The sequence below is a fragment of the Manis javanica genome, chromosome 5 (genome assembly GCF_040802235.1).
Source record: "Manis javanica isolate MJ-LG chromosome 5, MJ_LKY, whole genome shotgun sequence".
NCBI classification, from domain to species: Eukaryota; Metazoa; Chordata; class Mammalia; order Pholidota; family Manidae; genus Manis; species Manis javanica.
Genome location: NC_133160.1, coordinates 27,995,088 through 28,116,983, shown reverse-complemented (window position 1 = coordinate 28,116,983; position 121,896 = coordinate 27,995,088). Strand labels below are relative to the sequence as shown.

Sequence of the window (121,896 nt, the reverse complement as noted above, 5' to 3'; positions counted from 1 at the left end):
AAGACAAAGATGTATTTGTTTTCTAATTCTGCACAGTAACTTACCACAAACAGCTTAAAACAACATCCATTTTGTCGGCTCCTCAGAAAGTTAAACATAAAATGACTGTATGACCCTGCAATCTACTCCTAGGTATATACAGGCTCCTTGTTTTATTGTGCTTCACTTTACTGAGCTTGCATGAAGGCAAATTCTGGCGCACTAAGACCCCCATCCCTTAAGATCCAATCACCAATGCAGAACACACCCTACCCCTACCCCTTAGAAACGCGCTTCCTCACCCCCGAGCTGCTGCTCCCTCTCTCTGGGGGCAGCCATTTTCTCTTTCAGATAATAAAATCTCTTGCTTGGGCCTGTGTATCCTGAGTCATTCTGGAGTAAGGAGGGTCGTGGCAAGATACCCTTTCATTGCAGATATTGCATTTTTTACAAATTGAAGGTCTGTGGCAGCCCTGCATCAAGCAAGTCTATTGGCACCATTTCTCCAACAGCATTTGCTCACTTCATGTCTCTGTATACCATTTTGTTTCAAACTTTTTCACCATTATTATATTTGTTATGGTGATCTGTGATCAGTGATTACAACTCACTGAAAGATAGATCATGGTTAGCAATTATTAGCAATAAAATATTTTTAAGTTAAATACCTTATTTCTTTAGGTATAATGCTATGGCATATTTACTTGACTACAGTATAGTGTAAACATAACTTTGATATGCACTGGGAAACCAAACCATTCATTTGACTTGCTTTATGACAATATTTGCTTTATTGCAGTAGTCTGGAACCAAACTCGAAAGTGCTCTATTTGTATTTCTCACTTTCCTAAGATTGAAAAGAAGTCCTCAAAAATGTACATGGACACCATGTTCATGGCAGCATGATTCACGATGGCTGAAAGGGGGAAACAACCCAAATGTGCATTAATGTATGAATGAATAAACCGGTCATGGGATATGCATACTGTAAGATAAATTCTAGCCAAAATAAGCAGGCAACGATAGGCAACAAAGGGCCAGGAAGTTTATTTGGGTGCAATTCCCGGGTGATGTTCCTGTTGTGCCCCGTTTCCTCGAGTCCCCTGTGTGGAGCCGCAGTCACCAGCCTCAGTCGCGAGATGTAAGAGCAAAATAGGTCTTTATTGTTAGTTCGAACTAGGGTCCCACTGGCCCATCAAAACACAGGACTCAGTCTGAGACCCTGAACAAAGTTCCCTTTTTGCTTTTATACTGTAGCAAAAAACAGGTAGGGGCTTTCCAAGGGGGGTGGTTTATTGTGACCTTAGCTGATTGGCTGAGGAGGGTTGCTGGGCAAGGTTTCTGTGGGAATGGGCATGGCTTAAGCGGGAAACTCAAAATGGGGGCACAAAACAAAATGGAGGGACATAGTTATTCAAAATGGAAGACACAAAATGGAGGCAGGGATCATGTAGGGGATACAGCTATTCAAGATGGCGGACACAAAATGGAGGCAGGGTCCCACATTCTCAGGTCTGGCTATCACAGGCCAGGGAAGTCACACCCGGTCAGGGAGGTGGGGGCCTTATAGGGGGATAGGAGGGGGAGGAGTGGGTGAGCTATCCTAGGGGGCATGGAGAGGTATGATTGGCTAAAGGTGACATAATAGACAACTAGAAACTTTTTTCCTTCCAAGAGGGCGGAGGCTGACATCTGGGTCTTAGTTGGCACATCAGAAGGATGGAATTCAGTAAGAGCTGTCCCCTTTCCATATAAGCACGGACCTTGGGATCTGGTCTGTTCTCCTTCTATGGTATCTCTCTGTTCTGTTTGCATGTCCTTGTTTTTCCTTCCTCCAGCCTAACACATACAATGGGATATTATTCAACCACAAAAAGGAATCCAGTAGTGATACATGCCACAACATGGATGGACAGAACATGGATAAGTTTTGCTAAGTGAGAAAAGCCAGACACAAAAGGCCACATACAGTATGGTTCCTTTTAGATGAAATATCCAGAATAGGTAAAACCAGAGAGACAGAAAAGCTGGTTGAGAGTTGCCACAGCTGAGGGGAGATGGAATGGAGAATGGGTGCATAGTGGGTATGGCGTTTTCATTTGGGGGATGAAAACATTTTAGAACTATATAGAGGTGGTCATGGCACAGCATTGTGAATACGCTACATGCCACTGAGTTGCTCATTTTAAAGTGTTCAGATAACAATTTTATGTTATGTGAATTTCATGTCAATTAAAAAAAGCTACATAACCTTATTGTGCGGTATCATTCTGGGTCAGTGAGTGCAGTGGCCCACTAACCTGATGAGGAGACCCTACAGTAAGGCGAAGTTACAGCCTTATTTTCTTGCTCTTCCTTTTTTTATTTTTTGACTGTTTCATTCTGTTTTTCTATTTAATTCCACTCCAAGAAGTGGAGTAGTACAGTTCTCTTTAAAGAATGGAGGAAGGGGTGTGTTTATTAGCATCTTTTGAAAATGTTCTGGGCCCTTTACCTTGAGTAGTAACTAAATATAACAAGTCTAAAGTTTGGCATGGTTATAAAAGAACAATCCTTTTATATTAGGATCTTTACAGTGAAGGAACTGTTCTGTATCCTGTCTGGGGTGGTGGATACCCAAACTTATGTGATAAAAATTTGCATAAAACTAAATATACACATACATCTATATGAATAAAATGGGAAATCTGAATAAATAAAGTCTATGGAATATACCAATGTCAGTATCTTGACTGTGATATTGCACTATAGTTTTCTAAGGTGTTACCTTTGGGAGAAACTGGGTAAAGAGTATCTGGAATCTCTCTGTGTTATGTCTAATAACTGCATGTGATTTTTCAAATCTCTCAAAATTTAAAGTTTGATAAAAAAGACATCTCTTCCAGTGCCATCTGTGCCCATCTGTCAATGGCCAGCCTGGTTCTAGATTCTCAGATCTAGGGAATATAGCAGTGTCCAGTACACCAACAAGAAGACTAGCCTGGGGAAGAGACCTGCTCAGGACTGAGATGCAGGCTTGGAGCTATTTGACCAAGGGATTCAGTGGTCCGAGAACATGGTCGGAATTAGAGGTGGGGTCACAGGCTCCATGTGGTCATGGTCTCTTGGCTCCAGGAAACCTATATGGGGAAGGGCATAGTATATGGCCCAGGTCTAAGGATAAATCAGATATCTCAACAAGGTTTGCATAAAAAATACCAGTCACCCACTCCCTTTTCTCCATTTGCTCCCTCTCCAAAGGTAACTTTTTTCCCTTCTTGTGGTAGGCAGAATTCTAAGATGACCATTGTGATAATTCTTTTTTTTTCTTTTTATTGAAATGTAATTGACAGATATTAGTTTCAGGTATACAACATGTGAGCATTGATAAAGGGAAGCCTTTCTGACATGGAGTTGGAAGGTCTGCAGAGGAAGCTCCCATGTCCTACCACTCCTGGTCAATTGCAGCCCCCACTGGAAGGAAGAAGAGACAGACATCCTACAACCCATACTATTTGGCTACTTTACCCCGCAGCAGAAAGGAAGAACTTCTGATTCCTCCAGGAATAGCCAGGCAACAGCCCAGCCAATGAGAGGCTGTGAGAACTCAGCCAATGAGCAGCCACAACAAATGAGACTCCAAGTTTCCTCCAATGGCTTTTTCGCTTAGAACAGTCCCCCAGCCTTGCCTCTTTCTTCTTAAAAAAGCCTACCCTTCTTTGTTCTCCAGAGATGCTTGTGGTTTTGCGGTAGCTTGCTTGTCCAGAACTGCAGTTCTCTGCTCTTCCTGAATAAACCCAGTTTGCTGGTAAAATAACTGACAGCTTTATTTTTAAGGTTAGTAAATGATAACAATTCAATATTTGTATATATTATGAAATGACCACAATAAGTCTAGCTAACATCTGTCACCGTACGTAGTTACAGAACTTTTTTCTTGAGATAAGAACTTTTAAAATTTACTCTATTAGCAACGTTCAAACATGCAATACAGTATTACTAACTTTAGCCACGGTGTTGAACATTACATCCCCACGACTTCTTTTATAACTGGAAGTTTGTACCTGTTGACCATCTTCATGCATTTCACCCACCCCACTCCCAGCCTCCACCTCTGGCAACCACAAATCTGTTCTCTGTATCTATGAGCTTGGTTGATTTTGCGTGTGGGTTTACTTCATGCGTCAACGCAACCAGGCCACACAGTGCCCAGATATTTGGACAAATGTTATTCTGAGTGTTTCTATGAGAGTTTCTGGTTGAGGTGAACATTCAAAGCAGTAGCCTGAGCAAAGCAGATTGTCTTCCCAATGTGGGGGGCCTCATCCAGTCAGTTGAAGGGCTGACCCTCCTGTGAGTAAGAGGGAACACCTCCTGCCTGACTGCCTTGGAGCTGGGTTGTTTTTATTCTGCCTTTGGACCCAGACTGAAACATCAGCTCTTCCAGGGTCTCAGGCCTGTTGGCTTTCGGACTGGAACCACACCGCTGGCACTCCTGAGTCTGCAGCTTGCCAACTCACTCTGCCAGTCTTGGATTTGTCAGCCTCCATAATCATATGAGCCACTCCTTATAATAAATATATTTTTATATTTTTTATTGGTTCCATTTCTCTGAGGAACCATGACTAATACAACCACAATAACCCCTGTCCTTAGAAGTCCCCTCTCCTTTGAGTGTGGATAGAAACTGTGAGTGTGGTATCACTCCATGATTGTGTTACAGTGTATGGCAAAAGGGACGTTATTCTGGGTGGGCCTGGCATCATCAGGTGATCCCTCTGAAAGCAGACTTTTCTCTGCCTGATTGCAGAAGAGGAAATCGGAAGGACCTGCTCTAGCCGGCCTGGAAGAAAGCAAACATCCGTGTGCAACTGCCTGTGGGGGCCATTTGGCAAGTTACTGCTGGTGGCATCTAGTAGCTGAGAGCAGTCTCCATTGGACAGCTAGCAAGAAAACGAGGTCCACAGTTGAACAATGGCTAAGAACCTGAGTGAGTATGGAAGAGAACCCCAAGCCTCCAACAAGAGCAGCCCTGGCTGACATCTTGATTTCAGACACGTGAAGCCTGCAGCAGAGAATCCAGTTAAACTAAGACTAGACCTGCATGGTTTGTGGGTTTGGTTCAGTTTGGTTTTTTCAGAAACAGAGTTTGATTCCACATATACAGCATCATAATTTCTGGAGATTCCTCCCCATGCCAACCTCTCTCCCCCCACCCCCCTCCACAGCTCTAACTACTGACAACCACTAATCTATTCTCTGTTTCTATAATTTTGTCATTTTAAGAGTGTTATATAAATAGGATCATGCAAAATGTAATCTCTTGGGACTGGCTTTTACTTTTCTATATGGCATAGAAGTTCTGTGAAGTTCATCCAAGTTGTATGTATTAATCGTTCATTCCACTTACTGGGGAAGATGTGGAGAAACCGAATCAATCATACAATTCTGGTGGGAATGTAAAATGGTACAGCCAATCTGGAAACAGTTTGGCAATTTCTTATAAAACAAAACATATAATTTCCTTATGACCCAGCAAATTCACTCTTTGGCAATCATCCCAGAGAAATGAAAACTTATGTTGACACAAAAACTGTTCATCAACGTCTATAGTAGTTTCATTTGTAATATCCCAAAGCTGAAAACAACCAGTTCTTCAGTGGGTAAATTGTTTAGCAAACTGGGGTACATCCACATCATAGAATTCTACTCAGCAATAAAGGGGAATGAAGCTTGGAGGTCAATATTGCAACCTGGCACCAAAACCAGGTAAGGGTAGGACATGAAAAAAATTGAGAAGTGCTCCTTTTTTTCTGTTTTCTGCAAAAATTGCACAAAATTCATGTTAATTCTTTTATTTTGGTAGAAGTCTCCAGTGAAGCCATCTGGGCTTGGAGATTTCTTGGTGTTCATTATGGCATGATCCTCTTTGCCACTGCCACTCAGCACCTGGCATCTCTTCCCACCTGGTGGGAAGGGAAGCCCAGGCTGCCTGTGTTCAGCAGGGCTCTGGATTGGCCCCCCTTGCCATGGCGGGGTCTGCCTTGTGGTGTTAGAATGACTACTTATTCGTTCCAGCGAGGAATGAGCCTACATGGACCCCCTTCAGTTGTTATGTTGGGATGGCTGGGTTGCCTTCATCTGTTGGATGGGGGTGTGAGAAGCCAGCCTCGTGCTGATCCTTTTGTCCTGGGTCTGTAGCTGGTTCATCTCATCTTACCATCTTTCTTCTGGAAGGTTCTCCTTTGGTTGCTTCTTGTGTTGTTTCGAGGGTTGTAGTGGGGACAAGCAAGGAGATCAAGTCTGTCATCTTGTTTGGAACTGAGGTGTCCTTTTGCACTCTGAAGAGTGGCACAGAGCCACCCATGGGTGTGGAGGAAAATGGAACTGACCTAGGGCCAGAGGCTGAGGCTTGGTTTTTCTACACCATCATTTGTGGCATACAATTGGAGGAGGAGTTGAAAATTCATGTCAGGTTTTCTAGGTAGTTGTTTATTTCTTTTTTATTATGATAAAATATTGTTGGCTCACAACCTCAGGAGTTCCCTGGGTGAAATCTGAAACTAGGCCCTGTACACAGAGGGCAGGGAGTGACTGCAGAAAGAGGGGGCCACTCCAGACCTGTAGGTGGCAGGTTAAAAAGCAGAGAACCTACATATGAGGTGTAAATGGGTGGCTGCAAGATGAATAGATCTCTACACTGCCGCCAAAATCCTCAAAGTTTATAAAGGATCTTTAACTGGCTTCAGTCATGAATTTAGTCCAGATGGTTTCAGTGACACCTTACAAGGTATGTCCTTGAGACAGCTCCTAGTATAGGAACAGAGGGCAGAGCATGCATCCCAAGGATAGGGTAAGGCGTGAGGCGTCTCTGATTGTGCAGGTTCAGCCCAAGGGACAACTGGTGGTCACATCCTCTCAAAGACTTCTTCCAACAAATATGCATAACATAAAATTTACCAATCTCAACCGTTTTTAGTGTACTGCTCAGTGGTATTAAATATATTCATAATGCTGTGCAACTATTACCACCAACCATCTCCATAACTTTTTACTGTGAAAAACAAGCTCTGTACCCATTAAATCATAACTCCCCAATTTCTCACCCCAGCCCCTGGTAACCACCATTCCACTTTCTGTCTCTATGAATCTGACTGCTCTAGGTACCTCATATAAATGGAATGGTACTGAATCTGTCTTTTTGTGACCGACTTATTTCATTTAGCATAATACCCTCAAGGTTTATCCATGTTGTAGCATGAATCAGAATTCCTTCCTTTTTAAGCTGAATGATATTTCTAGGTCATTTTGAAGATATATTTGTTAAGGCTGGAGGAGAGAATGCATATTTTAAGGAGCTCATTCACTTGATTTGTGGCTTTTAAATATTTACAACCATAGTTCACGGGCTTCCATTTCTATTTTTGCCCCAGCTGGGTATGTAAAATAAATCATTAAAAATGAAAATAAAATAAAAATACTTTCTTTAAAAGAAAGAAAAACATCTTTCTTGTCTCTCTATTCAGTGAGTAGATTAGGAAAAGCAGACTTTTATTTTATTTTATTTCTTCTTTGCATGTTTTACGGTAGGTCTGAGGAAGAAGACAGGGTGTTCACTGGGGAATGAGGTCTGGTGTCAGTCCAGGGCTGGTCCAGCTTCCTCTGCAGCAAGGTCTTCCCACCAAGCTCTTAACTTATGTAGGATGATACTAAAAAGGGCATAGCTGGTTTAAAGAAAAATATGAAGTAAATGGCAGAAACAGTACTTCTCAGGAAAAGATGAAAATTGCAAAGATGGTTTACATTTGACTGAAGTTTGGATTCATGGATAGGTGCCCTTCAGGGTCATCCTCTCTAAGGAGGAATCCTTGTGCTTGGAAGCAGACCATTCCTGGTGACAACAGTGGTAATAGCAATTTCGTGGCAGTGCATTGGGCATTAACAATTTACAAAAAATTTCAAATATATTGTGTGATTTTGCTCAAAGAAGCTGAAAAAAAGTATGTGTAATTATTTCCGTTTTATATATTAGAAAACGGGGGCTCAGAGAGGGGATATTTGGACCAGGGTTGACTGTGGCAGGATTGGGGGCTGCGTCTCCCTCATTCCCACTTTGACCCTAATCTCCTCCTTCTCTGTGTTCTGCCTTGGCTCCCCAGAAGCACCATGGGTGGGGTCTCCCTTTGGTAACTTTGGGAGTTTCTGGTAGATGGAGCCTTTGGGGAAGTTGGCATCTCAGCCGGAGTTTTCTAAGTGTCACTCTTCATCAGGAGAGCAGGCTGATCCCTATTTTGGGGAACTGCCCTCTGAAACAGCCCTCTGAACTGACTTGGCAACTGTCAAGTGATGACTCTATAGAACAAATAAACCCATTTTGCCTCTCTTGAGCAAACCTCACTGGCATGCAATGTCTGGGGTGCTGGGCAGGCCTCAACTAGTTAACATCCAGAAGATGGAGCAAACCTGCCCACTGAGCTGGGAGGATGCCAGCAGGAGCATCCGGCAGGTACAATAGGAGGTCTCCATAGCCCTGTCTTTGGTTCCCTTCTCTCACTCTCAACTACTGCAGATGAATATGTGTAAAACAACAAATCAAAAGTGAATTAAAAAAAAGTCAAACTCATAGAAACAGAAAAGTGCTTTTTGGCAAGGGGCTGGGGGTGAGGGCAGTAGGGAGAGATTGGTAAAAGGGTACAGGCTTTCAGCTAGAAGATGAAAAAAGTCTGAGGATCTAATGTAAAACGTGGTGACAACAGTTGGCAACACTGTACTGTATAATTGAAATTTGCTCAGTAGAACTTAAATGTTCTCTCTCACACACAAAGATAAATATATGAGGTGATGGATGTGTTAACCAGTTGGGGGGAATTCTTTCACAATGTGTATGTATATCAACTTGTCATGATGTGCATTCTAAATATCTTACAATTTTATTTGTCAGCAATACTTCACTAAAATTGTCTAAAGTTAAAATAGAAGTTCCTTCAGTACCTGGCTGTTAGTGTGTGCTCAATAAATATTTATGGCATGGCTGGGTGATTAAATGAACCACTATGCAAAAAAAAAAAAAAAGGAAGTTCCTTCATTCTACTACCACTAAAACCCCACCCTGCAGAAACCCCCATGCTAAGTCTTAAAATAGATTTTTAAGCTTCTCTTATGCTCTGAGCATTCACTTTGAGTGATCTCACCCACATCATGCCTTTGAATATCACATATAGCCTGATGTCTTCCTGAATTCCAAATGCTGATAACCAGTGTCTACTAGAAACTCCACCAGGGTGTCCCTTAGGCACTAAAAACACATATTCAAAACCAGTGCTTTTATCTCCCTCCAATTTGCTCTGAAGCCTTCATTTCCCACCTTCTAACCTCACCTCTTCCCCCAAGGAAGCCGGGAGCTCCCTCTCCTCTGCTCCTTTTGGCCCTCAGCTCCTGCTTCCAGGTGCCAAGGCCTGTTTATTGTGTTCTTATTTTACATAAGGAATTCTAAATGTTGTATGAAGTCAAGTGCACTGATCTTTTCCTTTTGGCTACATTTTCTTGAGTCTAGATGTTTCTTGGAGGTGAAGGAGGCAAGGCAGTCTAGAAGCTTGGGTGCTAGAGATACTTAGGGTGGCGGTGGTCACCCACATGGAGGAGCCTGGGCAAGTGTCTCGGGAGACACGTTGGAGGCAGTGATGAGGGAACCTTAGATTGGCTTTCCCTGAAAGCAGAACTTAAGACAAGGTGTTGGGTGCATGTAGTGGATGTAGGAAGTGATCCAAGGAGGCAGAAATGCGGGGGAACTAAGAGGGACACAGAATGTCAATAAAGTATGTGTTAATGTTAGTAAGTGTCCCACCCAAAATTCATGTTGAATTGCTAACCTCTGATATGATTGTATTAGGAGTAGGGACCTCAGGGAGGTGTTTAGGTTTTGAGGAAGGAGCCCTCATGAGTGGGATTAGTGTTCTGAGAAAAGTGACCCAAGAGAGCTCCCTTGTCCTTGCATCATGTGAGGATGCAGCAAGAAGTCAATAGTTTGCAACCCAGAAGAGGGTCCTTACCAGAAACTGAACATACTGGTCCTCTGATCTCAGACTTCCAGGCTTCAGGAATGTTTATAAGTTATCCAGAATATGGTACTTTGTCATAGCAGCCTGAGCAGACTAAGCAATTCCTATGGGCAACTGACATTTAATCTTGCTGGGTACTCTCTGAAGAACTGTATGGAATATTCCTTAGAATTGCCTTAGAACTGCCTCTGCAAAGATGGTAGGGCTCACTCCAGTCTCTACTGGTAGTGGGTCACCTCCAGAGGTGTAAACTTCCTCACCTTTCTGGAATGTGCCTGCACATGGCTGAGCAGCCTCCTGAAGCTTATCTGAAAGCAAAATAGAGACATTCCATGGTTATACACTTGCTATGGGACCCTGGCAATAATGCATGGGGTGCTCTACCCCACTGTGATGAGAGGAAGGCACAATCCAGGAGTGTCTACCTTAAGAATTGGTGTGAAACCAGCTCCTGGTCTCAATCCCACCAAATCATGGAATTTCCCCAATTACTTCATATGTATTAAAATCCCATTAATTGATTTGAAGAAAGGATTTTGCAGATAAAATCATTTCAAAGACATTTCTTTTTATAGTTTGACTTCAATTTTAGCATCAGTAGTAAGATTGACTGTGTGATCCTCCTCCCCAATATTTGAATGGATGTATAGCACAATTCCCTGGCAGGTGCCTGAAATTGCAGTAGTAGACTCTCGATCATTCATGTGACTCACACTGAATCTGTTAAGACACAAGTGCCCCTGAGAGTACCTCCCTGAGCTGCTGTCAGCCATACAACTTTTCATCTTACTATGATTGTTGGGGTCTCCTAAAATGTTTCTGAAATGGAGAAAGTACCTGTAGACCCCAGTGTCTTGCCTGAGGGTTTCACCCACAGGCAAGTTCACTATGGATTCAGTGAGACTAAGAAATGATAATGGAACATTCTTGGGGTAAAAGGGTTTATACTCAGCTTTATTCTCCCAGTGATAGGTCGAGCACAAGAATCATGTCTGCATCCAGCAGTCTGCAGGTCTGTAATCCACCTCCATCTCTGCCTCCACTCAGAGCACTGGGCAGAGCTTTTTCACAGCTGTCTCTGGCCTTCTGTCCTTGGTGCTGCCACCACTCCAGCCTCTGTTCTGCTCTCCTGTAGCCTTGCAGCCCTGCCACTGTGGCATGCCCAGAGCACTGGGCAGAGCTCTTTATATAGAGTCAACAGCCTATGTATTGCCCACAGGTGTGCAGTGAACTAGTCAACCACAGCCAGGTGAGAATCCTGGCCGCAGGAACTCTCATTTTATCCACAGATGGTTACCTGGGAGAGAGTTGCTGGTCAGTCACAGAGTACTGGCCCAAGGGAGGGGTGGAGAGGAAACAACCATGCTCTCCTTTCCCTGTGTTCCTGGTACATAATTGGTCAGGGGTCCGCCAGTCACCAGAGACCCACCCACAGAGTTCTTTCTAGTGCCAGGGGCAGGGAAGTAGGGCTCACAGCTGGAAAGAGCAGGGAGCAAGGAGAGACTGAGATCTACTTCTGTGAGAATGAACCCCCTTTTAAACCCCCAACTTCTTGTCCTTGCCTTAATTCAGTCTCAGCGAATTCATAAGGAACTTGACCCAGGGAGGGAATCTTCTCCTCCTAGAGCAACACTATATAAAGAGCTCTTCCCAGTGCAGAGATGGAGGTAGATTATGGACCTGCAGACTGCAGAATGCTGATCTGATTCTAGTTCTCAATCTACTGCTGGGAGAATAAAGCCAGGTATAAATCCTTTTACCCCAAGAGTTTGTCTTTTCTAGGTCTCACTGAATCCATAGTGAACTTGCCTGCAGATGAAATCTTCAGACAAGACACAAGTCTCCTGATTTTTAAATGTTAGCAATGTATTCAAACACTTTTAAAACAAAATATAGGCTAAGTTAAGTCCTCCATGGGCCTACTATATTCACCAAAGATTATTAAACATTAGTGTTCAGGAGAAGCTTCTGAACTAAAGATAAATATATGTATTTCTGGACTTTGTCTGCAGAGACCCTGCACCAGGAACTTGCTTTATTTTGTCTCTTATAGGAATTTTTGTCTTAAAGTCTATTTTGTTGAATATTAGTATAGTCACTCCAGCTCTCTTTTAGAATTGTTTGCATGGTATGTATTTTTCCTTCCTTTTACTTTCAATGTATTTCTGTCTTTAAAACTAAAGTGTGTCTTTTGTAGATATCATACAGTTTGGTCATGTTCTTTTTGTGCATTTTTTTTTAATCCAGTCTACCAACATCTGCCTTTCAATTGGAAAGCTTAACCCATTTACATTTAATGTAGCTACCATTAAGACAGTATTTATGTCTGCCATTTTGCTATTTGTTTTCTGTCTTATGTCTTTGTCCCTCTTTTGTGTTACATAGGTATTTTCTATTGTACCATTTTAATTCCCTTATTGTTTCTTTCACTATAATTTTTAAGTTATTTTCTTTGTTATTTGATTGCCCTGGGGTTGCAATTAGCAACTTAAAACAATTTAGTTTGGATTAATACTAGCTTAATGTGAATTGCATATAGAAGCTCTACTCCAGTAAGACTCCATTTCCTCCCAATCCTTTGTTTAATTATTGTCATACAAATGATATCTTACACATTATAAAAACATCAACATAGTTTTATAATTATTGTTGTCTTATGCTGCTGTTTTTTCAAAAATTATTTGTTTTTAAAAATTATGGTAAAATATACATAATATAAAACTTACCATTTTGGACACTAACAAATGGAAATTCATCCCATGCTCTTGGGTAGGAAGAATTAATATTGTCAAAATGGCCATCCTGCCTAAAGCAATCTACAGATTCAATGCAATCTCTATCAAAATACCAACAGCATTCTTTCATGAACTGGAACAAATAGTTCTAAAATTCATATGGAACCACAAAAGACCCCAAATAGCCAAAGCAATCCTGAGAAGGAAGAATAAAGCAGGGGGATCTCGCTTCCCAACTTCAAGCTCTACTACAAAGACACAGTAGCCAAGACAATTTGGTACTGGCACAAGAACAGACACATAGACCAGTGGAACAGAATAGAGAGTCCAGATATTAACCCAACATATACGGTCAATTAATATATGATAAAGGAGCCATGGATATGCAATGGAGAAATGACAGTCTCTCCAATAGCTGGTGTTGGCAAAACTGGACAGCTACATGTAAGAGAATGAAACTGGATCATTGTCTAACCCCATACACAAAAGCAAATTCAAAATGGATCAAAAACCTGAATGTAAGTCATGAAACCATAAAACTCTTAGAAAAAAACATAGGCAAAAGTCTCTTGGACATAAACATGAGCAACTTCTTCATGCACATATCCTCCCAGGCAAGGGAAACAAAAGCAAAGATGAATAAGTGGGACTATATCAAGCTGAAAAGCTTCTGTACAGCAAAGGACATCATCAATAGAACAAAAAGACATCCTATAGTATGGGAGAATATATTATAAATGGCATATCTGATAAAGGATTGACACCCAAAATATATAAAGAGCTCAAGCACCTCAACAAACAAAAAGCAAATAATCCAATTAAAAAATGGTCAGAGGAGCTGAACAGACAGTTCTCCAAAGAAGAAATTCAGATGGCCAACAGATACATGAAAAGATGCTCCACATCACTAATCATCAGAGAAATGCAAAGTAAAACCACAATGAGATATCACCTCACACCAGTAAGGATGGCCACCATCCAAAAGACAAACAACAACAAATGTTGGCAAGGATGTGGAGAAAGGGGAACCCTCCTGCACTGCTGGTGGAAATGTAAATTAGTTTAACCATTGTGGAAAGCAGTATGGAGGTTCCTCAAAATGCTCAAAATAGACTTACCAGTTGACCCAGGAATTCCACTCCTAGGAATTTACCCTAAGAATGCAGCACTCCAGTTTGAAAGACATATGCACCCTTATGTTTATTGCAGCACTATTTACAATAGCCAAGAAATGGAAGCAACCTAAGTGTCCATCAGTAGATGAATGGATAAAGAAGATGTGGTACATAACACAATGGAATATTATTCAGCCATAAGAAGAAAACAAATCCTACCATTTGCAACAACATGGATGGAGCTAGAGGGTATTATGCTCAGTGAAATAAGCCAGGCAGAGAAAAACAAGTATCAAATGATTTCACTCATCTGTGAAGTATAAGAACAAAGAAAAAAACTGAAGGAGCAAAACAGCAACAGAATCACGGAACCCAAGAATGGACTAACAGTTACCAAAGGGAAAGGGGCTGCGGAGGATGGGTGGGAAGGGAGGGACAAAGGGGGGCAAAGAGGCATTACGATTAGCATTCATAATGTAGGGGGTGGGAGCACGGGGAGGGCTGTACAACACAGAGAAGACACGTAGTGATCAATAGCATCTTACTACGCTGATGGACAGTGACTGTAATGGGGTATGTCGAGGGGAACTTCATGATGGGGGGAGTCTAGTAACCATAGTGTTGCTCCTGTAATTGTAGATTAATGATACAATAATAAAAACTTACCACTTTAACTATTTTTAAGTGTACAGATCAGTGGATGGCAAGCTGGGTCCTTAACATCAGAAGGAAAGTCATGGGCAGGGGATGAGTATCTAAAGTTCAGGTACAAGGGAAAGTACTGTCAGATACCAGACTGGGACATGTGACAGGTAAGACCAAGAGAACTTTGGTGTCTGATGCACATCTATGTTCCACCCCACTCCCTGTTCCCCTCCCATGCTGGATGAATACAAGCAGGTGTAACAAGCTTCCCAGGTGATTTTAATAAATCCTTTGGGGTGCTGGTTCTGTCTTGACTGCACATTGAAATCACTGGTTTCCTAAGTCTGGGGTTTGCTAGTTGCTAAATTCTGGAGGCTGGTTCTGGTCTAGGTCTCCCAACTTTGGTTATCATTAAGATTGCAGCAGGCTGTCCCCAGCCCTCAGCAGCCTTGGGTCCTTCCTTAATATCCAGGCCAGAGCTCTCTATCCTTGTGATTTCTGCAGAGAAGGGGGCCTCTGTTCTACTACAGGAAAACTGTTAGACCTCTGAACTAAGCCTCAGCATAGGTCTTTCCTAGTCTGGTGCTGAGGACTCAGCCCTGATTAGACCACGCCTGACCGAAGGAGAAATCACATCTTTCTTTAAGGATTCTTCCCAACTATCTCCAGGCAGAATGACTGTGTCCTTCCTAGTATCCTCAAACCCTGGTGCTGTGGGGTAGGGGATGGGAGGACCTCCTTGACTAAGATAATGCTTGGACCAGTGCTTGACCCTGGCAATAATAATTAAAGTTGACCTATGCTGAATACTTAATCTCTACCAGGCACTTTTCTAAGAACGCAACATGATTAAGTCTCTGATCATTACAACTCCATGTAGTGGGCACCATTATTATCTGTATTCGACACATGAAGAAACCAAGGCACAGAGTTTAAGTAATTTGCCCAAAGTCATACAGTCATCTGAGAGTCAGAGCCAGGATCCCCAGGCAGTATGGTAAAATAAGTAATATGATCTATATTTCTGTGTCCAGGTACTGTTAGCTACTTGACATTCATTTTCACACTTTGCTTTGCAGATGAGAAGTTGAGACTCAAAGAGAAGAAAATGGAGCTGAACCGGATTTGCTTGTCCTGATGCCCCTCTAAACGGGGGCTCCTGTGTTGGCGGGATTCAAGTATCTTCAGGGGACTGCCTCTATCAGATGCATCTGGATGCCATAAAAATGCATATGCCTTGCGATTCTGAGCCAGCAAGGTTGGCAGTGGGTTGTGAGAATCTGCGTTTTACCAAGTATTCCTAGCTGATCCTCATTTACACACAAGGGAGCCCATTAGAGCACACCCTACCAGTCATCTTAGATAAAAATCACTTGAGCATGTGTTTCTTTTCCTCTTTAACAGTTAAAAATGCTTTTGCTGCAAGTAATAGTAAATTCTATTACTATACTAATTCAACAGTAAATTCTAAGAAAATTTATTGTTTACTTAATAAAATGCCCAGAATTAGACAGTCTCCAGAGGGGTGTAGCAGTTCAGCAGTCCCATCAAGCACCTAGTTCTTTTAAACTTTCTCTTACACTATCCTTGCCTGTTGGCTTTCCTTCCTCATGCTTGTTGCTTCGTAGTTGCAAGATGGCTGCCTCAGATCCAGACATCTTGCTCAAAGTCCCCAGACTGTGTTGGAGCAAGAGGATAGTCTCATGGCTCAGGTCCAGTCAGGCACATGTTCTCACCTGGAATTTTTAATCGGGAGCTGATGGCAAGAAGAAGTGGGGACAATGAGGGCTTCATTCTGGGGGACAATGGGCTTTGGGCCGGCACACCTACAGCAGGCCTCTCCGTGTGGCCTGGGCTTCCTCACAACATAGAGGCCTGATCCCAAGGGTAAGCGTCCTGAGAGAGAGCCAGGCAGAAGCCATGGTCTCTTTCATGATTTATCAGAAGTCACTTGTCATTACTTCCACTGTATTCTGTTCATCAAGGCAGTCTCAAAGGACATTCCTCTAAGGAGGGAGGAATTGGACTTGGCCTTTTGACTGAATCTGGAAGAGCATATCGAAATGCAACTAGTATTGTGGCCATTTTTGAAAATATGCTCTGCCACAGCCTCCCCCACCCTTACCCACCCCCTCCCACTGCACCACCAAATTCAAATCAACACTGGTCAGCCAGGGTCAGGCTTTCCAGTCTTTATCACCTGTCTTATCACATTCCTCTTTGACAACACATCTTCCTTCTCATGCCTCCCTCTGCCAGGGTCCAACCGCCCTGTCCACCACTGGATGGTGAGTAAGTCCTAATGAGACAGGGACCATGGGTATAGTCAGAGTAGGGTGAGGGCCTCTGGAAAAAGCAAGGCAGGGTATTTACAGTCAGAGCAGTGTAACTACACGCAAGAAAGCCCCCCTACCAAAACTCTGTGTTAAACATTAAGCTCTAGGGTCATTCTTCAGTGAGATCGGTTAATATTCCCCAGATAAAGAAGAGTAGCGCATGTTTTTATGATGCTAATCATTTGTAATCATGTGTAAGATTCACTTTAGCATGCTAAAAGGCCCAGGCCTATGTGCTGTCTTTCCTCCTTCAGATCTGATGAGGTGATTTTGCAAACTGGTCAACTAATTGGCCATGCAGACCCAGCTGTAAACAACATAATAAAAAGCAGGAAGGATTCCACCTTAAAGATAAGATTGCATTTTAATAGCCAGGAAGTTTAAGAAGTAAGATTCTTAACTTACTCTTTATCAAACAGACAATACCTCAGTCCACCTTGGGGGCTGGGCAGGTGGACTTTTGATATGCTTCTAGACCAAGATGCCAGTATCCCAGGAGAAATCAGAGCAGTAAATTTCTTGTGTTAAGTTCATTTTTAATATTCAGGGACTACTTAACAAGTCCACACCCCTAAGCCTTTTATCCAGTTACCAAAAATCCTCAACTGCCTATAAAACCCCTAGACAACGCACCACTACGGGCTCTCTTGTCTCCTCCTGGCGTGAGCAAGGAGCTCTGTCCTCTCACTGTATCTCTAAATAAAAGCCTCTCCCTGGCTCTCCTACCTTGACCGTTTGCTAACTTCATTCTTCGACTCCACAGACAAGAACCCCGGCATCACTAGCAGCATTCATCTGAGAAGTCCTCCCTGACTGCCCCAGTCTTCCAGCCGAATCTCAAGTCTTGTTTTCCCTCTGGAATCTGCCTCTCCTTTCAGGACTGGTGTGGGGCTCTAAGCACCTGGGAGCTCCACTGAAGAAGACGCTTCCTGGGCCTAGGCCAGGGTCCCAGCACAGTGGTTAGGGGGTTAGACACGGAGAGGTGGCTGATTGGGTGAGGGCAGATTGAGCCTGGAGGGGGAGCTAAAGAGCTTCCTGCTTCACAGCCCCCAGGGGTCAGCTAGTGGAGGGAGAGGGAATCCCCGAATTGCTCGAGCTAATAGATGGTGGTGCCCACTGCATGCCTCCTTTCTTCACACCCCACCTTCAGTCCCTTGGGATGTCTGGTGGGCTCTGCCTTCTCCAACACTTCTCACCCCATCCTTGCTACCACCTTGGCCTGTCATCTCTTACCTGGATGGTTTTAATAACCTCTTCACTGGACTCCCTGCAACAGCAGAGGGTTTCTTTTAAAACACAGGTCAGATCCTGTCTCTTCTCTGCTCAAAATCCTCTTGGGCTCCCCATCTCATTCAGAATAGAAGAAAAAGTCCTTACAGTGGTCTACAAGGCCCTGTGGGATCTTTGCCCCCTCCAGCCTCCTCTCTGCCTTCACTGGGGTTCCTCTGGCCCTCATAGCCCCACGGGGAGCACTGCTTCCTGTATGCTCTGCGTACATACCAGGGATACTCCCACTAAAGGGCTTTGCCCCACTGTTCCTGGAACTCACTCCTTTAGGTCTTCACATGACTCTTCCTTATAGTTCATGTTGGGTTTCTACCCAAGTATCACCTATCAGAGGGCCAGCCCAATCCAGTCACTCCCTAACACCCTCCCCCCATCAGTGTATTAATCATTACTTGAATTTACACTTTATATTTGTAAGATAAATTTTAGCCGAAATAAGTAGGTGAAGAGAGGCAACAAAGGGCCTGGTAGTTTATTTGAGTGCAACTCCCGGGTGATGTTCCATGGTCTGGGTATTACAGGCCAGGGAAGTCACACCCGGTCATGGAGGTGGGGCTTATAAGGGATTAGGAGGGGGAGGAGTGGGCGAGCTATCTTAGGGGCGTGGAGAGGTATGATTGGCTAAAGGTGACATAATAGACAACTAGAAACTTTTTTACCTTCCAAGAGGGAGGAGGCTGACATTCGGGTCTTAGTTGGCCCATCAGAAGGATGAAATTCAGGGAGAGCTGTCCCCTTTCCATATAAGGCATGGACCTTGGGGTCTGGTCTGTTCTGCCCCTAAGGCATCTATCTGTTCTGTTTGCATGTCCTTGTTTTTTCTTCCTCCAGCCTAACAATATTTATTTGATTACTCATTTTATTATCAATGTTCTCACATCCTCTCCCATACCTCTGCCTCCCTGTGTTAACAAACTTCTTGAAAGCATGTGTCATTTGTGCTGAATCCCTGGAACCGTTTATAGTAGGGGCTCATTAATCATCTTTGATTCATTGAAATTTTGGCTCTGGAATTTAATGGCTTGGTGATCCTGGGAGGTCACATTTTCCAGGAGCAGGTAAGTTAAGTTGCTAATGTCATACACAAAAATACCAAAATATTTCTGTGGAGTTATGCCCCCATTCCTCACAGACATTTCAAGTTTAAACAGAAGGCTGGCCTTCAGTCTGAAGCACTGATTTTACAAAAGCCTGTAATTCCCAGAGTGGAACACTAGGAGGCACCCCACTTTCAACCCCCAAGGGCTTAGAAATACTGAGAAGGAAAGAACTCCAAACTTATAACTTACATGTCCTTTGGGGGAAAGGAGTGCAAGAGAGTAGGGAAAGGGAAGAGTTTATTTTCTCACTCTCTTATATGCTTATATATTGAAGGAATTTTTATACTGTAAATATATTTGTCTAAAAATATTTTAATAAATGTGTCTATGTATATTAAAATAATTTTATTTCACAAGAGAGAGCAAGTTACTTTATTACAGAGTGGCCATAAAGTCAGAATACATCTTCTGAGGCATGCTAAAGATGCAGGCTTATTAGTGATAGTAAGTCATAGATCACTGAAGGCAACATGCAGGATTAATGGAATTGCTGTGTTAATAGGCCAACTTCATTGCACAACAAATTATGTTGCCAATAATTCAAACTCATTGAACTCACCATGTAATGTCAATGAGCATATCATATATTATAATGCAATATCAATATATCATTTTTATTCATGTTTGCCCATGTTTCCATCCTGTAAGATTGGCATCCATCGACAGATAACCAAATGATTGCAGTGAAGTATTGTAGGTGATCATAAAGGTGTGTGAAGATTAGAATAAGAGCAAAGAATGGAGAAAACTGGCTCTAAGCCTCCATTTTCCCATTGGTATAAAATGGAGGATAAATAATGCCCAGCTTTAAAGTCTGCTGGGAGGAGAAATGACATAATGGCACAAAGCGTCCCAACTACTGGGTAGGCTCTGGAAGATGCTGGTTGAATCCAGCTGCTTGAGGCTGGCTTTTGAGGCAGGTGTGATCAAGGCTGGGAGGCGGTGTAGCCCAGAGCTAGACACAGGGCAGGTTGAAGAGGCTGCTTCTGGGAAGAGGGACTCTCAGGTCCCCTGCTGATGGCACTTCATCATTATAGGAAAAGAGAGCCAGTAACTAAGTCATTGTAAGGAAGTAGGCTGGAGGAGGCATCCTCCTTGAATGTCTCTCCAGGGCCGGGTGCCATGGCAGAGACATACTTCCTTGGGTTTCTGCATCTACTTCCCTGTCTCCTTGCAAATCTGTGATGGCGTTTGTCACTGGATACCTTTTAGGAATCTCTGCAGGTCATATTGCTTAGCACAGAGGTTAGGCGCTAGAGCCAGTCTACTTAGGTACTAGCACTGCCATTTACTAACTGCCCTGGGACCTGATTGACTCTAAATCTCAGTTCCCTCATCTACAGAATGAAGATGTTATTAGTCCTTTCCTCAAAAGCTTGTTGGAAGGATTAAATGAATAAATAACTATAAAATGCTTATAACAGACTTCCAGCTTCCAGCCTGGCATGCAAGAATCTTGGAAGTTGCCACTTCATCTTAACAAGTAAAAAGCTGAATACACTGAAAAAACCAACAACTCTTAGATGTGTAAGAGAAGGGACTCCACAGGGCACACGGCTGTCCCGGAATTAGAGAGCCTGCCAGGTGCTGCAGAGAATCACAATTTAGGGAGCAGAAACCCATAAGCAGCAGCCTCTGCAGGAACCAGTGAGGTCCGACTGGCGCTTTGCTGGAGGCTCAATGTGGGCCAGTATGAGAGTTAAAAACTCCAGGTAGAAGCCCGTCAAAGACAGGCCCCAACTCTTTTTTTGTGAGTTTTACCTCCAGGAGCTCTACCAGGTTTTCATGATGAAGATGGGAGAATTTTGCAACATGCCAGAGCATTCTGTTCTTCTTAACCAGATCCGCCCTCAGGAACATCTATTCAACCAGAGCCTGACCTCCTAGCAAGGAAGGAGAAACGACCGTAGGTCACCAACAGTGTTGGGCACATTAGCATAGTGAATTTAGCTCTGAAGATAGACAGAAGGGTCTGAACTCCAATTTCTCCACTTCGTGGCTCTGGGGTCTTGTGCAAATGACTCAACGTCTGTGAGCCTTACTCCCTCAACGGTAACATGGGAGATACTAGTATTTATACCGGTAAGTTCGTTGGGAGGATTAAATCAGATACTGCATCTAAAGCTCTTGGTTCACAGCCTGTCACATAATGAGCGTTGTCAAGAGGTGGTGATTAATTGTATGTTGAATTGTATTATCTCTTCAAATGTGTAAGGGTGGGACTCAAAAGACGGACAATTAAAACAAGTAATGGAAAGGGTTCCCAGGGATCACACTTCGGTCTCCTGCTATGGCAGCTGAACATATACCCTAACCGAAGCCATCTGATTGTGGGGTTCAACTAGCAGACCCACTTGCATTTTGCACTATGCTACATCCCCCAACTTCAGTTCTACCAGAAATAAATGTAGCATTGTGGCCTCTGTCTGCTCTTTCTTTGTTTTATTGCTAAAATTCTTTGGAACCCAGGTAGGGTGGAGGGCTGTTAGATACAGCTTTCACAAGACACATGGCCTGGGCCTTGGAAACTCCACATGGATTTTTAATGTCATGCCTTAGGAGGGATCATGCTGTTGGTGGTTTTTAATCTCTCTGGACCCTGTGCTCAGCACAGAGCCTAGCACAAAGTGGTGCTCAGGAAGTGCTTGCTGATGGGGCTCATGCTGGAGGGAAGTGAGGTTTGGGGCAGGTCTCACATGGATGGGAGGAAACAGAAAACTCTGGATTTCTTCAGAAAACAGAGCAGAAGTCTGTCAGTTTCTCAGAAGTCCTCACTGGGGACCGAGGCAGGGTTTCTGAGGAGGAATCTCTGGGTTGAGGCAAGGGGCAAGGCCCCAAGAATACTTGGAGAGAGTGGTGAAGCCTGCAAGAGGGGAGACAAGCTTCTTGCTCTGCAGGAGAGGCTGGCTGCCTTCAGGCACCAGAGCTGCACCTGGTGAGGGTGCCTTGTCAGTGGGAGCAAAGGGGGGACCCAGGTGGTGGTGCTGGCTGCCCCCAGGGGAATTGTGGAGGTGGGACGCTGAGGCTGGGGCAGCTTGAGATGCAGGAGGAGGAGGAGGGGGCACCGGACTGCCTGCTTGCCCCGTTTGGTGGGATTAGGAGGTATGAGATTCCCACAGGCCAGTGGACCCCCTGAAAGGGAAGCGGGCTAAGCCATCATGCAAGCCAACTACCTGCAGCGCAGTAACGTCCCCCTAGCTTGCACTTCTGGAGGCTGAACCAGACGGCATATTGCCCACAGCGAGGAACACAGGGAGCAGGAAACCCGCCTTTCCATGCCGGCCTTGCAGAGGGCATCAGCGGCCATTGCTGTATCAGCACCAGAGAAACAGACCTTTGTCATTTTCCTCTGAACTCCCTGTCTCCCTGCTCCAGCCCTGATGGACCAAGCAACGGGAGGGGATGGGGAAGGAAGACAAAGAATGTTTCAGGCCTGAGCTGAGCACAGGGCAGAAGCCTAGAGCTGGATGTGAGTCCAAAGCTTCTGCTGAGGCTGGGCTGGTCCCTTCAATTAGAAAGTGAGGTATGGTTGCCAAAATGAGTTCGTCAGCACAAGTGACAGAGAACTGTGGGATCTGTCTGGGGTCATCCCAAGGGGCAAAGACTGAGAAACCGTCAGAGTGTGTGTGAAGGCAGGGAAGGCTGCAGCTGAGTTAGCTGTGCTGTGTTGCTGGGAGCAGCCCATTCTCTCCTGGCTGCAGGAAGAGGATGGTGCAAGCTGGGAGGAGCCCAGGGTGAGCAGGGTCTGGGCACCCCTGGTGTCTGCTTTGCAAAAGGGTTCCAGGGCAGACTTTGTGAAGTGCCTTTTCTGACGCCTGTAAAGGGTCCTAAAAGAGTTTGCCTGGCCACCCAAAGAGTGCTAGAAGCCTGCCTGTGACAAGGAGCTCCCTCCTAAGTCAGTCTAATCTATTTTTGGATATCATATTAGAAAGTTCTCCTAAATTGACTTGAAATATCTCCCTAGTTTTGCGCCTAGAGCTACACAGGACAAGGGAGCCCACTCCCTTTGGATATTGAAATGCAGAGAACAAGGCCTCCCCAAGGTCATTCCTTCTCCAGAAGGACATGGCCCCAGCCCCTGTCTCTCCTTCTCCACTACCTTAGGCAAAGCAGCAGTCTTGTAGAGTTGGTGCTGGGCCATCGCACTCTTTTAAAACATTTATTTGGAATGTAAGGAATGTGAGTGCCATTGCAGATGGCTAACCATGTCCTCTCCTTCCCAGTGGCCTGAGGAAGGTGCAGGAATGTTCCAACTACAAACTGGGGATCAGCAAAAAGTCCAGACTGTCTTCTCCCCCGTATCCATTCAGAGAGTGGCTGGGTCAGGTGCCACTCGGTCCTGCAGCACTGGTGGGCATGAGGGCTGAGAGGGCCATGGGGCTCCATGGGAATGTGCAGAAGTGGTCAAGTCACGGGCCAGGGTGGAGCCAGTCCAGCCTGGGAGTGTGTAGGGGATGTGTGCCGGAGGCTGGAGGCTGTGTCCAGCCCTCCTTGGGGGACAGAGTGGGTTTCCCAGGCTGGACAGCAAGGGCAGGGGGCTCACTCCACAGGAGAGCCTGCCTGCTCAGTGGTACCCAAGTTTGTATGGGGCCACCGAGGCCCTTCACTCATCCACGTCGATGGACAGCATGGCCTTGATTGCAGGGAACTTGTTGCAGGAGAAATCGGCGAGCAGCTGCTTGGTGCCACTCCGGGTAGGCAGGACCTCAAAACGCACGCGGGACCGCTCCTTGGGGCTCAGATTTGGCACGCTGTTGGGAAGGGCACAGGTCAGTGCTGACGGTGAGAGTCATGGACCTCAGGCTAGGTAGGCCTTCTGCAGCCTCGGCCCTGCCTCTCCAGCTTCCTCTAGCACCTTGTTGGGTCACGGGGCCCCTTCAACCCTGGAGTCCCTCAGCAGGAAAAGTGGGGGTCCTGTGGTCTCCCAAATATGCTGAGCCCCGAGGACCAGCTCCAAGCTCTGGTGACCTGGACTTCCAGGAGTTCAAGTTTGGGGAACCTCGAAACCAAACGCAAATGTGTATTCCTGCGTGCAGACTCCAGAGTTCCTAAGCCTGAGGAGCTCTGTCTGCTCTGCCCGGAGCTCTGGGAAGGCCCTCTCCACCCCCTCCCCCATCCCACGCTGTCCCCTCAGGCTGGGGACTCACTCGATCTTGAGGCTGCCCAGCAGCAGGCCGCTCCCCTCCACCATCAGCACGCAGTCTTTGACTGGCTCATCCAGTGGGTTGGAGAAGAGCATCTGCACGTTCAGGGGCTTCTGCACCTGGGCCTGGTCCAGCATCTGTGGGGAGAGGGGCTGATGGAGTCTCATCTGCCACTTGGTGGGAGCTGGTGGGGCTGAGCTGGTGACTTGGTGATGCAGAAGATGTCACTGAGGACAGAGTGAGGGAGGACTGTTTGCAGGGGCCTCCTAAGTGCCAGGGACACCCGTGCAGGGCGTTCCTAGGGAATTGTTTTCATCCGCGTGCTGCAAACAGGACACTCTCTCACAGGGAGAGGCAGCACGTCGTGGTGGCTGGGAGCACTTGAGCCTCCCTGCCGGGTTCACCGGCCCCTTTCCATACTCATCCGGGCGAGGGCAGCCTGGACTATTTGCTCCCAGAGATGAAAGCCTGTGCTTTCTCCAAGGAGCAGCCATGATTCGGCAGACACATCATCTCTTCAGACATCAAATCCCTCCTGTGATGAAGAGGACTAATCATCTCTCTCTGCCTTCCCCTCGGGCTAGAAGGAACCAAATGAGATCATGCGAATAGACACTGCCACTGTATGACTGATGGCTTTCTTTTCCTCTTCTGTGGAGCATCACTAGAGGTGAGGGCTTTTTGTTCGTTTGGGTTTTCTTTTTCTTGCTCACCAATCCTCACTGCACACATTTTGTAGTATTAGAGCAGCTCTTCAGACTGATAACACAGCCAAGGTCTCTCTGGTCGCAGAGTGCTTGCTCTTCTCACTGGGCCCTGTAATGTCTACCAATAATTTGTGCAAATTGAGATATTTTTAGAGACTGTGACTGATACTGTGATTTCTCCCACGTAACTCATTTAAGTATATGGCATAATTTGAAGTGTGAAGCATAATTTTATGCCATTGAGATACAACAAGGCCACATAAAGGGTGCCATCTTTTTGCATTGATATGCAACTTGAGATTTTCATGTATTTGCTTTTCTTTTTTTATTTACTACCCTGTTCTATTGACCCAAATCTGCACATGCACCCCAAGGAGAGGGTGAACCACCAGAAATGTATGTATGATTGTCAGTGGTTCATGGGCCAACACTAAGGATGTTATTCTGTGGAACAAAGTTCAGATTTTATGGGCTGATTCTGCAGTCTAAAAGTCCTCATTGTCTATTGCTAACCAGTACTAGATGAGATAAAGGGATTTTACCCAAATTATTATCTTTTCATACATATCACCCCCATGAGTTTAAAAACACGCCTTGCTCTGAGTTAGCTAGGCATTGATTTATTCCATCAAGACAAGAATGTATTGATTCTTTGAAGGCTGACGTAAAGGAGAGATTGTGTTAGAAGGAAATTACACAAAGATGCCCAAAAGAAGAAAGACCAGATGCTTTTTAAAATGGTTAAATAAGAAAGTTCTTGATAGCATATTTCCAGCCTGTGTGAATTCTGATTTCTTTTCTAAAGATGTTATAGTCTTCTTAAAGACCAGGCTGACTTGATATGAAAATCCAAAAGATGTAGAGCAAAATCACTGAATAAAAGAGAAAGTTCTAAAAAAGTTTGGGGGTATTGGATAGGGAGCATAAAAGGGAAGAAAATTACCTTCACTTAAATGTGAATCATTTGAACGTAGAATGTTTTCACAACTGATCTGGCTACTACTCAGCAGCATTTCCCAGCCTCAGGAGTGGGAATCAGTGCACAGCTGTCTATTGTATCTCTAGGGATGGAGTACATTTCTTGGAAATGCCTTGGGAACCAGGAGAGGCTTTAACAAGTGGGAGGACAAGCATGGACTGATAATCAAAATGCTTGTAGGTGGGGAAGAATGCAAGCCTGGGGTCAAGTAGCTGGTTTCCAATTCTGTTTCTGTTTTACAAATACAGATTAGCTTCCAAGGTATTATACCAGGGGAGATGGTGATGGGCCTGGAACAGGGGTATCACTTCCCTTGTGGAATTTATGGTCAGCTAGGAGACTACCACCAAGTAATTGCACCAATAATTAAGTGTAACTTCAACTAGAACAAAAGCCATGGTGTAAGCGGACAGAAGGCTCTGAGGTTGTATAACTGGGCACCAAGCCTAACTGGGGACTGGAGCAGGGTCCTTCAGGGAAGGCTTCCCTGAGGAAATGATACCCTGCAAAGGAAGTACGTTATCCCCGACAGCACTGGAGCAACTGGGGCACAGAGATGGAGCGACTGGGTGCCGACTGCTGAAAGTGTCACTGCCCCTCTGCTTTGCCCCATGTGATGGCCAGTCACTGGCTCCCTAGACCCTAAGGTGGGAGACCACCCAACTCCAAAGAACAGTCCAGACTCACCAGGACAGTGATAGGGCTCAGACTCAGGCTGGTTGCCCAAGAGCGGGCAGCACCCTTGGTGCCCCTGCGCTCTGTCTGAGGTCAGGAATCCCTGCAGCTAAGGCACAGCTTAAGGAGCAGTGGGAATGAGGGCAGCCACAATTACCAGGCTCCTTTAAAAGTCTGGGGCTTGGGAGGCACTGTCTATGCACAGAAAGTCACCCCTTGTGCATCTGTGACTCCTGAGCCTGGCACAGCCCAGAACACAGCAGAAAAGGCAATCATTGTCTGGACAGTTGGGGCCGATGGTAGACATAGTAGGTGCAGGAGGAGCCTGACCATGAGGCTTTCTGTGGGACCCCCATGGGAAGACTCCACCTCCTCTGCCCAGCCAATTGCCTGTTCCTGCCTGCCAGCCTGTTCCCCCTCTGATCTGTGCCATCGGCTCTGGCACTCTCCACCTGAGCTGGGAGGGTGGCAGTTAGAGAGGGAGGCTCAGGCAGGGAGTCCCCACATGTACTCCTGCCTAGAGCAGAGGAAGTGACAGGGAAGCCCCAGTCTCCTGCAGACCTCAAGCCTCACTCCTGGGCTCCTGGGAGGGAGCCTGGGAGCTGAGCTGATAACAGAAGCAAACCCTAAGAGCGGAGACACAGTCATCCTCAGCCTCTGTGATGGTGACATGCCCAGATGCCCTGGGAAGGGCCCTGGGCTGGGAGGCTGGCCCTGGCTCTGGCAGTGACTGACTTTCCTTTCCCTACCCAGGCCTCAGTTTGCCACGTGTGAAATGGCAGGTAGGGGAGACAGACTAGGCTCCTAAGGGTTCGCGATTCTGTAGCTCAGGGGTCTCGAGAGTGCAGGTGCATGTGAGTTGTGCCCATTTCTGATCTGTTCCCCAAATAAGTTGGGTGGGGGCCGGGCTGCGGGCTCCCTGAGGGCGGGAGCCACCCCTCGTGCCTCTGGGACTCCTGAGCCTCACACAGCCCAGAGCACAGCAGAGGCTCAGAACTGAGTGCCTGGGCGAGGGCGTGGAAGAGCCCCCCAGCTAACAGCCCTGGTGGGTCAAGAGCTGGAACCAAAGAAGTGGGCAAATGTGCCTGTTTGTTTTGTCAGATGGGGAGTGAGGACACTGGAAAGCCTGATGGGCCCAGCTGCCTGCCCCGCTCAGTGGGGAAGATCTTCCTGTGGCCTGGGGGCTGGCAGTGCACCCAGGGGCTGAGCTGGCTGGAAGGTGCCCCTTCGCCAGCCCTTTACCTCCAGGGTCAGGGTGGGGTTATCCAGGATGATGTCCCTCTCCACCACCACCTCAGACTCGTCAGGGGCCTGGCATACGGATGTGACCCGGATCATGTTATCCGACTTCAGGTACTTCTCATACTGGGCGTACGAGATCTTCACGGGATACTGCGTTTCTGGAAGGAGAAGCCAGGAAGCAGAGTGAGAGGGAGTGGATTCACTTCTGAAACCTCCATAGCCTGCCTCCAATGTGGAGGTGACAGGCCCTTATACCTGCTGGTGAACAATGAGGCTCAGAGAGGGAGGAGGACTTACAGGGCCACCCAGAAAGTAGGTGACAGCATCAGGCTTCTAGGACTACTTTACCTGCCTCCTCCCCACTCCCCACTTTACTTTGCTGCCTCCTGCAGAAGTATGGTTTTTTAAAACCATTTCCCTCACATGAATTATTTTTGGCCTATAAAAATAGCTCTTCCCTTGAGCTTTGAAGGTGAATAACAGCCAGGCAATTGCTTCTGGTATGGGGAAGAGTTCTGCTAAGATCCTGCCAGAAGACAGGTTACTAGGGATGTTGCCTTCTGGCAGATGTAACACACCTCAGTTTCTTTGCAGACAGAATTCTTTTAAGATGTGCTGCATAATTAATCAGTTTTTATTGGTTCCTTATATGAAGCAAATAGCCACCCCACCTTTGTTAATCTGCTTTGTGAATCCAGATTTTTCATAACAGCTTGAAGGATTTTGCCAGTGTGGGCACACCTGCATTCTAATCCTTCCAGAGCACCAGCCTGTTTCTGCTCCACCTTATCACCTTCCATCTGTGCTACCCAGGAGCAAGGAGTCCCTGTTTCTCCTGATTCTCAGACCTCCAAGAAAACACATCAGTGTTGACAAAAATCAGGAACCTTCACCCCACTCTGCTGGTGGATGTGGAGGAACACCGGACAAGGGGCCAAGACCCCAGGGTATATTACTACCCTACGAGTGTCAAATCTGAAAAGCGATTCACTGTGGGATGGGGGGTGACAAATGCGAGAGATGTTAACAGTACAACCCAAAAAATGGGGTGTGGCACTGCATTTAGCATCAGGAAACCTAAGACCAAGATCCTGGCATTGTCACTTACTAGTTATGACATTTAATCTCTGGAACAAGCCTCAGTTCCTGCCTATGTAAAAAGGGATGAGGAAACCTGCCCTTTTAAGAAGGTCAAATGAGGCAGAATATAAGGAAGCATGCTGCACAAGGGGAAAAGTGGCGTATGCCTATATGGGATATTGCAGTATGCCTGTTAACTGCCAAAGCCTCCCTCCTTCCTCCCCCAGGGTGCAAAAGGATTTGGTTGGCACCACTCCGACTTGTACTATTCATCACACGACAACTTCTAAAACTTCAGAACCCACAGATTAACTACAGAAGCCGTGTGCACCTCCTCCCTAGCCAGCTGAGTCAGTTCCAACAGGAACTGTCCCCCTGCAGCAGAATATTAGCTACCTTGGATGCACGGCACCCCGGCAAACCACAGGGTGCATTACCTTCACTGGGATCCAGGGAGATTGTGACAGAGTCCTTCCACACCTCGTGAACTAGCGTGCCGTTGTAGACGATGGTCCAGGCTGTCATGTTCACGGTCACTGTCTTCATATCACTTGTCAAGTTTTTGAGTATCAAGCCCAGGTTGACTTCTTTGCCCACTGCCAGTATGCCAGTGACCTTGAACTTCCCAGAGATGCTAGGGTCCCGCTCCTCAACTTCCAAGCCTCTTGCGGATGTTGGGCCAAGAGATGCACTGGGTTTAAGTTTCCCCAGAGCCTTTTCAAACACTTGTCTTTCTTGCCTGGAACCTGGGAAAAGAGAGAAGCATGGCAGGGATGCAGTGGCAACTTGGACAAAAGACAGTGTGCTGCCTGGAGAGGCAGCCTAGTACTTCCACTGGTTCTGCTGCTGCACAAGGATTTGGATCCAAGCAAGTGTCCGACTTCTCCAGGTCTCCATTTGATCCCCCTTAATGTGAGGCTCACAGAACAGCTGGTCTGTGGCACTTTTCCAATTAGCTCTACATTTCCAAGGAGCTGTAGGGAGAGCTTTATCAGCAGAAAATTACTATATGGCTTGAATATTTTGCTTAGGTGAATTAGGTTAGATTTCATTCTTTCCTCTTTTTTGGATACAAGGTCCCTTGTAAGACTTAAAAAACAAACAGATCCTTTTTTAATATATAACAAAAACTGATCTGGAAAGGGTAGAATGAGTTTATAAGCAAAAAAAGGAAAAAATTATGATTGAGAACTGATATCATTAGAACTTTTTTCAAATCACTTTACTCTTTTCCACCTTGTTTCTAAGGTACTTTGAGGGTTAAAGAGTGACACCTTTGTGTCAGTTGACAAGAACTTCCCATGGTTGGTATGGTTCTGAGTTACTAGTTAAAATTGTCAACAGAGTTCAGTTTTCAAAAATACAAAGGACAGGTATTCTGATTATGACTCCAACCATGGGTGTTGCTGACTGTGATGGCATAAATAGCCCCGAGGATGGCCAAAAGGTACCCTAAAGATCATGGCTCTGGGGCACTAAGGGCTAAGTAACCAGCTCCAAGCCTGTGAGTCAGCGTTGACCACACAGTTCACACTAGACTCCCCACCTTGACCTGAAGATAGATCTGCCATCAAGGAGAAGGGGTTGACCTTCCAGGAACATAACAGAGGTACACGAAGAGAAGAATTGTCATTTATATGTGCAGACCATGCTTATGGCCCCCACTTTCCCCAACCAACCTGTGAAATTTTTAAGACACCAGGCGACTCATTATAAGCCCTTTAAAATTTAGCAAAATCTTTCCCATAAGTTACATGTGACAATGCGCTGAGACACCAGGGGGCAACTCAACCAAGCCCATCATGTTAGAATGAAAGTTCTAAGAAGAGAAACAACTGGTTCAAGTGACTGGTCAAACGTGGAAGAATGGGCTAGTTCCCAGGTATCTAGACCCACAGTCCAAAGGTCTTTCCAGACACCCTACTGAAAAGGAGGCAGGCAGATTACCCAAGCTGACAGCTCCTGGTGGGCTGAGCTCCTTTTGGTGACTTTCCATTCTCTAGCTGAGTTGCAAGGTCACACCCAGGGCTGATATCTGTGCAAGGAGCTGAGCCTTCTGTGCTCAGGATCTCGAAGCAGGCATGTTTTGCATAATGAGGTTTGGAGCCCAGATGCCTCTATAGGTCACCTGCTGAGCTTATGCAAGACTAAGCTTCCTGCTACTATTTTCTCCCTTGGTGTGGTTGTTGCACAAATGCTTAGCAATGCACTTTATGAGCTTTTCCTCCCTGGTGTTCTCAGGGGCAAGGTGACGTCATTAGGTAAGGATGGGCAACGGCAAGCAGGGGCTGCAGCATGGCTAGGAGTCCTGCAGGGATACCCATAACTTGGCATGGCCCCTCTCTGTTGCCTAGAGGGTTTGGTTGGGACAGCCAGAGCTCCCAAGAAGCAGAATCAAGGTGAGACAGGTAAGCAACCCCCCAGGATCTTATATCCATGTGAGCAGTGCACTTCTAAAGCCACCTCAGGAGGTTGCTATTCCAATGGGGCTGCAGATGTTGAAGCTGATAACAATCCCTACTGTGTATTAGGCTTCACTAAGTGCCAGGCACTGCACATGGCATTTTATGTATACTAGCTCATTCAGACCCTGCTGAGGACATGCACTGCTATTTGCCTTTGCAGGGAGGAACCCAGGAATCAGAGATCCTAAGAATCCTGCTTGAGGTCACACAGTTATAAATGGTCAGACTGGAGTTCACTTCCTGCCCTGGGTTATTTACTCCCTGGCTCCTACACTCGTTTCTATATCATTGCAAATATTTGTCCTACATCTGCCACCCCTGGCCTGCAAGCTTGGTGAGGGCAGGGGCCCCATCTGCTATGTTCTTTGCTGCCTCCCCGAAGTTGAGCATGGAGTAGGTGCTGGGGTAGGTCTCAGCACATGCTTATTGACAGAGAGAAGGGCTATCGGACCTTAGTCGTGGGAATGGCCTGCAGGGGCAGTTTGGGGCCAAACTGAGGCCACTAATCTCATTACCCTGGAGTTGTGCCTCCAAATGTCCACGAATATCACCACCCAGAGGGGTCACCGTGTGGACTTGGCGTCAGACCCCATCTCCTGTGCTCAGTTTTCCTCTTTAGTGAACCACAGCCAGCACCCCCAGCCAGCTCCCTCCTCTAGTGCTACGCAGGGCTTTACCAGAGCACTTCATTGATCCCCTGGAGTCAACTGTCAGGATCAAGGGAAGCAACTATTTGGAAGCATTTTAGAAGACTGGCCCTATTAAGGAGTGTGGCCTGCTAGAGCAAGAGGCTACTTCTGCACTGTCACTGCATGTGTGCCATTGACAAAGGGACGCAGCTAGAGATGAGCTAGACTGACAGCTGTCTGCACTCTGTGACAAACTTCTGCAGGCACTGCATCCACTGTCTCCAAGGGAAACCAACTGGGTTGTTGGGTGTTAGGCGCCAGGGAGCAGTGCCATCATTCAGGCAGAACTGGCTGGGATCCCAGGAAGAACAGGAGGTATTTTCCTTTCTTCACCCTCCATGCTGTCTTCCCACCATCAAGCCCGGGATGGCACAGCCCCGGCGGTGACCTCCTTACCTTCAGGGTACTTGTACTTGTCTGTGATGTCCACGCGAGAGTCGCTGCCCACTGCCTTGGTGCTGATGTATTTGCCAATAATGCCTGGGTCCAAGGAGTTCTGCCTCTGGGTACCGCTGGAGGCATCATAGATCCAGGTGACACGGTCAGCATTTACCTCCGCAAACACGAAGGGCATGTCAAAGTCCCGGTCCACATCACCCTCTCGGACAGCAAACACTGAAGCAGGGCCACACTGGAACACCCCTGGGGGCCAGGGTGCAGAGATGGGTGCATGCTAAAGCCAGGCCCCTCTGCAACAGCCCCACCTCCCAGGGCCTGTTCCTCTGGGGGGCCCTCTACAGCCCCCAGCTCCCCTGTCCCTGCACCCCCACTCTTCAGCCCCGACTTTGTGCCCCACTCATTTGGCACTCAGCACAGCCCCTCCCCGGCCACTCTTATTTTCTGCACCACACCCTTGTCAGACTCCACCTCCAAAAGGCTGGCCCAACGCTGTGCTCTGTGGACACACGGTTCATGTTGACCCACCGCCCCCGGTTTGTTTCCTAGAGAGGAAATTCATGCTGTCTTGTGTTCAGGGCCTAAATCATTCTTTAACCTGTAAATCTACCTCTGTAAATCATTCTTCCCAAATCATCACCCCCATTCCTGGAAGACTTCCTAAACACCCAGCCCACAGGGTCTCTTGTTCTTCTGGGCACCCAAGCCCTGGCCATCCACTCCCTCCTCTGGTGCTCAGCATGCGTAGGTGGGTGGATAGACGGAGAGACGGAGAGATACAGATGTAGACATAGATTTGAATATATAGATATAGTTCCATTCATAAAGTGCTCAGCTGAGAAAAAGCAAGGTGAGTGGAATAAAAAGAAGAGCATTATTCTAATTGTGTTTTTAACAAACAAACAAAATACATGTATACACACACACACACACACACACACACACACACACACACACACACACACTTTTTTATGCCTGGAACAGTGACTTTCAATTTTTTTTTACCATGACCTCTAGAAAGAAATAGATTTTACATTGTGGCACATTTGTGATCCTGAAACAGGACAGTAGTTGTTTTCACTATGTCCAAAGCACCCTGATATTTTCTTTTCTTTTCCTCCCCACCTCTTCCATGACAATCTATTTCATTTCTTCAAATGATGGTCACAACCTTCTAACTTGATTGCATAGCCACTAATGGGTTGCAGTGAGATGAGAAGTTTGAAAAACAGTGGCCTGGAAAGTGTCTGGAAGTATTAACGCTACCTTCAAATTCCCCCAAATCTAGTAACACTCGTTGCTTCTGGAAGAGAGGCTGGGTTGGGGGAGGCAGTAAGACTTAATTTTCACTGTGAGTATTTTTAGAATGTTTTGAAGTTTTTTTTTTAAACTATGTGTGCTTATTAATTTTATAATTATTGTTATTTTTCTAAGTCAGAAAAAACTCAAAATGAAAGTTACAGATGAGACATGCTCTAGAGGTTGAAGGAGGGAAGAAGAAAAGTTTTTGGAGAGCCTGGGAGCCAAGCTCAGACGGGAGAGGAAGGGGGAGAGGGCAGGGGTGGTGGCAGAAATCTGGGAGCTTGGGGACAGGGATGGGGCCAGCTCAGCTTGGCAGAGGCACATGAGTGGAGGTAGGTGAAAGAGATGCCGGGGTCATGATGTGAGGTCTGGGGCTGGGCCAGGAATTTGGGCTGAATCCTGTGAGCAATGGGGAACGGGAAGGTCCCTGTACTGGAGGAATAGGGTACTAAGGGCGGTGCTGTAAAGTCACTGCTGGCAGACGCTGCCTTCTCTCCCTCCTTTCTTGGCACGTGCTGGGGACAGCAGCGATGGCCGCCGCATGGGCAAAGGGAAGCCACTCATTTGAATAGCAGCTTGAGCCAAGCAAAATTAGGAGGGGAAAGCTACTTTGAAAATAGTTTGGTTTCATCCCATCGCGCCTGGCCGAGATGGAGGAGACTCAGTATGTCACTGTAAAGAACTGAGAGGCCAAGACTAAGAGGGAGACCCAGGGAGGGGGCGTGGCCAGTGTGCCGGCGGGGGTTACCGTGGCTCCTCTCCTGGGGCGTGGCGTCCAGAACCTGCCATCCGTTGTAGGAGGAGCCCAGGTCAGCCCGCGCAAACCAGCCTTCATTCCAGACATGGAAGTTCCTGTAGACAGAACCAGACTGCTGAGCTTGCCCGAGGCCACAGGCAGGTGGAGGACTCCCTGGGTTGACACTGCAGCACTCCCTACTCATCAAGTGAGTTTATTGTGTGCCAACTATTGTGGTAAACCTTGGTGAGCATTGATTCACGTAACTCCCTATGCGATGAGTATTATTTTTATGCCCATCTCATAAAAGAGGAAACTGAGGTTCAGAGAAGCTAAGCAGCTAACAATGGCAGAGTCAAAGTTTGGTCCCAGGAATGCCTAACTCCAAAACCTGGGTCCCTGACCACCATGTTTTGCTATCTTTTCGAGGAGCCAAATGGATCTAGGTTAGAGCCAGCAGCCCAGCAGCCTACGCCACACAGCTTTCTTCTGTGCGTCCGACTGGGGTACACACGTGGGTTGAAAATGGATAGAGCTGTGGCCAGAGTGACAGGTCTGGCTAAGAGCCACAAAGCCTCTGGGCTGACGTCTGGATTGAACAATGACATAACTAGTCCTAAAATATTCATCACCCCCATCCCCTCATCTCCCAGTCTGTATGTCTCAGGTTCAGCCAGTTAGCCAGTCTTAGTCATTCCATCCCTTGACTTTGTCCTCTTTTTTCTCCTTTCCACCCCTAATGCAACCACATTAACATCAGCTTGGGTGGGTTTGGAGCCAACTGGAAGAAAACAGAAGTCTGGCATGAATCCAAGGTCTATCCAACTTGAAAAAATATTTTTTTATGTTCATGAGGTGGCGAAGGTAGTTTTAAGCAGAGTTGCCATGAAAGAAAAGACTGATGAATTCGAAGAGATAAAAATATTAAACTTGCATATACCAAACCAATGAACAAAAATTATAATTCTGTTTCCAATATGAAAGAATAAGCTCCTAATAGATGATCTCTTTTGCAGATAAAAGTAAACACTGCAGAACAAAACAAAACAAAACCTGAGGGTGAACAATACAGGAAGGTTTGGAAGGGAGTCAAATCTTGGAGGACAAGGCCAGCATGGAGTGAGTTTTACTTTTGGTGATTTTGCCCTAAAGACAGGTCACAGCTGGGATAAAGTGCAGGGCACTAAAAACTCCAGTAGACAGCCTACATCTTCCTGACCTGAGGAGCCAAGAAACAGAGCCTGGGTAAACCAGGGTACCTAGAGAGTGAGGGGAAAGGCCTGGAAAAGAAAAAGTCAGAGAAGGGACCCCAGACTCATAGATACATAAACTCTGCCCAAGCCTTTGGGTGACCTCTGAACCATGCATGTAGGAGGCGACAAGCAGTCCAGCTAAAGATAAAGGAAGTGAACTGAGACGTGAGTTGCTGCCCACCACAGGTGAGGAGACAGTTTGCATCTGCCCTAGGTAGGCTGCTAAAACAAAATGCTTGAATGCAGACACACCCAATGCCTGGGACACAATCCCAAATTACTTAATATACAAAGAACCAGAGAATGCAACTTACCCTCAGGGACTAACCCTAAAATAATCCAGATGTTGGAATTATTGGACAACGACTCTTAAAGCAGCTATTATAACTATGCTCAGTGAACTAAAGGAAAATATGGTCACAACAGGTGAAAAGAGAGGAACTGTTAGCAGAGACATAGACAATATTATGTATTTATCTATAAAAGAGCCAAATGGAAAGTTTTAACTGGAAAAAAGACAAATATCTGAAATTAAATAATTCAGTGGAGGGACTTACTAGCAAGGTAGAGATGACAGGAGAAAAGTTAGTAAACTGGAAGACAGATAAGTAGAAATAGTCCAATCTGGAGAAGAGAGAGAAAAATGGAAAAAAAATCACTTAAGTAGGGGAAATGCATGTAACATATATGCTAGACAGAGATTTACTGTATTTTACATATTTACTGTATATGATAAAGTGCTTACAATCAATACAAAAAACACAAAAGAAAAAGCCAAACATGCCAATAAAAGACAATGAGTGGGCAATTTTCATTAAGAAATAGCAATGGTCACTAGCCATATGAAAATAGTTTTAACCTCGCTGCTAATAATGGAAAATTAAGGTGAGAAAGAGATACTATTACAACTATTAGACTAGTCCAAAATGAAAGCACAGGACAATGCACTTGCTGTGTGATGTTCGTTTCTGTGCGTGGGGAAACAAGCATTGGCATTCATGGCTGGTGGGAGCTTAAAATGGTATGGCATTTGTGGAGGGCAATTTGGCAATGAGTAGGCAAAACCTTTAGAAATCTACATACCTACAGAGTCAGTCTTTCCACTTCTAGGAATTTCTCCTATTAAAAACCTCATGTGAATGCACATGGCAAGATGTGCACTGTAGCACTGTTTGTAATAGCAAAAATAATGGAGGAAAAATTCATCAGTAAAGGAATTGGATAAATTGTGGCACAGCCATGCAACAGAGTATTATGCAGCTGTCCAAAAGAACAGCAAAATCAATCCAGCATTTCATGAGAAGATGTTCAAAATATGTCCTCAAGTAAGAAAAGCAAATTACAAAATAGTTTGTAGACTTATAGGCATAATAATGCATATAAATATGATGGACCTACTTGGATTTAGAAAATTATACATAAAGAAATCAGAGAACTTCCCCAATAATTCTATTATCTTAGGTAATCACAATTTTGGTCACAGTTTGATGTATATAATTGTGTATATGGACAGATTTTGGTGTACACTGAATTAAGTGTTACACCATTTATTTCTCTAATTGTTTTCATTTTCTATAAGAATTACTCATTACCTCTATAATTTTATAATTACAAAATAAATATTTTAAAAATGTGTATTACATAATAATAACAGTACAGTGTCAACATAGAGAGTAGTGTGTTTTAACTGCCTTACATAACTTATTTAATCTTTACAACACTCTTATAAGATAGGCATAATTATTTCCCCCATTTGGCAATTCTGGCAACTGGGGTACAGAGAAGTTCAGTGACTTGTTCAAGGTCTCACAACAAGTAAAATAGGTAAAGTGGGATTCGAACCCAGGGAGATGGGTGGCAGGGTCCATGCTTTTAACTTACAAACTATACTGTCTCCCTAAATTTTTATTAATTAACATAGAAATATATACAAAAATTATAACATAGACTATTTAAAAAAATTTTTTAGCTTGATCCCATTTGGGTAATCAGAACTCAATGTACATACATCAAGGTGTGTGACTGTAAGAGACTGAAATGTCTGGAAGGATCCATCTTAAGATGCCTTGGGTGTTTTCTTTGGGTAGTTATAATAGTAATGACTCTCCTTTATATATTTTTTATTATTTAATAATCAAGATGGCACTTTTATTTTGCATGCTCTAAGAGGCTTCCTGTGGGGACCAGATAGGATATGTGTGCCTGGGGAGTGCTTTACACTTTGCAACTATCAGGAGTTTCTTAAGTACTTACCAGGTGCATTGTGACCCTGCTTTGTCTTTCAGGAAATATAGGGGAAATATAGTTTCAAAACAAGGCAGAAAGGGATAAATCCATAAGAGGTGAACAAACAGATAATTAATAATGCTAACCAATATTATGAGTGAGGAGAAAGAATACTCTTATTCACTACTAAAATGAAACACAGGTTGTTAAAGTCTTTCTGGAAGGCAACAGCAATAGATGTCACAAGCCTTTAAAATGTCCATTCCCTTCAACCCAAGACATATCATTTCTAGGACTTTCTTATGGGACTAATCACAGGTGTGCTCAAGATTTACATGTAAGAGTGCTCATCCTGTGCTATTTATAATAGGGAAACAACAGAAGCAGATAGGAAACTGAGGGATTAGGAAATCATAATAGTAGGGAAAGAAATAATATTCAACCATATAATGGAAAACAAGGCATTTAAAATCTTACTTATGAGGATTTTTCAATGACAATAGGAAAATGCCCAGAATATAATGCTTCATCGAAAAAGCCCACTATTGAAAACGGTTTGTGAAGTGGTTGGTTTCCAGGTGTGGAGAAAAGTAGATATATTTACCTTAAGTTCTCCCTTTCAAAATGTATAACCCCAAATCTGTAAACAATAATCAATAGAGAAAAGATTGGATAGAAAACTACCAAACATTGGAAATATGTGAGTGAAATAGGATTACAGATAATTTTCACTTATTTATGTTTTCTGGAATTTCCTATCATTGTGAAAAAAATCATCATAAAAATGATGTGTAGAAACGCACAGAATATCTTTTTGAATGCGTCAGGATTCACTCAGGGGAAAGAAGGAGGCGTGTGGGGAGATGATCCTGGGCAAGGCGAGAAAGGGATAAGAAATCGGTAAGAACTCAGATTTCACACTCACTTTGTTCCTGGGGGAGAACCCAAAGAGAAAGGGGGATTGGTTAAAAAAAAAATTTGGTAAGTGGTTGTGTTTTTATACTTATTTGCAAGATTTAAGATGGAGCAGATAACAAGTGGTAAATCCTGGTTCCTCCCTCATTCAGAAGCCAGCACTTTACTCACACTTATTTTGCATGTATGTGCCTTTCAGATGCTCAAAGGCATCGTCATGGAAACTCTGGTTTGTTTCTGGTTGTGTGCCACATTCTCTCCCACCCCCCAACCTAGGGCTCTGTTCCTGTCTTGAGGGGTTTCAGGGGCAGGAGCTCAGGAAAAGGACCAGTTGTAGGTATTAGAACTACCTCAGGCATTTATTCAACGATGCAGAATCTGGTGTCTCTTATCTCTCTCTATGGGAGTCAATTCTAACGTCATTGTTGAAGTTATGAACCACTGACCTACAGGAAGCAATTGAGTTATGCTGACCTTTGAATTCACAGGGTCAGGAGGCCCTGTCTAGAAAGTGATCCCAACCCCTACCCTTTGCTCTAATAAACACCTGTTTGTCCTTCCAAATGCAGTTATGATACCATCTCCTCCAAAAAAATATTTTCCTGACATGCCTAGGGAATGTTAGGCACATCTCTGCACTATCTCTGAATCTGGCACAAAATTCGTTCATTTGACTACTCCACAGTGGGTAATCTTCTCAGGCAGCTGCGCCTCCTCTAGTGGGGTCCCTGTATCTCACTCCTCTTGGTGCCCAGTGTGCAGGGCAGGGTCTGGCACATGGTACATGCTTGGCCACGTGTGCTAAATTGAATTATTCTGGGGTCACCCTTGGAGCTTGTTTTCCTTGCTGCCAGTCTGAGCAAGGTGCTCTGGGTACTTGGGAGACCGGCTAAGTATCCGTGGAGGCTGGTGGCCAAGGAGAGATTGAGTTAGGGGCCAGGGGCTTGTGCTGAGGTGTGGGTGCCGACAGCTCTTCCCCAATACTGGCTGACTGCACCTCCCCAATCTCAGAGCGGGGAATCCCCAAGTGCCTTCCACCTCGGGGCTCTATAGATTTTATAAGTAGACTCAGATCTGTGACTCTAGAAATACAGGAATCAAGTCAAATGAATAAAGAAAACAAGATGGAAATGTCAAGATAAAGATAACCTTGGCCAAACTGCTTTAAATCATTTGGTGCTGCCCAGGGACTGAGCAGGCCCTCCTTTCCAGAGGCCCAGAAGGGAAACATATGAAAGGAGGGTCCCAAACTCCTGCAGACGTCCTGACTCACAAGAAGTGCACACTCCAGAGCCTCGTGCCTCTTGAGCCAAACCAGCAGCACGAGCAGAATGGCTTGGAAGAAAATATATCCCACTGGATGGAGTGAATGTGACTTAAAGGAAGATCTGGGAGAAATTGCTGAAGTCCCTGATCTAGCTACAGAAAAGTTTAATAACTTATGTAAAGTCATGCACATACTTAGAATGCTGTTTAACATTCCTTTTCTCTGGGCTTTGTTTCCTCATTTATGAAAAAAGCCCTTCCTCCTCTAAGATCCTTCCAGCCCTAATGTTCTTTGACTTGGGAGAGTCCCGTTGCAGGGACCTGTGTTCCACCCCTAATTCACAGCTTGACTTTGGGCTGAAGTTACTTCTCCTGAGAGCGTGTGCTCCCACAGAGAAGCAGCATTTCCTGCCCAGGTGTGACCCAAAGACCCCAGCTTCTCCATCTGAGCGTGTTGGGCGTCACCCAACCTACCCAGGGAAATCTCAAGGTAAGAGGTGTTAGATTTCTCAAGGTAGGATCAGCCAGGAGTAATAACATTCTGTGGCATCTGCCCTGTGCTTTGTAGTTTACAAGGCTGCCTGGATTCAAATCCCAGTTCCACCATTTCCTAGTGATGTGCCCTTGGGTAAATGACTCTGTCTCTCAGTTTCCTCCACAATCATAATAGTGCCTACGTACATCTTCTTCCCTGAAGAATAAGCCTAAGCACTTAGAAAAGTACCTGGCATACAACAGTTGCTCAACAAATTATTAGTTGCCGTTAATATTAAGCACTTTTAGATGCTGAACTGCACTTGATCCTTACATTCTATTACTTAAGGCAAATCTGGACAAGATTCTAAAAGCTTTCAACATTTGCAATATGCGAAGACTCAGACTGAAGGTTTTCTGTCTAAACCCAAATGACCCTAATAATAATAGGCTAGTACATTCTCTCCAGGCAAAAAATGACTCACGGTTTGGCTCCCTTCTGGGTGGGATCTACGTAGAAGGGAGGGGTAGCTCTCAAACGAGAGTGGGGTGAGCTGAAGATGCAGAGAATCAAAAAATTGATGCTGGTAAGAGATTTAACTCTAGTTGTAGGCCAACCCTTTATTTCACTGATGGAATTATTTGGGACCAGAAAAATGAGCTGCCTCACAGAAGTCCTAGCTCAATATGGTGGAGGAGCTGGAGCTAAGGCCTGGGACTCCCTGCCCTCAGAGCTGCCAGTGCAGGTTCCCCACCCACAGCCGGAAGGGAGTGGAGGCCGGGGAGGGGCCATCCGCTCTCTCTGCTTTCTGAGGAGGGCTCAGGAAAGGCTGGTGGGGGAGGGAGGCAGAGGGATGCTGAGACTCACAGCAGAAATCAGAGCTCTGGGCCCTGACACCCTTCAAGGAGGCCCCTCAAATGAAGTGGTGACACCCTGGAATGTCCCCATGGGCCCATACTTGTCCCAAGATGATTATGTTAGGGATGACTTATGAAGCTAATGTAGGGTGGTAGCGTGAACCATTAACCAAGAGATCTGGGTTTTACTTCCAAATTCAGCTTAAAAGCCCCACCTTCCTGTTCCCAGGAAGCCGTCCTTGACAACTCCTTCCCTGAGTTCCCACAGTGCTTACTGTCTGAATCACCACACACCGTCCCGTGTCGCTAAGTAGCCTCCACTGATGGTGCCCCGACTCCCTGTTCCCAGACGGCACCAGAAGTGCTTCCAGTGGAGGGACTGGAGTCTTAGGGTTTCTGGTCTCTCCGCAGGTTCTAGCGTGCAGGACGATCATGGGAGGGTTATGCCGAAAGGGACCGACCCCCTGAAGCAGTCATTTTTTGGACCAATCATCTCCTTTGTGAAGCAGACCAAGGCCAGGAGTGGCATTGCCCCAATGATCAGAACAGGCTGCAATAGGATTTGGGGCCCAACCAAAGAACATACCAGGAAGAAGAAAAGACACTGATTTATGAGAAGCCAGGAAACAAATCCTTGGTGAAATAGCAGCGTCATTACAAAGAAAGGTGTATATGTGCAGACAAAGAAAGAACATCCTAAAATAAGCTTTCTCTCCTTCATTAAATCCTGGATCCATGTGACCTTGGGTGAATTATGTAAGCCTCACTCTCCTTCAGAGGGTAGGGTATGCTTACATCATTCAGTTCCATTGGTGGCTCATTGTTTATCTAACAGCTTTTCCCATTAACTTTTATTTTCATTAGTTACACTAGACATATTTCAGAAAAGTTGGACCCACTAATTCTGGGAATCACAAATAAAGAATATTTTGTATAGACTATCTCAAACTTAAACATCTGGAAATAAGATGCCATCTGCTGTCAGGTTATCTAGCTATCATGTGTGCACATGAGTGATTATGTGTGTGTGTGTGTATGTGTATGTATCCTTTGAAATGGATTAAAACAACCGATTATTGACGTGTGTGTAGTACATTATGTATATAGACACATAGATATCTATGTGTGCATACAGATATAGATAATTATTTTCAGTTGCCATCTGGTAATAACTTGGTATGTGATATAACTTTAAATAGCTGTAATATTATCTATTTTATGCATACATACAGCTATATGAAGTTATAGATATATGTCTATAAGTTTTATATAACATACTTCCAGTGGGCATCTATTATATATTACACATATATATGTATGCATAGATACATGTATATACATATATAGGTACATACATAGCACATGGCATATTTAAGGTTAGAGATATATATGCCAAATTACATATAAAGCTTATTATTTTCAGATGGAATCTAGAATAAACTTTTTATTCTATCAACCAAAGTGCATAAAAAGCATATATGCATAAGAGAAAATGTGTTGCTTTTCTTTAAGAAAGCCCATAAGTCATATAGTTTGCCCAAAATGAAATAAACTCATATTTATTACTGGGAAATCAATAGCTTAAGTATATATCTTCTAAAGTAGTGCAGGTTCTAAGGCCCCTATAAATTCAGGGCAGTTTCATGGGGCCCATGAGCCATAACTTTCATGGGTAGCAGATGTCATCCAATGGGGAGGTAAAGCAGACCATCAGACTCTGCAGACCCCTGAGAAGAGTGACTTTGGCTCTTGCTAGTTGTGTAATCAGCATCATCAGCGTTTCTGTTCTCAACCACTTTACTTGCCTCCCAATTCCTGTTTGGAGCTGGGTCCAGGGGCCGGCAAGAGCAAGAAGCTGCCCAGACTGGGTGCTCAGGAAGGGTCAGATACTCACCATACGCTATCACTGCCCCTCTGCATAGGTGTTCCATCGGCGTCATAGTATACGTCCACATTGAGGTTTCGGTCCGTGTCATGTGCTGAGTTGAAGTTGGTGATTACCCGAGAAGGAATCCCCAGTGACCGCAGTGCTGCAAGTCAAGGGGCAGGTGAGGACTCGGGCTGCAGTGGGGATGGGAGCTCAGGTACCCTGCAGCTGCCCACCGACCCCTCAAAGGCACGTCCCACCCAGCGTACCTGTGTTGAGGGTCCCAGCAAAGACCCAGCACTGGCCATACTGGACTGGCCTGAAGCCAGTGCGTTTCCACTCCTTGAGGATCTCCACGCTGCCATTCCAGCTCCTTGGGTCCTGGCCACCAGTGTAGTTGCCACTCCAGTTCCCAGCGAGCACCCCACTGTCATCGTTGCTATTGACCTGGGCAGGAAAACCCCCAAATGGATCAGCACAGAGTTACAGGCAGAGTTCAGGGGATAACGGTGGGCTGATGAGGAAGAAAGCCAGGGAGCTGCTGAGTGCCTTTTCTGTATCTTTCTAGCTGATTTGGGAATAATAGTAATAATGGCCCCCGAGGGGCATAAGCAGTATATGAAGTTAAAATGCGTTGCCTAGTGGGCCATGTTTTGTTGCCCCTCACCCTCAACCCTGTGCAGCAGGCTCAGGCTGCTGAGCTCCATGGCTTGTCAATGGCAAGGCAGGGTCAGAAAACCAGTCTGCAGACCATTTCTTGCCACGACCCCCAGCTGTCACTCATGTCTGACTTGGGGGGCCCATGGCTTGAAATTCTCTTTTCTTTTATTGCTCTTCTAAAATGATCCTTTTAGAACTCTAGCAACTAACTTCTTCTAAGAAAGAATAATGGTGGCCTTCCATCCATTTATTCACTCATTCATTCATTCATTCAACTTAAGGCATGATTCTTGTGTAAGTAACAACCGCAGTGCTGTGTGAAAAGAGCACTGGGTGGGGAATCAAGAGACCTGAGTTCCACTGTCTTTTAGAAACACAAATTGAAATATTTATGGATAGATGATGTAATGTTGCTGAGATTGATCAGATAATCTGTGGAGGAGGGGGTCAGAAACAAGACTGGCCTGGAGCTGGTAATTGCTGAAGCTGGTGATGGCCACATTTTATTTTTCACTCTACTTTTGTGAACGTCTGAACCTTTCAATAACACTAAGGTAATGGAGAAATCGGGTTACCAGCCCTGCTTTGCTGCTTGTCAGCTCGGTGACTGTCGGTAGGTCAATTCACCTCTCTGGGCCTTAGTTCTTCACATTCCAATCCAGGGAAGGTAACAAACATGTGACCTCTCAGGTGGCTTCCAGCAGCCAAGTTTTCAGAGTTTAAGAGACTTGGACCAGCAATTATGCCAATTGTATAATGAGAGCCTGGGCCAGGATCTCCCAGGGCTCTCCCAGCCTGTGAGCCCTGTGCCCTCTCTTTGTGGAGGTGGCAAGGCCTGTGTGAATGGACAGTCTGGAAAAGGAAGGATCCTTGCCCGAACAGGCTGACCCAGCCTTCTACGCTGCGTGGAAGGCCTGCACTGTCGTCTCAGGATCAGACAAGTTGGGGCCTCCTCCAGGATGGAAGATGGTGCAGCCCATCGCCGTCTCCTGAGTCATAGGCACTCCAGACACCAGGGTGGTAATCAGCAAGGTCATATCTGGCTGAAAGCTGAGTGTTTCAAAGCCCTGCACAGGCCATAATTAGCTTATGGCCCAGCCCCACCAAGGGCTGGAGAGCAGCAGGGAGGTGCAGCTGAGGAAATTGGTGCTGAGCTAAAGTGGCTTGTCCTGAGGTGGGAGTGAGTCAACCTCACCCAGCCTCTCCTGGGCCGAGGAGGCTCTGCTCCATGAGGCATGCTAAACGCCAGCTTCCCTTAACCGAGGCCTCAGCAGTAATCCCAGGCCACTTGGTTTTCAGGGTTCAGCCCAGGCCCACTTCCTTTCTGATCTTCTGGCTGCTCTGCTCTCTCCCCTCTCTTCAGTGCCTTCCCACCCCCTGGGCCTCTCCTTCTCTTCCTGCAGGTCTCCATCAGACTCTGTACTTCCGGGAAGCCCGCTCTGATTACCCCCAGGTATTTCTCATGCAGTCAGAAGATTGTTCAAGTTTCTAACCACACAATGAACTCCTTAGCTTGGATATCCAACTCAAAAGTAAAGAAACTGAGAAATGCCTAGTTCATTAACAACAATGAAATGTTGCCTCTTCTGGGTAATTATTTAGCTTCAGAGAATTTAAGTTCAATAATTCTCTAATTCTCTAATTTGTATTTTTTTAATTTGTAACTTTTGAGCAAGTTGATCTCATGTTTGGACACTTCTGATGGAGGGGTTCTCTTCACACTGAGTACAGAGAGATAGATTCCTCCAGGATCCAGCTTGTGTGTGTGTGTGTGTGTGTGTGTGTGTGTGTGTGGCATGTCTCTCACATGGAGGGACTGGGTGAGTGAAAGGGGCCCTGGGCAGGCAGTTTGGGGCCTTGTTCTAGTCTGACTCACAGGCCATGTGTTGTAAGCAAGTCACTTCAGCATCCTGGGCTTCGGTGTCTCCAGTAAGATAATGAGGGGGTTGGCCCCTCCCAGTTTGTCTGCTATGGAGGGGATGGAGCAAAGCCAGGGAGGTTACCACTTCAAGCTCTCTCAGGAGCTTGCACCCTTCCCCAGAAGGCCCAGTGATGGAGCAGTCTCAGCTCTGCCCCTCCTGGCCCTGGTGGGCACCAAAAGGGCAAGTTCCCTTGTCATCTCAGAAGGGCCTTGGGTGCAGTGGGAAGGGCTTTGGAACCAGGCAGACCTGGGTCCACCTCTGTCTCTGCCACTTCCTCACTGCATGTCTCGGGCAAGTCCTTTGTTTTAGAGGAGCCTTATGCTCCCCATGTACAAGGTGAGGTTAACATCCCCCAACTGCGTTCTCTGAGGCTTCAGCAAGATGACATGGAAAGAGCATGTGTACCAACCCCACGGGTGGTTTTGATATGTGGTAACAAGTTATCATGGTTGTTCTATTACTCACCATTGCACTCAGCACCCGGCCAACGTATTTGGGGTCACCTCTGCGGGCCACATCAGTTGCAGGGTCACGGCGGAAATTCAGACTTTTATCCAGGACTGTGAGGCAAATGCTCAGAATGTCTTCTTCAAACTGTACAAAATGAGACCAGATGTTGCGATGGAAGAAATGACAGGTAGTGCTGACTAATGAAGGGCATGGGAGCTGCACTGGCGGGAGCCGTGGGCACTTCCCAGGTCCTTTCACTGCAGGGCCTCCAGAAGCAAGAGCTTCCGAGGAACAGCCACCACCCCCCCTTTAACCCAGCAAACTCATCCAATGCCCCCACAGTACAGGAGGCCCTGTGCTGGGCCCTGAAAGGGAACAGGGCTCACTCACTGACGTGAACTTGGGAGTAAATCCCTTAACCTGTCTAGGCCTTGATTTCTTCATTTGTATAACAAGGGATCAGGCCAAGCCCATCTCAAAGTTTCCATCTAGCTCTATGATCTGGAGACTAATCATAAAGATAAAATATCTCGTTAAATGGCGGTATTTGAAAACATTTTCACAAGATGAGATTTATTTTTCGCCATAGCTTCTTACATGGAGACGGCCAGGCTTTCTCTTGCCTTAGGGTCTTTGCATGTACTGTCCCTCCTGCCTGCAATGCTTTTCCCCAGGGTAGCTGTGTGACTCCCTTGCCTCCTTCAGTAGTCTGATCAAAGATCCCATCCTAAGAGATGCTCTCCCAGACCATGCCATGAAAAACAGCTCCCTTCCAGCCCTACGTATGCTCTAGCCCTTACCTCCCCCCAACCTTCCCCCAACTTTTTTTTTCCTCTCAGTATAATGTGACAAGACACCCAATATATAAAATATATAGTAGACTTGCTCTGGTTGACTAGAGGATGAGGCAGATGGCCGCACCCTCCCCCAGGGGACCTCATTCTAATGCTTTCCTTTGTCTGCTGGAAAAAAGAAAAGGTGGGGACTCCCTGTATGTTTTCTAGGCTCAGTACACCTGGGAACTCTGTGGACTCAGATGGGGGTCAGAGGATGAGGGACCGAGAGGCTATGGCTTCAAAAGGCCAAATGTTCCCACCAAGGAAGTTCCATCACATCCGTACATGGAGTGAACAACAGAAGCTATGTTAGTGTCCCAGGTGTCTCTACTGGGCCTTACCCTCCTTTGGTACCATGGTACCTTAATACTGCATTGCATCAATTTAGTTATATGACTGTTTTTCCCACTAGATCTTGATGTCCTCAAAGACAGGACATCTGTCTTTTTTTTTCCCCCATTTTATTTAATTTTATTTTTTTATTTTACTTATTTAATTTTTTTATTTTGGTATCATTAATCTACAATTACATGAAGAACATTATGTTTACTAGGCTCCCCCCTTCACCAAGTCCCCCCCACATACCCCTTCACAGTCACTAGGACATCTGTCTTATCCATCTCCTGTGTCCTTAGTGTGGCACACAGTAGTTGGCCAATAGATTCATTCATTCTGAATGAGTGCATAAATAGAAGGGCAGGCAAATGGACATATCTGGGAACTTCCACTTCTCTGTGGGACCAGTGCTGAGGTTCTTGGGTAACAGGAACATTACTGCCAACCTCCTGATGTCCCTTTTACCTGTCCAAAGTTCCAGCCAACCACACCAATTCGATTTGAGCTTCCCACATAGATGATGCCAGCATCTTCCTGAACGTACTCCTCTCTCTCAGCATGGTTACTCATAAAGACACTATCCTCTGTTTGACATAAAAATCAGGTATCAGGGACTGGAATCCTACACAGTCATCCTCTCACTTGGGAGTACTGGCCTGGAGGCTGGAGCAAGCCATGCCTGCAGCTTTCCCCAACCTCCACTGAGGAATGAAGCCTGAGGCTATAATGCTTCCAGTTCATGTTGCGGGAACTCTGAGCTTGAAAGAGAAGCTAAAATGACCTGAAAGTCTGGAAATGAGACCCCAGGAATGAAATACTTGCTCCTTCAGGCAGGAAGCTATCTTCATACTGTGGTCATTGTCCTGTACAATTACACCGTACTAGGCAGTTTGTAAAAGCTCATGAGATCCCTGCAATAGTCCCAAAGGAAAGGGCAGGATATCCATTTAATGGTGAGGAAATTGAGGCTCAGAAACTTAGAGTATCTGCCTAGACTCACATAGCTGATTAAGTGCAGAACTGGGAGTCCAACCCAGGGCTTCTCTCATCTTGCTTCGATGCTTTGTCCATATCCCCCATGTTTCCTAATCAAACCTGAGCCTAATGAAAATCATTCCCCTAACTCCTTTCCATGGGCGTTGCTAGGTGGGTGGCTGGGAGTGAGGGTGGTTAGGTACCTACCTTGTGACCAGGGGTTGAAGAGCAGTATGAATTTCCCAAGTTTCAGAATGACGTCTTTGCCCCCAGAGGAGATCTGGATGTTCAGCGTGTACCATCCTATGGGGGCACTGGCAGGACTGAGGACGGAGACGGTCAGAATGTTGTCTTTGCTGTCCAGGAGCTGTGCGCTCCAGCCGCCAGCACTCGTCCCACTGGAGAGTGGAAACACAGCCTTTGTCCTGGCTGACTCTGAGGGGTTCGGCCCTGTGAAAGCAGACAGGACAATGGAAACCAAGAGGTGCTGGCCAGACTGTGGGGAGAGGTCAGACTCCAGTAGCACCGAAGGGGCCTTTGGGGGACGACATCTAATGAAGCACCACACTACAGGGCTGGAAGCAACTGGAGAGAACATGGAGGTCAAATCCATCTTGATTTGGACACAGGATCAGAGAGAGGTGGAAATTTGCCCAAGGTCACACTAAGTCAATGGCAGAGCTGGGCTAGAGCCCAGAGCCCAGTGACCACCCCAGTGTCACCAACCACAACCCCCTGGATGCATTGTCCCAAGGGCTACTCAGGTGTGTTTTGGGGGCTGGTAGGCAGGTACCTGTGGAGACTATGAACCCCACACGTTCTCCATCGCCAAGACTTCGGTTCAAGAACAATAAGAAACTGAAGGGTTGGTTTCTCCGCACGATGAGCTCCTGGCTGTAGAACTTGTCCGTGTGATGTGCCTGCCGGTTGGAGGTTGTCTGCCAGTTGATATCCTTGGGTTCTAAAGCTGTGAGACAGACAAGATGACCTGAGGTTCTGCAAGGAACCGTGGCAGGGAGAAAAGGGGGAAGTTACCAGAGGGACAGAGCTGGGTGGGGCTCATCAGGGAGGAAAGAAGCTCATAGAAAGGATCACGATAAATTCAAAGACCTTGGCCCAGCAAAGCAAGTCCTTCACAACCTATTCCCACCCCGGCCTTCCAGGCAGCTGGACCTCTGCACACTCTATTCATGCTGCTGAGAACATCTTCCTCCTTCACTTGGCCAACTGTCACTTGGCCCTCCAGGAACAGGCTGTGTGCTCAGCTCACCTAGAGCAGGTGGGGGGCTACCTCTCTCAAGCCCACCACCTGGACTGGGCTTGCTTTCCCCTTTGCATCTGCCCAGACATCAACTGCCTTTCACCTCTCCAGTATCCAGCAAATGATTACTTTTGCATTCTTTACTATCTCTGTATGTGCAAACCTCGGCATCGCTGGCTTAGGCCCCTGATGCTGGAGAGGATAGCATGTCTCTGAGAAGCATTTATAGGCCAACTAGGATATAGGAGTACACAAGAGCAGGTCAAAGGCCCATTGGATTTTTGGATAGGACCTTGAGGACAAACACCCCAATTCCATCCTCTTGCCTTTTTTCTCATGTAACTGTGAGGGTGAACTGAGAAGGGTTTATGAGAGTCAGTGTGAAGTCTGGGGAGTTCAGCTTCTATAAACCTTTTAAGAAATTTTATTCCTTTGAGCTTTGTTTGAGATGTTCCATCTCTCATTCCTCTGCAAACCAAACTGGTATTTATGATGAGGCCAAAGCTCTGATGGGGACGTCCCAGCACCAGGTATAACTATTTTTTATATGTGTCTGCCTTCTTGTTCTATATAATTACTCAGATACCTAGCACCTGGCTTGACTGTATTAGAACAATTAGGTAATTAGATGAACAAACAAAAAACTAACATCATGCAATGACCATGTAACTACAGTTCAAAATTTAGTCCATAAGGAAAGGTGAAGATGGGGCATTCATTCTATTAACATATATAGAATTCCTATTATTTGTGGGACACCGTGTTAGGCACAATGTTGGCAGGTATGCAAGTGTATGAGAAGCAGTTTTAACCCTCAGAGAGCTTCAGCAGTGGGTAGGACAAGCACCAGGAGAATGGATGAAGGAATGGGTAAATCCAATCTACCTATACAGGGTATCTAGGAGAGGCAGGCAGGAAATAATTGGTTTCAATTGTAGGGATCAGAAAAAGCTTCATTGAAAATGCTGGGCCTTGAAGGAAGAGAGTATTTTTGTCAGGTGCAGGTCAAGCAGCCTGCCTCGCAGATGATGGGAGGAGAGGCCCAAGACACCAGAGAGCAGATGAACTATTTGGCTAACACAGAAGCTCTGCGCAGAGGAGAAGGTGAGGTGGGAGAGAGTGTGGCTCCAGGGCTGGCTCCCGGCTAGGGCTGCCACCCAAGCAGTTTTGCAGATGGGCACATGCTCATCACAGATACTCTCTCACGGGAAATGCAGACTCTCTGGGGTGGTTAGCCAAAGACTGCCACTGGAGAGGGGGATTCAGGAAATGACCCTTTACTAGCTCAGGGTACTAAAGATTCATTCATTCACATCTGCTCATTCATTCATCCAACAAATAGTTAATGACAGAAAAAATTCGTTTCTGCACAAATTCAGGAAATCTAAACCATTTGCGCAATCAACAAGTATCTATTGAATAAAGAGAAGGGCAAAGGAAGGTAAGGAGGGACATAGGGAAGGAGGAAAGGTGAATGGTCCTGTATATAAATATCGAATAGGGACAGCCCAGAACCTAGGTACTCTCTGGCAAAGGGCAAGTTCTACATGGCCTGTATAGAGCTAACTTGCTAGATGTTAGCTTTCTAGGGCAATAGTCTCACTTTTTAAAATCCGTGCCTCCTACCAACCTTGCTCAGTACCTTCTGTGCATCCCTGCCAGGTGAGATTTCGTAGAGCTTTACTCTGTCTTGCTTTAGAAAACAGAAGAGCTGTAAGGAACATGTGGTTTCAGATCACAGAAGTCTCTCTAGTGATTCTTTATCCCCCTTCCAATCCAAAAGGATGCATTCTCTTCTCCCCCAAGTGAAGCTCACTATTCTAGACCATGAGCTCTTTGAGAACAGAAAGTATGTCCCCAGACAGCCCTCTGCCAAGCATAGGGGTAAAGGGAGAGGTGTGGCAGATGCTGCATATCTGCAGCTGGCACCTGCCTCCTTTCCAACAGACCCACATCCTTCTTTGCTCTGCTAAGGGTTATGCATTATTTGTTGTAGGTGTGTTGATAGTAGAGGCTTCTCCCTTTCATCCTGGAGACCAGTGAGTTGTTTGTAGGGAAAAGGACAAAGAAAAGCTGAGCTCCAGGGTGCCTTGGCTGCAGAGACTCTGAAGGACATGAGGGGCACTTCGAATGCCCCAGTTGCTGAGGCCCTGGGTGACTGCAGTGGTCATCTCTGCATTTCCTGGCACCATGCATGTACCATGGCACATAGGAAGCTTGCTCCTCATTGGGGTGCTTGTGGGATATGCAAGGCTTCCCTGAGCTGGAGGGTGAGGAAGGATTCTTGTTTGTCAGCAGTCTACCATATGTCAACTGCTTTTAACAGCATACAGAGTGCTTTACATGTATCACTGATGAGATCCTTGCAGAAACTACAAATGGACGCTCAGAGAGATAAATGTCTCCTTCGAGGCCATACACCTGGCAATTGGCAGGGCCAGGATTCTGAGCCTGGGTCCTACTGGCATTCTCCTGTTGCTGTGGTTCCTGGTTCTCCACCTGGAAGGGGGACCCGTGCAGGACCTTCAATCCAAAAGGTACCCAGGTGATGAGGGGCCCTCCCTATGCATTGTTCTCCTTACTGGCCATTTCTATTCTGACAAAGAGATGAGAGTGAGCACCTGGAAGGAAAAGGTATGCTCCAAAAGGGCATCCTACCTGGGAGGTGAGTGAAAGGGGAGTGACCCGCCTCTGCTTCCCTGGGCGGGGCTGCCAGGTTGAGGGCATGCTCATAACGCCTTCAGTGTGGTATCTGAAAACTTTCTCCTTCCACTGGCTGCTACCCACAGTCTTCGTCCTGCCTCTGAACTCTAGGATTGGCTCTGTCTAGTCCCCAAATCAAGGATCTGGTGGTCCTGTGTGTGAGTTATCTGGATTCCTTTCCATGGCCCCCATCTCCTGATGTAGCAGCGACCACAGCCCCCTCTGCCAGACTGTGTCCTGGATGGCAAAGGTCAGAGCTGGGGGCAGCACACAGCCGTCTCAGATGCTCCTTGCGTGTGCAACTGCAGGGGTGTGTATGAGCCTTAGGGCGGGGTTCTCAGCAACAGCCTGGGTGAAGAGAGCAGCATCGCTCCTACAATTGACTCATCAATGTAAGTCAGAGGGAAAGGAACAGAGGAGACAGATCACATGCTTCCCACCCTTATTCTGGAGCTGTGAGGACATGGAGGCCTGGAAGGTGACTTGCTCACACTGGGACAGCTCTGGGCTCTCATTCTAGTCATCTCCCAATTCTGTGCCATCTCCCTGCATTATAGCTTGACTCCAGTGTCAGTTAAGGGGCAATTTCTCCAGTTTTTTTTCCTGAGAATATCAGTGCCACCAGCAAATCCTAATGTGACAGAGACTGCTAAAGGTCTTTCCCAATGTTCACTCACTCATTCTTTAATGGCAATTAAACCCCCATGTTAATGGGCACTGCATGTCCCAGCCTCCCCTGCCTAGGGGAGTGGAGCAGGTCACGTAAATGAATTCTGCCAAGGATTTTTCGGTAGAAGGTGTCTGTATTGACTGCCAGGAAACCTCTCTCTCTCTCTTTTTGAATTGAGGTAGAATTTCCAGAAAGTATACTTCACCATTTTAACCATTTTAAAGTGTATAGTTCAGTGGCATTTAGTTCATTTATAATGCAGTGCAGCCAACACCATTATCTAGTTTTGGAACTTTTTCATCATCCCCAGAGAAACCCCCTCCCTACCTGTAAGCAGTCACTTGTCATTCACCCTTAATTCCTGGCAACCACTAATCTACTTTCTGTTCCCAAGGATTTGCCTATTCTGGACATTTCGTATGAAAGGATTCAGAGAAATGTGTGAATTCACTGGTTTTTCTCACTTGGTATAATGTTTTTAAGGTTCATCCATGTGGTGGCATCTATCAGTACTTCTTTCCTTATAGGGTTATTTTCTATGGCTGTATGGTATTCCATTGTATGGCCATACCATATTTTGTTTATTCATTTACCAGTTGACAGACATTTGGACCATTTCTACCTTTTAGCTCTTGTGAATAGCGCTGCTGTGAATGTTCATTTGCAAGTATTTGTTTGAACATCTGTTTTCAAGTCTTTTGAGGAAATCTCTTTTTAAAAAGGGCAAATGCCTTTAGCTTACTTACCTCCCTCTTCTTCCATCCTGATGCCTGGAGTGTGGGCATGCTGTGCACAGAGCTCTAGTAGCCATCTTAGCCATGTAGGGCTGTACCCTGAGGATGGCAGAGAGGGTGCCTGCACAGACTCTGGGCCCCTGGGGATTGCCCTGTTCCTTAGCTGCCCAGAACTGCTTACATCCAGATCTGTTATTTAAGGAGCAAGCACACTTTAGTCTTGTTTATGTCTCTAAGCCATTGTTATTTGGGGGTTCATTGTCATTCACAGCCAAACCTGATCATGTTTACCTGGAGTGTGACCCCCCAACCACTTATTCTGTGGTCCACCACTGGCAGAGGTAACATGAGAAGCACAGAGCAGACTCCAGACTGTGAATGGGAGGTCATGAGGCCGCTGTGTCAATCCTTTCCAGCCTGACTTTGTAATCAAATCACCTGCAGCAGACTGGTGAGTGTAACCTGGTTACTGGGTATGTGACTGGGGTTTTCACCTCTTGTTCCTGGGAGAACCACCCAATCCAGGGGCTGGCAGGTAGCCCAGAATTACATCACTGACACTCCAGTGGCTGGGCACCCCCCCCCTCACCTGTCCAGAGCCTACTCCCTGTGTCCCTTCTCTAGACAAAAGCATAGTTTTGTCTTACAGATTTCTAGATATGCTGAAAATCAGCTAGCTGAATGTCTTCAAGGCTTTTTGTTAGATACCACATGAAGAAATGCACTTTACACAGTGTTTACAAGTTACATGGGTCTATAACTGACATTAAGTTTCACAAAACAGTACTAACTCTTACTGGGTATAAGGCACTGATATTTTCTATTTCATTTTTTAAGAATTGCTGGTCACAATCCACTACACTGATTTCACAATCTGCTAATGGGTGACAACTGGCAGCTTGGAAAACAGTGATATAATCCAATATTCCATATTATAGGTAAGAAAATGGGCCCAGAAAGAGGAAGCCATATGCTGAAGTTACAGAATAGTGTAGAAGCAGAGCTTGGCCCAGAAACTAGGTCTTAGATCCTGGTCACCAAGGGACTGTGAGTCATTCCTAACACCACCCTCTCTCCCCACCACTCCCTTCTGGGCACCTGGGACCGCTCCAGCTCCTAGCCTGGCCTGCACTGGCTCTGGGAACCCAGGTGCCTTCCTCTGAGCTTTCCCTCTCTAGCCTGTGCCATTTCCCTTTATCTTTCCCCTACATTCAGACATTCTCAATCCTTGTGCTGCAGGAGTGGCGTACAGTTTTTGGCACTTATGTGGTGGGGAAGATGGGGGGTCCTGTTGGCAGCTGAGCAAGGGCCTGATGAGGCTTCCTGGGATGGGGTGGAATGAGCACTGGACATGTGGTCTGAAAGGCTGAGAGCCCTGGGGCAATGCCCTGGACTGTACTTTCCCATCTGTAGAAGAAACACTAAGACATGAACACCCTCCCTTGTGGGGTTATTATTGGATCTAACATGTATCCATCACCAGCATCTGGGCCCCCAGAAGCAGAGGGGGACAAATGCCCTGGGATCCCACACACAATGGCACCAGCAGTACGGGATAGAGGAGGGTGGGGGATTTTTCTATGGGCTGCCGTTGAGGACCTAAGACGTGCCAGGCACTGTGCTAAGCATTTTACCTGCACTATGTCCTTTAGTAGTTACAGAAACCCTGATTTGTTATTCTCATTTCACAGATGAGGGATTTGAAAGTCCAGTTAGGTGACGTCACTTGCCAAATATCACAGAGCCTGGACCGAAGCCTGGACTAGAAGCCAGTTTTGCCTGATCACATGTGACTCCAACTGCCAGCCTGCTAACCGTGGTGGTGTTGGTGGCAAGGACTAGGGCATGGTGCCAGGAAGCTGCCCACCCACAGCCTACTCCCTGCCTCAACATTACATGGTCGGGGAGAGGAAGGGAAGGAAGACACACTCCTCAGCTCCTGTCGCTTGCAAAGGGAGGTCAGACTATCTTAGACCAGTGGTTCTCCAGCCTTGCTGTTCATGAAATCACCTAGAGAGTGTTGTATTGGCCTCAGCTCCACCCTAGACCAATTAGATTAGAATCTCTGGGTTGGAGACAATAGTTTATTTTTTATTTTAACTCTCCTGGTGGTTCTAATGTGCAGTCAGGACTGGGAATCGTTACCTTAGACCTATAGGTCATTTCACACTTACCAAGTCTTTCACATGAATTGTCTCACCTGAGCCACACAGCCGAACGAGGAGGAGGCAAGGGGAGATCACTGCTCCCGTTTTCCCACAGGAGGAGAATAAGGCTAGGAGTGGGGAATGCAGAACCCCTCGGAAGAAATACCCCCATCCCTACGGGAGAACCTGGGCCGCATTCCCTCCACTCCTAAGCGACAGGGAGAAGAACTTCCCGCCTCCAGTCCACACCCAGGCCGGCATGTGGGCCCTGGGGAGGAGGCAGAGGGCCCAGGTGTGGCGCACAGCCCGGCAGGGTGGAGGCAGAACTAAGCTGTGTGACCAAGAGCAGCACCCAGACACGGGGACTAGGGACTCCGAAACGTGTGAGCGGGGCTAGTGAGGGGGCAGCAAGGATTTCAGTGGCAGGGTTTCCCCTGGGAATCGCCCTTGATTAGAAAATGGATTCACCTCACAGGGCTTTTCTTCAGACCCCAAGGCAAGGAGAAAACAGACTCATGAAAAAAGTTCCCAAGTAATGATAAGTTACGTGGACTGAGCACCTAAGAGGTGGATCTGCAATAAGCCCGTTTTAGAGATGAGGAAGCCGCGGCACACAGGTCACGTGACCTGTCTCACTCAGCGGGGACGGAGCCGAGACGCGATCGGAGGGCATCTCTGTGTCCTCGTAAGCCTCTGGCTATTCTGCCTCTGTATATACTCTGGGTAACGGAGAGTTGAAGCCTGGGCAGCCCTCCTTCCAGGGGGATGCGGCGGCTGGCAGGTCCGTGGGAGGAGCAGGGGGCAGCGCTGCCCCGGGCGGGCGGGGCGGACGTGGGCGGGGCTGGGGCAGAGAAGAGGCAGGTCCGCCTCATCGCACACCAGGGGTGGCTGGAGCCCAGAGTGTGAGCCCACAGGGGCCGCTGCTTTCAGAGAGAGCCTGGGTGTTGCTCTGGTCCAGATGACTGAAACACGAAGCCATCGCCCAGTGGGAGGAGAACCCAGGATTCTCCTAGAAGATTTACGGAGGAGAAGGAGGCAGGAACCCAGGCGGGATTCCGGATTGCTTCCATAGCAGAAATAACCACTGGTTATTTCCCAGCTCTAAGGAGAAAGGTTTGGCGGTAGACGCACATCCCAGATGGCATAGACCTCTGTAGATTGGGGAATGGGGCCAGGCAAGGTAAGTCCCTGAAGCCATGGCCAGGGCTCAGTGCCCCAGTGGGACAGAGTGGGTCCCGGGACAGAGGTTCTGGCCTCCGCCAGTGTCTGCCCTGAGACAGGGCCTCTGACCCAGGGCCACTGAGTGGCTTTGGGGATGTGGAACAAGGCTTCCCCTCCGCAGTGGGCCCACATCTCTGTTCACAGCAGGCACTCCTGGCCGCTTGGGGGCTTTGGCCTCAGCGGGCGGCAGGCAAAGCACGCCACACCGTTTTGTTCAGAACACCACCGTCCTCCCCACACACAACCCATGGGCCTCTCCACCAGGAGGCGGGGATTCCAACAAGAGCTTTAAATTAGGAACTGGACAGAGTCATCTCAAACCAGCACACCTGTGCCCCTGATAGTCCCCTGGGTCACACCTGCTGCTGACCCAGCCACATTTGTTTTCCCATCTCCTCTGCCCAGAACACTCCTCACCCAACAAAATGACTCCTGACGAGGCCTAACTCCTCGTCCATGACCAAATGCCATCTATCCCAGGGTCTCCCCTGTCCCAAACACCAGCCAAGATTAGTTTTCTTGTCCTCTTGGCCCCATGGCCCTTGGTTTGGATTTGTGATGTGGGCTGTGTGCTCACCAAGGGCAAGAATCAAAGCTCATTTAGCTCCATGCCCCCATGGCACCTTCCGTGGCTCCTTTCTGTAGATGTCCAGTAAGTGAATTCACTCATTCAGGAAACTTTTACAGAGCACTGGCGGACCGAGGGACTAGTTGCTGGGGTAGGAAATGCATGTGTGACAGGTTGAAGGGAGCAAAGGCACTCACTGTCTTTCCCCTGCTGTTTTAAAAATTGACTTCCTCCTAGCCAGCCATTGCCCACACTCTGGTGTGATTTAGGTGTTGAGCTCTAAGAGCTCGATGGCTCCAGGAGACACAGACACTGGCATATTGGGCCCTTCAAGATGTCACGCAGGGCTCACAGCAAGCAGGCTATTCACGGCCCCCTGGAGGGCCAGCAGAGTACATGTACAGGCGCCCCCACCTCCCCGGCAAACCCTAGTGCATGTGTGTGTGTCTGTGTGAGCATCTCCCTTTCTCCCTGGTTTCCTCTCATGGCAAGGGCTGGAAGGAGCCTGAAAGTCCATCTATTTCAAGTCCTTCACCTCTCAGAGTGGACCCTGAGGCTTAGTGGTGGCAGGGAACACATCAGCTGTAGGTCACAGAGTTCAAATGGGAAAGCAGTTTCCAGTATTGCGTTCCCGTGTTGCCGACGTCACACTCACTTGTCTGTGAGCTCAGCTCTGGTAGCAGGACACAGTGGGAAGGGCATTGCTGGGACTTAGTCTGGACTCTGCTACTAACTTTCTGTGGGACCTTTGTTAAGTCTCTACCCCTTCCTGGGCCTCTTCCTCCTTTTGGAGGGAGGGAGATGGCCCAGGGGACAGCTGACATCCCCTCTTGCTAAAGTCTACAGGATTCCAAGCTCCTTTTCTTAGCCAACCAGCAATGCTGCATGTTCACAGGAGGAAATGGGGGACAGGGGAGGGCTCCATTTCTGCAGCCACCCTATCCTGGTCTTGGGGGTTTCTGAAGTAGCCAGCATTCGCCTTTTGCATCATCATGCTCAGCAGTTTCTCTGGCAAATACTTCCTGTGGTCCTAACCATGATTCACAATATTTTACAGGTTTGACTCATGCCTTGTTTGGATTTGGCGTCGCTGTCAACCCACCAGGCTGAGAGGTGAGGGTAGGCAATAATTAGCATGCTTCCTGGCAGGGGCACTAAGAGGAGCCCGAATCCCCCACAGTGAGTGCGGAGCTAAAGAATGAGTGCTTCTTGTCACTCTTTTCACCCCCCTGTCCTGGTGCTGCTTGGGGGACCGTCTTATTGAACACCTGCTCCTGCTACTGGGAGGTTTCAGCTCAGCAGGTCACTTTCAAAGTGCCTGCTGGTGCTTCCGGATGTATAGTTTACCTGGGAGCATTCCAGCACCACTAATGATTTCTCCTAAATAAACATACACGCCGTCGCTAGCCCTGGATGTGTGCTTCTCTTCACCTAGGTTACTGGCAGCCTAGTAAACTTGCATTGAGAAACAAGGAAGCAGGTACCAGCTGGTCTGAAAAGGCAAGGCTTCTCCATCTCTCTAAGGAATGTGACCTCCGGCTGCATTGCATACCCTGCCCACTACTTAGGACTACATTCTAAACATATTCTCCCCCTGGAAGCATGTTAGAGAGACCGGGCAGCCCCCGAGAAAGAGTCACCTCTGAATAGAACCCTAAGATACTAAGATCCAGCCTTCAGAGGTCCCAAGGAAGCTGTCCTGAGCTGGACACTCTGGCCTCCCAGGCTGGCCCAGGAAGAGCTGGGTCTCCTACAAAGGACCTGTAGGGAACATGCCAGGCACTCACCACTCATGTTTCACCTTCCTTTGCCTCTTCTCTGGTCTCGTCTGGGAAGGGCACGGACCGTGTCGGGAGACAGGCCAGGGATTGCCTGACCATTTATAGAAGCCTCTCCTACACACCCCAATTAGAATTGTAATGAAGTGGGCGAGGCACCAGATCAATCCTGCAGTGCCTGTAAACGTTTCACTTACGACATACTTGTCACCCAATGGAAGGTCATACTGCTTGTGCAAGACCAGCTCAGGGAGAAGAGCAGAGATAATAGAGAGATGCAAAGAATTCGCTTTTAGGATTTTTTTTCAAAGATGAACAACTTCCTGGACCGGAGGGTTCAGAAAATGATGTCATGATTATCTCGAAGTATCTTGTCCGGGGCTGGTGCTGAGTAGTCCTCTTGGTGGGGGTGGTGGGTCAAAGAAATGTCTCTGTGGAACCAGAAGCTGAAGATTGCTCAGCCTTCTCTCACTATACACGGTGCTGGTGTGTTCCACTTGCACAAAGGGTATGAGATGCTCATCACAGCCTGCTTGCTCAGGGTGGCCATATGGCAGAAAGCACATTTGACTTAGAGTTGGAAGGGCTAGTTTCCAATCGCTGGCAGGGCCCCGGATCATCACTGAACCTCGAAGCCTTGGAAGCCTCATTTGTGACTAGGGCTGATCATGCCCACCCATCTCAACTCACCAAGTGGTGGGAATAACCAAATGAGGTAGGGCAAGTGGAAAGGCATTTATGTGGACTATGATGGATTAAATCCAGACATGAACTGGAATCGAATGTCAGTTTGATTCCAGATTGGGGTGGGGGGCTGCTGTTCTCTCTCATGATGCAATGGGGGCAGTCAGTGAATGTGTAGTGGTGACATGCTTTCACCCTGGTTCTGCCACATGCTCTGTCTAAGAGTTGGGGGTAAGTCATGGTCCCTTCTGGGCTCAGGTTCTACACTGGTTAAGAAAAGGGAACAGAGTGGGTGGGGGATATGCTGACATTCTACCTTTGTGTTTGCTTACTTGTTTTAAGAGGATGTATTTGTCGAAAGATTCTATTATGAATATTTGCAAGTACCAAGGTTTCCTGTATTTGACAAAGGAATTTTTTTTTAAATGCTTCAAGGATTCATGACAGAGCAGAAATTTCTCAAGGCTTTGCCCAGAGATGGAGTGGGAATGAAGACCTAGCACCATGATGACAAGATGGGGTCCTTAGGGAGACGGTGGGAAGGCTGGGTCCTGAGAAGGGTGAGGCTGGTGGGCAGGGGCCTGGGGAAGAGGAATCAAAGTCCTCTCTCTGTCCTCTGGGCTCCCACAGCACTTTGTGCATTTAGGACCTCTGTTACCACGTGCCTCTCAGTGCACTGGAATGATCTGTTTGCCCCCATCCCTAGACTGAGCTCTTTGAAGGTACACACTGCATATTATTCACATCACCTCAGAACTCAGCATAGGGCTTGAACACGGCAGGAACACAAGAATTTCTGAATAAGTGAATCAGTCAGCCACAATAAAGATGGAAATAAGAACTGCCACCAATTGAGTGCTCACTCTGGGCAGGTAAAAACACATCACCTATATTAATTTTTTCATCTTCATAGCAATCTTATGACATGGGTACTATTATTAGTGCCATCTACAGGGGGAGAAACAGGCTAACCCAAGTCTATGCAACCAGGAGAGTCACACCCATATGTAAGTGCCTCCGGGGCCTGCCTGTTGGCTCAGTCCCTGTCCCGCTGGTGCGGGACCTCAGCCTTTCCCAGACCTCTGGTGGCTCCAAGGCAGGTGGCTCTGCACCCGTGCCAGGCAGGATGTTATCTCTGCTGGCTGTGGCAGATGACCAAGAAAATGGAGTGTAGAGAAGTATACAGCAAGGAATGCTAGCCCATGATTAGGGAGTTTGAGGGTGGGTCCTGGCCCCTGCCTGGACCCCACTGTGGCTCTGAGAAAGGGCCTCCTGATGCTGAGTCAGTCCTGTCAGAAGCCCTGAGAATTGCATCACTTGAATGGGCCTAATGGTCTGCACACTCTCAAGTATGGTGTGAAGAAATGGAGGGGTTTACATATTATGACTATTACTGTTGGCCTGGGAGCTGAGAAGAATTGGACCCTGGGTTTTCCCTTTTTAGGGTTCACAACAAGTCACCCCAAGATGTGCCACTTTGGCCTGAGAATTACTTTGAGCTGAAAACAATCAAGGCCCAAAAGATTCAGGTGGAAACTTGGACCTCCTTCTATCTCCACCAACTGCCTAAAAATCTAAAAATCTTTTATGAAGGAACTGTTACAGGAAGGGAGTCATCACCATAACTACATTACAATGTGAATGAGGCATGGTAGACAGGAAGGAACTTAACAAGGCCTGTATGAACAAAGTCCTCTCTGGGTCCCATTGTTTCTGGATGGCCAAACAAACATTTGTTTGCTAAACATTTACTCTTCTTCATCTTTCTGTGAATTGCCTTCTTTCCCTCTGAAGCCCCAGACTCCTTCCCCCTTCTCCTTAGTCCAGAATAACATATGTACCTCCTTTGCCCATCTTTGGATTCTCTCACGTTTGTGGATTCCCCAGACTATGTAATTAATTTTTCTCAGTTAACCTGTCTCATGTCCGTTTAATTCCTAGACCAGCCAGAAGAACCTTGAAGGGTGGAGGAAAAACTTTCCTTCCTAACTGCTGGCATAGCTGGTAGTATAAACTTCCCTGTCTGGACACTGCTTACTCAATGGCTGCTGCAGCTCAGAGATCCTGGGACATCTGACAAAAGCCAGCAAAAGGTAAGCATTCTTACCATGCCAGCATCCCTGAATCTCTGTCTGCAGGATCCAGTGGAGTGAGAGGTGTGAGTCCATTTCCTCTCTAAATTTAGATTGGCAGGAGAAAATATTTGTGGCACTAGTTCATTGGGGCTTAGAGACTCTGGTAAATGAGGTAGAGTATTCTTGGTATTGCTGACCCATTTCCTTCCAGAAATCATCATTGTGTTTTATTATTTATTTTTGTCTTTTGGATCATTTGTTGTAAGGAGAAAAAAAATCACAGGACAGAACTCAGGCATCAGCCCTATATGCCTACTGTGCCAGCCAGCCTCACAAATCGGGAGTTCATGGTTCTCATCAGACCAGTGTCTGTTCAGACAAACTTTGCTCTGGGTTAATGTGCACACGAGGTAAAGGCTGTTGCAAGGGACATCTTGGAAGCCAAAGCCACAAAATTGGTGGGCAGGGTGTGAAGGCTTATGGGCTGTTGGAGCACTCGCCCCCTAACCCAAAGATCCCTGAGTTCCGATAAGTTGGTCATAGGACCTGTTAGATTAACACCAGGTTACCTGCCTACCTCAACTTGGTGCAGTTGGGGACACTGAACAACACAATCCCCAGCCCTGAGCATATCCCTCCCAGGTATTGGTTTGGCTCAGAAGGATGAATCTCTAAAGCTATTAATGTGCATGTAAGAAAAATCGGATGACATTTCTCCTTTTGTCTTGCTAAGTCTGGGGAGTCTAACTTTATGACCAGTGAGAATAGTTCTCTGACCTCTTCCATCCAGGGAGTGCACTTACTGGGGTACACCTGTGGCCAGTCAAATAGACTGGGGGTGCAAGACATGCTCTTTGTCTGGCTGTGCTAGCTCTCAGGGGAATTTGTCACAACAGATCCCAGTCCCTAAGGGTCCTTTGTTGTCCCAACCTCCGTTGCTGGTTAGTGCTGGAAAAGCCCCATCCTAGGAGCACCTGCCCAGTGTCTCAGATCAGTGGGTCTGTGACTGGCGGTGTCCCAAGTTCCCATGGGAGACGGGAGACACAGTGTTCACTACGCCACTCTTCACTTGTGTAATGAAGGCCATTGTTCTCTTAGACTATTTTTGGGAATTAACTTTTTGGATCACGGGTGCTGCACCATCTACACTTGTTCTAAGGACGCTTCTTGCATCCATGGTACTAAGCCTGGGAAGTTCCTTCCAGCATTTCCATAAACAGGCTTACTGATGGAATTGCTATTGGAATAAACATGCTAATAGAGTTCTTACTCATCTGTCAGACAATGGATCTTTTGAATTGGAAATCCTTCTATATTTGAAAAATTTTGTAGGGAACTCTCTTTCTAAGCATCTGCCTTATTGGCATTTACGGGAAGGCCAAATTTAAAAAAAAGCACACACTAAAAAGTAACTCCCTTAATAAAGTAGAAGAATAGAAGTCAGACTTAGAACAAAAATTAAAAACCAAATCTGATGTGAATCCCTGATTTATACTCCCTTTATCCCCAACTCCCTGGCCCTGACCCAGAAGATCTTTTTGGTTCTTGGGCCTCCGGTCTAAAGCCCCCTGTCAAAACCCAGCCCCATCTCCCCAGCCAATATCCTTAAATCCTAAAACTCCAACTTCCCCAGAAAAACTGTTAAACAACCAGCTGCTTGTTTTAATTTTCCCTTCTTTACAAGATCTGCAGCAAGCTCTCCAGCCTGATCTCTGGGCCTGGGGAAGACACGTTACTTACGTAAATACGGAATGCCAGGAAGTGAATTCAGCAAAAGCACTGGGGAAGGGCCACAGGCCTGGCTTTGCTGTCCCTTATAATCCCTGCTTTCCAGGGCTTTGTAATCAAGCTCTGCTGGCTTCAGGTGTTCCTATGCAATGTCCTTCATGTCCCCTGGACAGTAGCAGATCTTATAAATTATAAAGCTCTTCTACCTCTGCTTTCAGAAGATCCTACCAAATTTCGAGAAGAATCAGACAGATTAGTGGCTACTCACAGTCGCACTCACAGGGAATTAGACTTCTATTAAGGAGTATTCTTCCCTCCCATGATTGTTATGCTGTGGTTATCAGGCGAGACAGATGGCCCTCTGAAAAAAAAAACCCCTCACAGAAAACACAGAAGGCCAGAACCTCTCCCAGGTGCTCCTGAAAATGAAGAGGGAAATGACACAGCTGGAGGCTGAGATTCAAGCCTTAGTAGGAGCACCAGTAACATTGCCCCCCAAAGTAAATAGGTCGAAGGTCGAACTACTCAGCACTGGCAGGTCTCTGTTGAATGTTTCATATCAATTTTTCAGTCACACTGCATTAAATCTGGAAGCCCCAAAACATAGGAATCTTCTAATTTCTGCCTTAGTGGGAAATTTCCTCCCTGCTGTGAAAAAACAAATTCACAATAGTGTGGCCACTTGAATGAGGCAATCGCCAAGCATAGTAATTGAGGCAGCTACTCAATTCTTTGAAAATAGTTTGCAGGAAAACAAGGGGAAAAAATAATTAAAAGCAACAAGTCTTGCTTTGCAACTTGAATCTTTGGGAAAGCAAAAGTGTGATTCTGTTAGGAACTCAGAGCCCTCTTAGAGCTTTGCCTCCAGACAATTGCAGATATTGTAAGAAACCAGGACATCGGAAGGAAAGTTGTCCTACACTTAAGAAGGGAAGTTTAAGAAGCAACTTCTCCAATCCCTATCAACCTTGGGAAGATTATTTCTTTTTACCTCTGGAGGGACAGTTCTCCCTCAACGATGGAGTCAACGGATCCTTAGTCTCACCCCAGAGCCCACCATTAAACTGAAAATAGAGGATGGGAGCTGGAGTTCTTAACTGACGTGTGTGGCTTTCTCTCCATCAGCTTAAGGGTTCATCTCTGTCACCTGAGCAGTCGGAGTCCTGGGCAGCCTAGTCCAGCGCTTGCATCTCAGCCCACCCCAGTATCTTTAGGACCTCCTAATACTCATCATGTTCTCTAGTTTCTAACTGCTCACCAGCAAACCTTCTTGGTAGAGATTTGTTATATAAATTTAACAACACTTATGAAATATAATGACAAGGGCATTTTTTTTTCCTTGCCCTGAAACCAAGTCCCAAATCTACTTTCCTTACTAGACACTCTTCCTGATTTAGCGCCTCTGTAAAGGACGAGTCTTTAAAAGATGTCCGTCTCTGGGCTACACATGCAAATGAGGTCAGATCGTTACTGAGTGCAGAGCTTGTGTGTGTTACTTGGAAAAGAAATAAACCATTTCCACCAGTCACCCTGTACAGGTATCCCCTGGTATTTGAAAGTAGAGCGTTTCTATGAAACCTTTTGTAAGCCATAAAGCAAAGAAGCAATTACCATGAATTTAAATGGAAAAAATTTTGAGCATTCCCAGACCCCAAAAATAACCTCTTTTAGGCTTTTCTGATACCTTAAGATGTATCTTGCTAACAGATGCACAAAATAAATCAAGATAGAGCACCGATGCGCCCGGACACAGTTCAAAGCTATGGTGGGTTGATGCTGAGATGCTGAGCATGGTTCCCAGGGAAGGAGCTTGGCAGGGCCACCATTGCTGCTTGGGCACATGCTGCCTCTCTAACAGATTCCTGCAAAACAAACACTGAACGCTATTTTAACATTTCTCCTTTTTTCATAGCAGTGAAAACCCTCTTAGGGGTTTCTTTCGGTTAGCAAAAACAGGTACCAATGTAGGTCTCTCCTAAGAGTGAAGTGGTGTGATGCACACTTTCAGGAAATGGGGGATGCCTGTACCCTTTCTCCAGAGATGCAGAGCCAGGAATTGATCTAGAATAGCCTCTCTTGCAGCAGGGTGAGCTTGTCTTTATTCCTTCACCCTGTAACACTCTGATAATGCCGGTAAAGAAGGTACATTTGCCTCAGACTGGAATCAGCTCTACTGATTTATACAACACCTAAGGGCCATAAACTCTTTCGTAATTTCTCGGCATTCTGTAGCCCCAAATCTGGCTATCATTCTTACTTCAGTTCCTGCTGATACAGCCTGGTTTACAGTAATTGGCCCCTGCTCGCTTTCTTTTCAGTCCCACTGCATCCTGACTTGCCGTTTCTTTTTGTATTTGCATTTAGAGGGAGACAATAACATGGACTCTCGAAGACCTCAGGGATATTGTGAGCCTCTCTCAATACTTTCCCAAATGCTTAAAGCAGACTTTGCTTGTTCAACATGTTGATGACCTTTTCCTTTGTAATCAAACCAAGCAAGGGAGTTCTTATACACTCCTCATTCTGCTAAGGGCACTAGGTGAGAGGCCAGGGAGCGTCCAGAGCTAAACTTCAGTGGGCGCAAACAACTGTTACTTGCTTAGGACATGAGATACCTCAGGGTATTCAAAAGCTCACCCCAAAACACCTTGAGTCAGTTTCGTCCATCCTGTTCCCCTAAACAAAAAAGCAGTTATGTAAAATTTTAGGGGCAGTGGGACATTGCTGCCAATGGATTCCTGATTTTGCAGCCCTTGCTAAATCTCTCCACTTCCTTCTCCCAGAGACCAACCCAGAGCCCATTTCCTGGCCTTCAGAGGCATTAACTTCCATTGAAGTTTTAATATTACTGAACATTGTCAACACCCCCAGCTCTTCACTGACTAATTTTAACAAACTTTTTCATCTACATGCCGTGGAAATAACAGAATTGCTACAGATATTTTAGGACATCCTAAATTTTCCCTCTCTGAGGCACCTTACAGTTTATTTCTTGTAACAGGTAGACCCTGCGGCATCGGGTACGGCCCCATGCTCGCATGTGGGAGCTGAAGCTGCCGCCTTGATTGGCAAAGCCAGTGCTCTTGCGGTAGGCTCCCCCGTTTCCCTCGCAGACACCTCTGTGTCCTGTATGCTGCATCTGTGCTCTCACAAGTTTGTAAGACAAGCATCTCTCTACATGGTGCCAGACCACTTACAAACAAGCTCTTTTGGTTACCCTGCTCTCATCTGACATTGTTGTTTACTTAAAATCCAGCTACTGTACTCCCTCCTTGATGATGGAGAGCCCACTCCAGTCCCCATGATTGCCTTACAACTGCAGAGATGGTCTCAAAGCCAGAAGAGGGTCTCTCAGACATCCCTTTTGACACCCAAACTTATTTCTACTTTATGAGGGCTCCTGTAGACAAAATTTCTGGGGAAATATAATAACTGGTTATGCCCTGGTTTCCCCACATGGAACACTGGAGGCCTATCCTTTACCTATTGTAGAATCAACCAAGCAGCTGAGCTCACAGCTCTCAAGAGAGCTTGCACATTGACAGAAGGGAAAAACTGCCACAATTTACACAGACTCCAGATGTGCTCTTGGAGTCTACCACCCTGTTGGCACAATTTGGAAATCCATGGATTCTTAAATTCTGCAGGTTCTCTATTGCTTGTGGGCATATGATTTCTGGTCTTTTACAAGATACTCACCTCCCTTCCAAAACCACCACTGTTCATTGCTCAGCTCATGCTAAGGCAGCTGATGCTTTATCTTTAGGAAATGAAATGATAAACTAACAGGGCTGATAAATATGCAGCCCCAAATAGACCCCCCTACCCTTTCTCCACCCAACTTTTAAAACCTGCTTTTATCCTTGACTGATATTATTATCAGGCACGTGCTCCACAATGTGAAAAAGACAGTTGGATACAAAAGGGTGCCAAACAATTATTAAATGGATTAGGCACTGGGCCAACAGACTTCTCGTAACTCCTTTCCTTCTAACCTATTGGCCTGCACTTAGATTCCATGAATGGGGCATCTGTGCGGATGGAGGTTGGTTAAAGAACTAAAAGATGGTCAGTTTTGCCCTGGCATCCACAAAATTTCTGACCAAATTATTTCCCAGTGCATTTATAAAGGTTGACAAGTTTCTGGAAGAAATTGATATATCCCAGGAAGTTCTCCTAGGCCAACACTGCCCTTTGTGGCTCACAAAACGGACTTTACAGATGTGCCTTCTAGATCTGCGCTATTCTCACTGTCTGGTTATTATCTGGATGTTCAGTGGATGGACTGACTGCTATCCAACTAGATGAGCTAATGCCACAACAGTGGTAAAAAAATAAACTGAGTTTATGCCTTGTTTTGGCATTCTTTTATGGACTGGAGCAGACCGAGAAACTCATTTTACAGCAGAGATAAACCACTTGCTTGCAAACACTCTAGGGTTCTCATTAAAATTTCACAGCCCATATCATCCTCAATCATCAGGGCAAGTGGAGCATAAAAATCTAGACATAAAAAAATACTTCAGGAAAGATTTGTCAAGAAACTGGACTTAAATGGCCAGGAGCATTACCCGGGCCCTTGTAAAGATTCAGAATGCTCCAAATAGGAGGCATGGATTGACTCCTTTTGAAATAGTGTTTGGTTGCCCAATGCCTACTGGCATCTCTGAACCTTCTGTTTGTTGGTTATGTGAACATTGTGGGGACTTAAGCGAGCAATTCGATGCTCTTACTAGCTGTACACTACAACTAACTAGTATGGTTGAAGCTTATCATCAGTAGGTAAAAGAGGCATGGCCCCCACTGACTGACAAGACTTGCCATACCTTCCCACCAGGAGACAGGTGTGTACAAGGTCTTTAAATATTTTAAAAACCTTGCAGGGAAGGACCTTGTGAGGTACTGCTGCCATCTACGCTGCATCACAATAAAAGAAAAATAATCCTGGATTCATTTAAACCATGCCAAAATAGACTCAGATCATTGCTCTTAAGTCAACTGGGAGACAGTCCCAATAAGGGTGATATTAAAGTAGGGATTTTCAGAGTCAATTCCCAGGCCTCAGAAGCAGCCAGCATCACAAAGTGGACAGCTTTTCCCAAGATCCTGGATCAGGAAAGTTTGCTTTCACCTATCTGAAAACAAAAAACCCTAAACCCTATACACACATTAATAAAACCCACAAAAACCCAGCGCCCTGTCCCCATCTGTCTTAATTCCTTTCTCTAAGTTTCCCCCATGGGCTCCTTTTCAATCTATATCTGGCTCTTATTAACACTCTCTTTTTCAACAGGTTGAGTGCAGACCAAACATCCTTTCTGCCAGTTCATCCAACTCTAGCCCCACTGTTGGCCTAACCTGCTTCTGGGACTGGGGAACTGGTCTAAGGGGGGTACAGGGGCATGGGCCCCATTTCTCCTGTTCTGTTCCTTTTCATTCTGATCTGCTTTCTTCTCTCCCTTTGTAGGTCTCTCGCCACATGGTTACTAACCCATTTTCTCTCTCCATAGTCACCAGCTCAGTTCTAGGGTGTGAAACTTCCAGGGACGTTTTGGAGGAGGGAACCATCGGGGTTCAGAATGAGTCACCCCAAGATGTGCCACTTTGGCATGTGGATTATTTCAAGCTGAAAACAATCAAGGCCTAAAAGACTCAGGAAGAAACATGGACTTGCCCCACTCCCCAACTGCCTAATAAATTTTTTTATAGAGGATCTGTTCCAGGAAGGGAGCCATCACCACAGATCACTGCAGTATAGTATCAACTAGTCTGGAAGACAGGGAGGAACCTAGCAAGGCCTGCGTGACCAAAGTCCTCTCTGGGTTCCATTGTTTCTGGATGGCCAAGCAAACAATTATTAACCAAATCTTTACTCTTTCTATTCTTTCTGTGAATTGCCTTCCTCCTTTGAAGCCCCAACCTCCTACCCCTTCTCCTTCATTCAGAATAACATATGTACTTCATGTGGCCTGTCTTTAGAATCACTCATGTTTTTATGTGGATTCCCCATATGTATATAATTAAATGTGATTTTCTCCTGTTAATATGGCTCATGTCAGTGTAATTCTGAGACCAGCCAGAAGAACCTTGAAGGGTAGAGGAAAATTTTTCCTCCCCCATGCTTTCAATGACCTGGTAAAGCCACCTGCAGAGGTGACAGGGAAGCAGTGCTGCCCTGGGAGAAAACCCTGAGGTCACACATGTGGGCCCAACTTCTGCCTCTGCTAAGTCCCTTCGCCACTTTGGGCCTCCGTGTCCTCTGTCAAACCAAGGCAGAACTGCAGTGCGAATCAAGGGCGATGGTGAATGTAAAGTGCCTCGGGCAGTGTCCGTGCAGCTCGGTGTAATAAGTTAGTGTCGGCACTATGAGCATCCTCAGCATCCTGAAAGCACCCACGGGCCTGAGCACTGCAGGTTTGACAATGAGACCCGCAGGTGTGGACAGTGGTCCCTGACCACCAACCACTTGGTCTTCCCTTGGAAGGGCCTGCCGCCGACCAGTCTCAACCCTGGCATGGCGTGGTGGAAGGATGTCCACATTGGATTTTGGACCCCACTGCCAGCCAGGCTCAGAGGCTTGCCCACTGTGTGGGCTTGGTGGAATCCCTTCCCTTCCCTGTGACTGTGTTCTTCATCAGCCTGCCCCACACCTCCCAGGGCTGCAGTGAGACTCAAAATCATAGAATTGTGGAAATGACACTCCTCTGCAGACAGGGTGGTGTTGCACCAATGTCAGGTGCTGGCTTCCCTTCTCCCCTCCCGGCGGCTCCAGCTGGTTCTCCTGCTAGGCCAGCAGCAGGGCCCCGCCTCTGCCTCTGGCTGACGAGAGTTAACTTAATGTTAGCAGCTGGAGGATTGCACCATGGTCTAGCCCAGCCACAGCCCCAACCTGCAGGCGGGCTATAATTTGCACGCTATGTCACAATTTCAGCTAAATGACTTTCAGCTCTTAGGTGGAGTCACCCAGCTACACACAGGATGCAATTTCTGCTTGGCTACACCCTCTGCAGCTCAGACTCCAGTTAAGATGGAACATGCAAATATGGGCTTTTTGAAAAAGGAGTCATTTGTTGATCATTTGCCTTTTTCTTCCTCTAATTAAGGGATTTAGGCTTGCTGAAGATTTTGAAACACACAAGGCACAGAATCACATGAGAAGTCTTCCTGCCAGCATGGAATCCCCTTTCCTGACACATTTCTCTTAAAAACTCCAGTGATGAGGACTGTTTGCCTCTCAAAGCAACCCATACTCACAGTGGAGGCTCTGCTGGAACAATTTTGGGGGCTTCTGTTTGAGGCGAATATCCCCCAATTTCCTAGGAGCCCTATGAAGGTGGGGACTATACTTGTACCTATTCCTGCTCCAGCCCTCGGGCACCACTGTGCCTCGGGCACACCTGGGCTCTCTGTAAACCAGGTCAAAGCACATGAAAGGACCAGGAAGGTCTTCCTTGTTTTGCTGAGAATTTGTCTCTTGGAGGGTCTGTCTACTGATCCTAACTGTATCCTCCAAGCCCCTCACGGGAAACAAGTCAGTTTCATCCTTTACCCAACAGGGATCACATTCTCCCCCAAGTCTGGCAAACACTCCTTCCTGCCAACAAGTCTTTGCTTTTCTAGGCTGAACATCAGTTTCTTCAACCATTGCTGGTGAGTCATGGCCTGAGTACCTCTTACCATCTTGGTGAGATCATATTATTCCTTTCCTCTGACACCTTCAGTGGCTCCCCATGGCCTGTTATAGCCCGGATTCCTTAATATGGCATTCAAGTCCTTTCAGTGTCTATGCAACCTTAATGTCATTATTTTCTAACACTCCTACATGAACTCTCCTATTCAGCAAAATATATTTAATTGTTGTTACTGGAACCTTTGCTGATTGTTCCTGCCTCTACACCTACTTATAAAGCACCTCCGCCTGGAACACCTTTCCTATTCTCTCTGTATCCAGGTCTCATCATTATCAAGCCCAAAGCAAGTCTCTCCCCTCCTTCTGATCATTCCAGTGTGTTATAGAAAGAGGGTTTGCCATGAAACAAGCAAACATAGGCCCAAGCCTCAGAGATACATTCTGCCTTAACCACAAGTGCCTATTTTTATAATCAGACAGACCTTGGGCAAGTCACTTAACCTCTCTGGGCCTAAGGTTTCTCCTCTGAAAAATGGGTATAACGATACTTGCACTGTTCACCCTTGAGAGCATTCTGAGGAATTACCATGTGACATACATAAGAGCCCTTTGTAAATGACAAAATGCTTTGACTTCCCTACCACTGAGCCTCCTGAACACACCTGTGTCATTCATCAGGTACCTAACAACATGCAATCTAAGTCTGTTAGCAGCAAAGGCAATCTTGAGAAAGAACTAAGTTGGGGATATGCTCCCTGATTTCAAACTGTACTATAAATCTACAGTGATCAAAACAGTATGTTACTGGCACAGAAACAGAAACACAGACCAATGGAACAGAATAGAGAACCCAGAAATAAACCCATATTCATTATGGTCAGTTGATCAATGACAAAAGAGACAATATATACAATGGGGAAAAAACAGTCTCTTCAATAAATGGTGTTGGGAAAACTGGAGAGCTACATGCAAGAGAATGAAATTGGATCACTGTCTTATACCATACACAAAAATAAACTCAAAAAGGATTAAAGATCTAAATATAAGACCTGAAACCATAAAACTCCTAGAAGAAAACAGGCAGTAAACTCTTGAACATCATTAGTAAATTTTTTCAGCATGTGTCTCCACAGGGGAGAACAAAAGCAAAAATAAACAAGTGGGACTACATCAAATTAAAATGCTTCTGCACAGCTAAGGAAACCATCAACAAAATGAAAAGGCAATCTACTGTATAAGAATATGTTTGTAAATGATGTATTTGATATGGGGCTAATATGCAAAATGTATTAAAAACTCATTCAACTCAACACCAAAAAAAAAATTATCCAATTAAAAAATAAGAAGAGGACCTTAATAGATAGACATTTTTCCAAAGAAGAAATACAGATGGGCAACAGACACCTGAAAAGATGCTCCACATCGCTAATCAACAGGGAAATGCAAATCAAAGCCACTATGAGATATCACCTCACAACAGTAAAAATGCTAATATTAAAAACAACAAGAACACACACACACACACACACAATAATAACAAGTGTTGGCAAGGATGTGGAGAAAAGGGAACCCCCCTGTCTGTTTGTGGGAATGTAAATTGGTGCAGCCACTGTGGAAAGCAGTACAGAGGTCTCTCAAAAAACTAAAAATAGAAATACTATATGACCCAGCAATTCCACTTCTGGGAATATATCTGAAAAAAAAACAGAATCACTAATTTGAAGAGGTGTATGCATCCCTATGTGCACTGCAGCTCTATTTACAATAGCCAACCTATAGAAGCAACCCAAGTGTCCATCAATAGAGGAATGGATGGAGGAGGTGCGGTGCATATGCACAATCGAATGTTAATCAGCCATAAAAAAGAATGAAATCTTGCTATTTGGAACAACCTGGATGAAACTTGAGGGATTACATTAGGTGAAATAAGTCGGACAGAGAAAGACAAATACCATGATTTCGTTTATATGTGGAATCGGAAAAACAAAACCAACAAACAAAACAGAAATAGACTCATAAACACAGAGACTGGACTGTTGATGACCATGAGGTGGAGGGGAATGGGTGAAATAGGAGAAGACAATAAAGCGGTACAAACTTTAAATTATAAAGTAAATTAGTCACATGGATGGAAGCACAGCATAGGGAATATAGCCAGTAACATTGCGATATCTTTGTATGATGACAGAGGGTAACTACACTTATCAATGTGAGCATTTACTAATGTAGATAATTGTTGAATCACTGTTATACATCTGAAACCAAAATAATATTTTATGTCGACTACATTTCAATAAAAAAATTCTGTTAGCCATGTCTCTTCAGGCAGGGAGCATGCTAATAGTCTCCACGGCTGGCCACCATTTCCTCACTCCAGGCTCTGTGCTAAGAATTTCGCATCACTTCTAAGCCTCACGACGGCCCTACGAGGGAGATATTACTCTTCCATTTTATAGATAAGAAACCAGAGGCTGAGAGAAGCAGAGTCACCTGACACAGCTAACAAGTAGTCTCACCTGAACACAGGTCTGCCTGGCAGCAGAGGCCCTGGCTCTGTTACTGGTACTGGTGATGATGGTATTAACTCAAGGTTGAACAGGAAGGCAGGGCCTCTCCAGGACTAATATCAAAGCCTCGCCGTTAATGTGTTTGTCCCATGCCCATCCAAACAAACAAATAACAGAGGAAAACCTGGAAGGAAGTGTGGATGTGTAAAAGACTCTTAAAACTCATGTCGGCACTCATTTCATTGAATGGCTGCTTGTAGGAAGTAGTGAGTGCTAAGAGATACCCAGGCTTTGGGAAGATGTACAGGGAGCCCTGAAACCATTTTTAAGAAATGAAAACTGATAAGAACTAAGAGGAGGTGCGTACCATTCATGGAGAGAGTTCAGGGGTGACTCATACCAATTACGGAGCTAGAGTTATTGATTGATGAGGCAATTCAGGCATACCCTGGAGGAGAGATCATAGGCAGAGACATTCCAGGCGGGAGGAAAATGAGTGGTGGAGTGAGTGAGCATGCAGCCTTGCTGGGATAAGACTGCAGATGACTTTATCTGGAGCACACAGCCCCCATGACAGTGGGAAAGGACCAGAGAGGTCTGGTGTCACCCTGAGCCAGAATGAGGACTATGAATCCTGGGGCATGGGGAAGGTAAGTCAGCGGGCGGCCAGGCTTACCAAGGGTCTGAGGCATCTTGATGGAAAAGTCGGTTTATCTGCCAATCTGTCACTTGACAGTTGGTAAGCAAGCAGCAGAAAAACCAAACAGATAGACCTCTGCCAAACAGATAGATACTCCCAAATCCTCCCTAAGATACACCCAAACTCCAAAACACAGTCCATCACTTGTGGGCACTGAGGCCACAACCAGGAAGGCCAAGTGGTGGTTTGCCCAAGAGTACGGGCACCAAGAGCACGCTAGAGAACAGGGAGGCCGGAAGGCAGGTGGCCAGGCGGTGAATTCTCAGAGAGGAAGCCACCAAGAGATCATCCATCCCAACCCTTCGTTTTACAAATGAGGAAACGAGGTCTTCAGACATGATTTGCCTAAGGTCACGGAATAACTGATCTACCTTTCAGAACCAGCAGAGTAAGGAGTTCTGTTGTCTGACTCCTTCCCAAGAACGCTCAGGCCTGAATCCCCTGGGACCGAGTGAAGTTTTCCAGGCTCCAGGCTCTGTTCTCTCCCCTCTGCCATTCTAGTCCCTTCCTTGCCTTCCATGGCGAAACCCACCTCAGAAAGCCCGAAGGGGGTGGGCATGCAGGACTGGGGAAATAGTTTTCAATGTTATCAGTAGCAGCAAATGTTATTAACACTGTTAAACATTTGCACAGTCATCACACGGTTTGCTGGTATGGTCACACTTCACCTGATCCTTACCTGGCTCGCAGGAAGCAGGTTTTAGTGTAACTGCCATGATGAGGGGAGAAATGGCTGCCCAGGCAGAACACTGTGTCTTAGCAGAAGCCAGGCTCAAATCTAAATTTTTGGATTCCAAATTTCATGCTCCTTCTTCCTCACTTCATGTTAGGTGTTGATAATAAATGGGTCTTAGAGAAAAGTGTCTTCAATGCCATATGTGTGCTGAATGCATTATAGTAACTTGTACGTACAGGGTTTTGCTTTGTTTCTGCCACGTGACATAGCATAAGCTCCTTGAATGTAAATGCGATTTATGAAGAAACCTAAAGGTTTGGGAAGGGGTGACAGGCTGTCCAGGGGATGTGGGAGGTGGGGAAGGCACAGCTGGGCTAGGAGACTATAGCCTCAGGGAGCTTATCACCTTATCACAGATGTTAGTGTCTCTGTTCTGAGGCGGGATATCAAAACATGGTCTTTGTCAGCCTGCATCTCATCTCTGGGAAATGGGTGAAGGAAGGGAGACACCCACAGCAAGTGTCCCTCCACCATGCAGCTTACCTGGTAGATCCTAGAGAAAGCAAGGCTGGCTGCTCCAGGTTCCAAGAGGAGGGTCCTGTGTCCTTCTCATCCTCTGTCTCTGAGTCACTGTGTGCCCTGGGTGAGCGGTCACTTTCCCTTATTGGGACTATGTCCATGCTAAGGAGGAAGCTGGCTTTGTGACGTTTCCTTAGCTCTATAGTTCTGTGGAGGCCCCATGGGAGGGAGCTTCAGGTCAAGGTCAAAGCATGGCTGACCACCAACTGCCTCTCAATGCCTCTGCTCTGCAGTCTGACCTTTTTAACCCCTGACTATTTACCGGGTACTTTTTCTCTCTTGAGATGTAAAATCTGTGTTCTAGAGACTCATGGCCCAGGAGGGTCAGGCAATGGGGTTAGCAGAGCATAAATTACAGCTCACTTGCCCCAGCAAGAGCGGGTCTGATGGGGCTGCTGCCTGAGCTGCAGGGAGGGGTGGGAGTCTGTCTACCAGGAAGGATCTTCTGGACAATGTGGTCCCTTGCCCTGGGCTGGGCCCAAGGCAAGGAACTCTGCCATTCTTCCTTCGGGCCTAGTGATCAACACTTGGAGTTCTAAACCTCCTCTAAGATGTCTCTTTTCAATCTTGAGCATGGGCCAGACCCAGACCCTGATCGCTACAGTGCCGAGGTATTAAATTGCCTGTTACCGTGACAACCCAGAATAGTCTGGGGCCGTGTGGACCCTACCAATTCTAATGTTTCGGGCCCTGAGATCAGAGACCATCCTTCCACCCTGCTATCCCTCCTCACAAAGAGGGCATTTTTCTAAGGTCACAGGTGGGTGTCAAGTAACCATTCTGGAGGAAGTGCCCTCTGCAGTTCAGACTCTGGGCTCCAGTGCTCAGTTCTGAAATTTGGCCAGGAAGATGGCTATGATGACAATGGGCTCAGAAACCCAGGTCTCGGAATGTTTTAAGGGATTGCCCTGACTGGAGGTGCTTCGCTTAGAGGTGTTTGGCTGCATGGGGCAGGAGCATCATGAGGACACTTCTCAGTCATTGATGGGCTGTCACACTGAGGATGGGCTGTTACATTGGCTTTGTTCGGAATGGGCTCCCATGTAGAAGCACCTGGGTGGCAGGTTTGGGCTCAATATAAGGGCAACGCTTCCCAGAACTCTTTTAAAGAGAAATAGTACTTCAGGGGACAGAGGAGTTGTCCACCACTGAAGGCCAAATGGAGGCTCAACGACCATGACAGAAATGTTTTGGAGACAGTTGGCAGACCAGCCAGGGTCAAGGGGGTTATACTAGACGGTCAGTTGTAGGTCTCTTTCAATTTGCAGACTTGAATTCTGGAAAATTCCTGAAAGGGAGAAGTTTGGCTTTCTAAGCAGAGGTCAGTAATGCCTGATCCTTCCTGAAAGAAAATGATTTGCACATTTCTCTAAACACGTCTGGATTGACAGGACGTGTTTGCCTCACCGCCAACTCTGCCATTCTTCCTTTTGGGCTTAGTGATCAACACCTGGAGTTCTAAACTTCCTCTAAGATGTCTCTTTTCAATCTTGAAATTCTTAGAGAATAAATAAGCTCTCTCTTCTCTGTTGAGACATCTGTCCCATAAACTGGGATTTCAGTACCGGCTGTTGGCTTGGGTTTGTTTGTTTTTTTAGTGTGTGTGTTTTGCCTGCTTTCTTTGCCATACTGACATTATTTTACACTTGTGATTGTTGGCTCAGGGATTACTCCTTCTGCTTTGATTTCTTGAAGAAATGATTAGAAATTTGGAGAACTGTTCACGGGCCATCTTTGCTCTGCCTTTGGCTGTTTGAGAAGCAGAATGGCAATTTGGTCTTTTTATTGCTCTTCTAGAGAAAGTGAATAATGATTTAATTTGCAGAAATGTAGCTGATTAGGAATGATGGCAGAGATCTAAGATACTCCCAAATCCTTATTTTATGGAAAGATCAACTATTTCCCCTACTGATATTCCATGGTGCATGTTCAGAAACCAGATCTCGAGGGAGAGCTCATATAGGAAGTCGAGCAGACTTGAACTTAGAAAATATGGGTTCCCTCAATGGGACAAACCACTCAACCTCTTTAGACCTCAGTTTTCTCATCTGTAAAATGGAGATCTATTCATTCATTCATTCACTCAACAAAGCACTATATGCAAGAGGTAATAACTGTTTTATTGACAGGATATATCTGCAAGTTTCGTAAAGTATACAGTGCATTGAGAACAGAAGGGATCATATCTTATGTATAAAATGGGATTTAGAGCATTTTTTCTTTTCTAATGAAGCCCATTATGTTCAGTTCTTGGGAAGTGCTTTTTAGCAATGATCCTACTTCTTTTGTTGCTGATGCCCCTGGAAATACATTAGATGAGAATAGCTGTTTTCCTTTCATCCTGTCCAAAGCGAGAAGTCTATGCTTTTAGGAGAGAATGGAGGCCAATCTCCATTATGCTTGAGTTCTCTTCAGTTAGCTGAAAGTGTGCTTTACTGCTAGGACCTCTCTAGCCACAGACTCTTCTGAGAAGCTCTACACATACCCTAAGTTGTGTAAGACATCAGGGCCACTTTTCTCTTCTGGGGGAGCTGAGGAAGGCAGCAAGATGATAAAACGAAACAGAAAAACCACTCTTACAGACATCTGTGCCATTGACTGTAAGCTTCTGTCTCCTTATCTGTAGAATGATGAGGATTGTAACATACAGCTTACTCACCATGCATAGCTGTTGTCATGCTCCAGTGAGAAAATGTTGTGAAAGCACGTTGCCTTTGCATCGAAAGGCCATGTACCAATGTCAGGGATTATTTTCTGATGTTTACCAACTGAACTTGCATTACCAATGCTGGTTTGGGCTACTGTCACAAGTGATGGGATCTGATTATCTGATTGTTATCTTCTTAATAAGTTTTCAACTCTGTTATTTTCCAAGAGTCATTCCCTTTCTTTCTAAATACCTGTGTAGAATCATTCTTCCAACACAAAAGTTGAAAACTGATTTCACCCAATCGCTCAGCTGAATGGCTAATGCCATCCTGTTTCCAGGAAGTGAAACTCCATTTACTTTTTCTGTTGAAGCTGAAGTCTTTCCGTATGCTACCTACAAGTCAATGAATGTGGCTTTATTTCCAAGCCTTGATGACAGTGCCAAGTCCCAGCACCATTCCTGGCAATACCTCCTAGACATCTTCCCATGGTTAAACCTACTAACAGACGGGAACGATTACTTAGCATTTAGAAAGCCCTTGGTGTCATAAAGGAATGTATGACTTGTTTTATTAGTTCTCCTTTAGAACCTCCCTAAAAGGATGGTCCACAAGACACTGGTAAGGAAACTGGTGTCCTTGGTGACACCACCAGCATGACAAATCACCGTTTCCACGGATAAGACATGTGATTAATTTTCCCTCTAAAATCCTATGGGGCTGATCAAGTTGTGACATTAATGAGATGTCCATCAACACAATCAATAAAAGTTATTGGTACTGACAGCCTTTCAAAACTCCACCAGTAAGCTAATGATTTCCAGGTGCATTTTCCTCCAGGGGATGTGAGTGTTTCTTTCCTTCCTATATGGGTATCTTAATTTTCTCAAAGGTGGAACAGAAAGTCTGAGGTGCTGAGAGGAGAAGTGGCTTGTGCAAAGGCATTGAGGGAGTTGGCTGTAAAACCAAGATCACAAAATCTGGCACAAATGTGCTTAATAAGGACATGGTGAATGAATGACTGAATGAACCCAACTCCAGTACTCATTTTCCTCACCACATTATAGTCTACAAGAAGCTATTTGGTCTCCTGCCATTTTTCCTACTTTTCAGAAATGAAGTTACTTTCCTCAAGCCTAAGTTCTAGTCCTGCACTGTCCAATAGGATAGCCACAAACCACAGGTGGCTACTGAGCACTTGAAATGTGGTGGCTCCAAATTGAGATGGGCTCTCAATGAAAAGTCTAGAAGGATTCATGTGAAAAAATATTGTAAAATGTCTCATTAGTAATTTCTTATGTTGATTACATATTGAAATAGTAATTGTTTGATACACTGGGTTAAATAAAATATGGTTAAAATCAATCACACTGCTTCTGTTTACTTTTTTAATGTGGCTACTAGCAAATTTTAAATTCTATTTAGGGCTTTCATTTGTAGCTTGCATTGTAGTTCTGCTGGATGGCACTATAGTTTGGTCTAGAGAACTTTTAGAAAAAGAATTACATATGAATTGTTAACCTCTCAAGAAAAATTGTTCTTCAGGCTAACCAAGAACCTAGGAAGCAAAGGTGAGGGTAATTTACATTATTTGAAACAAAAAAGAAACATTCCTCCTTCTTTTCTCTACCTGAATCCTTCCATAAAGTTTCAATTGCTCTTGCCTTATCCACAGACCTGAAATGCTGAAATCACTGAAGTATTCAGTAGCTTGTTGGGCGGCTGGCCAGCCCACCCAGGAAGTGACATATCTAATGAGGCCACCAACCCCATCCCAGCTGCCACAGGGGCAGAAAGCCGTACAGTGAACTGGGGAAATATTTTTAAAGCATACATTTGGTGAACAAGTTTTAATAAAAATAATTACCATAATAACTGACATTTTTATAGCACATTGCAGTTTATAAAATACTTTCCTATTTATCATCTCATTTGATTCCTGTAACAGCTCTGTCTGTAATCAGGACATTATGATGAGGCCATTTGACAGATCAAGACACAAAACTCAAAGAGGTTATGAGACTTGGTCATGATCACACAGCGGTAGATGTGGTTTTGAACTCTCGTCTCCTCACACGGGGCCTGTAGCTCTTATTTGGAGGCACTCCAGAATCCAGCGTGTAAGCTCCCACTGGCCTGGCCCAGAAAAGTTTCTCTTTTCTGCATTTCCTCTCTTTGGCACATAGACCAGGGGGCGGAGGAGAAAAGGAAAGATGTAAGAAATAGAAGAGAAGAAAAAAAATCCAGGTATGGGAATACATATATAATATTTTAAAGAGGAACTTCCCTAATGGCACACCCTAATCCCCACTGTAATTATCTTTATTCGCATGCGCACAGAGCAGGATGTGCTTTCCTGGCCAAATCACTGGCAGGAATCTTAGGAAACTTTTGAGTGTTTCCTCTGAGAGGTGAGGAAACTGAGGCTTGAAATTATTAAGTTCAATTTTCATTCCACCACCTCAGTTAGTTCGTGCATCAATACATAAACCATATGTATTTTTATTATTGCCATTTATTTTTGTCTTTATTCATTAGTTATTCAATAATTATCTTGATTATTTCTCTTTTAGTTTCTTTGGGTTTACTTTATTTTCTTTCTCTGGCTTTTAAAATAGAACACTTTAGGTTCATATAAAAAATCTTTTGTTTTCTAATAAATGCACTTAAGGTTATGAATTTTCCTTCAAGGATCACTTTTGTTGCATCCATGGGGTTTTATTACTTCCATTAAGTGTGATAATATCAAAACCCATTTAATTAATACTATTTTATGAATACTTCATTATTCAGCTCTAAATATTTTATGACTTTCATTGGGTTTCCTCTTTAACCCATGGATTATTTAGAAGTATGATTTTTATTCTCCCCAAACTATATTTTGAATAGATAATATATATACACGGTACAAAATTAAAGAGGTACAAAAACTATCTGGTGAAAAGTCTCTCAAAAGCTACATTGGCATGATCCCATTATGTGACATAAAATAGGCAAAACTATAGGGAGAGATGATGAATCAGTGTTTGTCAGAGAGTGAGGGTGACCGGAGGGCTTGGCTATGCAGGACAAGAGAAAATTTGGGGGGTGATGATGGAACTGTTCTCTACCTGCATTGTAGTGGGGGTTACAAAGATGTATGTATTTAACAAAACTTGGAGAAACATATACTGAAAAGAGTAAACTGCACTGTACGTAAATTATACCTTAATTTAAAAAAAATTAAGATCTCACTCCTTTCTCCAGAACTTATTGGTAGTTTTCCCATTCATCTAAAATTTGCAGCCATGGTTTTTCTCATACTAAGAGCAACCTGTATTTTAGTTACAAGGAAGCTTCTAAAGTGATCTAATTTTTCTAAAAGTGGAACAATAATTCTAAACTGGGACATAACCATCACAAATCTCCACACTGTACTGTGATTCACTGGGAATAAATTATCTCGGACACACATAACCCTACATTTGGGAGCTACTGTGTCTGTTAGAATCTACTAGCACTGCCTGGAAAGCTTCGGAACCCAGCAAAGTTCAGTACCCACCTCTCTGGGTCACTGCTTGAAACCCAGCTAAAATGATCAAGTTGACATTATGCATAAGGCCTGCACATCGTCAGCTCTGTTGTGACATTTTCTAAGTTAGAGTTAAGTGGTTGCATAGAAGAAGCTTGCTAAAATGGCGCGGTTATAATTATCCACATCAAACTGAAATAATCTGATTGTCACTCATATTGCTGGGTTGTGATAACCAAATGGCTGGGATTAAACAGGGAGTGGGTGAGGTAGTAATAATAATAAATCATCACCATCCCTTCCTTAAGTCTGTATATAGCAGGCAGTTGTGGTAAAGAAAGCCCTACTTTAGGAGGACTGTTTATTAATGTATTTTTCACCTTACTCCACAAAGTATTCAAAGATGCTGAGTCCTTTCTTGGCCATTAAGTACACGAGTGTCAATAGAAAAGTCAGTCTCTCTAAGCCTCAGCTTCCTCCTCTATGAAATGGAGAAAATTCCATCCATTATAAGCTACTAAAGAGACTAAGGGAGATAATGGATAGAGATACAAGCAACAGAGAAGATCCCTTCCAACAACCACTGTGTTTGTCAAATGAAGGCCTGACTTGCCTTCTGTAATGATGACAGACTTCCAGACTCAAGGGTGGGGGTGCCCACAAGGAAATATCAATCTGTGAACTTCTTAACCAGTATCATATCAACACCAAAGGAAATAATGGATGGATAAGGACTTTATGAAACATTGTAAATGGCATCACTACTTGCCTAACACATCCACATGCACCCTTCCACCCAGATAATTAAAACTCAAGCACCAACTCCTCCAGGAAGCCTTCCAGACTTCAGCCTCCCCCTGTCCCCCATGCTTTATGTCCTCTTCTGGGCTCTCAGAGCCTCTCACACCTTGCCATGATTGCATGTTTGTTTGTCTATTACCTCCTCTGATCTGGAGGCTAAAGGTCAAATTTTGGATCTTTCTTGTTCGCATCTCCTGGGAGGTAAGGCCTGGCACAGGGAGGGCATGCATAATAAGTATTTGTTGACAGATTCTTACTGATGAATGTAAGGCCTTATTAAAGCTTATCTCATGAAGTGCTGCTTTCCACAAAGTCTTCCCTCATCTCTTGACCAGACACAATCTGACTTCATTCAGAATCCAGCGCACTTTCTGTTTTCTTTTCTCAGGGGACTTGTAGCAGGTCACCGCACCCACTAGTGCCCAAAGCAGCAATACCATATGCTAAAGCCATGAGGAGCCCAGAGATGGAAAGTCGCCTGAAGGGGTGGAGGGAAGGAGCTACCAGGGCCAAAGGCTCCAATTCTTTCTCCATTTTCCTTTTTCTGTGACACCAGGAAAACATTTCAGGGACAGAGTCAGGACTAACTCTCAGCTGTGAGTTCACTTCCCTCCCTCCTCTGGAATGTCTGACTCTTCACAGGGCTGATTCCTATTCTGTGAGGCCATTGGTCTTTCCCATTAGCTTTCTGTGGGTGACACATACCTGGTGATTTCCCAGCATCCTCTAAGACAGTGGTTCTCAATCCTACTACCCACTAGGATCAGTAGAGAGAGTTTAAAGTTTCTTCTCTGCGGCCCCACTCTGCAGAGTCTGATTTGATCAGTGTGCCAGGGGGCCTGTGCATGCCCTAACTTACATGGGTCACAGCTGGGACCCTTTAGAAGAGAGTAACATATCATACAGAGGGTTGGACTAAATGGTCTCTAGCCTATATCCCTACATGTTTAAGGACATTCTTTGCTTCCCAGACTTGCAGAATCTTTGAAGTGGATACTGACATGGCTGTTAGAGATCAACTGGTGCAGCCCCCCAATTTTCAGATGGGAACCTGAGGCTCAGAGAAGGTATGTGAGGACTTGAATTCTGGTCTCCTAACCCAAGCTAATGACGCTTCCATGACCCAGGCTGCCTTTTGGGATAATGTAAAGCTGGGTGCACCAAGGAACTAGGTGGGGAAATTCTTAATATTTCTTTCAAATGAACTGCTAATGCTCAAAATAAATGTACACTCATCCCTGCAGAAGTCTGTATTTCCCATGTGCTTTGGTCAAAGCCTTTTGTGGCTATTATCCGGACAGTGACAAATAAGAAAATTCTGAAATTAGTAGAATTAGGAAGGTGTCAAACAGGGATGGGTCTGAGCCCAACTCTAACATTTATGAGCTGATTCACCTTGGACAAGTTCCTGGGAGCCTCCATTCTCTCCAGGTGACTGAGTAGCTGGTGACACTGTGATGACAATGGAGCCCAAGACAAACCCTGGGGGTCAGGCTGAATCCCCTGAACTCCCATCCCCCACAGCCTATCAGTCATCAAGTCCTGCTGGTTCCTAAACCCATTTCTTTAATTCAGCCATTTCTCTCCATCCCCCCAGCACTACCCAATCCAGGCTACTATTCTTGCTGCTGCGGATCTTGCCATAGTCTCCTAGCTGTGTCATCCTGCCCCCCTCACCGGGCCCTCACTTCTAATGCTGTCCCCCAGTGCACCCTCCACAGCAAAGCTGATGTCTTTCTAGGACAGGGATATCTGATGCTGTCATTCTATCCCTTAAAACTTTTCCCCTGATCTTAGGATGAGCCCAGTTTCTTGCCAGGCCTCTCGGGCTCTGCTGTCAGCCTCCCTCTGGCCTGGTTTCTCATCTTCCTGACCCACCCGCCTCCGTCCTTACACCCCATGCCTTGGTGGCTCCAGGCCACTTACAGCTCCTGCAGGAAGTCCTCCGTGACTTCCCTGAGTCTGAGTTAGGGCCCACTGAAGGGCTCCCACATGCTCTGAACTGCTTCTGCTTTAACACAGAAGGTGCTGCAGCCCTCTACCTGGCTGTGACCACGAGTGCTGCCAGCGGGCACTGTCTCCACCATCTTTGTTGGATTCCGTGCTGAGGACTGTGCCAGGCAAGGTGGTAGGTTATTTCCCTTTTTTTTTTTTTACATGAATGGATCTGTAAAATGATGTGATACTGACTTAACAGGATTGTCACAGGAGTAAATGAAGTAACAGCTGCACAGACCTGTACAGTGTCAGACACACAGCAGTGATCAGCAATCAGTTGTCCCCATCCCCAAAAGCCTTCTGGTTTTTACATCTCAGACTCTGGGTTCTAGTTCAAGTTTTGTCTCTACCCAGTTACTTGGCTTTTCTGGTTCTCTGTTTCCTTTCCATTAATTTGGCTATCTGGCCCTAATGAGCTAAAACAACAACAAAAAACAAGATTCTAGGAGCCTGTGAGCTCTGTTCCCCTTCCCGGCTCCCTTTCTCTCCCTCTACGAACCAGAAATCAGGAAGGACACAGACCATGCTCCTCCCCAGCCCATCTACCTCTGTTGCAGGAACCATTTATCAGGCTGTTAGAACAGATTATATTCTCTTAGGTCCAAAGAAATTCCTTCTGAGGCAGGCCTGCTCACTCAATGGACATACAATGTACAACTCCCGGATTTTGGCACATGACAGCCTTGGGAACTCATGTACCTCTTTGTTCTAAAGCTGAGCCCTGCCTGAGTGATGACAGGACCAGTTTCCCCACACCCTGTGCCACTATGCGGTTTCCCTGAGCGCTGGGAGGCAGGGGTGGGTGGTAAGTGGGCAGGGCAGGCAGACTGTAAGAGCAGCTGAAGAAAGATGCTTGCACACACCCTTTCCAGCTCCCGTCATGTGCCATCCAGGCACCTGGGGCCCTTGGGCAAGAAGCAGGAAGGAAGGAGGCAGGAGAGGGGCTTATCTCCCCTCACCTCGGCACTTACTCTCCCAGTTAGCCTTCACCCACCTGTTCTAGCGTAACTTGAATTCAAAGCCTGTCTTCTACAGCCCGGCCCTCCCAGAGCTCTTAGGTCTACACACTAGACTGCAAGCTGGTGGAGGGGCAGAGGAAGGAGAGCTCAGCCACCAATTCTGGGCATGGTAGGGCCTGTAGTGCTGTTGTTATGTCCCCTGGGCATCCAAACAAGGAAAATCCATTCTGGGGTCTCCTCCTCTGCCTAAGGTGACACTGGGGCCCATTATCCCATTCTCCAAAGTGCAGGAGTCACTACTCGGAAATAAAAAGATCTATTAATTCCATATGGATACACCTGTCATTAACTTCATGAAACACACAGTCCCTGAAATCCTGTCTCCTTAGAGGCAACGCAATTCCATTCAGACTTTTCCTGAGCAATTGATTTATGCAAGCCTCCTTCCCACCATCCCCAACAAAAAGAAACAAGCCAAGCCTGCCTTCCCAGGAGCTTGCCACCTGGCATGGGAAACAAGAGACTTACAAACAGACCAAGAGAGAACTGGGTAAATGCTATGACTGAAGCCAGGACAGAGACCATGGGAAAAGGTAGATTCAGGCTGGAAAGATCAGAAAGGTTTCACAGAAGAGACTGCATCTGAGCCAGACCCCGAAGGAAGAACTGAATTTTGATGAGCAAGGACTCTCTCATTGGCTCTGTTGAGTAAGGCTGAGCCAGTCTGGCTTGGAAAAAACTCGCTTCCAGTAAAGTGTGTTCCTGGTCTCTCCTGCTGTTTGGATAGCGTGCTGTGTGAGCTTAGATAGCCTCCTGTCTCTAGGCCTCAGTTTCCTCATCTTGGTTTGTAGGATTGGATTCAGCTGTGTGCCTACCCCTCATTCCTTTTGTCCTTTTGTCCTCAGAGGCAGAGACCAGCACAAGGCTGGGGACACAGTATGGCACCCTCAGAAATATTCTATATGGAATTTATAAACAGGGTGCTAGTTTCCTTCTAGGATTAACATTTCTTCATCTCCTGGGATGTTAATACATTTTTCTTAAAAAAAAGAAGCTGTGGATTTGTACCTGGAAAAGTGTTTGTTACAAAAAATCACCACTACATTATTATATGGGAGAAAACTACTATGTTAAAAGCAGATCAGAAAGGCAGACAACCCAAAAGAGAAATAGGGAAAAGACTTGAACAAACACTTTATAAAAGAGGCTATCCAAAAGGTAGGCAAGCTTATAAAAAGGTGTCCAATTTCATTAGTCATCTGGAAATACAAATTAAAACCACAATGTAATACTACTCCCACAGGAATGGCTAAAATGAAAAGGACAGATCACAGCAAAAAAAACTAAAACTCTTGTATATTGCTTGTGGGTGTGAAAAAGAGAATGACTACTTTGGAATGTTTGGCAGCATCTAACAAAATGAACATATGCGTACCCAGTGGCTCAGCAAGTCCACTCCCACACGTATACCCGATCGAGTTACACACAGATGTTCAACAAAAGATATGGGCTAGAAAGTTCATAGCAAAGACTGGCAACAACCAGATTTCCATCAACATCAGAATGGATAAACATATTGTTTATTTACACAACTAGAATATTACACAACAATAAAAACGAACAACTATGCACAACATCATGGATGAATTTCACATACTTCATGATGAACAAAAGAAGCCAGACACAAAAGAGAACAGGCTGCATAATTCTATTCATATGAAGTTTAAGAACAGGCGAAACAAATTATGGCATTAGAAGTTGTGGTCACCTTGGGGAGATGGATTAATGACGGGAGGGGACACAAGTGGGGCTTTTAGGATCCCGGTAAGTTTTTTCTGGATCTAAGTGGTAGTTACACAGATGTGTTCCCTTTGTGAAACTGCACTGAGCTGTACGCTAATGGTTATGCACTTTTCTGGATGTACATTACACTTCAGTACAAATTTACTTTAAAAAATAACAGGGCAGCACCTGCTTTGGCTCCATTATCTACATTTCAGACAACACAAAACAATTTATGACAGAGGATTGAGAAAGACATGTTTAGGCTCTCTCTCTTCTTAGAGATGTCATATTATTTATCATGTTATAGTTTACATACAGTAAAATTCACCAGTTTTAAGTGTAGAATTTGGTTAAGTTTTGAAAAATGTACCCACGACTGTAATGACGATCTGGAAATTTCCATTACCCCAAAGGGTTCCCCTGATCTCTACAGCCAATTTCCTCTCCTCATCCCTGGCCACCACTACAGTTTTGTATCCTAGAAACTTCACTATTGTTTTGTCTTCTAGAATTTCAGATAAATGGAGTCATCTTTAAAATGATTTCCTTTAAACATGACAGCATATACAGTAGATTACAATTAGGTTGAACTAAATGTGTCACACTGCATCTGTCCCCTAACACTACTACATCTGCCCTGGCCAAATGCACAAGGTGATTATTCTATGTTAGTTTATGTTAAAATGAAATTGTCTGGTTGAAAAGAAGCTGGAAGAAGGATTATGTGAGAAATGAGGTGTAGCCCATGTAGCCCAGGGAAACAGAGCTGAACCCCAGGGGGCAGGGGCAAGAGGGGTCTTCAGCTGCTTAACAGAAGGAAGGTTTCTCCTTTTTTTCAATCAGACCCTGGAATGTGCTGAACCCAAAACAAGTTGTGGACAAAAGAAAGGTAAGCTGGCTCAACATCAAGGTATCAGAGGGGGTCCAGGAGGTAAAGTGGACTCAATGGCTTGTAATGCCTATTCCAAACCTAATAGCCCATTATAGATGATGTGGCTTTAAGCATATTGCAAATATTTTTGACATCAAGTAGTATTTTTGACATCAAAGCATGCATTTTGCAGCAGGACTAGAATCTCCAACTACTAGGAGGGACTGTACCTCAAGACTAGGTAAGCTTATTGGAGGGCAACAAAAACAGATGAAATGCTTATAATAGGAAGATAACGAGCCTGCAATTTTTTCTTATTCAATTTTGTGAATAGCTTCCAGGCAGTGAAATTATGGAGGAAGTAGAAAAGATGTTTTTCAAGGTACTTCTCAGTGTTCTCTAAGACTCTAACCTCTTGTCTCCAGTTCAATACAATCCAGTGCACATCAGCTAGGCCTCCAGGGTGCTCCGCTGAGCACCGCACAGGATAGGATGAATGAGCTATGGTCCCTGCCTTCAAAATAAAACAAGCATCTAGACAACCTCAGTCCGGGCCTGCCCCAGATGCTATCATGGCGTCAAGTACAAACTCCCATGAGAGCAGAAAAGTTAAGGTTTGAAGGAGAATGGACTGCTTTGGTCAGACCCTAAAGAACAGTCTGATGGTCCGCGAGGAGATGCAAAAGCCCGGCATACTTTGGAGAATTTTCCAAAAGCCAGAATTCATTTATTTACTTTTCATCTGTCTTGGGAGCGAGTGCGCTTATTCAGAGACATTACAGGAAATGTTGCCTTTAGTCCATTTTCCTCAAGAAGCACTTAGTAGAGTTTACTGAAAGTAATAATAACAATAACAAAATAAGCTAGAACTCCAGATAAATGGGTTCTATTTCTAAGATTATAAGACCTTAGCTGGGCTGTGCTTTCATCACCTGAAGAATAAATGAGATCATCCTGAATCAGTGGCTTCTACTTGTACTTCACGGGACCTCGGGAGTCAGAGGCACGGGGGTGACTGCAGTGTCTCTAGTTTTGTGTCTTGATTGGGATTCTTTTGAATAAAGAGTTGTGCTACTTTAAAAGTTAAAATAAAAGGCTCACCAAATAAGTTGATGGAGTTGCCCTGCCTCCAGCATCTGGGTCTTGAATGATCTCCCCCAAGTATAAGTTCAGGACATTATTTTTATTCGTTATGACATTATTATATAACAATTTGTTTTCTCTGCCATTTTTCTATCTTCAGACTCAAACTTGTCTTCTTTTCCTGTTTTAACCTTACACTTTTGTCCCATTATTTTTCTCCTATAGACTTTATTTTCCCTTCCTTTTTAGTATGTATGTAGGAGAGAGTTAACATAACAGGCTTGAGACTACCATCCTTAGGAAAACCCTAGCTTTGGGGAGGGTTCCCAGCATTCCCTAAGCGATAAGAAGGACTCATTGTGCTAAGCTGTTTGTACAAAACACGTGGGTGAAGCTTTCTTTCCGGGAGTCTGGAATTTGGTACATGCTAGGCAGAGGGGTGCTTATGTGGCTGACCCCTGATAAAAACCGTGGACTCATGGTAGATACAGCATCTCATACATGTTGCCACAATTCACCATTGTGGGGGCTGAGCATGTCCTGCATGGCTCCACTGGCAGAAGACTCAGGCGTGCACGGGTTCGCCCTCTGCACCTTTTCCCTTCACTGATTCTGCTTTGTATCCTTCCCCTGTAATAAATCATCTTATGAGTCCTCCTAGTCAATCATTGAACATGGGGTGGTCTTGAAGGGCCCAACACAGAGCATCACGTGTGGGCTTCTATTTGGGACAAGAAAAGATGAAGGGCAGGAGATGAGTATTTGGCATCAGGATGGCTGTGGAGGTAAGGCTGGTATAATACAGTAGCTGAGCTGTTGTGAGAAGGAAAGTCATTCACAGAATTTGAAAATGACAGGGTGCCTCCAGAACAAGCTGGCCGGCTCCCCACAAGGGGAGGCACAAGGTCCAGGCTGGGTGCTGTCTTTGGTTTGGTCCTTTCCTCCCAGTGGGAGGAGAAAGGGCCCGACTATTCTAAAAGGTGAGCTTTGGGTAGGGGGAAGAGGTTAAACATTTCATTTACCCTACTCCAAGTAGGAAGGGAAAAGTTACTGCCCAGGAGCAAATCTTCAAAGCAGAGGGTTAAAAAGAAAGGGAAGGGGCCACACAGCCAGGTCTTCAGGTCCACATAGCCCTTGCACTCCAGCCAAGATCTCCTTGCAGCTGTCCTGCTGACCCTGTAAATGCTGAATGTACTGCTTGGGATTTGAGTCAATTTGCAATGAGAAAAAAAGGGAGAAGGGGGGCGATTTTTAAGATGGCTTTCTATTTTGTGGCTATGGCATCTGGATGTATAGCAAACATTGAGAAAAAATGTTAGGCTTGAATTTCAATAAATGTTAGAGGGAATATCTGAATTAGGGAAGCTGCTGAAAAAATTTTTTTTATTAGTGTGACAACTTCCTTGCTTTTTTGCCATCAATGAGCAAGCTAGAATTTAAACTCTTTGAGTATTAAAACAAATTAAGGTCCATACTGATGAGTTTTACTATGATTTTGCCTATTGGAGCCTCTGGGACAAGGCCATCCACGTGAAAAGGGGTATTCGCTAGCTGAAAACACACTTGGTGTTTTAAAATGCAGGTTTTTGTAGCTCATGACCTCCTGTAAATCATAATCATATTTTGTAAACACTGACTCTTACAGTCTGATGGTTTCCTTGTCTGCTGTGCATAGTTTTGAATGGGTCAGCTTAGACCCTGAGACTACAAGACAGAAAGTGACGAAGGACCCGTCATCACTGTTTGCTCCCTGGGCTCGGAGCCCAGCCCCTTGGCCCTCCAGAGTCTGCCTTGACTGCAGCCGAGGAGAGTGACTGTGGTTACCAGCGGGGAGGGTTTGGGGTGGGTGGGTGAAACAGGCGGAGGGGATAAAGAGGGACAGAATTTCAACCATTATATAAATTAGTCACGGGGAAACTAGGGCACAGAGAATATAGTCAATAGCTCTGTAATAATACCTTTCTATGCTGACAGATAGTAACTGCATGGGTTGGGGTAAGCATTTAATAATGTAGAAAACCATCAAAACACTATGTTGTATACTTGAAACCCATATAATATTGTATATCAACTATACCTCAATAAAAAAATTAATTTAAATAAATAAAAGCCTTTGGCCTTCTCTGGGGTCCTGAATTCACTGACCCTAATTGCCTGGGTCTGACTGTGAGCTGAAAGCTGATTCCACCTGCTATGTGCCACTGGTTTAGCCTCAGCTCCAGCTGTGCTGACCTACAAAGCTGTCACAGGTCCAAAGGGCAGTACTGTAGCTGTAGGGTACCCCTGGGTGGCCCTAAGCTGTGAGGATGTCATGGATTCTGGCGGGACCATCTGGGTCGCATACAGATGTACACAGGAAAGGGCTTAGGCTCTGATGGCACCATGGGAAATCCAGCTATTGAGAGGCTCTAGCTTCTGAGATAGAGACCGATTGCATCCAAACTTGAGATCACTGTGGGAAGCTGCAGGCCGGGAAAGGACACCTCACAGGGCCTGTGACCCCTTTGCCCCTCCTGACAGATGGGACTCCAGACCCTCTTGGAGATGCCCCACTCTGGTCGCTCGCCCAGGTTAGCTGCAGCTGGCAACAGAAGCCCTAACTTCTCTCTCTGGCCTGGCGCTCACACCTTGTGAGGCAGTTTGATTATTAAATGCAGCCTATTCCGGGAACATCTGGTGAAAGGTTAGGTGGCAGCTGGGGATGATTTTAAAATGCAAAGTTATGATTGCTAATGAGGCACACTGAGTTTGAAACAACAGAGGAAGAACAGCCCCCAGGGAGGTGTAGGGGAGCCATAATGTCTGCTTTTCAGAACTATCCCTGGAAATCTTCTTTCTTCCTGAGCAGCCTTTCTGAGCCGCTGGGAAGTTCTCAGCTCACAATGACTGCCCAGCCTCTGATCACAGCTGATAGCGCTGACTTGGGAACAACAGAGGGTGGCCCAGCTTCTGCACCTCCAATGCAGGACACCTCCAGACGCCACCACACTGGGCAGGCAGAGGCACTGGAGTCAGACAAGTGAACCGTTTGTAACCAACAGCCTCAGACAGGCCCTCTGAATCCAAGGACTGAAATGAATTTATTGGGTGGGACTGGAAGTCTATGGGGTAGTTCCTGCCCTGGGGGACCACCCTGGGGGCCCTGTTAACACGTTTGGTGTGTGTCCTGCCTGACATGCCCCAGTAAGTGCCAGCTGCTTGTGTCCGGGGCGCTGCACACGCCCTCTGGGTTGTGTGTGTGCCTCCCATCACCACCTCGGCCCTGGAAAGCCTTCAGGTCAGTTTCCCCTTACTCTCCAGAGCTGTGCCTGAGCTGATGCCTCCAGTGGGTGAAAGAGGTTCACACCAAAACATGAAGGGAGGCCACCTGGCTTTTCAGAACAGACCCTTATGGTACTGCTCTTAGTTTTAACCGGTTGGGCCCAGAACCCCTAAAGGACATGACTGAGATCGGCACTGCCGGCTGGCCTCACCCTGCTGCCTGGACTCCTGGAGGTGACAACTGCGCTTTGGCTGAGGGCCGGGGGCAGGCACTGCGCAGCAAAGAGTGAGCACAGCAGGCCTGTGGCTGCCATGTTCAGAAACACCTGCCCACAGTTTGGCCCTTGGCTGGCATTTGGGAACACGGATTTCGGGAGGCTTCTCACCGTGAGAGCTCCCTGTGCTGAGCTGTTTGTACGAACAATGTGGTTTATGCTGAAAATCTGCTTTCCTCTGGGAGTCCGGAATCTTGGGTTGTGCTTGGCAGAGGGTACCTGACATGGTACAGGACCTATGAAAACCTTTGGAAAATACATGCTGGCCCCCTGTAAAAACCTTGGATCCCAAGGCTCAGGTGAGCTTCCCTGGCAGACAACATTTCTCACGTGGTGTTGTCACAATGTACTACTGGATGCATTGAGGACATCCTGGGTGACTCTATTGGGAGATAGCCAAATTTTTAAAAGTAAAAAAAATAGAAGCTTACGCCTGGTCTCCTCCCCACCTCGCCCCTGTGCTGTGCCTTTTGCTGACCTTGCTGTGCGTGCTTTCCCACGTAAGTCCTAGCTGGGACTACAGCTGTGTACTGAGTCCCCCTAATAAGTCACTGATGTTGGGGCTGGTCTTGGGGACCCCAACACAGCATGGACAAAGGACAAGAAGAATAGAAGAAGGAAGGAAGAAGATAACAAGATACAAGAAGGTGGGGGAAAGGGACAAAGAGAGGAAATGGGGCAAGAAGCAACAGTGGCGCTGCTAATGAGCTTAGGGTCTCCTGGGCTGCCACCCCCATTATAAGTGCGAAGGCTGACGGAACTGTTCAAAGAACAGTCCTCAGAGGTCTCCTGGCACAGCACAACTGCCCAGGGGCAGGAGAATGACCAACACTCCCCTCCACCTGGAAATGGGAGCAGAAATGAGCATTCCTTACATGATGTGCCACGTAAGGATCTGAGACCTCTTGTCCGTTACTGAACTTCTGTCACCACTCTGTGAGATGCCCTGGACAAGGATTATTATTGCTCCTAATTCACAGAGTGTTTAAAGGCTTCCTGCTCCTAGAATCAAAATTATCCTGTCTGTTTGTGCTTCTTTGATAAAACTTGCCATGATCTGCCATGTAAGTTGGTTCTCTGGGCACATGTGTCTCTTCTACAGACTTTGATTTCCTAAGGTCTAAATTTTTTTCTTGTCTTGTCATTTTTTTGGGGGGTGGAGGAAAGGCTAATCTTTTCTCATGACAAATTCTTGTGAGAAAATAATGTAAATAAAACATAATGAAAACCATATGCAATCCCTGTTTTTGTCATCTCTGTATCCCATCCATTCGAGCAATAATGTGGCACACAGTCAGTGTTCAGTCAACAATTCATTGATCTGTTGTAGCTAGTTTCTAATTATGCTTCTTGGGGCTGTTGGAGAATTAAATGAGATAATGGATATAAATGAACTTTGTAAACTGCAAAGCACATTGTAGATCTAAATTATAACAAGATCTAATAATAATTATGAGTCCTCAACTTTATATTCATTAAAAAAAATCTTTGAGAAGATGACTGCCTTTTCCAAGAGAGCTGATGGTCCCCTGCTTACAAGAGCCTTAATCCTCCCACTTACAGATAAGGAACCTGAGGGTCAGAGAGTTCTAGACTTATACAAGGTCACATGGGTGTATTTGTACCTATTTCGATCTGTGTTTTCTCCTCAGAAATATGATTTGACTTTACAATTTGCTCTCACTTAATTTCCAAGGAGCAGTGTAAGAGTTTAACATTTTCCATAGCCTTTTCTGTTCTTTTCTTTTTCCCCTTTTACTTATCAAAACCGTGGCAAACCTTAACCCCCCCAAAAGGCACGCTGTCTGTTTATGGGGAGGTGGAAACAACGTGAGTATTGGAATCGGACAGACTTGGGTTTGAATCTGGGCTCTGCTTCTTACTAGCCTGGCAACTTGGAGCAAAGGACTTGATTTCTGTGAGACTTAGTCATCTGCAAAATAGGCTACTTTCTAAAGTTATGAGGACTAATGATAATGGATGTGGAGCATCTTGTCCAGGCCTGGCACCTAGAAGACACTGGAAATAATAGATGAATATTATCTCATTATGATTGCTGTTGTTAATAAGTTGAAACAGGAGGAAGAAGAACCACAGACTTTGGCTTGGGGAGCCCTAGGGAAACTGGTCCAGCAGGTCACTTGTGAAACCAGCCTCAAAGGGTCTTTCCCACAAGAGACCACAAAAATAAAACATTAAAGTCAGCACTTGCCCCTCGGGATGAACCATGGAGTTGAATCAGCTGTGTCATTCAGGCGTGAGGTTTCCTTTTAACATCAGCCTCACTGCCTCCCCGTGACTTGCTAAACCTAGAGACAAGGGACAGGATCAGCTGACTCTGTCATTACATCTCTCAAGCAAGTGTCTGCAGTGAGGACGAAGCAGACCACTGGGGCGGGGAGGGGCCCACGAAGACGTCAGTGGGGAGAACCAGGAAGGGTCAGGAACAGGCAGTGCACAGAGGGAAAGCAGTTAGTACCTTCTCGGCTCAATTACCTTTTTAAAAAAAGCCAGTACATGGGGTCAAACTGCACTAGATAGAAAACATGAGGGAGAGAAGAGGCTGTGACCCTCCCCAGAAAGACATAAGGTCAGTGAGCAGGGAGGGAGCTCGAGGCTGACCTCGCCTGTGAGCTTTGCTGTGACTGCGGGGGTCCTCAGAGTGGCTACGGGGACTCCGCAGATCGTGAGGCCTATCTTGCCAGAAGGGTGGCTTGCTGCTTGAGGAGCCTCTTCAAGCTTTTAATCTGTCTTTGTTCCAGTTCTAAAGATCTAAAAATTAGTGCTATACACCAGGGCCTATTTTTTATAGATGGGAATCTAAGGCCCAAAGAGGACAATTTACTGGTTCAGAAAATTGCAAGGACTGACTGGGTCTTCATCCTGTAGGTCTGCTTCCCTCTCCCATGGAGGAATTTTGGATAGATGTGCTGGTGGCTCATTGTAGTTGATGTACAGAGTCATTTGGGGGGGCTCTACCTTCCCAGGCCTGAAGGAGGTCTTCATGAGAGCTCTCCTTTTGTCATTGGGAGGTGAGGGTCAGAAGGGCTGGAAGATTTGGGGATTGGAGGTTTCCTGCTTCCTGAAACATGACTTCCCCACATGAGACTAACCTCTTACCTCCAGCTTCTTAATCTGTGCTGCTCTGGCCCAGCCTCTTTTTACTTTCTGCCTCCATCTCCCTGCGCCTTTGGGCCTGGCCTGGACTCATCCACTGTGTGTGGAGTGAGAGAGAGGTGCTGGTTTCCTCTGCTCCCTTTCTGTTGCCTCTCCCTGGGCCTGAATGGCTCTAACTCCTGGCAGTGATGTAGGCTGGCTAATGGATTCCAGTTATAAGAGTCCTTGAGTTCTTAAAGCTGGAAGAAAACTTTGAGACTATCTAATTTAATTCCCTAATTTTGCAGATGAGGAAACTGAGGCACAAGAAGGGCAGGTGACCCATACAAAGTCACATAGTGAAACCAGGATTCAGCAGGCTTCCTAATCCAACACCCACATCCAGTATCTTTCTAATAACCACACCACTCTTCTGCCTTTTCATTTGACTCAGTTTAAATCAACACAGGCTTAAGGAATGTCCCATTCATGCATTTTAGGAAAGGGAGAGAAGGAGGAAGGACACATGGGAAAGGAGCAGAAATCACGAATCCACCCAAAACAAGCTGTCAAGGTGTGAAGGATGCATTTGTCATCCTTGAGAAGTCTATAATTCAGAAGGTAAGGCCAAATAAGATGGCTCTAAAAAAGGTATGCATGTGAGATAAAAGTACCGGAAGTGTAAGATGCTTGCAAAAGGCTTCAGGAAGGAGGTTCTATAAAACAGGTTAAGTCATTCGACATCCATTTGAACTCCCTCCTAGCTGGCCCTTTGAGGCTAGGAAGCTAAAAACAGGCTTCTTCTAGGGCAGCTGCTACCACTTGTACCCCTATCTTCTGTCTGGAACAGGGTACTGCTTAGGTTACAGCAGCTGTCACCAAGGTAGGTGGAGTAGGAAAGGTGGAAAGAGCCTCCTTCCTGGAAGGAACCCAGGATGAAGTGCCACAGCAGCCCTAGGCTGCCAGCCCCTGAACTTGGTACATGAGATAAATGAATCCTTATGTAGTTCTACCCGTGTAGCAAAACTTCTGTTATGGGTAGCTGGACCCCAACCTGACTTGGACAAGTCATAGAACTTTGACAAGTAGAGGGAGAGGGAGAGAAAGGCATCAGTGAATACTCCAGGCTGGGGCATGTTCTCGGCAAAGCAGGAGCGAGAGTAGAGGGAGATCCGAAGGGACTGAGGAAGGCAGGCTGGGGCAGGGGACAGACAACAGGGGGCCGGCGGAATCCTGGGGCCTTCACTCAGGCAGTGGGGAGGTGTGAGCAGGGCTGGTTTGGGGGAGCTGACGTTATTTCTTGGCACTAAACTCAGGTGCCTCTGAGCGTGCCTTGGGCTCCGGTTGAGCAGGCTGGGTGGCTGGTGAGGAGCCTGGAGCGAGAGTGGGTGGCTTAATCATCCTAATCGGCAGCACACTTGTTACATTCCTGTTTGCTTAGTATTTACATGGACCATCAGGAACCACAGCACCGCAAACTCGCTCACATTCTAAAGGCACTACTCTCACTGTGAGACTTTCCTCCCAGGAGCCATTGTCAGGCTGGAAAACCACAACTCTAGCCCTCTGGCTTCGAAAGCACACCCTGCTTTGACTGCAGTACATTTCAGGCCACAGACATCTTCACCAAGAAGGGCAAAGGTGGAAGCACTAAGGAGACAGATATGTATAAAAATACACATAGTCTGGGCTCATTGATAGGAAAATGGAAGTGGAATCATACCCAACCTATGATGGCCTTGAATAAGTTCAAGAACCTCCAGGCAGTTATGTGAAATTGTCTTCCCAGGTTGCACTTGTCTGTGTGTTTGTGTTTCTCTGATTCTGACACTTGAGCTTCACAGCGGCTGTGATGCAATGGAAAAATACTGCTTCCGGTCTGCCTCCAGCTAGCTGTTGGAACTCAAAAAACAAAAACAAAAAATAAAACCCACTCTCTAGACTTCAGTCTTCAGCTTATTCAGACTTGAGAGATCTGACCAGAGAAACCAAAGTTCATCCTCCAAGTTCCCAGCCCAGCCAGCAGGGGGCCCTATGCTGGCCACATCTAACTGCCAGGACTGAGTTCTGAGTCCCCAGATGGCTCCTTGACAGCAAGAGTCCTGTTTTCTCAGGGGTCAGAGCCCACAGCAGAAACTCAGCATCTTTAGTGAATAGCTAAATGATCTGCCACAGTTATTGATAAAGGTTTTAGGAGAGAAGAGGCCTGGGACCACAGTGGACAATTCAATAGCACTATTATCACACTCCCAAGCCCCAGGCTCGTTAGTCTTCTCCAGGAGAGAAGGAGGCCAAATTAGTGCAGTTTTTCATCAACTGTATTCCATAGAATGTATTCCATAGACTGTATTCCACTAAATGTTAATAACATTAAGAAAAAGTTAAGAAATTTGCTAATTTTACCTCTCACAATCTCTCCCCCCATCTCTCCCCCAATTAATTAGCCCAGTAAAAGGCCCTGCAAAGCCCTAGAGTAAAGATATCTGGTTAATTTTGTGTAACCTTGTATTTCTCAAGCTTATTTATCCATGGAACTGTTTTTGGAGAATACCTATGAGCATGAACATAGTTGGAGAAACACTGGGGACTGTAAACAGTTTCTACAGTGAAGTTTTCACTTACAAACCTTGTTGAGGAAAAGCCCCTCAAGCACAAAACACCATCTGTTGCTGCATAAACAAATGGACAGGACAAGGAAATGAGGACAGATAAAAGAATTCAGACTAATAAAATTATTATCTCATTCTGTGAACATCAACAGGTTGTCGACTATGTGCAAAACACAAGGGATATAAAGATGAATAAGGCAGGGGTCCCCTCTCTCCAGGAGAGCACTGCATAAAGGGAAGAGAAAGTGCAGAATAAGAATAATGTGCAAGTACCTAGAAACAAGAGACCTGGAAGAATCATGGGAACTGGACCTTGAATACTAAAAATAATAAAACATCAATAACAATACCTTTATGTAGTGCTTACCATGTATCAAGTACTGTTTAAGCACTTTACATATATTAACTCACTTAAGCCTCATACCAATCTGAGCAGGTACCTCAGTATTGGCATTTTATAAATGAGGTCAGTGAGGTTCAGAGAGCTTAAGTAACTTGCCCAAGACCACACAGCTAGAAATGTGGCACAGCCAGGTAGTGTGGCTCCAGAGCCCATGCTTTTCAGTACTAAACCGTACTGTTTGCTTCTCTGGAAATGAGCAGTGTACCAGACAGAGAAGGACAGAAACCTGCAAAAAGGAATAGGGAATAGTAAGTATTCTGTGTGTAGGAAACAGAGAGTAAATTGGGAGAAGGGGGTGCAGCAGGGTGGACAGCTAGATTTTGACCAGAGCTAAAAATTATGATAACTCACAAGCCTATGCCAGGAAGTTCTGTCTGTATCCTGTGGCCTTGGGTCCTCAAACTGTTCCACTAATGTCCTTTTAGGCAAGAAGGGAAAACACGAGCTTTGAGGGGAGTCTGGGACTATAGCATGAAAGAGCCTCCATGAATTCCTTTTGAAGTCTTCTACCACCATCTGAAACATTCATGAGAATTCTACATTTTACACCATAATAAAATTGCACTGTTTCAATATAAAAATTTTGAGTCACTTACCAATTCAATTATCATTTTTCTGCATGGAACCTCAGGCAGATCTGTCTGCATTCCAGATCCCCAGCTAGAGGCAGGGCTGTAAACAGTAGAAGTCACTTAAGATTCCTGAGCTGGGGAATGTCCTGAGATCAGGTCTGTGTCCTCAAAAATGGCTCTTTAGAACAGCAAGATCCTAGAAATGACTCAAACGTACATAAAGAGAGAATTGGTTAAACAAATTACATGCATACAATAGAATACTCCAGAACTTTAAAAAAATGAGAGAGATCAGCATGTACAGATAAGGAAAGTTTTCAGAGGACATAAAGTGAAAAGAGCAAAGAGTGGACCCATGTGCATGGTGTGTCCCATTGGTGTGGGAGGGGTAGAAAGCATGCGTGTTTTAAGGATATTCTTACACACAGGTTTATGCAGGCAGAGAAACATTCTGGAAAGGCGCTCAACAAACCATTAGCCTCTAGGGAAGGACACGGGGAATACACATACCACAAGAGAATTTATTTTCCACTGCATAGTCCCGGTCCGATTTGATTTTTGCTTTTTTGTTTTTTTTGCCATGTGCCTGTGTGACTTTTTCAAATAAAAGAAATAGTTTAGTGAATCTTAAACTGCTTCCAAATCATAAGTGGGGGGAAAAAAGAGAGTTTTTAAGAAAAAGAAAAACTGAAGAGAACTCTGGCAGCAGGACATTCTGGATGGTGGATGGGGGGAAACGAGTGTTTATAGAGGAAGATCTAGTAAAAAGCGACTGTCTAGAACAAGGTGACAAAAGCTGAACAAAGGAAGTAGCAGGAGGGAGGAGGAAGAAATTTGGAAGAAATTTAGGCAATTGAAACTACAGGACTTGGCAACTAGCTAGTCGTGGAGGGTAGAACAGGTAGAAGTTAAGAATGACTTTGGTGGTAGTGTAGCCGAGTGAAGAAGGTGGCTCTTCGCCTTCATATTGTCCCTCTCCTTTGCTGCTCATTCTTTGGGTCAAAAAGCTTCTGCTCAGCCCTGCAGCCCTGCACGTAGGCTTGTTAATCATCAAAAGGAACTTTGCTCTTGGCTTAAGGTTGATACAAACAGCCCCTTACCCGAAACTCGCCACTCCCGAGGATATAAAGAAGTATGTGCAAAAGTAACAGTTGGATCATCAAGGACTTCCAGGGACACCACGGCCAGACCCAAGTCAACAGAATGCCTGGAGCCAGCTGACCAAGGACAAGGAGTGTCACTACCTTCCTGAGACCCTTGCTGATGTCTGGGTGTCTGAGTTGATTGTCACCTCCTGACCTCAACCTCCTCCTGCTCCTCCTTCCCTAACATAAAAGAAGCTTGAAATCAACCCTAAGTTAAGATGGTTCTTTAGGACATGAGGCCGCCATCTTCTCGGTCTGCTGGCTTTCCAAATAAAGTTGCTTTCCTTGCCCCAACACCTTGTCTCTTGACTTATTGGCATGTTGTGCATGAGTGGCATGAGTCTGGGCTTGGTAACAGAAATAGAGGAGCTGGTCACTAAGAAAATGTACACAAGAAAAAGAGACAGAATGTGGGGTATCAGGAGTTCAGTTTTAGACATACTGGGTTTGAGGTATCTTAGGACATTCTAGTAGAGATGACCTATTAGAAATGTGGGTCTAGGACTTATGAGAAATCACATCTACCTTATTGAGGCAATGCTAAATTCTAACAGAATAAAGGGTGAAATGGGATTTTCTTTCTGTGCAGGAAAGAGTTAACACAGCGGGGCTGAAATTGCTTTTTCTTTGAAGGACCTACTATGCATGGTTGGCCCTTGGCTGACCTTGGGGAACTTGGCTGGCAGATAGTTCCCTGTACAGATAGGAAATTTTCCCTAGATGGTAAAGGTGGCTCATGGTGCCTCAACTGTGTGAACAATGTGGTTTATGCTGAATATCCGTTTTCCTTTTGGAAGTCTGGAATTTTGGTATGTGCTAAGCAGAGGGTGTCTGTGTGGCCAGCCCCCAATAAAAATGCTGAGCACTAAGTCTCTAGTGAGTTTCCCTGGTAGGCAGCATTTGACATGTGCTGTCACAGTTCGTTGCTGGAGGAATTAAGTATAGCCTGTGTGACTAGTGTTACTCCTGGGAGGACCCTTGGAAGTTTGCTCCCAGGTCCCTCTGGACCTCGCCCCGTGTACCTTTCCTTCTGTTGATTCTGCTTTGAATCCTTTCCCTGTAATAAATCTTAGGTCCTGTGAGTCCTAGGAAAGTACTGAACCTGAAGGTCGTTGTGGGGCCTTGACACATCTTCCCTCAGGTGGAGGTCGGATGGGGGATACACTCAAAATCTAAACCTGCATGGCCTCTCTGTACTCTTTGCCATCCTCCAATCTCCATCTGTCACCATTTCAAATGAAGATATAACATTAAATGTTTGTTTAGGAAAAGCCTAGAGCTTCTCGGCAGGCACTTTAACAGCGTGCTTGGTGATGACTGCATGCTCTCTAAGTGCCCATTCATTCTGACGGTGCGTGACTCTGTGATTGCTTTATACTGGAATGGTTTGGGATTCTCCCGAGACAAATGCAACAGAGGAAACAAGGACAGATGGTCACGAAGCTTGTAAAAGAAGGAGCAGTGTGACTCTCCCACCCCTGGCCGGAATCCAAAGTTACCCCAGTTAACTTGTGATGAGTGCAGAGTGAGACACCACAGACTTTTTTTTTTTTATGGTGATGGATGTTAACTAGGCTTATTGTCATGATCATTTCCCAATATATACAAATATCAAATTACATGTTATACACTTGAAATTAATGCAGCGTTATATGTCAAGTATACCTCAATAAAAACAAACAAAAAAAACTCAACCAAGTGTATGATCTCAGGACCACCTGGAATCTGTTGTTTGGGGTTGCCATGGACACAGAGTTCTATTCCAGTATTGGCCAGTAGGAGCATCAGGTAAGGGGATCCTGGCCTTGTAGAGTGCAGGGGATCCCAGAAATCTCTCTACCTTGGCCTGTCTGAGTTCTTGGCACCACCTCTGTGGAACAAAAAAAGGCAGAAGCCTTGGAGCTTGGAATTCCTACTCCCACTGAGCGTGAGCTGGTGTTCCTGTCCACCTGTAAAGACTATTTACAGATTAATTCTAGATTAAATTCAGCCACAAGATGACAACACACAGAAATTAAAGAAAGGCCCTTTATAACTCTGGTTCATGCGTCCGGAAAAAAATAAAGTTATGGGTGACTCTTTAGGGTCCTCTGACAACAGTGAGAACAAGGGGAATGATGTAGATGAATTGACATCAGTAATCTCTGATGGAGCTGTCAACGAAGTAAAATAGAAAACTTTCCAAGCCTGATGATGGTGACAAAGACATTGATTTCCTAGTGCATATGAAGATAAGAAGGCTCTAACAGCCTTTGCTGTGTCTTCTAGCCAGAATGTCTTCAGTAGCTCTGACTGGAATGAGTTCCCATCAGCGACCAGTAAGGACATCATCAATGAAAACTCTGCACTGAGTGATTTGACAACAGTTTCCTCTGAGGGACTCTAGAGCACAAACACTGCACTGGGTTAATTGACAGCAGTATCCTCTGAGGGAATCTCCAGGGCAAACTCTGATTCAGGTGAGATGGAAAAAGTAATCTGTGTTAGAGCCATGAATGACAGTAAAATAGAACAACCTTCCAAGCTTGACGATGGTGGTGAAGACAGCGATTTTCCTGATTCATGTGATAGTGTGATTCAGAGGACTGTGCACTTAATTGTAGCATCTTTTGCACTCAGAATATTTGAAGTTTTGCTGACCTTTGTGAATTTGTCCCTAATCATTACAGACCTAAGTGTCACTGATAACACAATGTATACTCCTTTGGCATTTCATTCAATTTCTTTAGCTATTGCTTTTTTTTTAAATGGACATTCTTCAAGTATTTGAAGAGGGGATACAATCTTATTTTTCTGATATACTTAACTTTTTAGATGCCGTCATTATTGTGGTAACTTTACTGGTTGATATTGTTTATATTTTTCATGAGTTTAATGTTCTTAAAGATAGTACCAGACTGGCAATTTTATTTCAACTTCTACAACTTATCGTTTTTGTTTTTTTTTTGAGAGGGCATCTCTCATATTTATTGATCAAATGGTTGTTAACAACAATAAAATTCAGTATAGGGGGGTCAACGCTCAATGTACAATCATTAATCCATCTCAAGCCTAATTCTCGTCAGTCTCCAATCTTCTGAAGCATAACGAACAAGTTCTTACATGGTGAACGAATTCTTACATAGTGAATAAATTCTTACATGGTGAACAGTACAAGGGCATTCATCACAGAAACTTTCGGTTTTGATCATGCATTATGACCTATAAACAATCAGGTCAATTATGAATATTCGTTTGATTTTTGTACTTGATTTATATGTTGATCCCACATTTCTCCTATTATTATTATTATTTTTATTTTTAATAAAATGCTGAAGTGGTAGGAAGATGCAAGATAAAGGTAGAAAACAGAGTTTAGTGCTGTAAGAGGGCAAATGTAGATGATCAGATGATCAGGTGTGTGCCTATGGACTAAGTATTAATTCAGGCTAGACAAGGGCAGCAAGACATCCACGGATGCAGAAGATTTCTCTCAAAGCAGGGGGGGTGAGGTTCTGAGCCTCACCTCTGTTGATCCCCAAATTCTCACCTGATGGCCCCCCTGCAACTGTGCCTGTCTTAGGTTGTTCCTCCCTTGAGGAATCTTACCCGTCTCTGGCTAACCAGTCATCTTCCGGGGCCATACAGGGAAATGTAAAGTTGGTAAATGAGAGAGAAGCCATATTGTTTGCAAAGGTTAGCTTTTTACTTCTTTGCAGATTTATGCCCTGTGGCTTCTATGCCCAGCACTACAACTTATCATTTTGATAAGAGTTTTTCATCTGGCTTATCAAAAAAGACATCTTGAAACACTGTCCAGAAGGATGGTTTCAGAAAGTAAATGGTGATACAAGAAGGATGGATTTGACTTAGATCTCATTTACATTACTGGACGTATTGTCATTCCCATCTTCTGGGAAGGCGTCTTTTTATAGGAATCCCATCAAGGAAGTTGTACGTTTCCTGGATACCAAGCATCGCAACCACTACCAAGTCTACAATCTATGCAGTGAAAGAGATTATGATCCTAAGTATTTCCATTATAGGGCCCAACAAATAATGATTGATGATCACAATGTCCCCTCTCTGAGTAAGATGCTGGCATTCACCAAGGAAGTAGATGAGTGGATGGCTCAAGATAATGAAAACATCGTTGTGATTCGCTGTAAGGGAGACAAAGGCAGAACTGGAACTATGGTGTGTGCCTGCTTTATTGCCAGTGAAATATTTAAAACTGCAGAGGACAGCTTTTATCACTTTGGAGAATGACGAGCAGATAGAAGCATCAGCACTAAATTTCAGGGGATAGAAACTCCTTCTCAGAGCAGGTATGTTGGATATTTTGCAGATGTGAAAAATATCTACAACTATACTCTCCCTCAAGTAAAAGTACTCACAATAAAAAAGCTGATTATTTATTTGATTCATGGTGTTAGAAAAGGCAACGGAAATGATCTAAAAGTACAAATAACAACAATAAAAAGACCTTCTTTTTCTGTTCTGCTTCTTAAAACTATATGATAACTCATGATGTTGAAGTAGACAGAGTAATAATTAACCTGGTCAGCTGTCCACCACTGTATGATGATGTGAAAGTGCAGGTTCTCTCTTCGTATCTTCCTAAATACTATGACAATTGCCCATTTTTTTCTGGTTCCATACATCTTTTATACAAAGTAACAGACTTTATCTTTCAAGAAATGAATTGGATAATCTCCATATACCCCAAACATGGAAAATCTACTGTCTAGAGTTTGCGGTTGAGATTATTTTTTGATGAAGTCATAGTTGGTACCTAATTAAGTGCCATTCCCCTTCTAGGACAGAGTCCTGTTCCTTACAATCCCTGCTACTTCCTTGCATCTTCTGAACCTACTTCCCCTCTAGCATCCTTGTTTACACACATGTATGTATGTTTTTGGAAATCTATTAAATGCATACAAGACACAAATAATAAATAAATAAATATGGCATCCAGTAAACATTATGTTATTATTATCATTAATAAATATTTATTCACATTGGAATGCACTGGGACCAGAGGCCTACTTTGCTGGCTGAACTTTGCCAAGTCCCTACCCCTCTCTGGATGATGAGGGGTGGACTCTACGTGCTCTGAGAGTCTGGGATTTACAAGCGCAGGGCATGATGGAAGTCTGATGCTAGAGAGTGGCACGTGTGTGTACACACACCTGTGTGGTGGGGTGGGGAGGGAGCATGACTATATATGTGTCCCTCTGCAGAGATGGAGATGTTACCCCTGGAGCCCAAAAACCCATGTAGGCAGACAGCCTTGCAGCTTCCTGTCACCATGTTCCTGGGGAAATCACTTAAGTGTTTTGGAAAACCTGAGAGACAGTTTGGAAGACAAGTCAGTAGGAACAAAGGTTGGATTGACAGTTGGTCTGGTCACTTCTCCTTCCCTAGGCAGCTTTGAAGGCGCAAGGGGGCTGGGTGGGCCCAGTGAGTTGCAGCAAATCAATCTCCGTGGAAAAGGGAATGGCAGGCTCAGACCCTCCTGAGGGGTGTTGGTGGGTGACCAGGCCTTGCTGTCAGTGTTCTGCAGCTAAATTGGATCCAGCTGTTGTCCTGTAATCTGATATTAACAAATGCATTCCTGGTGCAGCAGGTCCTTCTTACTGCGGGAAGCCTAGGACCCTGAGCCCACACCCTGGGTAGAAATTTTGCAGGGGGTCTAGGCCAATGGGCTCCTGGGTTGTTTATTCTGTAGGAAAGTAGTGGGTGTTTCCTAGCTGGGCTAATTTATGCCAGATTATCATGTTCATGAAGCGTCTGGTCAAATGATGGACTGGGTCTCTTTCAAAGGTGTTTGAATCCCACCTCTCCACCTTGGGAGCCAGCTTGATTTCTTATATCATTAAACATGCTTTCCTTCACCTGAGGCTCTCCCTCCAAGCCTGGGAGGGTCAGGCTGCTTAGTGCTGAGGAGCGCTCCATGATGCTTGGAGCCGGGGCTGAGGGGATAGGGAAAGTCCAGGAGCTTAGGACTGGTGCTTCAGTGCTGTCCCACATTTTGAGTTCCAGTAGACGTGGCTGAAGAAGACAGTCCTTCCTCTCTCCTTCCTTATATATGTATGGAGACTGCCTTACCCATGCTGTGCTCCTACCTATCCCTTCTCTAACACACTTCCCCAAGCCACTATTTCCCCTGCTCTGAATCAAGCCAGGGCCAGGTAGCAGACAGCTAAGGGAAGTTCCTTTACCCCAAAGTCCAACAGAATTATTGGAACTACCAATCTTAAACTGTTTATTCTGCTCTGCTTTGCCTTTCCCCTTGGCTCCTGCTTCTGCCTCCTGATCAAAGCCTAATGCTTCACCTCTGGCTTTGTGTGGCACGGCATGCCCCCTTCTCTTGGGAAATATAAGTAATCAAAATCTTCTTTCAATGATACTGACTTCTCCATGCCATTACTCAGTCACCTCAGTAACTTAAAATCCACACCAATTTTAGAACACAGGTTCCTTTCATACAGGTTCCTTTACCTATCCAGTCCTCTCTTGTTTGTAGCTATCTCATAAATTATGTATACACACATTTGAAATCCCATCAGACAATGTTATAAACTTTTAGCAATTCTTTTGGAGCTGGCTACTGGCAATGATTTCTTTTTAGTTTTGTTTCAAGAATGCTTTATTTCACTTTCATTCTCAAAGGATAACTTCACTGAAGACTTCTTGGTTAGAAGTTCTTTTCTTTCACCATGTAAAAAATATTCTCCTATTTCTCTGGCCTCCATGAGTTCTGATGGAAATCTGTACTCATTCTAGTTGTTGTTCTCCTATGTGTTTTTCACTAGCTACTTTCACGGTTTTTTATTTGTCTTCAGTTTCCAGCAGTGTGGTTATGTTGTTTTGGGTGTGGAATTTTTTGAATTAATTTTGTTTGTGTTCACTGAGCTTTCTGAATCATAATATTTACATCTTCTGCCATATTTCAGAAGTGTTCAGCTGTTATTTCTCCAAATATTTTTTTAGCACCGTTCTCTGCCCTACTCCTCCTGTTCAGATTAGGTAACTCTATTGTTCTGTCTTCAAGTTCACTGACTCTTTCTTCTGCCAGCTCATTTTAAAATCAAGGCTATCCAGTGAGTTTTTATTTAGGTTATAGAATTTCTCAGTTCTAACCTTTCCGTGTCGTTCTTTAATATCTACTGTTTCTTTGTTGAAACCTTCTATTTTTCTATTATTTTTAAAAGTATTTGTGATTGCCTGTGGGACCATTTTAATAATAGATGTTTTAAAATCTTTGCTAGATAATTCCAACATCTGTGTTATCTTGCATTGGTGTCTGCCTTTCTCATGAGAATAGTTATTTTCCTGGTTCTTCATATGCCAGGTAATTTTGTATTGTATCCATTTGCATTATTATGAGACTCTGGGTCTTGTTTAAATCCTACCTTTGTTCTAGCAGGTAATCTACCTAGGCTAGAGGCTGCAAGCTGCAGCCAGCCTTCTGTGAGCTGTCAGTTTTTAAAGCCTCTGCAGTGCTATTTGTTCTGTCCTGCAGGTGCGCTACCCAGTGGCCAGTCCGAGACCTGGATAGCAGTTTTTCTGTTAGTTCAGCTCTCTTACATTCAGTTTTCTTTGCTATGCTGAACAGTAGTCCATGAATGTGTAGCTTGGCGCTGTGCACCGCCTCCTGCGCCCCGCGGAACTGCAGCCAGATGCGCGCGGGCAGCGGCTCCTCGGCCCCAAGAGCGCCAAGAACAGCCAGGCTCACGCCAAACAGGCCCTCGATGCGGCCGCTGCTCCGCTCCTGCAGCGCCGCCCTCTCGGCGGGCGCCGCGAACTCACCGAGCACCGCCCGGGCCGCCAGGCGGGCGCGACCTCCCGCGGCGGCGACGCCTCCTCAGCGCTCTGCCGCTGCACACGAGCCCGTCAGCGGCGTCGGCCCTCCCGGCCGCCTTTCCCCCGCCCGCGGTTCGCCGCCGGCCCGGAGGCCCCGCTACACCGTCCCGCCACCGGCCGCCGAAGCCCGGCAACCGAGGCACCTCAGACTTTTGATCCTTATGATCCCCAAGCTGTGCCGTTCAGGAATCTGCCATTCTCCGGGCCAGTCCCCGGCTCCAGGGGCTCTCGGTCGTATAGACGTGAGTCTTAGGGAGGAGCTGTTAGGCCACGTAATGCTTCCTTGCACCAGCTCTGCTTCAAAACCTGCCAAGGTCCCAGAGTTCTGAGCCATGTTCTCCGGGAAATGGGGCGGGGGTGGGGTTGGTGGCTTTTTTTATGCGATATGTCATAGTTTTTGTCGTGCCACACCTTATAAAATTATGAGCTGGGAAGAAAAAAACGAGGCCTGCCAAGCCCTTCACTGTCAATTCCCCATCATCTGAGGGACTGACTTACTTTAGAGCTCTAACATTGGCTGCACATTTTTTTTTGTATCATTAATCTACAATTACATGAAGAACATTATGTTTACTAGGCCCCCCCTTCACCAAGTCTCCCCCACATACCCCTTGACATTCACTCTCCATCTGAGTAGTAAGATGCTGTAAAATCACTACTTGTCTTCTCTGTGTTGCACAGCCCTCCCCGTGCCCCCCACGCACTATACATGCTAATAGTAATGCCCCCTTTCTTTTTCCCCACCCTTATCCCTCCCTTCCCACCCATCCTCCCCAGTCCCTTTCCCTTTGGTAACTATTAGTCCATTCTTGGGTTCTGTGCTTCTGCTGCTGTTTTGTTCCTTCAGTTTTCCTTTGTCCTTATACTCCACATATGAGTGAAATCATTTGGTACTTGTCTTTCTCTGCCTGGCTTATTTCACTGAGCATAATACCCTCTAGCTCCATCCATGTTGTTGCGAATGATAGGATCTGTTTTTTTCTTATGACTGAGTAATATTCCATTGTGTATGTGTACTACATCTTCTTTATCCATTCATCTACTGATGGACATTTAGGTTGCTTCCATATCTTGGCTATTGTAAGTAGTACAGCAATAAACATAGGGGTGCATATGTCTTTTTCAAACTGGAGTGCTGCATTCTTAGGGTAAATTCCTAGAAGTGGATTCCTGGGTCAAATGGTATTTCTATTTTGAGCATTCTGAGGAACCTCCATACTGCTTTCCACAATGGTTGAACTAATTTACATTCCCACCAGCAGTGTAGGAGGGTTCCCCTTTCTCCACAACCTCGCCAACATTTGTTGTTGTTTGTCTTTTCGATGATGGTGATCCTTACTGGTGTGAGGTGATATCTCATTGTGGTTTTAATTTCAATTTCTCTGATGATTAGCAATGTGGAGCATCTTTTCATGTGCCTGTTGGCCATCTGAATTTCTTCTTTAGAGAACTGTCTATTCAGCTCCTCTGCCCATTTTTTAATTGGATTATTTACTTTTTGTTTGTTGAGGTGTGTGAGCTCTTTATATATTTTGGATGTCAATCCTTCATTGGATCTGTCATTTATGAATATATTCTCCCATACTGTAGGATACCTTTTTGTTCTATTGATGGTGTCCCTTGCTGTACAGAAGCTTTTTAGCCTGATATAGTCCCACTTGTTCATGTTTGCCTTTGTTTCCCTTGCCCGGAGAGATATGTTCATGAAGAATCACTCATGTTTATGTCCATAAGATTTTTGCCTTTGTTTTTTTCTAAGAGTTTTATGGTTTCATGACTTACATTCAGGTCTTTGATCCATTTTGAATTTACTTTTGTGTATGGGGTTAGACAGTGATCCAGTTTCATTCTCTTACATGTAGCTGTCCAGTTTTGCCAGCACCATCTGTTGAAGAGACTGTCATTTCCCCATTGTATGTCCATGGCTCATTTATCATATATTAATTGGCCATATATGTTTCGGTTAATGTCTGGAGTCTCTATTCTGTTCCACTGGTCTGTGGCTCTGTTCTTGTGCCAGTACCAAATTGTCTTGATTACTGTGACTTTGTAGTAGAGCTTTATTCTTCCTTCTCAGGATTGCTTTGGCTATTCAGGGCCTTTTGTGGTTCCATATGAATTTTTGAATTATTTGTTCCAGTTCATTGAAGAATGCTGTTGGTAATTTGATAGGGATTGCATTGAATCTGTATATTGCTTTGGGCAGGATGGCCATCTTGACAATATTAATTCTTCCTAGCCAGGAGCATGGGATGAGTTTCCATTTGTTAGTGACCTCTTTAATTTCTCTTAAGAGTGTCTTGTAGTTTTCAGGGTATAGGTCTTTCACTTCCTTGGTTAGGTTTATTCCTAGGTATTTTATTCTTTTTGATGCTATTGTGAATGGAATTGTTTTCCTGATTTCTCTTTCTATTAGTTCATTGTTAGTGTATAGGAAAGCTACAGATTTCTGTGTGTTAATTTTGTATCCTGCAACTTTGCTGAATTCCGATATTAGTTCTAGTAGTTTTGCAGTGGAGTCTTTGGGGTATTTTATGTACAATATCATGTCATCTGCAAATAGTGACAGTTTGACTTCTTTACCAATCTGGATTCCTTGTATTTCTTTGTTTTGTCTGATTGCTGTGGCTAGGACCTCCAGTACTATGTTGAATAACAGCGGGGAGAGTGGGCATCCCTGTCTTGTTCCCGATCTCAGAGGAAAAGCTTTCAGCCTCTCGCTGTTCAGTATGATGTTAGCTGTGGGTTTATTAGATATGGCCTTTATTATGTTGAGGTACTTGCCCTCTATGCTCATTTTGCTGAGAGTTTTTATCATGAATGGATGTTGAATTTTGTCGAATGTTTTTTCAGCATCTATGGAGCTGATCGTGTGGTTTTTGTCTTTCTTTTTGTTGATGTGGTGGTGGATGATGTTGATGGATTTTCGAATGTTGTACCATCCTTGCATCCCTGGGATGAATCCCACTTGGTCATGATGTATGATCCTCTTGATGTATTTTTGAATTCGGTTTGCTAATATTTTGTTGAGTATTTTTGCATCTACATTCATCAGGGATATTGGTCTGTAGTTTTCTTTTTTGGTGGGGTCTTTGCCTGGTTTTGGTATTAGGGTGATGTTGGCTTCATATAATGAGTTTGGGAGTATTCCCTCCTCTTCTATTTTTTGGAAAACTTTAAGGAGAATGGGTATTATGTCTTCTCTGTATGTCTGATAAAATTCCAAGGTAAATCCATCTGGCCCGGGGGTTTTGTTCTTGAGTAGGTTTTTGATCACTGAGTCAATTTCATTGCTGGTAATTGGTTTGTTTAGATTTCTGTTTCTTTCTGGGTCATTTCTTGTATTTTTCTAGGAAGTTGTCCATTTCTTCTAGGTTTTCCAGCTTGTTTTCATAGTATTCTCTAATAATTCTTTGTATTTCTGTGGGGTCTGTCGTGATTTTTTCTTTCTCGTTTCTGATTCTGTTGATGTGTGTTGACTCTCTTTTTCTCTTAATAAGTCTGGCTAGAGGCTTATTTATTTTGTTTATTTTCTCGAAGAACCAGCTCTTGGTTTCATTGATTTTTTTCTATTGTTTTATTCTTCTCAATTTTATTTATTTCTTCTCTGATCTTTATTATGTCCCTCCATCTGCTGACCTTAGGCCTCATTTGTTCTTCTTTTTCCAATTTCAATAATTGTGACATTGGACTCTTCATTTGGGATTGTTCTTCCTTCTTTAAATATGCCTGCATTGCTATATACTTTCCTCTTAAGACTGCTTTTGCTACGTCCCGCAGAAGTTGGGGCTTTGTGTTGTTGTTGTCATTTGTTTCCGTATATTACTGGATCTCCATTTTAATTTGGTCATTGATCCATTGATTATTTAGGAGCATGTTGTTAAGCCTCCATGTGTTTGTGAGCCTTTTTGCTTTCTTTGTACAATTTATTTCTAGTTTTATACCTTTGTGGTCTGAAAAGTTGGTTGGTAGGATTTCAATCTTTTTGAATTTACTGAGGCTCTTTTTGTGGCCTAGTATGTGGTCTATTCTGGAGAATGTTCCATGTACACTTGAGAAGAATGTGAATGTGTATCCTGTTGCTTTTGGATGTAGAGTTCTGTAGATGTCTATTAGGTCCATCTGTTCTATTGTGTTGTTCAGTGCCTCTGTGTCCTTACTTATTTTCTGTCTGATGGATCTGTCCTTTGGAGTAAGAGGTGTGTTAAAGTCTCCCAAAATGAATGCATTGCATTCTATTTCCTCCTTTAATTCTGTTAGTATTTGTTTCACATATGCTGGTGCTCCTGTATTGGGTGCATATATGTTTATAATGGTTATATCCTCTTCTTGGACTGAGCCCTTTATCATTATGCAATGTCCTTCTTAATCTCTTGTTTACTTTCTTTATTTTGAAGTCTATTTTGTCTGATATTTGTATTGCAACACCTGCTTTTTTCTCTCTGTTGTTTGCATGAAATATCTTTTTCCATCCCTTGACTTTTAATCTGTGCATGTCTTTGGGTTTGAGGTGAGTCTCTTGTAAGCAGCATATAGATGGTTCTTGCTTTTTTATCCATTCTATTACTCTGTGTCTTTTGATTTATTCATTCAGTCCATTTACATTTAGGGTGATTATTGAAAGATATGTGCTTATTGCCATTGCAGGCTTTAGATTCGTGGTTACCAAAGGTTCAAGGTTAGCTTGTTTACTACCTTACTGTCTAACTTAACTCTCTTATTGAGCTATTAAAAACACAGTCTGATGATTATTTCTCTCCCTTCTTATTCCTCCTCCTCCATTCTTCATATGTTGGGTCTTTTGCTCTGTGCTCTTTTCAGGAGTGCTCCCATCTAGATACCCTGTAGAGGTGGTTTGTGGGAGGCAAATTTCCTCAACTTTTGTTTGTCTGGGAATTGTCTAATCCCTCCTTCATATTTAAATGATAATCGTGCTGGGTACAGTATCCTTGGTTCAACGCCCTTCTGTTTCATTGCATTAAATATATTATGCCATTCTCTTCTGGACTGTAAGATTTCTGTTTAGAAGTCTGATGGTAGCCTGATGGGTTTTCCTTTGTAGGTGACCTTTTTTCTCTCTTTGGCTGCCTTTAAAACTCTGTCCTTGTCCTTGATCTTTGCCTTTTTAATTATTATGCGTCTTGGTGTTGTCCTCCTTGGGTCCTTTCTGTTGGGAGTTCTGTACACTTCCATGGTCTGTTCGATTATTTCCTCCCCCAGTTTGGGTAAGTTTTCAGCAATTATTTCTTCAAAGACACTTTCTTTCCCTTTTTCTCTCTCTTCTTCTTCTGGTACCCCTATAATGCAGATATTGTTCCTTTTGGATTGGTCACACAGTTCTCTTAATATTGTTTCATTCCTGGAGATCCTTTAATCTCTCTCTGCGTCAGCTTCTATGCGTTCCTGTTCTCTGGTTTCTATTCCATCAGTGGCCTCTTGCATCTTATCCATTGTGCTTACAAATCCTTCCAGAGTTTGTTTCACTTCTGTATTCTCCCTCCAGATGTCTGTAATCTCTCTCCAGACTTCTTCCCTTAGCTCTTGCATATTTCTCTGCAGCTCTGTCAGCATGTTTATGATTTTTATTTTGAATTCTTTTTCAGGGAGGCTGGTTAGGTCTGTCTCTGCAGATCCTCGCTCAGGTGTTGTCTGAATTATCTTGGACTGGACTAAATTTTTTTACCTTTTCATGGTGATAGCGGTGGCTGTAGACAGGTTGTGGGTGTGTCAGCTGGGAGAAGAAAGTCTTTTCCTGCTTGCTGGATGCCTTGCCATTCTCTGCTGCCTGTGTCAGTTACCTGCACTCCTGGAGCAGCCATGGGGTTAATCCCCTAAGCTGCTGTGGGCGGGGTCTCCATCAGAGCAGTACAGAGCCCTGCGGGGAGTGGCAGGCATGCCAGGTGCACTCCTCTGTGATAGTGGCGCCCCTGCCGGGCAGCTGTGTACCAACAGCAGCCTTTGGGTCTGGCCCAGGTGGCTGTGCGTTGGGCTGGGATTCTGGTCGGCTGCTGGGAGCGTGCCTGCTCCCTCTGGCTCCCCTGCAGGTGTGCACGGGGCTCTCCCACGCGGACCTCTCCCTTACTCCTCTGGCTCCACTGCTGCTGGTGCACGTGAGCCCCACCCAGGCTGTTCAGTCGCCACTGCTGCAGTCTGGCACAAGCCTCTCCTGGTCCCCTCTGGCACCATTGGTGCAAGCGATCCGCTCCCAGTCCCTTCCGGCACTGCCACCCCTGGCACGCGCTGCCACTCTCCCGCTACTGGGCCAGTGTGTCGGGGTCCGCGCCAGTTGGAGGAATGACTGGCAGGCTGCTTAGTGTCGTGAGGGGCTTCAGAGCTGTGTTGCCTCCCTGGGGTATAGGGCACCTAAGGTTCCCTGGGATTCCCAGCTGCTGGCTAAGTGTGCCGGGACAACTTCATCCAGCTATGAGGTCCCTGTCTCTTTAAGACTTGCAGAAAGCACTCGCTTTTCTTTTGTCTCAGGGGCGCCGGTTGCGGGGACCTGCCCGCAGGTTTTGCTTTTCTGTTTCTCTAATATCCAGCACCCCATGCACCTTGTGTCTGCGCTCTGGGTGCGGATTTCTAGAGCTGGTTGTTTAGCAGTCCTGGGCTTTCACTCCCTCCCCATTCTGACTCCTTTCTTCCCGCCAGGTTCTGAGGTGGGGAGCGTTCGGGTCCCGCCTGGCCTCGGCTTGTATCTTACCCCCTTCGTGTGATCTTGAGTTCTCACAGATCTAGATATGTCCTGGCTGTTGTACTGCATTCACTGGTGTCTCTTTTAGGAATAGTTGTATTTACTGTATTTTCATAAATATATATGTTTTGGGGAGGAGATTTCCTCTGAACTACTCATGCCACCATCTTCCCGTGATCTGTGCATAGTCTTTTTCTTTTCATTCTTTCTAGAAATTCTCCTTAGTCCTCTAAGGAAAATGTAGCATCACCAGTCTTGAGAGTAACAACCCTACTCAACTACAGATGGGAAGCTTCTTGGGTCACCAAGGGCACAGCAAGATGGCTGCTCACATGTGATTCATACCTGGGTGGGAAGTAGGCAACTCATTTTCCTCTACAGTTAGGAAGACCACCTAAGTCTTTGTAAGACTTAGTCCTTTTTTTTTTTTTCTTTTTGAGAGAATCCTTAGTCTGAATTCTTTCATATAGTTCTCTGAGTCTGGCCTCGCCTAACTGGGTCTTTCTCTTGGCTTTCTGTGTAAACCTTCTCAGTTATTTCTCAGTTCCACCCAACTTCTACTTGAACTAGAATATTCCCTCTGTGGTCCATTGCCTCACAGAAGCAAGCAGAGTTCTGAGTGGCTAAGATCCAGGAAGGCTTGGTTTCAAAGGCCACCCATGGACTGTGGAAAGGTTCAAAACTACTGGGCCTCATTTTGCTCACTTGTAAAATGGGGGAGGGAGGCTCTGAGGAGTGAATGCAATAGCCCCCACAACACACAGCCTGTGCTTTTCATGCAATGAGCTGGAATAAAAGGTGGCTGTGGTTATTGTATTACTTGCCACAGTCAAGACTTTCTCCAGTTCTCCTTAAACTCAGGTTGGCCCTCACACAGATAAAAAAAAGTATTGACTTTTTCTCCCATTTCCCTTTCATCTTTCATTAACTCACTATTTGTTTATTCTTTTTTTTCCCCCTTACAGGTTGTCCTCTGAGACACCTGAGTCCTGGAGGTCCTCTGGCCCTAAGTTTGGCAATCTTTGTTCTAAATATAGTCTTGGGACTTCCTCCTCACCTACCTACTCTTACCATTTTCATTTAAGTCTGCACATGTTTGTTCATACAGAACTTCTAGACTCCAGGCAGCATTTTTGTGCCAGAAAGGACACATTAACTTTCTCTTTATACAAGACACTAGGAGTTAATAATCAATGGGGGTTTCTAGAAAAAGGTTCATTTACCTGATTTAGTTCTGAGTTTTGTAATACCTGTAATGAGGATTATATGGTTGGTCGAGATATCTAAGTAACTGGTATTCTTTTTTGGTCATGAGTCACATGCATTCTAGATGTTTCTTTCCTCCTGAGGTTTTGTTTAAGTCCCACCACTTCTGCCAGAATAATAACCTTCATGTGGCACATTGTCTCATTTTTGTGGGTTTCTGGATCTGCAGGGAAAAAATAAGTATGAAACTTATCACAACTCTAGCCAGAGTAGCTCCAAGGAGAGGCAAGAGAGAGTATTTAAGGGTTCAAGATGCAGTATAGGGTTAGACATAAGGGAAATAAAAATCAAAACCACAATGAGATACCAACTTCACACCCACCATTAGAGGATAATTATAATAAACAAGACAGACAATCAGAGTGGAGAATTTGGAATCCTCATACTGCTGGTGGAAATGTGAAATTGTGCAGGTGCTTTGCAAAACAGTTTGGCAGGTCCTCAAAGGTTAAACGTAGAGTTATCAGGAATTCCACTTCTAGGTATGTACTCAAGATAAATAAAAACACATGTCCACACAAAAACTCATATATAAATATTCATAGTAGCATTACTCATAGTAACCAAGACATAGATATAAACTGAGTCCACAAACTTATCAATGGATAAATTAAAGGTGGTATATCCACATAATGGAATGTTATGTGGCAATAAAAAGGAGTGGAGTACTGAGACATTATGAGACAATACTTGAAAACATAACGCTAAGTGAAAGAAGCCTGTCATAAAAGACTACATATTGTATAATCCCTTTTATATGAAATGTGTAGAATAGGCACATCTATATGAACAGAAAGTAGGTCAGTGGTTGTCTATGACAATGAGGGTTGGAGGGAAATGGCAGTGATTGCTAATAGGTACAGGATTTCTTTTCAGCATGATGAAGATGTTCTGAGATTGATTGTGGTGATGGTTGTTCAACTGCAAACATACTAAAAAACCATTGAATTGTACAATTTAGCTGGGTGAATTATATAGTATATCCATTACATCTCAATAAGATGGTTATATTATAAGTAAATAAACAAATAAAGAAGAGCAGTACAGAAACTTTGCTTGACAATAAACATCAAAGACTGAAGGCTAAAAGCTAGTGTGAGTAACTGCAAACCCCTAGAAGAAATTTACCACTAGTACAAAACTGGTACTATTTGATGTAAGGAAAGCACTCTTAGAAAAACCAGACCTTCAAAAAACAGATAAAGTGGGTCACCTAAAAAGATTTGTCAATATCACCCTCCCTTAGTTACTTTAAATTATTCTGTAAACCAGTCTGGATTGCTCTGGAATAATACTTAGGAGGTAAAAGCTTAACCTGTATTCAGTGCGACATGGCAAGCAAACCAAGTAAAGATGTTATTGGCTAACTGTGTTAGCCATGCCCTCTGAGCCACCAATCCTGCCTGGGAGTTGTTTACAGTGTCTGATCTAGCGATCTGCCTGGAACATGGCACCTAAAATCAGTTTAGCCATCTGTGTTGAGAGTCCTCAGTGCGCCTCTTCCCATGAACAGCCAAAGTAAAAGATGTTGTTTCTATGCCCAGTAATAGCCAATTGAAAAAATACAATAAATAAAGGCCTACTGACAATGGCAACAAAAGAATACAAAATGGGAGATTTATATAGGGGAAATACAAAATTTTACTGAAGAACATAAGAGATCTGAGTAAAAGGAACAATATTCCATGTTCTAGGGTGGGAGGACTCTGTGTTGAAAAGAGATCAATCCCCTCCAAACTATTCTGTAGCTACAATATAATTCCAATGAAATTTCCAGGGGAAGCACATGTGTGTGAAAATGTATATGCATGCGCTTTGGGGGACATGTGTGCATATGTGTGTAGAAAAGTACAGTTGCAGGGGTCAGGGGCACAATTTGGACAACTTAATTCTCAAGTTTTTTGAGATGAGAAGATAGCCAAGAAATTTTTGAAAAACAAGAACAATGAGGGTGGAATGAAAGAACATCTACAGAATTAGAAAAACAGGAGAGTCCAGAAATAGGCCCTTATATTTGTAAGGAATTTGTAAATGGTGTTGGGACAACTGGCTAGTGTGACATGGCCTGGCTTGCTGCTGGGGAAGTATGAGACCAAAATGCTTCTCTATTGCAAGGAGAGTCCTTAAGTGAAATTGAAAAGTCCTAGGTCCACAACACACCTAATCTGATAAGAAGAACCTAGACATCAAGACATCTGACGTTAAATCTGGATTGACAGTTGTAGAGTAGTTAAGTTGTCATGTAGTGCAGGGTTGGGTGCTATTGTGCTAATGACATGACTTCCTACAGTATTGGGAATAAAAGCTCTAGCAGAGGAGATATAGAAAATTCCCATAATCCTAGTCTCTGCAGCCCTGGGGGAGCCTCACAGAGATAAGGAAGACCACAGGGAACTGTGAAAACTTCCTGTCAAGGTAACCTATACCCAAGTGAAGGATGTGCTTGCCCTCCCTGACTCCATGTCTGAAAGTCTAATTTCTGCTGACCCAGAAATCCGCAGGGGCATTGGCCTCCCAACAACTCTTCATTTGGAAAAGCACAAAATCAGATTTCTCCCTTACTCCATACACAAAAATTAATTCCAAATAAATTAACCTTCTTATGCAACAATTCAACTTCCAGGAATCTCACCTATTGCCAACACTAAAAGGTATGTCAAGATATATGTGAAAGAATATTCATTACAGCAATACTTCCATTGGTCAAAAGAGTAGGAAATAGTAGTCATGATAATAGATGATAATAGATAATATATGTTGAGGACTCACCATAGTCTGGCTTTGTTTGAAGTCTTCATGAAGAGTCCCTCATTTGATTTTTTTCAAGAATCCTATTAGATGGGTGGTATTATCAGTTCCATTTTACAGACAGGAAATGGTACAGAGAGGTTATATTACTATCCAAGGTCATATAGCTGGGCTTGACTCAAAAGCTCACTCTCTTAACCAGTACTCTACTGTTTCAATCCAAATGTCCATTCTTCATTCATTCATTAAAAAATACTGAGCACTGTCAGTTCTAGGTGCTGTGCTGAGCACTGGACAGAGTGCACAAAGGTAGACATGGTCCCTACCCGCACAAACTTATAGTCTGATGGGGGGCAAAGCAAAAACATGCATAACCATAAACCATGATGAGTGCAAGAAAGGCAGAATGTACAATGCTTTGCTATGAGACCATCTAGCAGGTGACACAATGAAACAAAGGGACAGGGAAGGTTTCTCTGAGGTAGCAACATTGGAGCTGAGATCTGACAGGGGAGGAGGTTGGAGAATGTAGGTGTGTGTGTGTGTGTGTAGAACAACTTGTGTAATGACCCTGTAGCAGGAGGTAGTGCCATGTAACCACTTTCTTCAGTAACTATAAGCACCATTTTAAGACCCTGGCTTATGAGAAACCTATGTATGTCATCCTTTCTGCAGCCTCCCAGCCAGAGAATCCTGGAATTTAGTAGGATGGAAGGTTGTGACAGTTTTGGGCATGTCAGGAGTATATGCCTCTGGAGTTGGAAGGGATGGAGGTGTAGATATGTTCCAGTTGCTGGGTTGGGGGTTAGCAGACTTCCCATGCAAACAGCACCTTTGGTAACATTCATCTGCAGTATGGAAATGAGTTTAGTCTGGCCTAGAAGGGGGCCACTCCTTGTGACTAGGCCTTTAGATATGTTCCTCTCTGGAAAATGGAGATGAATGCAGATGGGTACAAACAACCAGAAAATCAGTTTTAAAGGCACTATGCCATGGGCATAGCTGGGAGGTACTGGCTGCTTCCTGGAATCAAATAGAATCAAGCACCCACTCTGCACTGGAAAGCAAGCTTCCCCAGACTCCATCACTCACTCCATAAGCTCTTAGGGATATAAGGCACAGGCTTGCACACTGTGGGCAATAGAAAGAAATACTGTATCTCATAGAGCCTGAAATCCTTTTTGAAAGAATAAGTAGTATAAATAAAGTTAATAACAGTTAGAAAAAAACAAAGCAAACATACATAAAAAATCAAATGCTACACAAAATATACTGTGAATATAACATATAAGACAAATCAACCAAAATACCATAAATAGGCCAATTAATATACAACAAAGGAGCCATGGATATACAATGGGGAAACAACAGCCTCTTCAACAAATGGTACTGGCACAACTGGACAGCTACATGTAAGAGAATGAAACTGAATTATTGTCTAACTTCATACACAAAAGTAAAGTTGAAATGGATCAAAGACCTGAATGTAAGTCATAAAACCATAAAACTTGTATAAGAAAACATAGGCAAAAATCTCTTGAATATAAACATGAGCAACCTTTTCCTGAACACATCTCCTTGCGCAAGGGAAACAAAATAAAAAATGAACAAGTGGGACTACATCAAACTAAATAGCTCCTGTACAGCAAAGGACACCATCAGAAGAACAAAAAGGCATCCTACAATAAGGGAGAATATGTTCATAAATGACTTACCTGATAAGGGGATAACATCCAAAATATATAAAGAACTCACATGCCTCAACACCCAAAAAACAACCTGATTAAAAAATGGGCAGAGGATCTGAACAGACACTTCTCTAAAGAAGAAATTCAGATGGCCAATAGGCACATGAAAAGATGCTCCACATCACTAATCATCAGAGAAATGCAAATAAAATCATGATGAGATATCACCTCACACCAGTAAGGATGGTCAACACCCAAAAGATAAGCCACAACAAATGCTGGTGAGGATG

General features: G+C 45.1%; 1 protein-coding gene, 1 long non-coding RNA gene and 1 pseudogene across 2 annotated transcripts; 2 read left to right on the top strand and 1 right to left on the bottom strand.

Moving 5' to 3' along the window:
- The first annotated feature begins 3,399 nt into the window (after nucleotides 1-3,399).
- LOC118972258 (uncharacterized) lies at nucleotides 3,400-17,604 on the top strand. The gene is made up of 3 exons (XR_005061109.2): nucleotides 3,400-3,795; nucleotides 4,769-4,948; nucleotides 15,591-17,604. It is a non-coding gene; the product is annotated as an uncharacterized lncRNA (long non-coding RNA).
- Nucleotides 17,605-23,382: 5,778 nt separating this feature from the next.
- TGM3 (transglutaminase 3) lies at nucleotides 23,383-59,887 on the bottom strand. The gene is made up of 13 exons (XM_017645761.3): nucleotides 59,779-59,887; nucleotides 49,481-49,654; nucleotides 48,895-49,137; nucleotides 48,178-48,296; nucleotides 46,556-46,684; nucleotides 43,778-43,955; nucleotides 43,536-43,671; nucleotides 34,662-34,765; nucleotides 32,612-32,857; nucleotides 29,499-29,807; nucleotides 27,982-28,139; nucleotides 24,382-24,515; nucleotides 23,383-23,985 (listed from the first exon to the last, which is right to left on the bottom strand). The coding sequence occupies exons 1-13, from the start codon at nucleotides 59,783-59,785 to the stop codon at nucleotides 23,838-23,840; spliced, it is 2,085 nt and encodes a 694-aa protein (XP_017501250.3). The 5' UTR covers nucleotides 59,786-59,887; the 3' UTR covers nucleotides 23,383-23,837.
- A 43,713-nt stretch (nucleotides 59,888-103,600) lies between these two features.
- Nucleotides 103,601-106,121, top strand: LOC108387500 (phosphatidylinositol 3,4,5-trisphosphate 3-phosphatase TPTE2-like; annotated as a pseudogene).
- The last annotated feature ends 15,775 nt before the right edge of the window (nucleotides 106,122-121,896 follow it).

Excerpts from the sequence above, each read along its gene's own strand:
- TGM3 (XM_017645761.3), bottom strand. Across the intron at positions 48,297-48,894 it reads CTTCAACCCCTGGTCACAAG|AGGATAGTGTCTTTATGAGT; the intron begins GTAGGTACCTAA and ends TATGTCAAACAG. Across the intron at positions 34,766-43,535 it reads AGGGGCAGTGATAGCGTATG|GAACTTCCATGTCTGGAATG; the intron begins GTGAGTATCTGA and ends TTCTGTCTACAG.